This window comes from Platichthys flesus, chromosome 21, assembly GCF_949316205.1.
Source record: "Platichthys flesus chromosome 21, fPlaFle2.1, whole genome shotgun sequence".
NCBI classification, from domain to species: domain Eukaryota; kingdom Metazoa; phylum Chordata; class Actinopteri; order Pleuronectiformes; family Pleuronectidae; genus Platichthys; species Platichthys flesus.
In genome coordinates this window covers 19,650,661-19,794,839 of record NC_084965.1, presented here as the reverse complement: position 1 = coordinate 19,794,839, position 144,179 = coordinate 19,650,661, and the positions used below count along the sequence as shown (strand labels likewise).

The following is a 144,179-nucleotide window of genomic DNA, read 5'->3' as shown; positions in this document are numbered from 1 at the left end:
TACCTCATCTGTAATATTCAAGGTGATGATCTCCCACAGAGCTGTTGATAACAGTCCACATCAAGTCTCTCCACTTCCCTCAGTGTGAAAACATAATTATATAATTAATTGGAGAAGTGTTTACAACACTGATGTGTGGACATTATAATGTTATCACTACTGTCTAATTCACTCTACAACTCCATGACAGACTAAATAAACAATGTGAAAATAGTAATGGCGGACATACCATCCTGTATCAGAATATTGGTGAAACAGTTACTATCACATGAAACGTACACGTGTAGCGTATTGATAGTAACTCATTAAAAAAAATAATGTCACAACCAAAACAAGACTGTCGAGTTATCTTGCTTCAATCTGTTCATTAGACGTGATAAATAAATGGTAACTTTTATAACAATTACATATTACAAAAAACTTGAGGCATGTAAGCATATGATGATAGATAAAGCAATAGGTTATGTTGGATAGTTTCAAGGTTACTTACCTCTAGTTCAGCACCAGCGGCTGGCCAGAAGAAGTGGAGCAATCTTCCTTGCCGCACAGGGCAAACGCAGGCAATGTGGAGACGAGCGCTTGGTCATCGAACGTTCTCTCTTCCCCGACCGCAACAGACTTGAAATTGCCTGTGCTCGGGCCCGTTAGTGCTACAACGTAGCCCTAGTTATTATTATTATTTTTCTTAGCTTAAATGAATTGGCTTTTTGAGGGCTTTAATGTGCTCAAAAAGTTGTAGGAGTTTGCAGTAAATTCGAAGGCGGCGTAAAATTACGTATTCTGGAGTATTTTGAAAAGGGCGTGGCAAAATGGCTCAAGAGCGCCACCTACGGAAAAGCCCCTCATTTAGCATTCACCGATCCTCAAAAAAAACAAAGATTATTGTGTATCATGACTAGATGCACAAAAAAGTCCATCAGTGCATTATGAATAACGCAACAGGAAGCCCGCCAGTTTGACTTTAGTGGCCATTTTGGTCATATTCCATATTTTTTCTTTGATGTACTTGTCGTACAGCTTTCATCAGATCAACTTCAAATTTAGACGATCGTCATCACAACAAATTGGAGATCTAAAGTTATTGAAGGATTACGTTTTAGCAAAACCGTCTGACCGTGGTGTGGCGTTAAAGTTTGATGAAACGCCATCAAAACACAAGCTTCCATATTTCAGACATATTTTGTCCAATTGAGTCCAAACTAGACACATTCGACAAGAGTCGCCACCAGAAGACATGGGTGCAGAAATTGTGACTTACAATCACAGCGCCCCCTGGTGGTAACGCGAAATGTCTTATTTTGGTACGTGTTATGTTTTTATGTACTACTCAGACAGCTTTCATCAGATCAACTTAAAAATTAGATGAGACTCTACAAAACAAGATGAAGATCTAAAGTTATCAGAATTTAAACTTTTCATCATACCGTGTGACCGTGGTGAGGTCTCAAAGTTCGACTAAACGCCAATATAAGCGAGCTTCTGTAACTTAGACATATTTTGTCCAATCGACTCCAAACTACACATATAAGACAAGAGTCGCGACCGGAAGACATCTACCTAGAAATCATGACTTAAAAGGAAAGCGCCCCCTGGTGGCATCAGGAAATGTCTTGTTTTGGTCATCTTACTCTTTGATGTATTTCCCTCCAGCCACTTTACTAAACCATGTCAAACTGTGTCAAATTGGTCTCAAGATATTGATAATGTAGGCTTAACATTATTGTGACTTTTCATCATGCAGATTGTTAATGGTGTGGCATCAAAGTTCATCAGCTCATCATGACCTATGAAACCCATTTTAACAGAGTTACCCTGAACGCAGCATGAGACCGCTTTCGGTTTGTTACGTCTCACACTTGGATGTATTTCTCCTCATTCACTTTGCTAAACCATGTCAAACTGTGTCACATGGGTCTCAATATATTGATAATGTAGGCATAACATTGCTGTGAGTTTTCATCATGCGGATTATTCATAGCTTTGCAGCAGACTTCTTCAACTCGCCATGACAAACGAAGCTGCATTTAACACAGCTGCAAGTGAACGCCTCATGAGTTACGTCGTCACAAGCTGCGGAGCTGTGTATCACGAAGAACCGGAGAACGGTTGGCGAGTCTGGATGAGAGGACGGCGGCGGAGTCACTGTGGACGTTGTTCGCTCAGCAGGTTAGAGTGTGGGACTCAAAGCTTTTTTCCCCCGTCCGTCGTGTCTTTTCCTGTGTGAACTCTGCCGCTCTCAACAGCAGCACTGGCTATGAGCTAGCTCCTGCTACCTCCAACGAAGCATCTCTCAACTGCTACGTAAGTTAAACGGACACTTCTGACTGACTGTGATGATAAGCAAAAGAGACACTGTGGATGTGTGATGTGTTGTACTGCATTTGTTTGATCTGTTTACTAATACTAGCTCTAATAAATACTGTATAAATTATATTTTGCTCCTGAATTGAACTGTGTTAAAGGGGTTCACATGGAAAATATATGTTCAATTATGTAAAGGGTGATTTTTGTTACTATTATACTAATGGAGATTTAGCACTTGCTACACATTGTAAGAGCAGCTGTTCAAAGGAGCACTACGTCTTTTAAGGCTCTTTATTCAGAGTCACGGTGTTGATGTCCTGTCACGTGTTACAGTGAAAAATAACCGTGTCTCCCACCTTCAGTATTTAAATCGTTAATCTCAGACAGACTTCACTGAATTCTTTTGTTAAATATGAGTAAGTCATAGCCTTGTAACTTTACTAGAACAGACAGTGTCATACAGAGTTGTGGGTTTATATGCACTACCTATTTCCTAATCTGAAATGATTATGCTCTGATTAACTTTGAACTAATATTTTATTTTTACCATTTAAAAGTCTGTTAATTACTTAACCTGGCCCATGTATGACTTTACATATCTGTGTATTGGTTTCATGTTCCTCTAGAAGGTCCAACTTGACACACAACTTGAATCCAACCAGACTGAACACTGACTCCAGGTACAGACCTGATTTCATTACTTAAAAACAATCAAAGTATTGCACATAATACATAATGTATTAAATTATAATGCAATACTTTTAATGTGAAATAGCTCCATTAAAAACATTCATTGTCATGGTAGTGCACGTTTTAATCCAAAAGCATATTCAAATACACAGTTGAATATCCACAGAAAATAAGATTACACACTTTGTTCATATGTAACTCTTCCTCTACAATAATGACGATCACTTTCATGTTTCCTATCATTTTATTAGGGACAGACGAGCCTGAAGGACACAGCTGTGATGACCATGTTCTGTCTCTTATGGCAAAGCAGAAATATAAAACACTGGGTTCTTATCTAAAGTGTATCAAATCAGATCTCCACCATGTTGCTGCTGAGGACATCAGGTGCTGCAGTTCTTCATCTATGAAGAGAAAAAACGCACTGTTAAAGAATGTTTTGTGTTGTGTATAAAGCACAACAGATTTCAGATAGAACTGTTGTACTGTGGTCTTGGTTTATATCCTCATGGTGAAATGTACATATTTTAAGTCCCTTCTGATAAAAGTGCTGAAAGAAATACAACATTGTACAAATACATAAAATGTCTTTCTACCTCATCAGTACTATTCAAGGTGATAATCTCCCACAGACCTATTGATAACAGTCCAAATCAAGTCTTTCCACTTCTCTCAGTGTGAAAACATAATTCTATAATTAATTTGAGAACTGTTTACAACACTGATGTGTGGAGATTAAAATCATACCTAAACTGTCTAATTCACTGTAAAACTCCATGACATTCGCAGGCCATCTGTAGTTAAGGGAGCAACGCATGGAGTGATGTGTAGATTACTAGTTTGATGATGCATGAGGAGAGGCGGTGGTCGAGTGGCAGAAACTTGGACTATGGGCAGAGAAGGTCTCTGGTTCGTCTTTGGTTCGACTCCATGGAGAGACAACAAAAGTCGCACCTGGATTGATCTGTCCAAAAATCCAAGAGTCTCCCTACCCTCTCTAGTGCCCATGAGCAAGGCACCTCACTCCCCCAACATCTGCTCCCCCGAGTGCCGTACATGGTCGCTCACTGCTCTGTGTGTCCTGCACCAGATGGGTAAAAAGCAGCGATTAAATGTCCCTACCTGCATGAGTGTGCCTTTGCATGTCTGTGCATGTGTTTTGGATGAATACATGGATTTTAATCTTAATCTTTTAATCTTAATCAGTTGTCTTCCAGTTGACCAGCATGAAGCTGCAGATCTCCACCATGTTGCTGCTGGGGACATCAGGAGCTGCATTAATGAGGAGCAGAAGCGTACTGTTATGAATGTTTTGTGTTGTTTATGAAGCACTACTTATTTCAGCTAGAACCGATGTACTAGGGTCTGGGTTTGTATCCTAATGGTTAAATGCACATACTTTAAATCGCTTTTGATAAAACGTGACAAAGAAATACAACATTGTACACATAGATAAAATGTCTTTCTACCTCATCTGTAATATTCAAGGTGATGATCTCCCACAGAGCTGTTGATAACAGTCCACATCAAGTCTCTCCACTTCCCTCAGTGTGAAAACATAATTATATAATTAATTGGAGAAGTGTTTACAACACTGATGTGTGGACATTATAATGTTATCACTACTGTCTAATTCACTCTACAACTCCATGACACACTAAATAAACGATGTGAAAATAGTAATGGCGGATATACCATCCTGTATCAGAATATTGGTGAAACAGTTACTATCACATGAAACGTACACGTGTAGCGTATTGATAGTAACTCATTAAAAAAAATAATGTCACAACCAAAACAAGACTGTCGAGTTATCTTGCTTCAATCTGTTCATTAGACGTGATAAATAAACGGTAACTTTTATAACAATTACATATTACAAAAAACTTGAGGCATGTAAGCATATGATGATAGATAAAGCAATATGTTATGTTGGATAGTTTCAAGGTTACTTACCTCTAGTTCAGCACCAGCGGCTGGCCAGAAGAAGTGGAGCGATCTTCCTTGCCGCACAGGGCAAACGCAGGCAATGTGGAGACGAGCGCTTGGTCATCGAACGTTCTCTCTTCCCCGACCGCAACAGACTTGAAATTGCCTGTGCTCGGGCCCGTTAGTGCTACAACGTAGCCCTAGTTATTATTATTATTTCCCTTTGGGGGGCTTTTTCAGGGTCTAGACATGCTCAAAAAGTTATGAAACTTTGCAGGAAATTCAAGGTCTGCGGATATTTTAGTATTCTGGAGTAATTGGAATTGGGCGTGGCAAAATGGCTCTACAGCGCCCCCTGGAACCAGCCCCTAGGTTTCCACATAACGGATTTTCATCAAAATCTGGATATAGGTGTATCGTGACCAGTCATGAAAAAAAGTCTCATGGAGCATTATGAAAAACGCAACAGGAAGTCCGCCATTTTGCTTTTAGTGGCCATTTTGGCAATATCCCACATTTTTACTTTTACGTACTTGTCCCAGGGCTTTCATCAGATCAACTTCAAATTCAGATGAGTGTCATCACAACAAGATGGAGATAAAAAATGATTGAGGGATTTTTTTTTTATCACACCGTGTGACCGTGGCATGGCGTTAAAAATTGGTTACACGCCATCAAAACACGGGCATCTGTATCTCGGACATACATGTTCCAATCAAGTCCAAACTAGAAATGTAAGACAATAGTCCCCGCCTGATGACATCTATGCATAAATGATGACTTAAAACCGCAGCGCCCCCTGGTGGCAACAGGAAATGTCTTGTTTTTTGCTTGTCTTACACTTGGATGAATTTCTCCTCATCCACTGACCTCAACCATGTCAAACTGTATCAAATGGGTCCCAAGACATTGACAATGAAGACATAAGATTACCGTGACTTTTCGTCAAACGCCATATGAATGGCGTGGCATTAAAGTTCATCAACTCGCCGTGAAACACGAAATTGCTGTAACTTCAGTGTTCATGATTCTATCTCTCTCAAACTACATGTGTGTAACAACAGCCCCCCCCTGAAGATATTCATATGGTTTTAAGAAATGGGCGTGGCAAAAAAACTGACCAGCGCCCCCTATAGGGCAACCCCGGCACTACGATGGCCGACATTTATACAAATCTATCGGGACATGTGTCGTTTCATAACAAACAAAAAAATATCTTGGATAGGTATGCTTGACCAAACAGGGAGGCCGCCATTTTGGATTAAGTGGCCATTTTTTTTCCATATTCCACATTTTTACTTGATGCACTTGTCCCAGGGCTTTCATCAGATTAACTTCAAATTAAGATCAGTGCCATCACAACAAGATGGAGATAAAAAGTGATTAAGAGATTGACCTTTCGTCACACCGTGTGACCGTGGCGTGGCGTCTTGAGTTTGATTAAACGCCATCAAAACACGAGGTTCTGTATCTCGGACATACATTGTCCAATCGAGTCCAAACTAGACATGTAAGACAAGGGTGCCATCCTGATGACATCTACACAGAAATTATGACTTGAAATCACAGCGCCCCCTGGTGGCTACAGGAAGTGACATGTTTTATACTTTGATGAACTGCTCCTGGCTGATTTACAATATACAGCTCAAATCAGATCAGTCAAGTCATTAGATCATGGTCAGAATTGTGACGTTTCCTCAAACCGTGTAAACATTGATGTGCGGCGAAGGATTTTCCTTCGCCAAAGGACACGATGTTATCATAACTCCACTGTGCATTGTCCTATCACTACAAAACTTCTGTCACATGGTCAGAGTCCAAGCCTGAACAGCTCTATGTGTCAATATTTCCTCAGTGTCATAGCGCCACCTACTGATTCGCCAGGAAACAGGAAGTACTTTGTTAATCCACTCTGCATTATCCAACCGGCTCCAAACTACTGACCTATGATCACAATACTGATCTGAACAGCTCCACATATAAATATTAGTTCAGGGTCATAGCGCCACCTACTGATCAGTGTGAAAATTAAGTTGTGTTAACATTGTCCAATTGACACAAAATTGCTCACGCTACATCAGAGCGCCTACATGAACAGATATATATGTCTGTGCGTAATAATAGTGATGGCGCCACCTACTGGCAAACCTACTGCCGCAGAGCGCAAAACGCATGCAACGTGGAGAAGTGCATGCTCGATCGATGATGTGCGCTTGGTCATCAATCGCTCTCTCCACCGACCGCAACAGGCTTCAACGTGCGGGTGCTCGGGCCCGCAAGTGCTACAACGTAGCCCTAGTTAGGGCCCGAGCACCGAATGGTGAGAGGCCCTATTGAATCTGTAAGGATTTTTATTATTAGGGCCCGAGCACCGAATGGTGAGAGGCCCTATTGAATCTGTAAGGATTTTTATTATTAGGGCCCGAGCACCGAATGGTGAGAGGCCCTATTGAATCTGTAAGGATTTTTATTATTATTATTATTATTATTATTATTATTTCCCTTTGGGGGGCTTTTTCAGGGTCTAGACATGCTCAAAAAGTTATGAAACTTTGCAGGAAATTCAAGGTCTGCGGATATTTTAGTATTCTGGAGTAATTGGAATTGGGCGTGGCAAAATGGCTCTACAGCGCCCCCTGGAACCAGCCCCTAGGTTTCCACATAACGGATTTTCATCAAAATCTGGATATAGGTGTATCGTGACCAGTCATGAAAAAAATTCTCATGGAGCATTATGAAAAACGCAACAGGAAGTCCGCCATTTTGCTTTTAGTGGCCATTTTGGCAACATCCCACATTTTTACTTTTACGTACTTGTCCCAGGGCTTTCATCAGATCAACTTCAAATTCAGATGAGTGTCATCACAACAAGATGGAGATAAAAAATGATTGAGGGATTTTTTTTTTATCACACCGTGTGACCGTGGCATGGCGTTAAAAATTGGTTACACGCCATCAAAACACGGGCATCTGTATCTCGGACATACATGTTCCAATCAGGTCCAAACTAGACATGTAAGACAATAGTCCCCGCCTGATGACATCTATGCATAAATGATGACTTAAAACCGCAGCGCCCCCTGGTGGCAACAGGAAATGTCTTGTTTTTTGCTTGTCTTACACTTGGATGAATTTCTCCTCATCCACTGACCTCAACCATGTCAAACTGTATCAAATGGGTCCCAAGACATTGACAATGAAGACATAAGATTACCGTGACTTTTCGTCAAACGCCATATGAATGGCGTGGCATTAAAGTTCATCAACTCGCCGTGAAACACGAAATTGCTGTAACTTCAGTGTTCATGATTCTATCTCTCTCAAACTACATGTGTGTAACAACAGCCCCCCCCTGAAGATATTCATATGGTTTTAAGAAATGGGCGTGGCAAAAAAACTGACCAGCGCCCCCTATAGGGCAACCCCGGCACTACGATGGCCGACATTTATACAAATCTAGCGGGACATGTGTCGTTTCATAACAAACAAAAAAATATCTTGGATAGGTATGCTTGACCAAACAGGGAGGCCGCCATTTTGGATTAAGTGGCCATTTTTTTTCCATATTCCACATTTTTACTTGATGCACTTGTCCCAGGGCTTTCATCAGATTAACTTCAAATTAAGATCAGTGCCATCACAACAAGATGGAGATAAAAAGTGATTAAGAGATTGACCTTTCGTCACACCGTGTGACCGTGGCGTGGCGTCTTGAGTTTGATTAAACGCCATCAAAACACGAGGTTCTGTATCTCGGACATACATTGTCCAATCGAGTCCAAACTAGACATGTAAGACAAGGGTGCCATCCTGATGACATCTACACAGAAATTATGACTTGAAATTACAGCGCCCCCTGGTGGCTACAGGAAGTGACATGTTTTATACTTTGATGAACTGCTCCTGGCTGATTTACAATATACAGCTCAAATCAGATCAGTCAAGTCATTAGATCATGGTCAGAATTGTGACGTTTCCTCAAACCGTGTAAACATTGATGTGCGGCGAAGGATTTTCCTTCGCCAAAGGACACGATGTTATCATAACTCCGCTGTGCATTGTCCTATCACTACAAAACTTCTGTCACATGGTCAGAGTCCAAGCCTGAACAGCTCTATGTGTCAATATTTCCTCAGTGTCATAGCGCCACCTACTGATTCGCCAGGAAACAGGAAGTACTTTGTTAATCCACTCTGCATTATCCAACCGGCTCCACACTACTGACCTATGATCACAATACTGATCTGAACAGCTCCACATATAAATATTAGTTCAGGGTCATAGTGCCACCTACTGATCAGTGTGAAAATTAAGTTGTGTTAACATTGTCCAATTGACACAAAATTGCTCACGCTACATCAGAGCGCCTACATGAACAGATATATATGTCTGTGCGTAATAATAGTGATGGCGCCACCTACTGGCAAACCTACTGCCGCAGAGCGCAAAACGCATGCAACGTGGAGAAGTGCATGCTCGATCGATGATGTGCGCTTGGTCATCGATCGCTCTCTCCACCGACCGCAACAGGCTTCAACGTGCGGGTGCTCGGGCCCGCAAGTGCTACAACGTAGCCCTAGTTAGGGCCCGAGCACCGAATGGTGAGAGGCCCTATTGAATCTGTAAGGATTTTTATTATTAGGGCCCGAGCACCGAATGGTGAGAGGCCCTATTGAATCTGTAAGGATTTTTATTATTATTATTATTATTATTATTATTATTATTATTATTATTATTTCCCTTTGGGGGGCTTTTTCAGGGTCTAGACATGCTCAAAAAGTTATGAAACTTTGCAGGAAATTCAAGGTCTGCGGATATTTTGGTATTCTGGAGTAATTGGAATTGGGCGTGGCAAAATGGCTCTACAGCGCCCCCTGGAACCAGCCCCTAGGTTTCCACATAACGGATTTTCATCAAAATCTGGATATAGGTGTATCGTGACCAGTCATGAAAAAAAGTCTCATGGAGCATTATGAAAAACGCAACAGGAAGTCCGCCATTTTGCTTTTAGTGGCCATTTTGGCAATATCCCACATTTTTACTTTTACGTACTTGTCCCAGGGCTTTCATCAGATCAACTTCAAATTCAGATGAGTGTCATCACAACAAGATGGAGATAAAAAATGATTGAGGGATTTTTTTTTTATCACACCATGTGACCGTGGCATGGCGTTAAAAATTGGTTACACGCCATCAAAACACGGGCATCTGTATCTCGGACATACATGTTCCAATCAAGTCCAAACTAGACATGTAAGACAATAGTCCCCGCCTGATGACATCTATGCATAAATGATGATTTAAAACCGCAGCGCCCCCTGGTGGCAACAGGAAATGTCTTGTTTTTTGCTTGTCTTACACTTGGATGAATTTCTCCTCATCCACTGACCTCAACCATGTCAAACTGTATCAAATGGGTCCCAAGACATTGACAATGAAGACATAAGATTACCGTGACTTTTCGTCAAACGCCATATGAATGGCGTGGCATTAAAGTTCATCAACTCGCCGTGAAACACGAAATTGCTGTAACTTCAGTGTTCATGATTCTATCTCTCTCAAACTACATGTGTGTAACAACAGCCCCCCCCCCTGAAGATATTCATATGGTTTTAAGAAATGGGCGTGGCAAAAAAACTGTCCAGCGCCCCCTATAGGGCAACCCCGGCACTACGATGGCCGACATTTATACAAATCTATCGGGACATGTGTCGTTTCATAACAAACAAAAAAATATCTTGGATAGGTATGCTTGACCAAACAGGGAGGCCGCCATTTTGGATTAAGTGGCCATTTTTTTTCCATATTCCACATTTTTACTTGATGCACTTGTCCCAGGGCTTTCATCAGAATAACTTCAAATTAAGATCAGTGCCATCACAACAAGATGGAGATAAAAAGTGATTAAGAGATTGACCTTTCGTCACACCGTGTGACCGTGGCGTGGCGTCTTGAGTTTGATTAAACGCCATCAAAACACGAGGTTCTGTATCTCGGACATACATTGTCCAATCGAGTCCAAACTAGACATGTAAGACAAGGGTGCCATCCTGATGACATCTACACAGAAATTATGACTTGAAATTACAGCGCCCCCTGGTGGCTACAGGAAGTGACATGTTTTATACTTTGATGAACTGCTCCTGGCTGATTTACAATATACAGCTCAAATCAGATCAGTCAAGTCATTAGATCATGGTCAGAATTGTGACGTTTCCTCAAACCGTGTAAACATTGATGTGCGGCGAAGGATTTTCCTTCGCCAAAGGACACGATGTTATCATAACTCCACTGTGCATTGTCCTATCACTACAAAACTTCTGTCACATGGTCAGAGTCCAAGCCTGAACAGCTCTATGTGTCAATATTTCCTCAGTGTCATAGCGCCACCTACTGATTCGCCAGGAAACAGGAAGTACTTTGTTAATCCACTCTGCATTATCCAACCGGCTCCAAAATACTGACCTATGATCACAATACTGATCTGAACAGCTCCACATATAAATATTAGTTCAGGGTCATAGCGCCACCTACTGATCAGTGTGAAAATTAAGTTGTGTTAACATTGTCCAATTGACAAAAAATTGCTCAAGCTACATCAGAGCGCCTACATGAACAGATATATATGTCTGTGCGTAATAATAGTGATGCCGCCACCTACTGGCAAACCTACTGCCGCAGAGCGCAAAACGCATGCAACGTGGAGAAGTGCATGCTCGATCGATGATGTGCGCTTGGTCATCGATCGCTCTCTCCACCGACCGCAACAGGCTTCATTAGGGCCCGAGCACCGAATGGTGAGAGGCCCTATTGAATCTGTAAGGATTTTTATTATTATTATTATTATTATTAGGGCCCGAGCACCGAATGGTGAGAGGCCCTATTGAATCTGTAAGGATTTTTATTATTATAATTATTATTATTATTAGGGCCCGAGCACCGAATGGTGAGAGGCCCTATTGAATCTGTAAGGATTTTTATTATTATTATTATTATTATTATTATTATTAGGGCCCGAGCACCGAATGGTGAGAGGCCCTATTGAATCTGTAAGGATTTTTATTATTATTATTATTATTATTAGGGCCCGAGCACCGAATGGTGAGAGGCCCTATTGAATCTGTAAGGATTTTTATTATTATTAGGGCCCGAGCACCGAATGGTGAGAGGCCCTATTGAATCTGTAAGGATTTTTATTATTAGGGCCCGAGCACCGAATGGTGAGAGGCCCTATTGAATCTGTAAGGATTTTTATTATTATTATTATTATTTCCCTTTGGGGGGCTTTTTCAGGGTCTAGACATGCTCAAAAAGTTATGAAACTTTGCAGGAAATTCAAGGTCTGCGGATATTTTAGTATTCTGGAGTAATTGGAATTGGGCGTGGCAAAATGGCTCTACAGCGCCCCCTGGAACCAGCCCCTAGGTTTCCACATAACGGATTTTCATCAAAATCTGGATATAGGTGTATCGTGACCAGTCATGAAAAAAAGTCTCATGGAGCATTATGAAAAACGCAACAGGAAGTCCGCCATTTTGCTTTTAGTGGCCATTTTGGCAATATCCCACATTTTTACTTTTACGTACTTGTCCCAGGGCTTTCATCAGATCAACTTCAAATTCAGATGAGTGTCATCACAACAAGATGGAGATAAAAAATGATTGAGGGATTTTTTTTTTATCACACCGTGTGACCGTGGCATGGCGTTAAAAATTGGTTACACGCCATCAAAACACGGGCATCTGTATCTCGGACATACATGTTCCAATCAAGTCCAAACTAGACATGTAAGACAATAGTCCCCGCCTGATGACATCTATGCATAAATGATGACTTAAAACCGCAGCGCCCCCTGGTGGCAACAGGAAATGTCTTTTTTTTTGCTTGTCTTACACTTGGATGAATTCCTCCTCATCCACTGACCTATTCCATGTCAAACTGTATCAAATGGGTCCCAAGACATTGACAATAAAGACATAAGATTACCGTGACTTTTCGTCAAACGCCATATGAATGGCGTGGCATTAAAGTTCATCAACTCGCCGTGAAACACGAAATTGCTGTAACTTCAGTGTTCATGATTCTATCTCTCTCAAACTACATGTGTGTAACAACAGCCCCCCCCTGAAGATATTCATATGGTTTTGAGAAATGGGCGTGGCAAAAAAACTGACCAGCGCCCCCTATAGGGCAACCCCGGCACTACGATGGCCGACATTTATACAAATCTATCGGGACATGTGTCGTTTCATAACAAACAAAAAAATATCTTGGATAGGTATGCTTGACCAAACAGGGAGGCCGCCATTTTGGATTAAGTGGCCATTTTTTTTCCATATTCCACATTTTTACTTGATGCACTTGTCCCAGGGCTTTCATCAGATTGCCTTCAAATTAAGATCAGTGCCATCACAACAAGATGGAGATAAAAAGTGATTAAGAGATTGACCTTTCGTCACACCGTGTGACCGTGGCGTGGCGTCTTGAGTTTGATTAAACGCCATCAAAACACGAGGTTCTGTATCTCGGACATACATCGTCCAATCGAGTCCAAACTAGACATGTAAGACAAGGGTGCCATCCTGATGACATCTACACAGAAATTATGACTTGAAATTACAGCGCCCCCTGGTGGCTACAGGAAGTGACATGTTTTATACTTTGATGAACTGCTCCTGGCTGATTTACAATATACAGCTCAAATCAGATCAGTCAAGTCATTAGATCATGGTCAGAATTGTGACGTTTCCTCAAACCGTGTAAACATTGATGTGCTGCGAAGGATTTTCCTTCGCCAAAGGACACGATGTTATCATAACTCCACTGTGCATTGTCCTATCACTACAAAACTTCTGTCACATGGTCAGAGTCCAAGCCTGAACAGCTCTATGTGTCAATATTTCCTCAGTGTCATAGCGCCACCTACTGATTCGCCAGGAAACAGGAAGTACTTTGTTAATCCACTCTGCATTATCCAACCGGCTCCAAACTACTGACCTAAGATCACAATACTGATCTGAACAGCTCCACATATAAATATTAGTTCAGGGTCATAGCGCCACCTACTGATCAGTGTGAAAATTAAGTTGTGTTAACATTGTCCAATTGACACAAAATTGCTCACGCTACATCAGAGCGCCTACATGAACAGATATATATGTCTGTGCGTAATAATAGTGATGGCGCCACCTACTGGCAAACCTACTGCCGCAGAGCGCAAAACGCATGCAACGTGGAGAAGTGCATGCTCGATCGATGATGTGCGCTTGGTCATCGATCGCTCTCTCCACCGACCGCAACAGGCTTCAACGTGCGGGTGCTCGGGCCCGCAAGTGCTACAACGTAGCCCTAGTTATTATTATTATTTCCCTTTGGGGGGCTTTTTCAGGGTCTAGACATGCTCAAAAAGTTATGAAACTTTGCAGGAAATTCAAGGTCTGCGGATATTTTAGTATTCTGGAGTAATTGGAATTGGGCGTGGCAAAATGGCTCTACAGCGCCCCCTGGAACCAGCCCCTAGGTTTCCACATAACGGATTTTCATCAAAATCTGGATATAGGTGTATCGTGACCAGTCATGAAAAAAAGTCTCATGGAGCATTATGAAAAACGCAACAGGAAGTCCGCCATTTTGCTTTTAGTGGCCATTTTGGCAATATCCCACATTTTTACTTTTACGTACTTGTCCCAGGGCTTTCATCAGATCAACTTCAAATTCAGATGAGTGTCATCACAACAAGATGGAGATAAAAAATGATTGAGGGATTTTTTTTTTTTTCACACCGTGTGACCGTGGCATGGCGTTAAAAATTGGTTACACGCCATCAAAACACGGGCATCTGTATCTCGGACATACATGAGCCAATCAAGTCCAAACTAGACATGTAAGACAATAGTCCCCGCCTGATGACATCTATGCATAAATGATGACTTAAAACCGCAGCGCCCCCTGGTGGCAACAGGAAATGTCTTGATTTTTGCTTGTCTTACACTTGGATGAATTTCTCCTCATCCACTGACCTCAACCATGTCAAATTGTATCAAATGGGTCCCAAGACATTGAAAATGAAGACATAAGATTACCGTGACTTTTCGTCAAACGCCATATGAATGGCGTGGCATTAAAGTTCATCAACTCGCCGTGAAACACGAAATTGCTGGAACTTCAGTGTTCATGATTCTATCTCTCTCAAACTACATGTGTGTAACAACAGCCCCCCCCTGGAGATATTCATATGGTTTTAAGAAATGGGCGTGGCAAAAAAACTGACCAGCGCCCCCTATAGGGCAACCCCGGCACTACGATGGCCGACATTTATACAAATCTATCGGGACATGTGTCGTTTCATAACAAACAAAAAAATATCTTGGATAGGTATGCTTGACCAAACAGGGAGGCCGCCATTTTGGATTAAGTGGCCATTTTTTTTCCATATTCCACATTTTGACTTGATGCACTTGTCCCAGGGCTTTCATCAGATTAACTTCAAATTAAGATCAGTGCCATCACAACAAGATGGAGATAAAAAGTGATTAAGAGATTGACCTTTCGTCACACCGTGTGACCGTGGCGTGGCGTCTTGAGTTTGATTAAACGCCATCAAAACACGAGGTTCTGTATCTCGGACATACATTGTCCAATCGAGTCCAAACTAGACATGTAAGACAAGGGTGCCATCCTGATGACATCTACACAGAAATTATGACTTGAAATTACAGCGCCCCCTGGTGGCTACAGGAAGTGACATATTTTATACTTTGATGAACTGCTCCTGGCTGATTTACAATATACAGCTCAAATCAGATCAGTCAAGTCATTAGATCATGGTCAGAATTGTGACGTTTCCTCAAACCGTGTAAACATTGATGTGCGGCGAAGGATTTTCCTTCGCCAAAGGACACAATGTTATCATAACTCCACTGTGCATTGTCCTATCACTACAAAACTTCTGTCACATGGTCAGAGTCCAAGCCTGAACAGCTCTATGTGTCAATATTTCCTCAGTGTCATAGCGCCACCTACTGATTCGCCAGGAAACAGGAAGTACTTTGTTAATCCACTCTGCATTATCCAACCGGCTCCAAACTACTGACCTATGATCACAATACTGATCTGAACAGCTCCACATATAAATATTAGTTCAGGGTCATAGCTTACCCTGAACTAACCGGGTAAGCTATGACCCTGGCGTCATTTCCTGTTACGGTAAGCGTGCTGCGTCATTTCCTGTTTTCTTGCCACTGGTGGTGGTCGCTCTGCGAATTAGCTCCGCTGCTAAACACAACTGTTTCCCTGTAGCACTACGGCTAAAATCACCGGTCTGTAGTTAAACACTCGCACATACCAACGCTTTTTCTATCGTGCTTAGTGATTCTGTGTTCTGTCTGAGCTCACCTTCGTAGCTATATAGCAGCGATGTCTTCTCTCTCTCCCTGTTGCTCTACTGCTCTCTCTTGCTCCGAGTGTCTAATGTTTACCTACTCCTCTGCCTCCCTTAACAGTAGTGGTACATGTAATAAATGTAGTGTGTTGATAGCGATGGAGGCGAGGCTTAGCGACTTAGAAGCTCGGCTCAGCAGCTTAGAAACTCCGTTAGCTGTAGTTAGCCGGCTCCCGCTAGCCGCGGAGCCACCTAGCTTAGCACGTAGCTTAGCCTTAACGAGCAGTCCCCAGACTAGTCCCGTGCAGCCGGGAGCCCAGGGCAGATGGGTGACGTTCCAGAGGGGGCATAGTGCTAGACTTAGAAAGCCCACGATTAAAGAGCCACCAGCTCACGTTTCAAATAGATTCTCTCCACTCAGCGAGGCACCCGCTGATAAACAAACTCTGATTATTGGCGACTCGGTTCTGAAAAACGTCAGGTTAGCGACACCAGCGACCATAGTTAATTGTATCCCAGGGGCCAGAGCCGGCGACATCGAATCTAAACTTAAGTTAATGGCTAAATCTAAAAAAGGTAAATACAATAAAATCGTAATTCACGTCGGCAGCAACGACTCCCGGCTTCGTATGTCGGAGGTCACTAAATTGAATGTTGAGTCGGTGTGTGCTTTTGCTAAAACGATGTCGGACACAGTAGTTTTCTCTGGCCCGCTCCCTAACACAACAGGTGATGACATGTTTAGCCGCATGTTGTCTTTTAACCGCTGGCTGTCGAGGTGGTGTCCTGTAAACGGCGTGGGCTTTATAGATAATTGGCTACCTTTTTTGAGAAAACCTGGTCTTGTTAGGAGAGACGGCGTTCATCCCACTTGGGATGGAGCAGCTCTCTTATCTAGGAATATTACTAAGTCTATAACATGACAACCCATAGTTGGGACCAGGAAGCAGAGCTGCAGTGCTAAACAGTTCTCTGCGCTCCCTCTGGATCAGTCACAAAACCCCATAGAGATTGTGTCTGTTCACCGTCCGATTAAATTATTGAAATTAAACAATAATAGAACGAGAACTCCACACAAAAATTTAATACAAATTAAAACAACCTCTGAAACAATACAGGAAACCCAGACTTTTAAATGTGGTCTTTTAAACATTAGATCACTGGAAAAAAAGGCTCTTTTAGTTAATGAAATAGTCTCTGATTACAACATAGATTTATTGTCCCTCACTGAGACGTGGCTGCATCCTGATGATTATGTCAGTCTAAATGAATCTACTCCCCCCAGTCATATCAATTCACAGGTTCCTAGAGAAATTGGGCGAGGAGGTGGAGTTGCTGCTATTTTTAACTCCAGTCTATCAATTAATCCTAAACCTAAACTCAGCTACAAGTCATTTGAATGTCTGGTTCTTAGTCTTCCACGCCAATCAAGGAACCACCAACAGCCAATCATATTTGCCGTAGTTTACCGTGCTCCCAGGGCTTATACTGAATTTTTAAAGGAATTCCCTGAGTTTTTATCAAACTTAGTCCTAAAGACCGATAAAATTATTATTGTTGGTGACTTTAATATTCATGTTGATAATAATAAAGATTGCCTTAGCGTAGCATTTATTTCAATACTAGACTCTATTGGTTTCAGTCAGTGTGTGCACAAACCTACTCATTGTGGTAACCACACACTTGACCTTGTATTATCGTACGGTGTCGCAATTGAAAATTTAACAGTACTTCCGCGCAATCCAGTTCTATCAGACCATAATTTAATAACCTTTGATTTTTCAATAACTGAATATATGCCACTAATAAAAAATTCATTTTCTAGATGTCTACCTGATAGTGCTGTAGCTAAATTTAAGGAAATAATCCCAATTACATTTAAACCCGTATTAGCAGTAGATATAAACAACAAATTCTTTAAAACCCTGAGCTCCATTGAGATCGACCACCTCGTCGATAGCTCTGCAGACTCATTACGATTAACATTAGACTCAATAGCGCCTCTAAAAAAGAAAAATGTCAAACATAGTAAATTAGCTCCGTGGTATAATTCCCAGACAAATGAGTTAAAATAATTATCAAGAAAACTAGAAAGGAAGTGGCGCTCCAGCAACAATGTTGAAAACCTCATAGACTGGAAGAATAGTGTTAAAGAATATAAAAAGGCTCTCCACAAAGTAAGAGCCGCCTACTATTCAAAACTAATAGAAGAGAATAAAAATAACCCCAGGTTTCTCTTCTGCACTGTAGCCAGGCTGACAGAGAGTCACACCTCCACCGAACCCAGTATTCCTCCATCCCTAAATAGCAATATCTTTATGACCTTTTTTAATGATAAAATTCAAACTATTAGAAATAAAATCAACCATCTCCTGCCCTCAATTGGCACTAATACCCTCCCAACAACAGAGATCTCAGAAACGGCTGAGAATCCTACCCATTACTTAGACAGCTTCTCTCTGATCACCCGTGATCAGTTTACCAAATTAATCTCAGGTTCTAAACCAACAACCTGTATCTTAGATCCCATTCCTACCAACTTACTTAAAGACATTCTGCCCCTAATTGATAGTTCGTTACTTAACATTATCAATCTGTCATTATCATCAGGTTATGTACCACAGTCTTTTAAAATAGCTGTCATCAAACCCCTACTCAAAAAACCCACCCTAGACCCAGAGGTTTTAGCCAATTACAGACCAATATCTAACCTCTCCTTCATTTCTAAAATCTTAGAAAAAGTGGTAGCCAATCAGCTGTGTGAGTTTCTCCAGGAAAATAATATATATGAAGACTTTCAATCGGGGTTTAGAGCCAATCACAGTACAGAGACAGCCTTGGCAAAAGTCACTAATGACCTTTTAATAGCCTCAGATCAGGGACTTGTGTCTGTCCTCGTTCTGTTAGATCTCAGTGCAGCATTCGACACAATTGACCATCAAATTTTATTACAAAGACTAAAACAGTTAATTAACATTAATGGAACCGCCCTTAACTGGTTTAAATCGTATTTTTCTGATCGCTCCCAATTTGTGCAAATTAATGATGAGTCATCTGTGCGCACCAAAGTTAATCATGGTGTTCCACAGGGCTCTGTGCTCGGCCCAATTTTATTCTCATTATATATGCTTCCACTAGGAAACATTATCAGGACACACTCGGTAAATTTCCACTGCTATGCGGATGACACCCAGTTATATTTGTCAATAAAACCTGAACAAAGTAATCAATTCACTAAACTTCGAACATGTCTCAAGGACATAAAAACCTGGATGACCCGCAATTTTCTCTTATTAAACTCAGACAAAACAGAGGTTATAATACTTGGCCCCAAACACCTTAGAGATGCATTATCTAATGATATAGCTGCGCTAGACGACATTGCCCTTGCTTCCAATGAAACAGTCAGGAACTCGGGAGTGATCTTCGATCCTGATTTATCCTTTAATAGTCACTTAAAACAAATTTCTAGGACCGCTTTTTTCCACTTGCGTAATATTTCAAAAATTAGACATGTCCTTTCACAAAAAGATGCAGAAAAACTAGTCCACGCCTTTGTTACATCGAGACTGGACTATTGTAATTCATTATTATCAGGCTCCAGCAGGAAGTCGTTAAAGACTCTACAGCTTGTCCAAAATGCTGCAGCACGTGTCCTGACGAGAACAAAGAGAAGAGAGCACATTTCTCCAATATTAGCATCGCTACACTGGCTTCCAGTTAAATCTAGAATAGAATTTAAAATTCTCCTCCTCACCTTCAAGGCCCTTAATAATATAGCGCCTTTATACCTTAAAGAGCTGTTAATACCTTATAAACCCACTAGAGCACTCCGCTCCCAGAATTCAAGTGCGCCAGAACGTTACTTGTTCTATTTTATGACACATGACACACGGAGCTTCTCTTTCCAGCTTCTCCTTCCTCTTCTCCATCCCTATCCCCCTTCCCCGGAATCCCTTTGCTTTATCACCCGCAGATCCAGGGCCTCTGTGGCCGCACCATGGATTACGGTTTGTGGATCGAGCACCGGGGGTCGCGGTGTTGGATCCAGTGTGGCGGATTCTGAGTCATGTGGGCTGATCGTGGTGCTGGTGGCGGACCCTGTGTCGCGTTGGCATTGGGCACGGGCGGTGGACCAGGACCGCAGTGGTGGCTTGTGATGGGTCCTCCTGGTGGGCGGCAGTGGACGGTGACTGAGGACTGAAGTGGCGTCTGGTCTGGATGGTGGATCGTGGTCTAGATGGTTGCTGAGCATGGACTGTGCTTCATCAATGCTGCTAGAGACTTTGATTATTGATGATGTTCTCCTGCACGTGGCATCTATTGCACTTCTGTCCGTCCTGGGAGAGGGATCCCTCACATGTGGCTCTCTCTGAGGTTTCTACATATTTTTACCCTGTTAAAAGGGTTTTTTGTAGTTTTTCCTTACTCTTGCTGAGGGTTAAGGACAGAGGATGTCACACCCTGTTAAAGCCCTATGAGATGAATTGTAAGTTGTGAATATGGGCTATACAAATAAAATTTGATTGATTGATTGATTGATAGCGCCACCTACTGATCAGTGTGAAAATTAAGTTGTGTTAACATTGTCCAATTGACACAAAATTGCTCACGCTACATCAGAGCGCCTACATGAACAGATATATATGTCTGTGCGTAATAATAGTGATGGCGCCAACTACTGGCAAACCTACTGCCGCAGAGCGCAAAACGCATGCAACGTGGAGAAGTGCATGCTCGATCGATGATGTGCGCTTGGTCATCGATCGCTCTCTCCACCGACCGCAACAGGCTTCAACGTGCGGGTGCTCGGGCCCGCAAGTGCTACAACGTAGCCCTAGTTATTATTATTTTTCTCTGTTTAAACTCATTGGCCTTTTGAGGGCTTTAATGTGCTCAAAAAGTTGTAGGAGTTTGCAGCAAATTCGAAGGCGGCATAAAATTACGTATTCTGGAGTATTTTGAAAAGGGCGTGGCAAAATGGCTCAAGAGCGCCACCTACGGAAAAGCCCCTCATTTAGCATTCACCGATCCTCAAAACAACATAGACTATTGTGTATCATGACTAGATGCACAAAAAAGTCTATCAGTGCATTATGAATAACGCAACAGGAAGCCCGCCAGTTTGACTTTAGTGGCCATTTTGGTCATATTCCATATTTTTTCTTTGATGTACTTGTCGTACAGCTTTCATCAGATCAACTTCAAATTTAGACGATCGTCATCACAACAAATTGGAGATCTAAAGTTATTGAAGGATTACGTTTTAGCAAAACCATCTGACCGTGGTGTGGCGTTAAAGTTTGATGAAACGCCATCAAGACACAAGCTTCCATATTTCAGACATATTTTGTCCAATTGAGTCCAAACTAGACACATACGACAAGAGTCGCCACCAGAAGACATCGGTGCAGAAATTGTGACTTACAATCACAACACCCCTGGTGGCAACAGGAAATGTCTTGTTTTTGGTACGTGTTATGTTTTTATATACTACTCAGACAGCTTTCATCAGATCAACTTAAAAATTAGATGAGACTCTACAAAACAAGATGAAGATCTAAAGTTATCAATATTTAAACTTTTCACATACTGTGTGACCGTGGTGAGGTCTCAAAGTTCGACTAAACGCCAATATAAGCGAGCTTCTGTAACTTAGACATATTTTGTCCAATCGACTCCAAACTACAAATATAAGACAAGAGTCGCGACCGGAAGACATCTACCTAGAAATCATGACTTAAAAGGAAAGCGCCCCCTGGTGGCATCAGGAAATGTCTTGTTTTGGTCATCTTACTCTTTGATGTATTTTCCCCCCAGCCACTTTGCTAAACCATGTCAAACTGTGTCAAATTGGTCTCAAGATATTGATAATGTAGGCATAACATTACTGTGACTTTTCATCATGCGGAATGTTAATGGCGTGGCATCAAAGTTCATCAGCTCACCATGACAAATGAAACCCATATTAACAGAGTTACCATGAACGCAGCATGAGACCGCTTTCGGTTTGTTACGTCTCACACTTGGATGTATTTCTCCTCATTCACTTTGCTAAACCATGTCAAACTGTGTCACATGGGTCTCAATATATTGATAATGTAGGCATAACATTGCTGTGAGTTTTCATCATGCGGATTATTCATAGCTTTGCAGCAGACTTCTTCAACTCGCCATGACAAACGAAGCTGCATTTAACACAGCTGCAAGTGAACGCCTCATGAGACTCTGAAAAAAGTTACAACGTCACAAGCTGCGGAGCTGTGGATCACGAAGAACCGGAGAACGGTTTGCGAGTCTGGATGAGAGGACGGCGGCGGAGTCACTGTGGACGTTGTTCGCTCAGCAGGTTAGAGTGTGGGACGCTCTCAAAGCTTTTTTCCCCTCTCCCGTCGTGTCTTTTCCTGTGTGAACTCTGCCGCTCTCAACAGCAGCACTGGCTATGAGCTAGCTCCTGCTAGCTCCAACGAAGCATCTCTCAACTGCTACGTAAGTTAAACGGACACTTCTGACTGACTGACTGACTGTGATGATAAGCAAAAGAGACACTGTGGACTGACTTTGCAGAGTCAATTCCGTAGCGACATAGAGACTGCATGCTGGTGCACGTGTGATGTGTTGTACTGCATTTGTTTGATCTGTTTACTAATACTAGCTCTAATAAATACTGTATAAATTATATTTTGCTCCTGAATTGAACTGTGTTAAAGGGGTTCACATGGAAAATATATGTTCAATTATGTAAAGGGTGATTTTTGTTACTATTATACTAATGGAGATTTAGCACTTGCTACACATTGTAAGTGTTCAAAGGAGCACTACGTCTTTTAAGGCTCTTTATTCAGAGTCACGGTGTTGATGTCCTGTCACGTGTTACAGTGAAAAATAACCGTGTCTCCCACCTTCAGTATTTAAATCGTTAATCTCAGACAGACTTCATTGAATTCTTTTGTTAAATATGAGTAAGTCATAGCCTTGTAACTTTACTAGAACAGACAGTGTCATACAGAGTTGTAGGCTTATATGCACTACCTATTTCCTAATCTGAAATGATTATGATCTGATTAACTTTGAATTAATATTTTATTTTTACCATGTAAAAGTCTGTTAATTACTTAACCTGGCCCATGTATGACTTTACATATCTGTGTATTGGTTTCATGTTCCTCTAGAAGGTCCAACTTGACACACAACTTGAATCCAACCAGACTGAGCACTGACTCCAGGTACAGACCTGATTTCATTACTTAAAAACAATCAAAGTATTGCACATAATACATAATGTATTAAATTATAATGCAATACTTTTAATGTGAAATAGCTCCTTTAAAAACATTCATTGTCATGGTAGTGCACGTTTTAATCCAAAAGCATATTCAAATACACAGTTGAATATCCACAGAAAATAAGATTACACACTTTGTTCATATGTAACTCTTCCTCTACAATAATGACGATCACTTTCATGTTTCCTATCATTTTATTAGGGACAGACGAGCCTGAAGGACACAGCTGTGATGACCATGTTCTGTCTCTTATGGCAAAGCAGAAATATAAAACACTGGGTTCTTATCTAAAGTGTATCAAATCAGATCTCCACCATGTTGCTGCTGAGGACATCAGGTGCTGCAGTTCTTCATCTATGAAGAGAAAAAACGCACTGTTAAAGAATGTTTTGTGTTGTGTATAAAGCACAACAGATTTCAGATAGAACTGTTGTACTGTGGTCTTGGTTTATATCCTCATGGTGAAATGTACATATTTTAAGTCCCTTCTGATAAAAGTGCTGAAAGAAATACACCATTGTACAAATACATAAAATGTCTTTCTACCTCATCAGTACTATTCAAGGTGATAATCTCCCGCAGACCTATTGATAACAGTCCAAATCAAGTCTTTCCACTTCTCTCAGTGTGAAAACATAATTCTATAATTAATTTGAGAACTGTTTACAACACTGATGTGTGGAGATTAAAATCATACCTAAACTGTCTAATTCACAGTAAAACTCCATGACATTCGCAGGCCATCTGTAGTTAAGGGAGCAACGCATGGAGTGATGTGTAGATTACTAGTTTGATGATGCATGAGGAGAGGCGGTGGTCGAGTGGCAGAAACTTGGACTATGGGCAGAGAAGGTCTCTGGTTCGTCTTTGGTTCGACTCCATGGAGAGACAACAAAAGTCGAACCTGGATTGATCTGTCCAAAAATCCAAGAGTCTCCCTACCCTCTCTAGTGCCCATGAGCAAGGCACCTCACTCCCCCAACATCTGCTCCCCCGAGCGCCGTACATGGTCGCTCACTGCTCTGTGTGTCCTGCACCAGATGGGTAAAAAGCAGCGATTAAATTTCCCTACCTGCATGAGTGTGCCTTTGCATGTCTGTGCATGTGTTTGGGATGAATAAAGGGATTTTAATCTTAATCAGTTGTCTTCCAGTTGACCAGCATGAAGCTGCAGATCTCCACCATGTTGCTGCTGGGGACATCAGGAGCTGCATTAATGAGGAGCAGAAGCGTACTGTTATGAATGTTTTGTGTTGTTTATGAAGCACTACTTATTTCAGCTAGAACCGATGTACTAGGGTCTGGGTTTGTATCCTAATGGTTAAATGCACATACTTTAAATCGCTTTTGATAAAACGTGACAAAGAAATACAACATTGTACACATAGATAAAATGTCTTTCTACCTCATCTGTAATATTCAAGGTGATGATCTCCCACAGAGCTGTTGATAACAGTCCACATCAAGTCTCTCCACTTCCCTCAGTGTGAAAACATAATTATATAATTAATTGGAGATGTGTTTACAACACTGATGTGTGGACATTATAATGTTATCACTACTGTCTAATTCACTCTACAACTCCATGACAGACTAAATAAACGATGTGAAAATAGTAATGGCGGATATACCATCCTGTATCAGAATATTGGTGAAACAGTTACTATCACATGAAACGTACACGTGTAGCGTATTGATAGTAACTCATTCAAAAAAATAATAATGTCACAACCAAAACAAGAATGTCGAGTTATCTTGCTTCAATCTGTTCATTAGACGTGATAAATAAACGGTAACTTTTATAACAATTACATATTACAAAAAACTTGAGGCATGTAAGCATATGATGATAGATAAAGCAATAGGTTATGTTGGATAGTTTGAAGGTTACTTACCTCTAGTTCAGCACCAGCGGCTGGCCAGAAGAAGTGGAGCGATCTTCCTTGCCGCACAGGGCAAACGCAGGCAATGTGGAGACGAGCGCTTGGTCATCGAACGTTCTCTCTTCCCGACCGCAACAGACTTGAAATTGCCTGTGCTCGGGCCCGTTAGTGCTACAATGTAGCCCTAGTTAGGGCCCGAGCACCGAAATCGGTGGGAGGCCCTATTGAAATTGAAATGATTATTATTATTATTATTAGGGCCCGAGCACCGAAATCGGTGGGAGGCCCTATTGAAATTGAAATGATTATTATTAGGGCCCGAGCACCGAAATCGGTGGGAGGCCCTATTGAAATTGAAATGATTATTATTATTAGGGCCCGAGCACCGAAATCGGTGGGAGGCCCTATTGAAATTGAAATGATTATTATTATTATTATTATTATTTTTCTTAGCTTAAATGAATTGGCTTTTTGAGGGCTTTAATGTGCTCAAAAAGTTGTAGGAGTTTGCAGTAAATTCGAAGGCGGCGTAAAATTACGTATTCTGGAGTATTTTGAAAAGGGCGTGGCAAAATGGCTCAAGAGCGCCACCTACGGAAAAGCCCCTCATTTAGCATTCACCGATCCTCAAAAAAAACAAAGATTATTGTGTATCATGACTAGATGCACAAAAAAGTCCATCAGTGCATTATGAATAACGCAACAGGAAGCCCGCCAGTTTGACTTTAGTGGCCATTTTGGTCATATTCCATATTTTTTCTTTGATGTACTTGTCGTACAGCTTTCATCAGATCAACTTCAAATTTAGACGATCGTCATCACAACAAATTGGAGATCTAAAGTTATTGAAGGATTACGTTTTAGCAAAACCGTCTGACCGTGGTGTGGCGTTAAAGTTTGATGAAACGCCATCAAAACACAAGCTTCCATATTTCAGACATATTTTGTCCAATTGAGTCCAAACTAGACACATTCGACAAGAGTCGCCACCAGAAGACATGGGTGCAGAAATTGTGACTTACAATCACAGCGCCCCCTGGTGGTAACGCGAAATTTCTTGTTTTGGTACGTGTTATGTTTTTATGTACTACTCAGACAGCTTTCATCAGATCAACTTAAAAATTAGATGAGACTCTACAAAACAAGATGAAGATCTAAAGTTATCAGAATTTAAACTTTTCATCATACCGTGTGACCGTGGTGAGGTCTCAAAGTTCGACTAAACGCCAATATAAGCGAGCTTCTGTAACTTAGACATATTTTGTCCAATCGACTCCAAACTACACATATAAGACAAGAGTCGCGACCGGAAGACATCTACCTAGAAATCATGACTTAAAAGGAAAGCGCCCCCTGGTGGCATCAGGAAATGTCTTGTTTTGGTCATCTTACTCTTTGATGTATTTCCCTCCAGCCACTTTACTAAACCATGTCAAACTGTGTCAAATTGGTCTCAAGATATTGATAATGTAGGCATAACATTATTGTGACTTTTCATCATGCAGATTGTTAATGGCGTGGCATCAAAGTTCATCAGCTCACCATGACCAATGAAACCCATTTTAACAGAGTTACCCTGAACGCAGCATGAGACCGCTTTCGGTTTGTTACGTCTCACACTTGGATGTATTTCTCCTCATTCACTTTGCTAAACCATGTCAAACTGTGTCACATGGGTCTCAATATATTGATAATGTAGGCATAACATTGCTGTGAGTTTTCATCATGCGGATTATTCATAGCTTTGCAGCAGACTTCTTCAACTCGCCATGACAAACGAAGCTGCATTTAACACAGCTGCAAGTGAACGCCTCATGAGACTCTGAAAAATGTTACGTCGTCACAAGCTGCGGAGCTGTGTATCACGAAGAACCGGAGAACGGTTGGCGAGTCTGGATGAGAGGACGGCGGCGGAGTAACTGTGGACGTTGTTCGCTCAGCAGGTTAGAGTGTGGGACTCAAAGCTTTTTTCCCCTCTCCCGTTGTGTCTTTTCCTGTGTGAACTCTGCCGCTCTCAACAGCAGCACTGGCTATGAGCTAGCTCCTGCTAGCTCCAACGAAGCATCTCTCAACTGCTACGTAAGTTAAACGGACACTTCTGACTGACTGTGATGATAAGCAAAAGAGACACTGTGGATGTGTGATGTGTTGTACTGCATTTGTTTGATCTGTTTACTAATACTAACTCTAATAAATACTGTATAAATTATATTTTGCTCCTGAATTGAACTGTGTTAAAGGGGTTCACATGGAAAATATATGTTAAATTATGTAAAGGGTGATTTTTGTTACTATTATACTAATGGAGATTTAGCACTTGCTACACATTGTAAGAGCAGCTGTTCAAAGGAGCACTACGTCTTTTAAGGCTCTTTATTCAGAGTCACGGTGTTGATGTCCTGTCACGTGTTACAGTGAAAAATAACCGTGTCTCCCACCTTCAGTATTTAAATCGTTAATCTCAGACAGACTTCACTGAATTCTTTTGTTAAATATGAGTAAGTCATAGCCTTGTAACTTTACTAGAACAGACAGTGTCATACAGAGTTGTGGGCTTATATGCACTACCTATTTCCTAATCTGAAATGATTATGCTCTGATTAACTTTGAACTAATATTTTATTTTTACCATTTAAAAGTCTGTTAATTACTTAACCTGGCCCATGTATGACTTTACATATCTGTGTATTGGTTTCATGTTCCTCTAGAAGGTCCAACTTGACACACAACTTGAATCCAACCAGACTGAACACTGACTCCAGGTACAGACCTGATTTCATTACTTAAAAACAATCAAAGTATTGCACATAATACATAATGTATTAAATTATAATGCAATACTTTTAATGTGAAATAGCTCCATTAAAAACATTCATTGTCATGGTAGTGCACGTTTTAATCCAAAAGCATATTCAAATACACAGTTGAATATCCACAGAAAATAAGATTACACACTTTGTTCATATGTAACTCTTCCTCTACAATAATGACGATCACTTTCATGTTTCCTATCATTTTATTAGGGACAGACGAGCCTGAAGGACACAGCTGTGATGACCATGTTCTGTCTCTTATGGCAAAGCAGAAATATAAAACACTGGGTTCTTATCTAAAGTGTATCAAATCAGATCTCCACCATGTTGCTGCTGAGGACATCAGGTGCTGCAGTTCTTCATCTATGAAGAGAAAAAACGCACTGTTAAAGAATGTTTTGTGTTGTGTATAAAGCACAACAGATTTCAGATAGAACTGTTGTACTGTGGTCTTGGTTTATATCCTCATGGTGAAATGTACATATTTTAAGTCCCTTCTGATAAAAGTGCTGAAAGAAATACAACATTGTACAAATACATAAAATGTCTTTCTACCTCATCAGTACTATTCAAGGTGATAATCTCCCACAGACCTATTGATAACAGTCCAAATCAAGTCTTTCCACTTCTCTCAGTGTGAAAACATAATTCTATAATTAATTTGAGAACTGTTTACAACACTGATGTGTGGAGATTAAAATCATACCTAAACTGTCTAATTCACTGTAAAACTCCATGACATTCGCAGGCCATCTGTAGTTAAGGGAGCAACGCATGGAGTGATGTGTAGATTACTAGTTTGATGATGCATGAGGAGAGGCGGTGGTCGAGTGGCAGAAACTTGGACTATGGGCAGAGAAGGTCTCTGGTTCGTCTTTGGTTCGACTCCATGGAGAGACAACAAAAGTCGAACCTGGATTGATCTGTCCAAAAATCCAAGAGTCTCCCTACCCTCTCTAGTGCCCATGAGCAAGGCACCTCACTCCCCCAACATCTGCTCCACCGAGCACCGTACATGGTCGCTCACTGCTCTGTGTGTCCTGCACCAGATGGGTAAAAAGCAGCGATTAAATTTCCCTACCTGCATGAGTGTGCCTTTGCATGTCTGTGCATGTGTTTGGGATGAATAAATGGATTTTAATCTTAATCTTTTAATCTTAATCAGTTGTCTTCCAGTTGACCAGCATGAAGCTGCAGATCTCCACCATGTTGCTGCTGGGGACATCAGGAGCTGCATTAATGAGGAGCAGAAGCGTACTGTTATGAATGTTTTGTGTTGTTTATGAAGCACTACTTATTTCAGCTAGAACCGATGTACTAGGGTCTGGGTTTGTATCCTAATGGTTAAATGCACATACTTTAAATCGCTTTTGATAAAACGTGACAAAGAAATACAACATTGTACACATAGATAAAATGTCTTTCTACCTCATCTGTAATATTCAAGGTGATGATCTCCCACAGAGCTGTTGATAACAGTCCACATCAAGTCTCTCCACTTCCCTCAGTGTGAAAACATAATTATATAATTAATTGGAGAAGTGTTTACAACACTGATGTGTGGACATTATAATGTTATCACTACTGTCTAATTCACTCTACAACTCCATGACAGACTAAATAAACGATGTGAAAATAGTAATGGCGGATATACCATCCTGTATCAGAATATTGGTGAAACAGTTACTATCACATGAAACGTACACGTGTAGCGTATTGATAGTAACTCATTAAAAAAAATAATGTCACAACCAAAACAAGACTGTCGAGTTATCTTGCTTCAATCTGTTCATTAGACGTGATAAATAAACGGTAACTTTTATAACAATTACATATTACAAAAAACTTGAGGCATGTAAGCATATGATGATAGATAAAGCAATAGGTTATGTTGGATAGTTTCAAGGTTACTTACCTCTAGTTCAGCACCAGCGGCTGGCCAGAAGAAGTGGAGCGATCTTCCTTGCCGCACAGGGCAAACGCAGGCAATGTGGAGACGAGCGCTTGGTCATCGAACGTTCTCTCTTCCCCAACCGCAACAGACTTGAAATTGCCTGTGCTCGGGCCCGTTAGTGCTACAACGTAGCCCTAGTTAGGGCCCGAGCACCGAATGGTGAGAGGCCCTATTGAATCTGTAAGGATTTTTATTATTATTATTATTATTATTATTTCCCTTTGGGGGGCTTTTTCAGGGTCTAGACATGCTCAAAAAGTTATGAAACTTTGCAGGAAATTCAAGGTCTGCGGATATTTTAGTATTCTGGAGTAATTGGAATTGGGCGTGGCAAAATGGCTCTACAGCGCCCCCTGGAACCAGCCCCTAGGTTTCCACATAACGGATTTTCATCAAAATCTGGATATAGGTGTATCGTGACCAGTCATGAAAAAAAGTCTCATGGAGCATTATGAAAAACGCAACAGGAAGTCCGCCATTTTGCTTTTAGTGGCCATTTTGGCAATATCCCACATTTTTACTTTTACGTACTTGTCCCTGGGCTTTCATCAGATCAACTTCAAATTCAGATGAGTGTCATCACAACAAGATGGAGATAAAAAATGATTGAGGGATTTTTTTTTTATCACACCGTGTGACCGTGGCATGGCGTTAAAAATTGGTTACACGCCATCAAAACACGGGCATCTGTATCTCGGACATACATGTTCCAATCAAGTCCAAACTAGACATGTAAGACAATAGTCCCCGCCTGATGACATCTATGCATAAATGATGACTTAAAACCGCAGCGCCCCCTGGTGGCAACAGGAAATGTCTTGTTTTTTGCTTGTCTTACACTTGGATGAATTTCTCCTCATCCACTGACCTCAACCATGTCAAACTGTATCAAATGGGTCCCAAGACATTGACAATGAAGACATAAGATTACCGTGACTTTTCGTCAAACGCCATATGAATGGCGTGGCATTAAAGTTCATCAACTCGCCGTGAAACACGAAATTGCTGTAACTTCAGTGTTCATGATTCTATCTCTCTCAAACTACATGTGTGTAACAACAGCCCCCCCCTGAAGATATTCATATGGTTTTAAGAAATGGGCGTGGCAAAAAAAATGACCAGCGCCCCCTATAGGGCAACCCCGGCACTACGATGGCCGACATTTATACAAATCTATCGGGACATGTGTCGTTTCATAACAAACAAAAAAATATCTTGGATAGGTATGCTTGACCAAACAGGGAGGCCGCCATTTTGGATTAAGTGGCCATTTTTTTTCCATATTCCACATTTTTACTTGATGCACTTGTCCCAGGGCTTTCATCAGATTAACTTCAAATTAAGATCAGTGCCATCACAACAAGATGGAGATAAAAAGTGATTAAGAGATTGACCTTTCGTCACACCGTGTGACCGTGGCGTGGCGTCTTGAGTTTGATTAAACGCCATCAAAACACGAGGTTCTGTATCTCGGACATACATTGTCCAATCGAGTCCAAACTAGACATGTCAGACAAGGGTGCCATCCTGATGACATCTACACAGAAATTATGACTTGAAATCACAGCGCCCCCTGGTAGCAACATGAAGTGACATGTTTTATACTTTGATGAACTGCTCCTGGCTGATTTACAATATACAGCTCAAATCAGCTCAGTCAAGTCATTAGATCATGGTCAGAATTGTGACGTTTCCTCAAACCGTGTAAACATTGATGTGCGGCGAAGGATTTTCCTTCGCCAAAGGACACGATGTTATCATAACTCCACTGTGCATTGTCCTATCACTACAAAACTTCTGTCACATGGTCAGAGTCCAAGCCTGAACAGCTCTATGTGTCAATATTTCCTCAGTGTCATAGCGCCACCTACTGATTCGCCAGGAAACAGGAAGTACTTTGTTAATCCACTCTGCATTATCCAACCGGCTCCAAACTACTGACCTATGATCACAATCCTGAATAGAACAGCTCCATATATGAATATTAGTTCAGGATCATAGCGCCACCTATTGATCAGTGTGAAAATTAAGTTGCGGAAACATTGTCCAATTGACACAAAATTTCTCACGCTACATCAGAGCGCCTACTTGAACAGATCTATATGTCTGTGCGTAATAATAGTGATGGCGCCACCTACTGGCAAACCTACTGCCGCAGAGCGCAAAACGCATGCAACGTGGAGAAGTGCATGCTCGATCGATGATGTGCGCTTGGTCATCGATCGCTCTCTCCACCGACCGCAACAGGCTTCAACGTGCGGGTGCTCGGGCCCGCAAGTGCTACAACGTAGCCCTAGTTATTATTATTATTTTTCTTAGCTTAAATGAATTGGCTTTTTGAGGGCTTTAATGTGCTCAAAAAGTTGTAGGAGTTTGCAGCAAATTCGAAGGCGGCGTAAAATTACGTATTTTGGAGTATTTTGAAAAGGGCGTGGCAAAATGGCTCAAGAGCGCCACCTACGGAAAAGCCCCTCATTTAGCATTCACCGATCCTCAAAAAAAACAAAGATTATTGTGTATCATGACTAGATGCACAAAAAAGTCCATCAGTGCATTATGAATAACGCAACAGGAAGCCCGCCAGTTTGACTTTAGTGGCCATTTTGGTCATATTCCATATTTTTTCTTTGATGTACTTGTCGTACAGCTTTCATCAGATCAACTTCAAATTTAGACGATCGTCATCACAACAAATTGGAGATCTAAAGTTATTGAAGGATTACGTTTTAGCAAAACCGTCTGACCGTGGTGTGGCGTTAAAGTTTGATGAAACGCCATCAAAACACAAGCTTCCATATTTCAGACATATTTTGTCCAATTGAGTCCAAACTAGACACATACGACAAGAGTCGCCACCAGAAGACATCGGTGCAGAAATTGTAACTTACAATCACAGCGCCCCCTGGTGGCAACAGGAAATGTCTTGTTTTTGGTACGTGTTATGTTTTTATGTACTTCTCAGACAGCTTTCATCAGATCAACTTAAAAATTAGATGAGACTCTACAAAACAAGATGAAGATCTAAAGTTATCAATATTTAAACTTTTCATCATACCGTGTGACCGTGGTGAGGTCTCAAAGTTCGACTAAACGCCAATATAAGCGAGCTTCTGTAACTTAGACATATTTTGTCCAATCGACTCCAAACTACACATATAAGACAAGAGTCGCGACCGGAAGACATCTACCTAGAAATCATGACTTAAAAGGAAAGCGCCCCCTGGTGGCATCAGGAAATGTCTTGTTTTGGTCATCTTACTCTTTGATGTATTTCCCTCCAGCCACTTTACTAAACCATGTCAAACTGTGTCAAATTGGTCTCAAGATATTGATAATGTAGGCATAACATTATTGTGACTTTTCATCATGCAGATTGTTAATGGCGTGGCATCAAAGTTCATCAGCTCACCATGACCAATGAAACCCATTCTAACAGAGTTACCATGAACGCAGCATGAGACCGCTTTCGGTTTGTTACGTCTCACACTTGGATGTATTTCTCCTCATTCACTTTGCTAAACCATGTCAAACTGTGTCACATGGGTCTCAATATATTGATAATGTAGGCATAACATTGCTGTGAGTTTTCATCATGCGGATTATTCATAGCTTTGCAGCAGACTTCTTCAACTCGCCATGACAAACGAAGCTGCATTTAACACAGCTGCAAGTGAACGCCTCATGAGACATGAAAAGTTACGTCGTCACAAGCTGCGGAGCTGTGTATCACGAAGAACCGGAGAACGGTTGGCGAGTCTGGATGAGAGGACGGCGGCGGAGTCACTGTGGACGTTGTTCGCTCAGCAGGTTAGAGTGTGGGACGCACTCAAAGCTCTTTTCCCCTCTCCCGTTGTGTCTTTTCCTGTGTGAACTCTGCCGCTCTCAACAGCAGCACTGGCTATGAGCTAGCTCCTGCTAGCTCCAACGAAGCATCTCTCAACTGCTACGTAAGTTAAACGGACACTTCTGACTGACTGTGATGATAAGCAAAAGAGACACTGTGGATGTGTGATGTGTTGTACTGCATTTGTTTGATCTGTTTACTAATACTAGCTCTAATAAATACTGTATAAATTATATTTTGCTCCTGAATTGAACTGTGTTAAAGGGGTTCACATGGAAAATATATGTTCAATTATGTAAAGGGTGATTTTTGTTACTATTATACTAATGGAGATTTAGCACTTGCTACACATTGTAAGAGCAGCTGTTCAAAGGAGCACTACGTCTTTTAAGGCTCTTTATTCAGAGTCACGGTGTTGATGTCCTGTCACGTGTTACAGTGAAAAATAACCGTGTCTCCCACCTTCAGTATTTAAATCGTTAATCTCAGACAGACTTCACTGAATTCTTTTGTTAAATATGAGTAAGTCATAGCCTTGTAACTTTACTAGAACAGACAGTGTCATACAGAGTTGTGGGCTTATATGCACTACCTATTTCCTAATCTGAAATGATTATGCTCTGATTAACTTTGAACTAATATTTTATTTTTACCATTTAAAAGTCTGTTAATTACTTAACCTGGCCCATGTATGACTTTACATATCTGTGTATTGGTTTCATGTTCCTCTAGAAGGTCCAACTTGACACACAACTTGAATCCAACCAGACTGAACACTGACTCCAGGTACAGACCTGATTTCATTACTTAAAAACAATCAAAGTATTGCACATAATACATAATGTATTAAATTATAATGCAATACTTTTAATGTGAAATAGCTCCATTAAAAACATTCATTGTCATGGTAGTGCACGTTTTAATCCAAAAGCATATTCAAATACACAGTTGAATATCCACAGAAAATAAGATTACACACTTTGTTCATATGTAACTCTTCCTCTACAATAATGACGATCACTTTCATGTTTCCTATCATTTTATTAGGGACAGACGAGCCTGAAGGACACAGCTGTGATGACCATGTTCTGTCTCTTATGGCAAAGCAGAAATATAAAACACTGGGTTCTTATCTAAAGTGTATCAAATCAGATCTCCACCATGTTGCTGCTGAGGACATCAGGTGCTGCAGTTCTTCATCTATGAAGAGAAAAAAAACGCACTGTTAAAGAATGTTTTGTGTTGTGTATAAAGCACAACAGATTTCAGATAGAACTGTTGTACTGTGGTCTTGGTTTATATCCTCATGGTGAAATGTACATATTTTAAGTCCCTTCTGATAAAAGTGCTGAAAGAAATACAACATTGTACAAATACATAAAATGTCTTTCTACCTCATCAGTACTATTCAAGGTGATAATCTCCCACAGACCTATTGATAACAGTCCAAATCAAGTCTTTCCACTTCTCTCAGTGTGAAAACATAATTCTATAATTAATTTGAGAACTGTTTACAACACTGATGTGTGGAGATTAAAATCATACCTAAACTGTCTAATTCACTGTAAAACTCCATGACATTCGCAGGCCATCTGTAGTTAAGGGAGCAACGCATGGAGTGATGTGTAGATTACTAGTTTGATGATGCATGAGGAGAGGCGGTGGTCGAGTGGCAGAAACTTGGACTATGGGCAGAGAAGGTCTCTGGTTCGTCTTTGGTTCGACTCCATGGAGAGATAACAAAAGTCGAACCTGGATTGATCTGTCCAAAAATCCAAGAGTCTCCCTACCCTCTCTAGTGCCCATGAGCAAGGCACCTCACTCCCCCAACATCTGCTCCCCCGAGCGCCGTACATGGTCGCTCACTGCTCTGTGTGTCCTGCACCAGATGGGTAAAAAGCAGCGATTAAATTTCCCTACCTGCATGAGTGTGCCTTTGCATGTCTGTGCATGTGTTTGGGATGAATAAATGGATTTTAATCTTAATCTTTTAATCTTAATCAGTTGTCTTCCAGTTGACCAGCATGAAGCTGCAGATCTCCACCATGTTGCTGCTGGGGACATCAGGAGCTGCATTAATGAGGAGCAGAAGCGTACTGTTATGAATGTTTTGTGTTGTTTATGAAGCACTACTTATTTCAGCTAGAACCGATGTACTAGGGTCTGGGTTTGTATCCTAATGGTTAAATGCACATACTTTAAATCGCTTTTGATAAAACGTGACAAAGAAATACAACATTGTACACATAGATAAAATGTCTTTCTACCTCATCTGTAATATTCAAGGTGATGATCTCCCACAGAGCTGTTGATAACAGTCCACATCAAGTCTCTCCACTTCCCTCAGTGTGAAAACATAATTATATAATTAATTGGAGAAGTGTTTACAACACTGATGTGTGGACATTATAATGTTATCACTACTGTCTAATTCACTCTACAACTCCATGACAGACTAAATAAACGATGTGAAAATAGTAATGGCGGATATACCATCCTGTATCAGAATATTGGTGAAACAGTTACTATCACATGAAACGTACACGTGTAGCGTATTGATAGTAACTCATTAAAAAAAATAATGTCACAACCAAAACAAGACTGTCGAGTTATCTTGCTTCAATCTGTTCATTAGACGTGATAAATAAACGGTAACTTTTATAACAATTACATATTACAAAAAACTTGAGGCATGTAAGCATATGATGATAGATAAAGCAATAGGTTATGTTGGATTGTTTCAAGGTTACTTACCTCTAGTTCAGCACCAGCGGCTGGCCAGAAGAAGTGGAGCGATCTTCCTTGCCGCACAGGGCAAACGCAGGCAATGTGGAGACGAGCGCTTGGTCATCGAACGTTCTCTCTTCCCCGACCGCAACAGACTTGAAATTGCCTGTGCTCGGGCCCGTTAGTGCTACAACGTAGCCCTAGTTAGGGCCCGAGCACCGAAATCGGTGGGAGGCCCTATTGAAATTGAAATGATTATTATTATTATTAGGGCCCGAGCACCGAATGGTGAGAGGCCCTATTGAATCTGTAAGGATTTTTATTATTATTATTATTATTATTATTATTATTATTATTATTATTATTATTATTATTAGGGCCCGAGCACCGAATGGTGAGAGGCCCTATTGAATCTGTAAGGATTTTTATTATTATTATTATTATTATTATTATTATTATTATTATTAGGGCCCGAGCACCGAAATCGGTGGGAGGCCCTATTGAAATTGAAATGATTATTATTATTATTATTATTATTATTTTTCTTAGCTTAAATGAATTGGCTTTTTGAGGGCTTTAATGTGCTCAAAAAGTTGTAGGAGTTTGCAGTAAATTCGAAGGCGGCGTAAAATTACGTATTCTGGAGTATTTTGAAAAGGGCGTGGCAAAATGGCTCAAGAGCGCCACCTACGGAAAAGCCCCTCATTTAGCATTCACCGATCCTCAAAAAAAACAAAGATTATTGTGTATCATGACTAGATGCACAAAAAAGTCCATCAGTGCATTATGAATAACGCAACAGGAAGCCCGCCAGTTTGACTTTAGTGGCCATTTTGGTCATATTCCATATTTTTTCTTTGATGTACTTGTCGTACAGCTTTCATCAGATCAACTTCAAATTTAGACGATCGTCATCACAACAAATTGGAGATCTAAAGTTATTGAAGGATTACGTTTTAGCAAAACCGTCTGACCGTGGTGTGGCGTTAAAGTTTGATGAAACGCCATCAAAACACAAGCTTCCATATTTCAGACATATTTTGTCCAATTGAGTCCAAACTAGACACATTCGACAAGAGTCGCCACCAGAAGACATGGGTGCAGAAATTGTGACTTACAATCACAGCGCCCCCTGGTGGTAACGCGAAATGTCTTATTTTGGTACGTGTTATGTTTTTATGTACTACTCAGACAGCTTTCATCAGATCAACTTAAAAATTAGATGAGACTCTACAAAACAAGATGAAGATCTAAAGTTATCAGAATTTAAACTTTTCATCATACCGTGTGACCGTGGTGAGGTCTCAAAGTTCGACTAAACGCCAATATAAGCGAGCTTCTGTAACTTAGACATATTTTGTCCAATCGACTCCAAACTACACATATAAGACAAGAGTCGCGACCGGAAGACATCTACCTAGAAATCATGACTTAAAAGGAAAGCGCCCCCTGGTGGCATCAGGAAATGTCTTGTTTTGGTCATCTTACTCTTTGATGTATTTCCCTCCAGCCACTTTACTAAACCATGTCAAACTGTGTCAAATTGGTCTCAAGATATTGATAATGTAGGCATAACATTATTGTGACTTTTCATCATGCAGATTGTTAATGGCGTGGCATCAAAGTTCATCAGCTCATCATGACCTATGAAACCCATTTTAACAGAGTTACCCTGAACGCAGCATGAGACCGCTTTCGGTTTGTTACGTCTCACACTTGGATGTATTTCTCCTCATTCACTTTGCTAAACCATGTCAAACTGTGTCACATGGGTCTCAATATATTGATAATGTAGGCATAACATTGCTGTGAGTTTTCATCATGCGGATTATTCATAGCTTTGCAGCAGACTTCTTCAACTCGCCATGACAAACGAAGCTGCATTTAACACAGCTGCAAGTGAACGCCTCATGAGTTACGTCGTCACAAGCTGCGGAGCTGTGTATCACGAAGAACCGGAGAACGGTTGGCGAGTCTGGATGAGAGGACGGTGGCGGAGTCACTGTGGACGTTGTTCGCTCAGCAGGTTAGAGTGTGGGACTCAAAGCTTTTTTCCCCCGTCCGTCGTGTCTTTTCCTGTGTGAACTCTGCCGCTCTCAACAGCAGCACTGGCTATGAGCTAGCTCCTGCTACCTCCAACGAAGCATCTCTCAACTGCTACGTAAGTTAAACGGACACTTCTGACTGACTGTGATGATAAGCAAAAGAGACACTGTGGATGTGTGATGTGTTGTACTGCATTTGTTTGATCTGTTTACTAATACTAGCTCTAATAAATACTGTATAAATTATATTTTGCTCCTGAATTGAACTGTGTTAAAGGGGTTCACATGGAAAATATATGTTCAATTATGTAAAGGGTGATTTTTGTTACTATTATACTAATGGAGATTTAGCACTTGCTACACATTGTAAGAGCAGCTGTTCAAAGGAGCACTACGTCTTTTAAGGCTCTTTATTCAGAGTCACGGTGTTGATGTCCTGTCACGTGTTACAGTGAAAAATAACCGTGTCTCCCACCTTCAGTATTTAAATCGTTAATCTCAGACAGACTTCACTGAATTCTTTTGTTAAATATGAGTAAGTCATAGCCTTGTAACTTTACTAGAACAGACAGTGTCATACAGAGTTGTGGGTTTATATGCACTACCTATTTCCTAATCTGAAATGATTATGCTCTGATTAACTTTGAACTAATATTTTATTTTTACCATTTAAAAGTCTGTTAATTACTTAACCTGGCCCATGTATGACTTTACATATCTGTGTATTGGTTTCATGTTCCTCTAGAAGGTCCAACTTGACACACAACTTGAATCCAACCAGACTGAACACTGACTCCAGGTACAGACCTGATTTCATTACTTAAAAACAATCAAAGTATTGCACATAATACATAATGTATTAAATTATAATGCAATACTTTTAATGTGAAATAGCTCCATTAAAAACATTCATTGTCATGGTAGTGCACGTTTTAATCCAAAAGCATATTCAAATACACAGTTGAATATCCACAGAAAATAAGATTACACACTTTGTTCATATGTAACTCTTCCTCTACAATAATGACGATCACTTTCATGTTTCCTATCATTTTATTAGGGACAGACGAGCCTGAAGGACACAGCTGTGATGACCATGTTCTGTCTCTTATGGCAAAGCAGAAATATAAAACACTGGGTTCTTATCTAAAGTGTATCAAATCAGATCTCCACCATGTTGCTGCTGAGGACATCAGGTGCTGCAGTTCTTCATCTATGAAGAGAAAAAACGCACTGTTAAAGAATGTTTTGTGTTGTGTATAAAGCACAACAGATTTCAGATAGAACTGTTGTACTGTGGTCTTGGTTTATATCCTCATGGTGAAATGTACATATTTTAAGTCCCTTCTGATAAAAGTGCTGAAAGAAATACAACATTGTACAAATACATAAAATGTCTTTCTACCTCATCAGTACTATTCAAGGTGATAATCTCCCACAGACCTATTGATAACAGTCCAAATCAAGTCTTTCCACTTCTCTCAGTGTGAAAACATAATTCTATAATTAATTTGAGAACTGTTTACAACACTGATGTGTGGAGATTAAAATCATACCTAAACTGTCTAATTCACTGTAAAACTCCATGACATTCGCAGGCCATCTGTAGTTAAGGGAGCAACGCATGGAGTGATGTGTAGATTACTAGTTTGATGATGCATGAGGAGAGGCGGTGGTCGAGTGGCAGAAACTTGGACTATGGGCAGAGAAGGTCTCTGGTTCGTCTTTGGTTCGACTCCATGGAGAGACAACAAAAGTCGCACCTGGATTGATCTGTCCAAAAATCCAAGAGTCTCCCTACCCTCTCTAGTGCCCATGAGCAAGGCACCTCACTCCCCCAACATCTGCTCCCCCGAGTGCCGTACATGGTCGCTCACTGCTCTGTGTGTCCTGCACCAGATGGGTAAAAAGCAGCGATTAAATGTCCCTACCTGCATGAGTGTGCCTTTGCATGTCTGTGCATGTGTTTTGGATGAATACATGGATTTTAATCTTAATCTTTTAATCTTAATCAGTTGTCTTCCAGTTGACCAGCATGAAGATGCAGATCTCCACCATGTTGCTGCTGGGGACATCAGGAGCTGCATTAATGAGGAGCAGAAGCGTACTGTTATGAATGTTTTGTGTTGTTTATGAAGCACTACTTATTTCAGCTAGAACCGATGTACTAGGGTCTGGGTTTGTATCCTAATGGTTAAATGCACATACTTTAAATCGCTTTTGATAAAACGTGACAAAGAAATACAACATTGTACACATAGATAAAATGTCTTTCTACCTCATCTGTAATATTCAAGGTGATGATCTCCCACAGAGCTGTTGATAACAGTCAACATCAAGTCTCTCCACTTCCCTCAGTGTGAAAACATAATTATATAATTAATTGGAGAAGTGTTTACAACACTGATGTGTGGACATTATAATGTTATCACTACTGTCTAATTCACTCTACAACTCCATGACAGACTAAATAAACGATGTGAAAATAGTAATGGCGGATATACCATCCTGTATCAGAATATTGGTGAAACAGTTACTATCACATGAAACGTACACGTGTAGCGTATTGATAGTAACTCATTAAAAAAAATAATGTCACAACCAAAACAAGACTGTCGAGTTATCTTGCTTCAATCTGTTCATTAGACGTGATAAATAAACGGTAACTTTTATAACAATTACATATTACAAAAAACTTGAGGCATGTAAGCATATGATGATAGATAAAGCAATATGTTATGTTGGATAGTTTCAAGGTTACTTACCTCTAGTTCAGCACCAGCGGCTGGCCAGAAGAAGTGGAGCGATCTTCCTTGCCGCACAGGGCAAACGCAGGCAATGTGGAGACGAGCGCTTGGTCATCGAACGTTCTCTCTTCCCCGACCGCAACAGACTTGAAATTGCCTGTGCTCGGGCCCGTTAGTGCTACAACGTAGCCCTAGTTATTATTATTATTTCCCTTTGGGGGGCTTTTTCAGGGTCTAGACATGCTCAAAAAGTTATGAAACTTTGCAGGAAATTCAAGGTCTGCGGATATTTTAGTATTCTGGAGTAATTGGAATTGAGCGTGGCAAAATGGCTCTACAGCGCCCCCTGGAACCAGCCCCTAGGTTTCCACATAACGGATTTTCATCAAAATCTGGATATAGGTGTATCGTGACCAGTCATGAAAAAAAGTCTCATGGAGCATTATGAAAAACGCAACAGGAAGTCCGCCATTTTGCTTTTAGTGGCCATTTTGGCAATATCCCACATTTTTACTTTTACGTACTTGTCCCAGGGCTTTCATCAGATCAACTTCAAATTCAGATGAGTGTCATCACAACAAGATGGAGATAAAAAATGATTGAGGGATTTTTTTTTTATCACACCGTGTGACCGTGGCATGGCGTTAAAAATTAGATACACGCCATCAAAACACGGGCATCTGTATCTCGGACATACATGTTCCAATCAAGTCCAAACTAGACATGTAAGACAATAGTCCCCGCCTGATGACATCTATGCATAAATGATGACTTAAAACCGCAGCGCCCCCTGGTGGCAACAGGAAATGTCTTGTTTTTTGCTTGTCTTACACTTGGATGAATTTCTCCTCATCCACTGACCTCAACCATGTCAAACTGTATCAAATGGGTCCCAAGACATTGACAATGAAGACATAAGATTACCGTGACTTTTCGTCAAACGCCATATGAATGGCGTGGCATTAAAGTTCATCAACTCGCCGTGAAACACGAAATTGCTGTAACTTCAGTGTTCATGATTCTATCTCTCTCAAACTACATGTGTGTAACAACAGCCCCCCCCCGAAGATATTCATATGGTTTTAAGAAATGGGCGTGGCAAAAAAACTGACCAGCGCCCCCTATAGGGCAACCCCGGCACTACGATGGCCGACATTTATACAAATCTATCGGGACATGTGTCGTTTCATAACAAACAAAAAAATATCTTGGATAGGTATGCTTGACCAAACAGGGAGGCCGCCATTTTGGATTAAGTGGCCATTTTTTTTCCATATTCCACATTTTTACTTGATGCACTTGTCCCAGGGCTTTCATCAGATTAACTTCAAATTAAGATCAGTGCCATCACAACAAGATGGAGATAAAAAGTGATTAAGAGATTGACCTTTCGTCACACCGTGTGACCGTGGCGTGGCGTCTTGAGTTTGATTAAACGCCATCAAAACACGAGGTTCTGTATCTCGGACATACATTGTCCAATCGAGTCCAAACTAGACATGTAAGACAAGGGTGCCATCCTGATGACATCTACACAGAAATTATGACTTGAAATTACAGCGCCCCCTGGTGGCTACAGGAAGTGACATGTTTTATACTTTGATGAACTGCTCCTGGCTGATTTACAATATACAGCTCAAATCAGATCAGTCAAGTCATTAGATCATGGTCAGAATTGTGACGTTTCCTCAAACCGTGTAAACATTGATGTGCGGCGAAGGATTTTCCTTCGCCAAAGGACACGATGTTATCATAACTCCACTGTGCATTGTCCTATCACTACAAAACTTCTGTCACATGGTCAGAGTCCAAGCCTGAACAGCTCTATGTGTCAATATTTCCTCAGTGTCATAGCGCCACCTACTGATTCGCCAGGAAACAGGAAGTACTTTGTTAATCCACTCTGCATTATCCAACCGGCTCCAAACTACTGACCTATGATCACAATCCTGAATAGAACAGCTCCATATATGAATATTAGTTCAGGATCATAGCGCCACCTATTGATCAGTGTGAAAATTAAGTTGCGGAAACATTGTCCAATTGACACAAAATTGCTCACGCTACATCAGAGCGCCTACATGAACAGATATATATGTCTGTGCGTAATAATAGTGATGGCGCCACCTACTGGCAAACCTACTGCCGCAGAGCGCAAAACGCATGCAACGTGGAGAAGTGCATGCTCGATCGATGATGTGCGCTTGGTCATCGATCGCTCTCTCCACCGACCGCAACAGGCTTCAACGTGCGGGTGCTCGGGCCCGCAAGTGCTACAACGTAGCCCTAGTTATTATTATTATTATTATTATTTCCCTTTGGGGGGCTTTTTCAGGGTCTAGACATGCTCAAAAAGTTATGAAACTTTGCAGGAAATTCAGGGTCTGCGGATATTTTAGTATTCTGGAGTAATTGGAATTGGGCGTGGCAAAATGGCTCTACAGCGCCCCCTGGAACCAGCCCCTAGGTTTCCACATAACGGATTTTCATCAAAATCTGGATATAGGTGTATCGTGACCAGTCATGAAAAAAAGTCTCATGGAGCATTATGAAAAACGCAACAGGAAGTCCGCCATTTTGCTTTTAGTGGCCATTTTGGCAATATCCCACATTTTTACTTTTACGTACTTGTCCCAGGGCTTTCATCAGATCAACTTCAAATTCAGATGAGTGTCATCACAACAAGATGGAGATAAAAAATGATTGAGGGATTTTTTTTTTATCACACCGTGTGACCGTGGCATGGCGTTAAAAATTGGTTACACGCCATCAAAACACGGGCATCTGTATCTCGGACATACATGTTCCAATCAAGTCCAAACTAGACATGTAAGACAATAGTCCCCGCCTGATGACATCTATGCATAAATGATGACTTAAAACCGCAGCGCCCCCTGGTGGCAACAGGAAATGTCTTGTTTTTTGCTTGTCTTACACTTTGATGAATTTCTCCTCATCCACTGACCTCAACCATGTCAAACTGTATCAAATGGGTCCCAAGACATTGACAATGAAGACATAAGATTACTGTGACTTTTCGTCAAACGCCATATGAATGGCGTGGCATTAAAGTTCATCAACTCGCCGTGAAACACGAAATTGCTGTAACTTCAGTGTTCATGATTCTATCTCTCTCAAACTACATGTGTGTAACAACAGCCCCCCCCTGAAGATATTCATATGGTTTTAAGAAATGGGCGTGGCAAAAAAACTGACCAGCGCCCCCTATAGGGCAACCCCGGCACTACGATGGCCGACATTTATACAAATCTATCGGGACATGTGTCGTTTCATAACAAACAAAAAAATATCTTGGATAGGTATGCTTGACCAAACAGGGAGGCCGCCATTTTGGATTAAGTGGCCATTTTTTTTCCATATTCCACATTTTTACTTGATGCACTTGTCCCAGGGCTTTCATCAGATTAACTTCAAATTAAGATCAGTGCCATCACAACAAGATGGAGATAAAAAGTGATTAAGAGATTGACCTTTCGTCACACCGTGTGACCGTGGCGTGGCGTCTTGAGTTTGATTAAACGCCATCAAAACACAAGGTTCTGTATCTCGGACATACATTGTCCAATCGAGTCCAAACTAGACATGTAAGACAAGGGTGCCATCCTGATGACATCTACACAGAAATTATGACTTGAAATCACAGCGCCCCCTGGTGGCTACAGGAAGTGACATGTTTTATACTTTGATGAACTGCTCCTGGCTGATTTACAATATACAGCTCAAATCAGATCAGTCAAGTCATTAGATCATGGTCAGAATTGTGACGTTTCCTCAAACCGTGTAAACATTGATGTGCGGCGAAGGATTTTCCTTCGCCAAAGGACACGATGTTATCATAACTCCACTGTGCATTGTCCTATCACTACAAAACTTCTGTCACATGGTCAGAGTCCAAGCCTGAACAGCTCTATGTGTCAATATTTCCTCAGTGTCATAGCGCCACCTACTGATTCGCCAGGAAACAGGAAGTACTTTGTTAATCCACTCTGCATTATCCAACCGGCTCCAAACTACTGACCTATGATCACAATCCTGAATAGAACAGCTCCATATATGAATATTAGTTCAGGGTCATAGCGCCACCTACTGATCAGTGTGAAAATTAAGTTGTGTTAACATTGTCCAATTGACACAAAATTGCTCACGCTACATCAGAGCGCCTACATGAACAGATATATATGTCTGTGCGTAATAATAGTGATGGCGCCACCTACTGGCAAACCTACTGCCGCAGAGCGCAAAACGCATGCAACGTGGAGAAGTGCATGCTCGATCGATGATGTGCGCTTGGTCATCGATCGCTCTCTCCACTGACCGCAACAGGCTTCAACGTGCGGGTGCTCGGGCCCGCAAGTGCTACAACGTAGCCCTAGTTATTATTATTATTTTTCTTAGCTTAAATGAATTGGCTTTTTGAGGGCTTTAATGTGCTCAAAAAGTTGTAGGAGTTTGCAGTAAATTCGAAGGCGGCGTAAAATTACGTATTCTGGAGTATTTTGAAAAGGGCGTGGCAAAATGGCTCAAGAGCGCCACCTACGGAAAAGCCCCTCATTTAGCATTCACCGATCCTCAAAAAAAACAAAGATTATTGTGTATCATGACTAGATGCACAAAAAAGTCCATCAGTGCATTATGAATAACGCAACAGGAAGCCCGCCAGTTTGACTTTAGTGGCCATTTTGGTCATATTCCATATTTTTTCTTTGATGTACTTGTCGTACAGCTTTCATCAGATCAACTTCAAATTTAGACGATCGTCATCACAACAAATTGGAGATCTAAAGTTATTGAAGGATTACGTTTTAGCAAAACCGTCTGACCGTGGTGTGGCGTTAAAGTTTGATGAAACGCCATCAAAACACAAGCTTCCATATTTCAGACATATTTTGTCCAATTGAGTCCAAACTAGACACATTCGACAAGAGTCGCCACCAGAAGACATGGGTGCAGAAATTGTGACTTACAATCACAGCGCCCCCTGGTGGTAACGCGAAATGTCTTATTTTGGTACGTGTTATGTTTTTATGTACTACTCAGACAGCTTTCATCAGATCAACTTAAAAATTAGATGAGACTCTACAAAACAAGATGAAGATCTAAAGTTATCAGAATTTAAACTTTTCATCATACCATGTGACCATGGTGAGGTCTCAAAGTTCGACTAAACGCCAATATAAGCGAGCTTCTGTAACTTAGACATATTTTGTCCAATCGACTCCAAACTACACATATAAGACAAGAGTCGCGACCGGAAGACATCTACCTAGAAATCATGACTTAAAAGGAAAGCGCCCCCTGGTGGCATCAGGAAATGTCTTGTTTTGGTCATCTTACTCTTTGATGTATTTCCCTCCAGCCACTTTACTAAACCATGTCAAACTGTGTCAAATTGGTCTCAAGATATTGATAATGTAGGCATAACATTATTGTGACTTTTCATCATGCAGATTGTTAATGGCGTGGCATCAAAGTTCATCAGCTCATCATGACCTATGAAACCCATTTTAACAGAGTTACCCTGAACGCAGCATGAGACCGCTTTCGGTTTGTTACGTCTCACACTTGGATGTATTTCTCCTCATTCACTTTGCTAAACCATGTCAAACTGTGTCACATGGGTCTCAATATATTGATAATGTAGGCATAACATTGCTGTGAGTTTTCATCATGCGGATTATTCATAGCTTTGCAGCAGACTTCTTCAACTCGCCATGACAAACGAAGCTGCATTTAACACAGCTGCAAGTGAACGCCTCATGAGTTACGTCGTCACAAGCTGCGGAGCTGTGTATCACGAAGAACCGGAGAACGGTTGGCGAGTCTGGATGAGAGGACGGCGGCGGAGTCACTGTGGACGTTGTTCGCTCAGCAGGTTAGAGTGTGGGACTCAAAGCTTTTTTCCCCCGTCCGTCGTGTCTTTTCCTGTGTGAACTCTGCCGCTCTCAACAGCAGCACTGGCTATGAGCTAGCTCCTGCTACCTCCAACGAAGCATCTCTCAACTGCTACGTAAGTTAAACGGACACTTCTGACTGACTGTGATGATAAGCAAAAGAGACACTGTGGATGTGTGATGTGTTGTACTGCATTTGTTTGATCTGTTTACTAATACTAGCTCTAATAAATACTGTATAAATTATATTTTGCTCCTGAATTGAACTGTGTTAAAGGGGTTCACATGGAAAATATATGTTCAATTATGTAAAGGGTGATTTTTGTTACTATTATACTAATGGAGATTTAGCACTTGCTACACATTGTAAGAGCAGCTGTTCAAAGGAGCACTACGTCTTTTAAGGCTCTTTATTCAGAGTCACGGTGTTGATGTCCTGTCACGTGTTACAGTGAAAAATAACCGTGTCTCCCACCTTCAGTATTTAAATCGTTAATCTCAGACAGACTTCACTGAATTCTTTTGTTAAATATGAGTAAGTCATAGCCTTGTAACTTTACTAGAACAGACAGTGTCATACAGAGTTGTGGGTTTATATGCACTACCTATTTCCTAATCTGAAATGATTATGCTCTGATTAACTTTGAACTAATATTTTATTTTTACCATTTAAAAGTCTGTTAATTACTTAACCTGGCCCATGTATGACTTTACATATCTGTGTATTGGTTTCATGTTCCTCTAGAAGGTCCAACTTGACACACAACTTGAATCCAACCAGACTGAACACTGACTCCAGGTACAGACCTGATTTCATTACTTAAAAACAATCAAAGTATTGCACATAATACATAATGTATTAAATTATAATGCAATACTTTTAATGTGAAATAGCTCCATTAAAAACATTCATTGTCATGGTAGTGCACGTTTTAATCCAAAAGCATATTCAAATACACAGTTGAATATCCACAGAAAATAAGATTACACACTTTGTTCATATGTAACTCTTCCTCTACAATAATGACGATCACTTTCATGTTTCCTATCATTTTATTAGGGACAGACGAGCCTGAAGGACACAGCTGTGATGACCATGTTCTGTCTCTTATGGCAAAGCAGAAATATAAAACACTGGGTTCTTATCTAAAGTGTATCAAATCAGATCTCCACCATGTTGCTGCTGAGGACATCAGGTGCTGCAGTTCTTCATCTATGAAGAGAAAAAACGCACTGTTAAAGAATGTTTTGTGTTGTGTATAAAGCACAACAGATTTCAGATAGAACTGTTGTACTGTGGTCTTGGTTTATATCCTCATGGTGAAATGTACATATTTTAAGTCCCTTCTGATAAAAGTGCTGAAAGAAATACAACATTGTACAAATACATAAAATGTCTTTCTACCTCATCAGTACTATTCAAGGTGATAATCTCCCACAGACCTATTGATAACAGTCCAAATCAAGTCTTTCCACTTCTCTCAGTGTGAAAACATAATTCTATAATTAATTTGAGAACTGTTTACAACACTGATGTGTGGAGATTAAAATCATACCTAAACTGTCTAATTCACAGTAAAACTCCATGACATTCGCAGGCCATCTGTAGTTAAGGGAGCAACGCATGGAGTGATGTGTAGATTACTAGTTTGATGATGCATGAGGAGAGGCGGTGGTCGAGTGGCAGAAACTTGGACTATGGGCAGAGAAGGTCTCTGGTTCGTCTTTGGTTCGACTCCATGGAGAGACAACAAAAGTCGCACCTGGATTGATCTGTCCAAAAATCCAAGAGTCTCCCTACCCTCTCTAGTGCCCATGAGCAAGGCACCTCACTCCCCCAACATCTGCTCCCCCGAGTGCCGTACATGGTCGCTCACTGCTCTGTGTGTCCTGCACCAGATGGGTAAAAAGCAGCGATTAAATGTCCCTACCTGCATGAGTGTGCCTTTGCATGTCTGTGCATGTGTTTTGGATGAATACATGGATTTTAATCTTAATCTTTTAATCTTAATCAGTTGTCTTCCAGTTGACCAGCATGAAGCTGCAGATCTCCACCATGTTGCTGCTGGGGACATCAGGAGCTGCATTAATGAGGAGCAGAAGCGTACTGTTATGAATGTTTTGTGTTGTTTATGAAGCACTACTTATTTCAGCTAGAACCGATGTACTAGGGTCTGGGTTTGTATCCTAATGGTTAAATGCACATACTTTAAATCGCTTTTGATAAAACGTGACAAAGAAATACAACATTGTACACATAGATAAAATGTCTTTCTACCTCATCTGTAATATTCAAGGTGATGATCTCCCACAGAGCTGTTGATAACAGTCCACATCAAGTCTCTCCACTTCCCTCAGTGTGAAAACATAATTATATAATTAATTGGAGAAGTGTTTACAACACTGATGTGTGGACATTATAATGTTATCACTACTGTCTAATTCACTCTACAACTCCATGACAGACTAAATAAACGATGTGAAAATAGTAATGGCGGATATACCATCCTGTATCAGAATATTGGTGAAACAGTTACTATCACATGAAACGTACACGTGTAGCGTATTGATAGTAACTCATTAAAAAAAATAATGTCACAACCAAAACAAGACTGTCGAGTTATCTTGCTTCAATCTGTTCATTAGACGTGATAAATAAACGGTAACTTTTATAACAATTACATATTACAAAAAACTTGAGGCATGTAAGCATATGATGATAGATAAAGCAATATGTTATGTTGGATAGTTTCAAGGTTACTTACCTCTAGTTCAGCACCAGCGGCTGGCCAGAAGAAGTGGAGCGATCTTCCTTGCCGCACAGGGCAAACGCAGGCAATGTGGAGACGAGCGCTTGGTCATCGAACGTTCTCTCTTCCCCGACCGCAACAGACTTGAAATTGCCTGTGCTCGGGCCCGTTAGTGCTACAACGTAGCCCTAGTTATTATTATTTTTCTCCAGTTTAAATGAATTGGCTTTTTGAGGGCTTTAATGTGCTCAAAAAGTTGTAGGACTTTGCAGTAAATTCGAAGGCGGCGAAAAATTACGTATTCTGGAGTATTTTGAAAAGGGCGTGGCAAAATGCCTCAAGAGCGCCACCTACGGAAAAGCCCCTCATTTAGCATTCACCGATCCTCAAAAAAAACAAAGACTATTGTGTATCATGAGTAGATGCACAAAAAAGTCCATCAGTGCATTATGAATAACGCAACAGGAAGCCCGCCAGTTTGACTTTAGTGGCCATTTTGGTCATATTCCATATTTTTTCTTTGATGTACTTGTCGTACAGCTTTCATCAGATCAACTTGAAATTTAGACGATCGTCATCACAACAAATTGGAGATCTAAAGTTATTGAAGGATTACGTTTTAGCAAAACCGTCTGACCGTGGTGTGGCGTTAAAGTTTGATGAAACGCCATCAAAACACAAGCTTCCATATTTCAGACATATTTTGTCCAATTGAGTCCAAACTAGACACATACGACAAGAGTCGCCACCAGAAGACATCGGTGCAGAAATTGTGACTTACAATCACAGCGCCCCCTGGTGGCAACAGGAAATGTCTTGTTTTTGGTACGTGTTATGTTTTTATGTACTACTCAGACAGCTTTCATCAGATCAACTTAAAAATTAGATGAGACTCTACAAAACAAGATGAAGATCTAAAGTTATCAATATTCAAACTTTTCATCATACCGTGTGACCGTGGTGAGGTCTCAAAGTTCGACTAAACGCCAATATAAGCGAGCTTCTGTAACTTTGCATATTTTGTCCAATCGACTCCAAACTACACATATAAGACAAGAGTCGCGACCGGAAGACATCTACCTAGAAATCATGACTTAAAAGGAAAGCGCCCCCTGGTGGCATCAGGAAATGTCTTGTTTTGGTCATCTTACTCTTTGATGTATTTCCCCCCAGCCACTTTGCTAAACCATGTCAAACTGTGTCAAATTGGTCTCAAGATAGTGATAATGTAGGCATAACATTACTGTGACTTTTCATCATGCGGATTGTTAATGGCGTGGCATCAAAGTTCATCAGCTCACCATGACAAATGAAACCCATTGAAACAGAGTTACCATGAACGCATCATGAGACCGCTTTCGGTTTGTTACGTCTCACACTTGGATGTATTTCTCCTCATTCACATTGCTAAACCATGTCAAACTGTGTCACATGGGTCTCAATATATTGATAATGTAGGCATAACATTGCTGTGAGTTTTCATCATGCGGATTATTCATAGCTTTGCAGCAGACTTCTTCAACTCGCCATGACAAACGAAGCTGCATTTAACACAGCTGCAAGTGAACTCATCATGAGAATCTTCTTCCGTGCTGAAGTCTGTGCTGAAGATACACACACCATCGTATCAGTAGCACAGTTTGATGTTCTGCTTGTTCATCTGACGGAAACGTTAACGCCGACTGCGCTCCCGTTTCTGTGGTAAGTCACGTAGAGTATTTTATTTACATGTGTTCGCAGTGATTCGCAGGGTGCCTTTGAATCAGGCGTGCTAGCTTAGCAACGCTAATCCGGAAACTACATACCAGCTGCGAACGGGTTCGAAGCCAATGCTAGCTGTTACCGACACAACACTGTGAACCCAGGTCCACCAAGCAGAGACAAGCGTTAATTTATAAGGATGAATCTGAGAAAGGAGACTGTGTGTAGGCTCAAGGAGCTAGCTGAAACCTGAGTGTTTAACGTCACATCTGCATTGCAAGAGAAGCTGTTCATAGGAGCATTACGTGTCCTAAAGCTCTTTCTTCAGAGTAGTGTTGTAACGTGTTACAGTGAAAAGTAACCGTGTCTGCCACCTTCACTCTTTAAATCGCTAATCTCAGACACACTTCACTGAATTCTTTTGTTAAATATGAGTAAATCAAAGCCTTGTAACTTTAATAGAACAGACAGTGTCATTCAGAATTGTAGGCTAATATGCACTACCTATTTCCTTAGCTGAAACGATTTAACTTTGAAGTAATATTTAATTTTTACTATGTAAAAGTCTGTTAAAAAGTTGACCTGGCACACGTATGACTTTACATATCTGTGTATTTGTGTTCAATGTTCCTCTAGCATGTCCAGCATGAGACACAACTTGAATCCAACCAGACTGAACACTGACTCCAGGTACAGACCTGTTTTCATTACTAATACAAACAATCAAAGTATTGCACATAATGCATTACTTATACAAACAATCAAAGTATTGCACATAATGCATAATGTATTAAATTATAATGCAATACTTTTAATGTGAAATAACTCCATACTGTACATTTATTGTCATGCTGGTGCACGTTTTAATCCCGTCCTTCAGACGACCCTGAAGGACACAGCTGTGATGACCATGTTCTGTCTCTTATGGCAAAGCAGAAATATTAAACACTGGGTCGACCAGCACGAAGCTGCAGATCTCCACCATGTTGCTGCTGAGGACATCAAGTGCTGCAGTTCTTCATCTATGAAGAGAAAAAACGCACTGTTGAAGAATGTTTTGTGTTGTGTATGAAGAACAACAGATTTCAGATAGAACCGTTGTACTGTGGTCTTGGTTTGTATCCTCATGGTTAAATGTACATATTTTAAGTCCCTTCTGATAAAACTACTGAAAGAAATACAACATTGTACAAATAGATAAAATGTCTCTCTACCTCATCTGTAATATTCGAGGTGATAATCTCCCACAGAGCTATTGATAACAGTCCACATCAAGTCTCTCCACTTCCCTCAGTGTGAAAACATAATTCTATAATTAATTTGAGAACTGTTAACAACACTGATGTGTGGAGATTATAATTAAACTAAACTGTCTAATTCACTGTAAAACTCCATGACTGGCTAAATAAACGAGGTGGGAATAGTAATGGTGGATATACCAGCCTCTAACAGAATAATGGTGAAACATAGTTAATATCACATGCAACTTACACGTGTAGCATCTTGATATTAACGTATTCAAATAAAAAATAACGTCACAACCAAACACACAACTCTGTAGCCAACTTGCTTCAATCTGTTCATTAGACGTGTCAAATAAACTAACTTTTATAACAATTTTATATTAAAAAAGCCTTGAGCCATGTAAGCATATGATGATAGATAAAGCAATAGGTTTTGTTGTTGTATAGTTTCAAGCAGTGGTGGGAGGTAACGTAGTACAAATACTTCTTTCCTGTACTTAAGTAGATTTTACACATTTCTGTTCTTTACTTGAGTATTTATTTTCCTGACGACTTTTTACTTTTACTTGCTACATTTGAACACAGATATCTGTACTTTCTACTTCTTACATTCTCAACACTGTCTCGTTACTTGAGCAGCGGAGGTTGGCGCAACGCGAGCCTGTATGCACGGCGCACCTCTCTCTCGCTCACTTGCGTGCCCGCTGCCTCTGGAGATGTGCAGGTCCGGCGGCGTGAGGGGGGCGAGACCCCCCTCACACGAGACCCCAGCGTCCACAGGTTGGTCCGGCTGCCTTGGTCGACCGGGGTCAAGCAGGCTGTACCGGTCATGATCCCTCCGCAGGTTCACCATCAGGAACCCTGTTACGAGATTGACTTCCTCTAGATTCCAGTTTGATCGTCTTCTCGGCGCTCCGACTCTGGCGGGGCCCATCCGAGGACCTCACTAAACCATCCACTGAGGAATAGCGATGTGTGTACAAAGAGGAGGGACTTAATCAACGCCAGCACATTCCCCATCCATTTATTCCATTTACAATGATCCAGGTTCTCCTGCAGGAGCTCGGTTCAGTTCAGTTTTTATTGTTCGGTCTGAAATTTGGCAGCAAAAAGAGACTGTGTCCAGTGAGTTTTTATTATTTGTACTAGCAAAGTGCAGCTGTTAACAAAAGAGAAACTATCTTAATTTGTGTGCCTAGAACTTGTTTCCCTTTGCTGAGTTATCAGAAGGGGCATTGTGTATCACTCCTGCTACTGATGTAAGGTCCAGGTTTAGTGATATTTACACACTGTTTTAGTGGTTATACTGTGGTTTATTAATGTTCTTAGGCAGACACAAGAGGCACTTGTTTATTCTGTTGTGTTGATTCATGGTTGTCTCTAGAAGTTCAGATGCACTGATCCATTACTATTTGAACCTCAGTATCTAAGGTTCAAAATTTGTAAAATTATAGATTATATGCATATAGTTATAATTTTTCAGTCATTTGAAATAAATATTGAGGAGAAACATTTTTGGTAGTTTTCTGTCTGTATAGACTATAAAAAGCACTTTAGATTTGTAATTTTGGTACTTGTACTTTTGATACTTAAGTAAATTTCAACACCAGATACTTTTAATACTTAAGTACATTTAATATGAGCTAACTTAAGACTTTTTCTGACGGGTGACTTTTACTTTTACCAAAGTCACTTTCAAGTAAGATATCTGTACTTTTACTCAAGTATGGCTTTCAAGAACTTTATACACTGGTTTTAGGGTTGCTTACCTTATTATTATAGAGCCACCTGCTGACTACAGGAAGTGAAGTGATACTCCTTGCCGCAGTGCACAAACACAGGCAACGTGGAGACGAGCGCTTGGTCCTCGAACGTTCTCTATTCCCCGACCGCAACAGACTTGGAATTGCCTGTGCTCGGGCCCGTTAGTGCTACAACGTAGCCCTAGTTTTATTTAAAGTTCTTAGAAATCCACATTTCGGCACATGCACATTATTTGTGATGAAGTTGCAGGAAGGAATTCCTTCTGATGACTCTTCCATGTAGACATATTATTAATCCATCACACATGCAATTTTGTCTGAAAGTTTAATCCTATAACTTGTCTTAACTTGTTCATGTCCCTTTAGCTGCTATTTCCTAATGACATTACATTTAGCTACATTTCATATTGTTGAATGCATCTGTTGAAGTCATTTATTTTTTATCTCAAATTAATTATGTGCAAGAATCATTCATCAGATGAAGATGTTTTTGGAACTTTGTTTTGCTAAACTGAGCAGCAGGGACTACAAATTAATAGATTATAGCAATGCTATTACTATGTAAATTAAGTAAACACATATCTGTGAATTTAGGTGTACATATTTAGGTTAAACACATTCATATTGTAAAGGCTCCAGCAATAAGTGCTGACGCACGTATTCAAGTGTGGAGGAAACTAACTAACAACTAAAATGTTTTCATCTGTCCAGAAAAAGCACATTTGATTGTGTGATGTGTGTGTGTGTCCTTGCACAGGCTTTTACTTTTGCCATCTGTGCATTTGGGCATATTGAGCAGCATAAGACTGTCTGCTGGTGTTTTGAGCCTCCTCGATTTCTGATTCATAAATCTCATCCTCTTCTTCCTCGTCTTCTTCTTCCTCATCCTCCTCAAGTTCTGCTTCCTCCATGCCTCTTTGACGTTGTAAGGTACTACGAGACTGCAAATGAAAAGTATCAGGTTAATTGAGTGATGTTCTTTAGACAGCAGCTCAAAGTTTGATTTGCTATGTTACCATGGAAACTGAGATATTAGGGCTCACCCTCCTGGCTTTTTCTGGGAACTGACTGAGTGGTTGCCTGCTGTTTAGGCCTATAGTGAGAGCCTGCATTGGCCTGAGGCTTTGGCCTTTGGGGAAGGTTACAGGAGGACTTGGGTAGCGGCTCATGAGGGGAGAAGAGTGGCTGCTCAGAGGGGTATCCAGGTGCCCAGCAAGAGAATCAGACATCATGAGCCGTCCACTAAACAGCTGTGGAGACAGGAAGACAGTCACATGCCTCCTTCCAAAAACATAGGTAGAGTTTCCAAATTGTTGTTTTTTCCTCACTATCAAGAAATCTATCGATCCACAATATAACTGTATTCACACCATTTAACACATAATCTGGTTATAGAGATAATAAGTAAATATGCAAAATGCAGCTGTAAACAGTAAACGAATTACAAATCCAGCAGATGCAGAGCAACGTGGTTAGCCATTACAAATTGTATAGCCGAACACTCTCTTTGAGCTTGAAAAGAAAAATAATAATAATAATAATAATATCCAGAGTTGAGAGCTTGTCTGAAAGCAGCTTATGTAAAGTGCCGTGAGTTAAACTTTTAGGGTTATTTGGTGCTATAAAACAAAACTGAACTGAATTAAATATTACTACTACAATATTCACCACCTGCTATCTGATACATTTGGTGTGTTTTCTACTGTATCTAGGATCTCGAGGTATCATCAAATACCTCTAGATCCTTTTGAACATTCATGGCCTTCAGGTTCTGGTTGGTATGTGTATAGACCTCCAGTGCTTTAGCATGGAAGAGCATCTCCACCGTGATGAAGTCTGTGAAAATCTTCTGCCAAACAAAAAAAAGCAATGTTATCAAACACTGATCCTTTAGGATGTACATCTGGGATGTACAGTTTGTGTGTGTGCATGCGTGCATTTGAGACAGAGACCAACTTTGATATCCTCCAGTTTCTGTCTCTGGAAGTCTGTGATGGTCGCCTCTACTTGTCTGATGCTGTGCTGAGCATTGTTTGAAGCCTTCTGAGCATTTACTTCAGCCTGTCGATGAAATGCAGTAACACAGTTTTACCTCCAGCTTTATGAGGCTAAACTGCCCATAAATGTGATCATTTTTAACAAGATAATCATGACGTCATTACCTGGGACTGAAAGTTATTGTCAAGGAAATATTCTCAAAAGTCATTCTCCATGCTGTTATCATTTGAATGTGTTCACAACAAATTTCATGTTTTATGAGTATTTGTAGTTTTCAGTTACCTAAACTTTGTAATTGGCTACATTTATGTTACAGCTTAAAAACAACCAGGTTTTCACAACTTTGGGCCCATATCAAAAAGAAGTCTCGCTATAACTAAGTGAACAGCTGATAACCAGTCATGGTACCTGCTATTTATTCAAAATTTAACAGTGCCTGCTTTAAACGTGCCTGTTTACTTGGCTTTTGTTAGTGTTCCAGAGCATTAGGCCTTATCTCTAGTGAGCCCTTCCTCAATCAGTTCAACAATATACTGTCACTTTTTTTGCTTCCCGACTGGATGTTGTCTGCAAATGTTTTATATAAAATCTTAAGACGTGTGTGAGTGAATTTTGAAAACATTGTATATACCTGATTTGTCTGCAATTTTTATACTCAATGTTGTCCATGAAATGAAATGGAATTTGCTTTATCGCTCTTTACACTTTTATATACATTTGAATCATTGACTGAATGATGTTTCTTTCACACATTGCATGTGGCTATTTCAAAGATCTGGTAATCAGGCCCTAGGTCTTAACTTTTCAAAATAAAAGATCTGTAATCCCACTCATTATCAGTAATTACAGCAAAAGTTGAATGTTGTGAAGACAAAACGCTAAACAGGAGTTGGTTTTTGATTGCCTCAAACTGACCACTGCAATTCAGATGACAACAAAAAATACACCTTCCAAGTGTAAAGGGTTAGGGCAAGACATGCATTCCACATACAGACAGACACAGACAGACACAGACAGACATGAGTTGACTGAGATTGGTTGAGCCACTACATCACTATTTAACAGTTTTGTGATAATATTTTATGTTTGGAAAAAAATATTTTATTCCACACTGTCTGAAAGTGTCAGATACTGTATCAATATTATGTTTCAGCTTACACCATCTCTTCATCAAAGCTATGTGATGTTTATACTACGTGTTTTATGGCTATATCTAACTGAAATACACAAAATATCTATTATCTGACATTCAGTCAGATAAATTTGGTCAATTCGGGGAGCTTTGGTGTATCCTCCAGAATCTTTTGATCAATGTTTTATTGGCTGTTTGTCACATTATGGAGGTTTTGTAAATCAATCAAATAAATGTTCAATGATTACATGGTGATTAATGCAATGTGAATTGCTATGTGAAGGATACAATGCTCTGTCGATCTGCTGGGTTCCTCAGCCTGACTTTCTCCAGCTTCTGCAGCTCCTTCAGCTCTCTGTTCAGATCAGTGTTGAACTTCTTCAGATCAGTCTGGATGGAAAATACAATGTCACCTTACACCACATACAAAATAAAGGCCAGGAAGAAGTCATTGACATCAGAAGACAAAAGTAGCACGGATTGTTTGATCAAATTTAGGAGGCTGGACTTTGGGATTGAGTTATTTCCAGACGGGCAAAAAATTCAATCCCAATGCCATAACTTAATTTGTATCACAAGTACTTATAGAGGTCATATTAAAGTAGAATCTCACTGTAGTGCTAAAAACTCTCAAGTCAAGTGAGGTCATCAGATTTATTTATATAGCACATTAAAATCATCAGGAGGTGTAGTGCTTTATAATCATGGCAAAGGAAAGAAATGAAGTACACCGATAGAAGCTAGATCAGTTTTTTTTACAATGTTATCTTTATTATGATTCGATTATTGTCTTCAATGCTACATTTGTGCTGTGTCAACCCATATAGATGTCAGGCCAATAAAGTTGACTAAAATCTAAATTATTGTGTGTGTTCTCTGCGTCGCCAGGGTCTGAAACATTTCAGTTAATTTATGGTTTGCATTAACAATGGTCATAGACTGAAATAACAATTTCGTCGTAGACTCTTAGACTAAAAGGCAATTTTGTCTGTGAATGCCACATGTAATTACTGCTATGCATGTACTATATCCAGAGAAGTGTTTCCAATGATTTTTCTCAAACTATATGAAATTGGTTTTACGAAAACCGATGAGATGTTATTGTCTTTAGACTGTTCCGTTGGAATAGTCCATTTAGCTTAGGAGCCTTTCTAACTGAATGAAATGACCTGATTGTATTCCAGTGACCACCATAATAAGAGCTGTTCAAATTCTCATAAAGATTAGCAAAGGAGCGTCAATGCTTCCTAATTTATCTCCTTCAGCATTGAAAAAACAAAAAACAAAATCCATATATAAAAGTCATATTAATCCCCATACTGTGGTATGCACTCGAAAAACATTTTTCTCCACTTATGTAACGTTATTTCCACGTATATATCCCTCACATTATCATATTATTTCAACATTTAAATCCTATTGGTTTTATTTAAATTTTCAATTCAATCTTTTGTTGTTTCTTCCTCTGAGTAAGTGATGATTTAATGTTCACTTAGTAAAAAATAAGAGATTTTCTCCTTTCCTAACTCTTTAAGGCTGTTCTTTCACATCTTTCCTGACATATTCTGGGGTCAAGGAATAGTGGTTAGTAAAGGAGATTATTTAGAAGTTCCAAAACACAACCTTGGTGTCAAGGACATTCATTTTAATGAGAACCTCAGCTGTACGGATTCCATCTTTTCCTTTGGACTCAAGTGTTTCTTAAATAAGTAAGTGTATATATTAATTTTCCTATCACAATAAAGCTATAAATATTCCCAAAACTGCTCTTGGAAAAGGGAAAGTCATTTTATAATCATGTCAATAAAGTAGTCAACTAGTATTTGTAATAATAGAAAATATTTAAATCCAAACTCACCCTTTTATTTTTCACTATGTCTCCATAAGCTTTCAGAGGAGCAACAACTCTTGTCTCTAGTCTCTCCACCTGCAATGATAAATGCTCAACATGATGGTATCATTGTGTTAAAGAGTCATGACATAAAACACAGTGATGCATGGATAACTGCAGTGTTCCTGACCTGAGCATGCCTATAGTCCTGGACCATGGCTAAATCTTCTGCCAGGTTTTTCAGGCCGATCTGGAGCTCTGGGCCCTCTGTGCTGGAGAAGTCAAAGAGCTGAGCCACCAGCAGGTCGGCCTTGTCTCTGAGCTTAGCTGTCTTCCTGGTATAGGAGCCCAGCAGGTGGCAGATCTCACCCAGGTACTTCTCAGCATGTTTCACTGTCTGCTCCATGCTCTTCACCTGGATGTCCCGGCTTTGACAAATCAGCAGGAAAAAAGGTGCAAGTATATGAAGTTAGTGATACTACGGATACTTTGGATAATCTGAAACATACAAGTTATCCTACCTGGAGAAGAGGCTGGTCATATTTGTTCTGTTGTAATCTCTGCGTCTCCTCTGCCCTGTTGTTTGCCTTAGCTGGTTTTCACCTGCACCAGGTAACAGGAGACCGTTGCCGTGGAAACGGCAACAACAGTGGTGACTTTTAGCAGAGTGAGTGGTGTAAGTGATGCTCTTTGCCACATGATGGCAGCGCTGTATTATTATGGCTCTCCACATATCATTCTTGTGAATCGGATTCAAGAGGTTAAAATGACACATAATTTTGGTCTCTCCAATTAACCGTGTTTCCAAATGCTGCTCACTGGATGGTTTTGTGTTTTTAACCACACTTGTGTGAAAATCTCAGGATGTCAGTTAGGTGAAGCATCAAGTGTTAAAAGGCATACAGGTACTGATGCACTGTAAGAAAAATCCCATCGTTTTTACGGAAAAAAGTTGGCAGCTGGGTTGCCAGAGTAATTCTGTAAAATTTACAGTAAAAATGTAAAAAACTTTAATTTTGACAATTTAATCTGTTCAATTTTAATAAAAAAATACATTTTAAACATGTAAATCCTACAGCCCTTTTCTGCTTAATTAGCATTACCATGCTGCTATTTAACAAATTCCTTCCGTAAGATTTACATGCAGTTGTCGCTTATTATACATTGAGCCCCATTCAGTTTCACTGAAAAGAACTTTAAATTCTTCATTATAAGGCTGTCATTTAACTGAATTCCTCTGCAAATTTTACTCCAAATTTGTATATAATGTAGTGTATTTTTCAGTATTTTCTTTTAAGACTTTACAGTAAAATCAACATCTAAATACTGCAATTAGATTTTCTGTAAAATGTACAAATTACGATTTTATGGCAAAAAATCCTGTTCTACGACTCCCATATATCCATCTGAAATATAAAATGTAAAAGTATTCTTCACCACCTCTTATGATTGTTGTGCTCTGAAAAAAAGAAAGCTTCTATAAGTCATTTACACTGCCTTGTCTTCTTTTAAATGTTTGACCAGAAATGTGAAAGATGTAACCCAGGGTACACAGATTAAGCATATACAAATTATAAAGCAGAGCTAGATATACCTTAAGTGTTGCTGTACTAAAATATTTTTTGGTTTTAATTAAACAAAACAATAACTTGCCTTTCCAAGTATTTATTAATCTCAAAAGTGCAAAAACATGTAATTTCTCCACATACTATATTAACTGAATGAGGAAATATGGAAAGAAAGAAGGGGTTATTGGCTATGAATAAAAGTTCTATGTAATAATATCTTCAAAAAAGAAGAAGAAATACAAGTGCAATAAAAATAACTAACAACTGCATACAAACTGTAAGAATTCCATCTGAAACTTTAACTTTTAAGCTTGAGGAACTGGGCAGACAGAGTTGAGCTTAAACAAACTCAAACAAACTCAAAGATCCGCTAACTTATGATCCGAAAGTTCTTGAATCAAGGTCAGGACTCTGGGGTTGATGTGAAGACGGGACGTGTTTGTCTTCTCCACTTTAGTTCCCTTCTCCGGGTTGATGGAGAAAAAACACCTTGGGAAATAGAAGAAAAACAGAAGACAGTATTAATAATTAATTACAACAAAACACTTCACATCAATCAACATTCTTTATTCAAGTCATTCTTTATTCAAAAACATGTAATTTCTCCACATACTATATTAACTGAATGAGGAAATATGGAAAGAAAGAAGGGGTTAGTGGCTATGAATAAAAGTTCTATGTAATAATATCTTCAAAAAAGAAGAAGAAATACAAGTGCAATAAAAATAACTAACAACTGCATACAAACTGTAAGAATTCCATCTGAAACTTTAACTCTTAAGCTTGAGGAACTGGGCAGACATAGTTGAGCTGAAACAAACTCAAACAAACTCAAAGATCCGCTAACTTATGATCCGAAAGTTCTTGAATCAAGGGTCAAGACTCTGGGGTTGATGTGAAGACGGGACATGTTTGTCTTCTCCACTTTAGTTCCCTTCTCCGGGTTGATGGAGAAAAAACACCTTGGGAAATAGAAGAAAAACAGAAGACAGTATTAATAATTAATTACAACAAAACACTTCACATCAATCAACATTCTTTATTCAAGTCCTCTAATCTCCAAGTCACTGCAGCAGTAATATAAAGAACTAGAAAGTTCCTCCTGCCGAGAAATTTCGAATGGGTGCCTTCTGCGTCCGGGTCGAAATGAGACTTTTTGTTTTTTGGGGAAGAGAGACAGATTGTCTCAATTTGAGAGAGAGAGAGAGGGAGAGAGAGAGAGAGAGAGACTGGCTGCTTTAAGAGAGCGATAGAGAGACCCAGAGAAGGAGAGACCCAGAGAGGGAGAATGGCTAGTATAAAAAGAAAGAGAGAGAGAGACAGACTGGCTGCTTTAAGAGAGAGATAGTAAGACCCAGAGAGAGAGAGAGAGAGAGAGGGAGACTTGATCAGTAGGTGGCACCATCGCTAATACTGCATACACACTCATTGACCTCTTCATGACAGGGCTCTGATCATGTGACGGGATTTTGGGGGTGATTGCTAAAACTTAATTTTCACATCAACCACTAGGTGGCGCTATCACTATCTCTCCATGCACACTTATATATCTGTTCAGGTCTGGAATCTAATGAAGGTTGTTCAATTTGGGGCCGATTGCACAAACTTCATTTTCAGACGGACCACTAGGTGGCGCTATCACTAATAATGTGTATGCAGTAATAGTCCTGACTTGATCAGGTCAGGGCTCTGATCATGTGACAGGATTTTGGGGGCGATTGCTAAAACTTCATTTTCACAACGACCACCAGGTGGCCCTATCACTATCACTTCATACACACTAATACAGGAATCTGATCAAGAGCCAATCACATTGCAGTACAACAGTTCCCCCCTGAAAGACAATGAAAATAAAAAAAAAAAATGTAAGCCCCGCCCACACTGGGACCTCAACTGGCCACCTCTGGGTCACTGTGCCTCTGCTCTACTGACTGCAGCACCTACAGTGTTGATCAACACCCGTGAAGTATTCTATAAATAGATCTGACTGTCCCCCCTCCCTCTGCGTGTATGAGTCCCTGATTACGCCAGCTGTGCGGGAATGAGAGGGAGACATCAGACCTCAGGAGAACGTCCCGAACAAAATGCTCTAATACAAAATCTATAACTCCTACCCGTGAAATGAAAACACCGTGAGAATCACAAGGCTTGGACGAACAAGTACATATATTATTGTTTAGAGCCAAAAAATGAGGCTGTAAGAGCATTTTAGAAACGTACTTCTCATTTCATAATTCTCCTCCAAACAAAACCTTGTTACTCAAAAACTATAAGTCCTATCTGGAAAATGAACACATTGACTTAAGATATCATTGACAGTTGATTATTTAAAGAATTCAACAGTTCCCCCCTGAAAGACAAAGAAAAAACACTCAATGTTTGTGTCTTACCCACATTAGTACTGGAACACGCCATGTTGAGTTACTGTCCCTCTGCTCCTCTGACTGCACTACCTGCTGTGTTGATTAACACCTGTGAAGTCTAAAAATAGATCTCACTGTCCCCCCTCCCCCTGCGTGTGTGAGTCTGATTACGCCAGGTGGATGGGGGAGACATCAGACCTCAGGAGAACGTCCCGAACAAAATGCTCTAATTAAAAATCTATAACTCCTATCCGTGAAATGAAAACACCGTGAGAATCACGAGACTTGGACGAACAAGGACATATCTATATTATTGATTGAAGTAAAAAAATGAGGCCGTACGAGCAGTTTAGAAACGTACTTCTCATTTCATAAATTCTCCTCCTTCTCCATCATTACTTTTAATGGAAGAGACATCTATCCACACTCTAGCGCTGTCATCAAACAAATACTTGTTACTCAAAAACTATAAGTCCTATCTGGAAAATGAAAAGATTTCGAGAATCACAAGAGTTTATACTACAACCAGATATATTTTTTAGTCGTGAGAGCTGAGAAATGGAGCCGTGGGAGCGATTTACGTTTTATTTTTCAGTTTTAATCTTTCCAGAAAAATCTTCAGAATTAACATTGGGCTCCAATGGGAGAAGGATCCGGAAATAATTCCTTGATTTTTCGATGCGGATATAAGCACAGGTCCGAGAGATTTGAGAGTGACATGTCTGCGAAGGAAACAATCTCACCACCTCAAATATCTAAAAATCATGTCTGAGGACCTCCGTTTGGGGATTTGAGAGCAGATTTAGTGCACCCGGGGCACCTGAAAATGCCTCTTTTTCGCACTGTGGCTCTTTTGGTAGAGCGAGCTTGACTCCCATTGTACGTTTTCGGCCACGTTATCGCGATTTTTGAGCGAACCGGGGGACGAATCAAAAATCTGAATAATAGCACACGATTCGACGTAATTCCGCAGGTTTATTTGTAGGTCTCGTGAATGTGCGACAAAATTTGTGGGAGGAGAAGCGTCCCAAACTTTTTGGAAGAATGTATAAGAATAAGAATAAGTATGGGGAATAGTAATATGTCATTAATTACATATTACTATTGTAATTAATGACATATTACATGGCGCGTATTTGCGTTGCGCCATGCAATGCACTGCCTAGTGGTGCCTAGTGGTGCCTGCCTGCCTAGTGGTGCCTGCACCCATAATAAAGTGAAAGTGTTGGATCCAAAAATACACACCTCTGCAGAAACTCCAGGGTGGATGCCAGGTCTGATGGGTAATGGATGTTGAAACAATAATAGCTCCCAAACATCATGCACAGGGCAGAAACAAAGGAGGGGATGTTGTCGTGTACAATGTTTTGATCCACACTCAGCATCAACCGTGTCGAGGAATAACAGGATCGTCCTAACAAACAAAATTTGAGCATATATGCTTTGAAATTATCGATATCAGTTAAATTGCTTAACATGAAAATAGAAAACAGTGCATGTGCAGGTTGGGGGAAATAAATAATTCACTAGGCAGAAAAGAGAGAGAAAGAAAAGGAAGAAAGAATAGATAAACACAAAATTTAAATAAAATAAAAATAGTGAACTTACCACACACAACAATGGTGGGAGTCAGGTGAACTTGGTCCATCTGTACTTTCTCTGCCAGGCATGTGTCCTCCACATGGCAGAGCATCGAGTCTTGCTTCTTATCAAAGTAGGAAAGCAGAAGCAGTAGCAACTCTTTGACGTCTTCAGAACAACCACTCCGCTCTCCCCTCATCACTTTAGACTTGGTAACAGCCTGTAAGAACTTTTGGTTCTTCTTCAAACAAACAGTATTCATGTAGTTCAGGAGCCGTTGCCCCTTCAGATCCAAATTCCGCGTGAAAGTTTCTTTGAGCCCGATTCCGGTCAGTTCTTCGAAGTGGACTGCCATGCCGAGTTTGCCGAACCAAAACGGCCACTCTTCCAGGAGGAATTGTATATTTTTCCCCTGGTTGACTTGTTCACGCTGTGTGTAGAAAGTCAACTTCATTAGAAGTTTGACCTCCTCTAAATTAGCATCAGTTTGTTGAGACATGATCTTCAGTTTTTCTTTCTTCTCCTGCTGGCTCTGATGAGTCTCTCCACGGGGCAGGAATTTTAAATTCCAGTTAACGCAACCATAAGTGTCCTGGATTGTTGCTCTCTTTTCTGGAGGGACTTTGTCTGTGTCGGACTCATCAGTGAGCTGCTTTCGCTTTCTCACTTTTGGGAATGTATTTCGCTTCACATTCTCGATCCTGTTTTGCAGTTGCTTTACAAGAGAGTGATACCCTGGCCCAATCACCTCTCCTCCGATTATGTCTTGCAGAGATTTGGGATATTTTGCCACCATCTTTTTGGCAACTTGAGTAGTGTTTCTTCTACTAACACAAGTTCTTTTTCGTGTCATCTCACACACCACAATCCGGATCATCTCCCTCCTCATTCGTAGACTTGGTCCTTTTCTCTCTCCAATGACTGCATAAGTTCCTCTGGGAACTTATCCCACGGTATCATAAATGTATCCACCCAGTCTATATCGGGGCTTTGGCAGCTGTTGGAAGAGGTTGAGGGTGAACTTCTGGGTGAAAGAGGCTGTAAGGATGCGGGAGGTCCTGGTGAGGTAGCATCAGATGAGCTGCTGCCTTCAGGAGTCTGGCCTGCATAAAAAACACACACAAAAAAATAAACACAAAGTGAATGTTTGTATATTTCTGATCGATCTTTTATGCAGGCGACTTTGGGCACTGGTTGCATCCTGTATTGTACTGCAATACTGGACTTACATCTCAGCTTCCAAGCAGCAAGGAATTTCCGGGCTTGAATTGGCCTCAAGGCTGTCAGCAAATCGGCTTCCTTGATAAACTGAAAATCATCAGATGTCTCCACCCCGAGCGTATTTAAGGTCTCTTCCAGGATATCTTTCATCATCCCTGGAAGGTCAGGCAAGACCTCAGTGATGGCAGTGCTTAGAAATGTTTGTTCCAAGTGAGCCATTTCTGGAATCAAGTCAGAATGCCGATAGTTTTCCAGAGTACAAATGAAAGAAGAGAAAGGTAATTAGCACATTTAGTCATGTAATACTGTACATATACAGATAAGAGGAACCTCCACTTTAAGGATATAATGTGAGTGAGGATTTACTTTTTATTTTTGTATAAACAGAAGGAAAAACTGCTGTCAATTTCATATTTTTCAAAAAGTATTTTATAATTTTTACTAAATTTACATGTGCATTTTTAGTATGGCTTCTCCACCTCAGTGTCCAAGATCGTGTTTATTTCGACAAAACACTGTGTTTCAGTGGAATGACTTGGTGCCCATTAACAATGTATGATGTAACGGATACAAATCTACCAAGTCGTTAATGTTCAGACATTGCAATGTTGTACTCTGTTTTGTCACGGAGTACAGATGGTATTCAGAATGATAGTCAGCTTTATGTACATCCATCACAAAATACACAGCAGCATCATTTTGAATTAAAATAATGAGAAGTTCTCCAAACTCCATGGACTCATCATTTTTTGACACAAGGAAATTCCCTTTTTTATATGATGTACCTTTATACTGTATGTCTGTGGAAACACTAGTATTGTTTTCTGAAAAGCCAAACTCCCTCACTGCATGTTTAATTGCATCACTGTAAAGGTTGGGGTAAAAAGTACAACTGTCTTTGACTTGCAGAAGCTGACTGCGTCCTGCCCCAGCTGAAAGATATGCCTGAAACATCTGATGTCTCTCGGATAAAGTTAGGCAGATGTTTTTAAAGTTTTTTAAGTGCCTGGCACATCTCTTAAAGTAGCTGTGTTTACTTTCAAAACGCATCGTCCAAACTCTGATCAAGGGGCCAAATTTCAAAGTTAGTTCTGGATAGTGCCGCATGAAATGGTGTTTTGGTTTTAGTCGACTCTCAGGAAATAAACATTTCTTGATTCTAAGTATTCTTGGATTACAATGTCAAGATATGCTACCTGTGACAATGAAATATTTTCGCACAAATCATATCAACGATATCTTTAAGCTGGAGAGTTAACTGCCAGACAACATCTTCTGGATTTTGCACTTTGTCCCCAATTAATACAGGCAGCAACCTTAACAAATTCCAATTTTGAATGGCTTGACCAGAAAGCTTGCCAACCTCAGAGTTGACAGCACATGGCTTTGTGAGAGCATCAGATCCTTTATACTTGAACTGCTTGATGCGCCGGTTCAAAAGTGAATATGTAAGCCATTTTTTTTTCTTAATGAAATACTTCAAGTACAGTGCAACATCATAGGATAAGACACCCTCAAATATGTCATGGCCTAAACAAGGTGGGAGACCAGGCTGGCAAACATGAAACGATTTCAGAACATTGAAAACAGAGTTCACCTTTATACCTTTGACGTGTTGACTGTCTCCAGCTTGTAGATCATCAACAGCAGAATTGTAGCATTCAGGGCTGCGCTGTGGACCACATACATTTGGATCATCACAGTATGTGCAAAAGTACTCGGAACAACTAAAGTTTTCAGTGAACCCACCAATGCTGTGTGAACCCAAATTATCGCCAGCAATACAATACAGAGCCCCTTTGACGATTACACAACCTATTTTTATTCCATTTTCCTCCAAATCTTTAAATCCACTAACATCTCTGAGAAAACCTTTGCATTTATTTCCAAATTTTTTTAGGTCATTCTCTCCACACAATAGTACAAGTGTCATGTGATCAGTATTGGACCGCACATGAGCAGGTAAATTTGCCACAGAAAGATAGACCGCAACATAGACCATTTCAAAAGCATCCTGGTACAGAATAAGCTTAAGACATCCTGGATTTTCAATAAAGTACTGGTTGGACTTAAAGATGTGACCATCACTTATGTCAACAAAATCATTTGAGTCTGTTTCACAAGACTGTTGTGACACAGAATTCTTCCATAATTCTGATTGTAATAAACTCTTTGCGGTTTGTTTGTCTATTTGACTCTGCTCTCAGGCTCTTGTCTCAATGTCTCCCTGCTGCTGCACCACCTGCATCCCCCTGCAGTGTACATGCTGCTCGTCCCCTATTATAGCACATAATTATTAATTACTGTATGTATGAGCTAAACCATAACCTAAGAAGCTGCCAGTCCTGTCAGGCCACCTCAGTGGGGATCAACATGATGTTTTTAATGAACTTGTTCTTTCTGGGTGTATGCTGTTGTGAATCCCTATCATTTAAAGGGATCTGGGGTGAGCCACAAGAGAAACACAAAAAAGACCCAGGTCCAGGCAGTTTGGGAGTCACCAGAGAAGCCTCCACAAAGAGTCCAGTTTCTGTGAGTATGCATCACACTGCAGGTTGATATCCGGAGCCACCCTCAAAGCGCTGTCCAGCAGACACAGTATTAAAAATCATTGACAGTTGTTGCTATACAGATTTGTAAAGATGAATGTATTTCAGTATGTCAAGGTGGGTTTAATTTGTTTTTGCAGTGTGACAGTGGTACATGACTATAAGGTTTACTGGGTGAAGATTGCAGGTCCTGTGGTGTCACTGAGAGGAATGACTGCTGCTCCAACCACAGCAGTGTCTCCTCAAACCACCAGCCCTACTGCTCTGTCCACACAGGTCAGTATCTCACCCACAGAGGGGAGACAAACAATACAAAGTATAGCCTCAAAATGACATGCTTACTGGTTCACAGATACATGTTTCAGAGATTTCTAAATTAACATCTGTGCATGGAATTAAGTGTGTGGTGCACACAGCTTTCCAGAAACCCTGTCTCTATTAATTTAGATCCAACGCAGACCTCAGGGAAAGGTTTGCACTTCATCCAGAATAACAAGATCCTTGCCGTTCAGAGTAAGAATAGCATATCTAAACTGTTATCTTCGGAACAGTGAAAGCAAGGTTCATATCACATTTGTACAGGATATTGCAGGAAGGACTAAAGGAGAATAATTTTGATATTAAAGAAAAATGGGAATTAGAGATGAACACAATAATCTCTGATGAACAATGGGAAAACTCATGCGAGCAGGGACACAGAGTAACCAGTATTCCTAACTTGAGGGAATTTGGATGGAAGATTAAAATGAGATACTTCAGAACTCCACTTATAACATCTAAATGGAGCAATAACTCAGCACAATGTTGGAGGGGGTCTGGCAAGGTTGGAGACCACACACATATATTTTGGCACTGTCAAAAGTTATCAGAATATTGGCAAAAAAAACAAAGGGAAATAAAAGCATGTTTATTTATAGACTTACCGTTAGAACCATCACACTTTATTTTAGGGATATTGCCTGATAACCTTGAAGACAATAGCCAAACAAAACTTCTGAGAGCCCTTCTTCTAATAGCAAATAAAGTAATAACTACGGTGGCCCTGAGAGCTCAACGAACAGCAACTTAAGAAAACACATGCAAGTTGACAAAACACAAGCAAAGTAAGAAAAGATCTCCATCAATTTCACAACACAACACAACACATTACAGAAACGCGCAGCAAATAGTCACACGCGCTGCAAATAGACGCACGCGCAGCAAATAGACACACGCGCAGCAAATAGACACACGCGCTGCAAATAGACGAACGCGCAGCAAATAGAGACGACAACACAACGGAAGTGTTTCCAGAGGACAGCTAAAAGGGATGGACACAGGAGACGCTAAAACGTCCAATACACTATACAATTTTGGTTCCGCACAGGGGTCGGCAACCCGCGGCTCCTCAGTCCCTCTGCAGTGGCTGTACTGTACAGTGTTGTGCATATGTTTCGCGATCGCTGAACTTAACGAAACACTTTTCATATTATTAACGTGAACGTAACGATGAACGTGACTGAACGTCACGTTCATTTTTTAAATCATCATCGTATCAGGCCCTCATGAAATACCAGGAGCGGGCGTGGGTGTGTGTGTGTGTGTGTGTGTGTGTGTGTGTGTGTGTGTGTGTGTGTGTGTGTGTGTGTGTGTGTGTGTGTGTGGCCAGCGCACCGGGGCTCCGACCCCGCCCACTCGCTCGGAGAGAGCCACAGTGAGCTCTGAGCTCTGAAGATGGTCCGATCTAGAGACATGCCGTCTTCTCCTGTTAAACTGAATAAACATCGCTAACACGCAATACCCTGTATTGTCACTATGTATTGTCCATAGTGAGCAGGGGTTTGAAACCTTTACTATCAGAAGAGACATTTTGCCCCCTCTTCTGAGCGAGTGGGCGGGGTCGGTGCCCGAGACCCAAGACCGGTCAGCCCGCTACACACATGCACACACAACACACAAACGCCCGCTCCTGGTATTTCATGAGGGCCTGATACGATGATGATTAAAAAAAGTAACGTGACGTTCAGTCACGTTCATCGTTACGTTCACGTTAATAATATGAAAAGTGATTCGTTAAGTTCAGCATCGCGAAACATATGCACAACACTGTACAGTACAGCCACTGCAGAGGGACTGAAGAGCCGCGTTCGGCTCCAGAGCCGCGGGTTGCCGACCCCTGTGTGGAACCGAAATTGTATGGTGTATTGGACGTCTTAGTGTCTCCTGTGTCCATCCCTTTTAGCTGTCCTCTGGAAACACTTCCTTTGTGTTGTCGCCTCTATTTGCTGCGCGTTCGTCTATTTGCTGCGCGTTCGTCTATTTGCTGTGCGTTCGTCTATTTGCAGCGCGTGTGTCTATTTGCTGCGCGTATGACTATTTGCTGCGCGTTTCTGTAATGTGTTGTGTTGTGTTGTGAAATTGATGAAGATGTTTTCTTACTTTGCTTGTGTTTTGTCAACTTGCATGTGTTTTGTCAACTTGCATGTGTTTTCTTAAGTTGCTGTTCGTTGAGCTCTCAGGGCCACCGTAAATAACAGCCTCCTGGCTGAAACCACAGCCCCCCACAATAACTCAATGGACGGATAAAATTCAAGATATGTACAGGATGGAACACTTGATTGCTCTATTACAACTGAAAACAGAGGTATTCATAAACTACTGGTCCCCCGTTGCTCTACACTTCCATTTGATTTGATAAGCAGAATATATAGAAATATGTATTTTCTTTTTCTTAGTTTTTCCTTTGAAAACAATGGACATTTGCAGGCCATCCTCTTTCTTTTTTGGAATACTGTCTTGATGTAATGTCATGTGTGATGTACTGTGTAATGTGTGGTGTACTGTGTAATGCATAACTCAATTCTGATATGCGTGGATCTTGATGGCTTGGGCCCAAGACATCCATGGACAGTTAACCCCACTAGCCTAAGACTTGTGCCTGTGACACCTAATTTCATGTTAAAATGGATGTGATGTACTGTATGACTGCATTTGATAAAAGGAAATAAAAAGAAGTTAAAAAAATAAATAAACTGCTATCTTCTTCCCTCTCCTCAGTTTAGTTCAGTGGGGTGTGGCCACAATAAATCTTACCTCAGAGACCCAGTGGGCTGCGACCCAGAGTCAGATCCCCACTGTTTCTTTCTGTCGTTTACCACTGAAGCAGGACGGAGTGTGATGTTTGAACTTAGTGGGCCTACTGAGGGTTACATGTCCTTTGCCCTGTCCCACGATAAATGGATGGTGAGTTTTACTTCAATCATGACATTTACTTTTCGATCACAAGAGTCACTTATCATTAAATAACCCCCGAAAGTATAATTATTTCAATTTAAACAACCAGAAATCCCAGGTTTATCAATGATAAAGTATGATGAGTGATGGACAGAAAGAGGGAAATCATTAGAGTCCATCTTTTGCTTGAAGTCTGAGAACTAACCCTAACCCTAACCCAGCGATTTCGAATCTTTCACCCAGTTTACCTTAAATTACATATTCATAACTGCTGGCATTTAATTCCCAAAGTAACATCCTTCCTGTCAACAAATTGTCTTCCTTCATGTCAGTACAGTATCAGAATGCGTTGAGACGTGACTTTAGGTTTACGAGCCTGAAGCTTTATGCTTAAATGATAAAACAAATTGTTCACCTATACTGTTGATGTGAAGACTCTCAAACATGAGACACTGAAACCCAGTTGGATGATTGTACAGTTGAAAAAACAACTTGTGTTAAGTGGTGTCACTGTGTACAGTATATTTAGGAATCAATGTTTGAGTCTCTATTTATTATTTATAAAAAAAATGGCTTGCTGTACAGTATATGTATTTGACAAAAAAAATGTGGGTGTCCATATCCCGTATATTTCGTCCATATCAAAAACATTTGGTGTGTTAATATCTTGCTGATGTACAGCATTTCCTATATAGAAATTCCATACAATAAATTTGAATGATTAAAACCATCCTGAATGAAAGAGAGTTATGGCTAATTTATGATTTATATTAACATAATGAGCAAATGTTATTAATTTACAAATTTGGCAAAACACTCTTAAGGACATACAAGGACAGATTGTATCAGAGCAGGTCATATGCATTTTTAACCGGATGATGTGCAATAGCGATTAACTATTGGCAGAGCCTTCTAGAGGGTGGGGGCCACCACGCTTAAAGCTCTGTCTCCAAAAGTCTGTAGTCCACTGTTGGGGATGGTGGGTAGATTCCGCTCAAAGGATGATAGTTTGTTTTAATGCAGAAACATTTCAGTGACTTTAGCCTCGACCAAAGTGCTTCTATAAACGAAACTGGCCTCTAGTGTGACAGTCACGCATTTTTTTACTCCCAACATCCATCATGACTGTCTCCTCTAAAGGGATAGTTCAAACCCAGAAATAAAAATGTAATCATAATCTACTCACCGCTATGCCAATGGAGGGGTAAGTGAAATGTTTGAGTCATCAAAAGACTTTTGGAATTTCAGAGGTCAACAGAGTTGCAGCCGAAATCCAATCAAATTGAAGAAATTAGTGACCTATCTTCTGACGTAATAAACAGAAAAAAGATAACGTGATAATGTCCCCAGAAGTGGCTATGTTATGATGTAAATTAAGCCTTTTCAAGTTTTCAAGTCAAATTTGAATGTCGGGGCTTCCGGACACTTGGATGACACAGCAGGAGCAGTATGAAAGCGTGTTTTGTTTTTTCTGTTGTTTTATACTGCTGAAGAAAGGTCACTTATGTCATCAATTATATTGGATTCGGCTGCTACACTGTTTACCCTTGAAACTCCAAACGTATTTTGTGGACTCAAACACTTCACCCACCCCTTCATCGGCATAGCAGGAGATAAATGTCGAATTAAGATTTCCTGGTGAACTATCCCTTTTATGTCTGTGCTGCGTTTAATCAAAATGCTTGACCGATTTTAACCCAGCATTTTAACATTATCTAGCCAATTATTATTTTGCCACCACAACATGATTTTCAAAACTGTCAAAACACGTGAATGGAATTTATGGGATAAAAGGCTGCCTGTGCAGACACAACAACTTTAAGGTACTGACAGCAATGAGCTGTAAATCAATATCAGTGTGTGTACTATTTATTTCTACCCTTGTAGGGGAATGATGACGTCTATCTATGCGAGAATGACAGAGGCAGTGTAACCATGAGTGCTGGATTTGTCTCTGGACGAACTCACCCTGAGCTGGCAACAGAGGTAAACACTGACTGATCGTCATCACCACAAAGTATCAGTGGCTGTACTGTTGTAACCATCGGTTTTCAGTTCTAACCTCTCTGTTTCCAGGAGGCTCTGTAGGGGCAGGCCTGGAGGCTGGTCGATGGAGTCATCCAGTGTTGTTTCCACAGAAGCATCCACCTATATAACAGATTCAACCTGAACCAGAGCTACTTCCTGTTTCTGGCACATGGTAGATCTCACCATGGTAAGAGAGTGGGAGAACTCAGTTCTGAACAGTGAACAGTTTTAATTAACCTAGTGCCTGTCCTAAATCCCCCTGTTTGGAAGGGCTGTTTGCTTGGTCTGCAGTAATGCTCTGGACCTGCTCCAAATGTATCCCACTGGCCTACAATATACTGTTACATTTAGTTTAACATGTCTATGGTGTAAATTGACATTATAAAACTTTGCATTCATCCTACCCGGTTTATCTGCACAGAACATTTTGTAGTCAATGTTTTTCATGAGATGAAACTGAATTTACTTTATTATTGTTCATGTGTAAGGGTTTAAATATATATGTGGGTGTGTGTTTGAATAATTTACTTAACAGCTGTTGTTTATTCACATTGTATGTAAGCAGGTTCCAAGATCTGTTAATTAACAGACAAGTTTCTTAAAGTGTTTTAACATAGGATGAATATGACAGGTTTTCTAAAATTGACGTCAACCTTGGGGCATTAACCTCAACCCTCTCTTGTAAGCCAAGTAGTGTGACCTGTGTTTATTAACTGAAAGGAGGATGTAGATGTTGTAGGTTAAGAACACCCTTTGACTATTTCAGGTTCAGCATTGACCTGCTGAAAGTTGTTAATTTGACTTTCATGCTCCCAACTTCCTATTTGTCTGCTGTGTCGGATACTGTTGTATTAATGGAAACACTTTGAAGGCTGAGTAGATTTATTCTTTTCTCACCTTGGGTCATGTGTATTTTAATCTGATGCATCAAACCTTCAGTGGGAATACTTTTATGACTCAGTTTGCTGAGAATAGCATAGTTTCCTCTTCAATTACTGCTGGAAAAAAACTGTGGAATCCATAAGGTTGTCTAAACTTTGTGCAGAGTGCATATTGATAAAACTCTGTCCTCCATAGGTTTGATCTACAAACACCATCATCAACCTCTCATCTCCACCATGCAGAAGGTGATTACTGGACTTCCGGAGGTTCTCAGTGGCTCGCTCTCCCCCCTGCTGATCAAGTTCCATGGTTAGTTCCACGACAGTCTAAAATCTGAAGATTACAGAAAGACCGCTGTGTTCATTTCATCTCAAAGTAGCGCAAAGCTGGACAAAATATCAAGCCATTTTGTGTTCCGCAGAAAATTAGGCACAGTAACTCTGTCATGTACTGATGCTGATACAAATTTATGTCATGTTGAACTACTGAAAAGAACCTTATAACCTGTCATCGCCCTGTTTCCGTTCAGACTGTGATAGAGATGAACATCACTGAATTTTACTCCATGTGGTATCACTGTAGCTCCAACATGTGGTCACATGTTTGCACACATCATCTATTCTACAGTGTACCTACTGTGTATGTTGGGTATGTGTGTAGGCTATCTATAGCAAAAATTCCGGAATAATAAATTAACATAAAAGGGAAAATCTAAATATTATGAATAAATATCATAGAACAAAGGCAATATGAAGACTTTTCACAAAAAAAAACAAGAACTTTGAGCAATTATAAATAATTCAGAAAAGTACAGTATTCATAATAGGTCTGAAGCGGGCGTGACTAGCTCATGAATCTCTCCTCCTTCCACCAAATATTTACAGATCATCACCTGTGATCTGTCCTCAGGTGTGTTCATGCTGACTGTCTGGATGTGGATAGTGAGCACAGCCGCCCTCATTGCTCGCCATTACAAAGGCTTTTGGCCTGACACAACAGTGCTGGGACAAAGGCTCTGGTTTCAGGTGAGAACCCCAGCATATCTGTCTTTCAATATGCTCTGAAATTTGCTCTAAATGTTATCGACAGAAAATAGACATTAATCTTAACAATAATATTCTTAGTGTGTTACTGTCTGTCTTCCATTGACCTGACTAAACAGTCTTTCCATTTAGAATTTAATAGTCCTTCTCTCTTCATCTCCTTGTCTTTGCAGCTCCATCGAACCATGATGGTCTTGGCTGTCGTCCTAACTAGTGCAGCCTTCACTCTGCCTTTCATATACAGGAAGGGATGGAGTAAGGTAAGTGTGTCATGTGTATGTGTGTGTGTGACCACACACCCTCCATCTTGTCCATCTGTCTCTCAATCTGTTTAAGTGGCTCTTAGCATTTAAAAATCTTTTGCTGTCTATCTTTGAGTCAGTCCCATCACACTTTTCTACACAACTTGTATTGGCGGTAGTCAGTCTAAATATATATATATGAAGAGGTACTGCTGCAAGGTATATATATCTTAGCAGTCTTTATATAGATATACCTTGTAGCAAAACCTCTTCATGGCATTTTTTGTGACCTTTTCTCTCCATCCGTGTTGTCTAAAAGAGGCTTTCAGACCAAGTGTACACTCACAAATACTCATTCAAAGATGGAGCAATATTCAGCTATATGATTTTATCAGATTATCACACTGAAACACAATTAATTTCCCAGGCAATGTGCATTCACACAATCTTTTCCATTCACAATGAATGGTAGCTCAACGCTCTGTTTGAGTCGGTATGTGTGAAATTGGATGAATAAATGTTTTTTCAGCTGTGGAGTGAGTCACCTTCACAGAACAATTAGCAAATATTCTTTTATTTACGATTTAAAAAAAGACTGATTAGACATACCATAATGATGTATTCACTATATTTTCCAGGTAGTTTACTACTCTGTGAGGTTGTACCTATGCATATCAGTGTTTTAAACTAAAGGCCAACATGTTCACCTGAAAACACTTTTACCATGGTAGTCATCTTTGTGGAGTACGTTAGCATGCAAAAATGGCTAATTAGCTTTTAAGATAAAATATATGCTAATGGGAATGGAATCACCAGTAATGGTAAGTGTTGGACAAATTAGCATTATAATCTTTATATCTAGTTGGCACTAGATAAAAAGTTAAGTGGAGTGAAGTTACTACATCTCATCCTGAGAGGAACATGAATGTTAAAGCAAAATTCGATGGCTTTGTCTATCAATTCACTTTGAATTCTTAGTCTGTGATGTATTTAAACAATGCCATCAGTGTATGATTATCATGATAATATGATACAACTGATAAGATATAATTATAATGTATAATTTTTATCTTTGATAAGTTAGTCACATTTCTTTCTTCATTCAAACTACTTCCTTTGAGGTGATTTAAGGAAGTAGAAGTAAGTAACTATACTAAGCTTTTTCTGCCATTATTGACATTGTAGTCAACACTGTGAGCTGCACTGGGGTGTATATCTGTTTGAATGACTCAGCCAGATTAATCACATGCTGTTCTGTGGTGTGAGTGACAGAGTGTTGAGTCCATCGAAGCATTTGTTCACCCTGACTCACCACAGAGGCTGCAGCATTCAGGACAGACACCAACAGAATAAAAATACTAATAAATATGTTATAAATCCTATCTTATCACACACACACACACACACACACACACACACACACACACAGAATTGAAAAGATTTTGTGCAGTAAAATGTAAAAGATTGATTAAAGTTGTATCTGTTATCTTACAAACACAGTAAGTGAGACATGTTTTAAATATAAACACAGCATACTGGTTTCAGGTTTTAGTGAATAATGTTGTCTGTAGTCTGCATGATGATGATTTTAGTTTGAATCTGGAGCCACCCCCTCCCTGCCAGTGTCAGGTAGAGTCACAACAGCAGAAAGGGAGACGTACTCACTCGCGTCTCAAGTCGCTATCCTATAAACAATCTAGTTTTCATGTCAGATTATCTAAACCATGTTTTATAAAGTAAATATGATGTTATTGAGCTTCATGTGGAAACACATGATCAATATGTTTCTCCACATCATAGCCCATTTTATCCATTGTTTACAATTAAGTTTAATTTAGTCACTGACTGCTGCTTTGAGTGAATTTTTATCCTTAATTTTCTAATTTAAAATTCACATTATATCAATCAGCATGAAAAAAGTAATATAGACAGTAGCTGCATGAAGAAGGCTAAAACAGACCTGAAATTAATATTTTCCGCTCCTTGACCTAGATAATGTATATTCTCTTCTTTGTGCAGTGGCCTCTAGGTGTCTGTCTTTCCCCATCACAGGCTGTCACAACATAATGCCTAAGGGTTCACCAGTAAATCATAACTCAATTATTTGAAAAGATACTGATGAAAGATGTCGGGTTCTATCCTCACTCATGTCAGAGCTTCTATTGTTCTGTTTTTATACAAACACTTTATGTACAGATAAAGTGTGTAGTTATTTTACTCTGTAGCTGTTAGGATCAGTGGGTGAGGGATCTTCAGACCACATGCAGGTGGAAGGTTGTCCCCTCCTCTGGATCTAGTGGCTGTTGTCACAGATTAATGAAATCTAGTTAAATTATTCTCATATCAGAATTACCATAATTAGATTGTTAGCTGCTAAATTTTACTTAAATATTTTCTTTCTAAAGTTGCATGCTGTTAATGAGATGGTATATATCTTACTCTGTAACTGGATTTCTAAAGGTCTCATAATATAGTTATCTCAGTGAAGGGACAGCTTGTGCACTTGTAAGACATTGGCATACTGTTATGGAGATAATAAGATAATTTTCATTTGATGGTGAATTATCCCTTTAAATACAAAGTAAGTGTGTGGATTACTATGGATTTGAATTATTTAGTGAATGTATTCAATCAGACTGTCCCTTTAAACAGAGACCATAAACTAATTAATCAGACATCTTGCTATAGCTATTTAAGTGTTAGGTACTGATTCTTCTTCTGATTATTACTACTACATTTCCTCACCTCTATCCACTGGTTCTTGCTTCTCTTGCTTTATCAAAAAAGTTAATAAAAGTTGACATGATCGAAGGGGTTATCCGCAATTTTAAGAGGGAAGAGAAAATAAAAGTGAACGGTTTATAGTAAAACGTTTTTAATAAAACAGTTTATAGAACAATTTCCTGCTTCATATTTGACCCAATGTACTCATTGCAGTGGTGAGCACACACTGACCTGTGCAGTGAGGAACTATTATCAACATTTCAGGTTTTCTCACTGTCAGTTTGACCTCCGCTTAAAGTGATCCTCCAACTGATAAACCATAGACTTGTAAACAACCTTGCTGATGAGATTTCATTACATTGAAATTTCATTAAATCATAACTGATAGCTATGGTTGTCAAAGAACACAAGTTTATTAAATTAATACCAATCCTAAGAATACAATGGCATAAGTGATTGTAAATGAGTAGAGACAGTTAATGTATTTCTGATTATTTTCTTACCAGCATAGTAGAACATTTCCCTGCAGCTCCTCTTCCTCTGTGTTTTCTCTTATCATCTAAGATAAGATAAGAAAAGATACACTAATGCAAATGGGGAGAAATGTGTCCTCTGCTTTTGACCCATCTGGTGAACACAGCAGGACACACAGAGCAGTGGGCAGCCATGCATGCAACCAGGGACAGATGATAGGGGAGTAAGGTGCCTTGATCAGGGGCACTTAGACAGTAGGTAGGGAGAGTCCTCTTGGATGTTTTTGGACAGATCGAAGTGTTGTCCATCCAGGTAGGTTTCTTTGGTTGTCACTCCGTGGAGTCGAACCAGAGACCATCCAGTCTGATTTCCTGCCCATAGTCCTCCGTATCTCTTTCCTCCCAGGGTGCAGGCTCTCACCCTTACATAGGCTGCAGCGTCATGGCTCTGTCTATCATCCAACCAATAATGGCAATTCTCCGACCAGTTCCAGAGTCCCCCAGGTAAGACCTAAAACCAGATTTTAATAACTCCCTCACTTGCACATCACTGTCCTGTGAAAAGCAGCAGTAGTACTTTTAAACTCACCCAGGTCCCGTCTCTTCTCCTCTCTCTCTACATTGGCAGGAGGATCATCTTCAGATGGCTTCACTTTGGAGCAGCCACTGCTGCCCAGATACTTGCCAGTAAGAAGACTAGTTAGAAAAGATTTTAATCTGGAGAAATTAAATATGATTGCTGCTGCTCGATGATGACTTGAGGAGCATGAGTTATTACTTATACATTTTAATTGTTTTGAATGGCAATTATTTCAAAATGTGTAATTCCAGTGACCTAGACCTCCAGTTGTGAATGTTTAGGCTACAGTAAACTGATTTTTGTCACACTCACTTGGACATTATTGAACTTAAACTGTTAACTTGCATTCTATAATTTAAGGCACCTAATTATTTAGTTATGAAGAAACACATTTTGTGGAAAAAAGCTAAAATTCAAAAGAACTGCTTGAAATAGTTTCATCATTAAAAGGAACAAAAAGTAAATGACTATATAAATAATTTTTCCAAGCACAGTCTGTGCAGTAAAGCACAATGTACTGTTTGCCCCATGATCCACGTGGTTTTCTTTCACGATGCCTGAGATTGTAATTCAAGCACTGTCTGGTCCTCTCTCCCTCCCAGCAGTGTGTGTATTCCTTGGTGCTGCTCAGCAGGCGCTGCTGTTACCCAGTCCCTGGTCTCCTGCGGTGCTAACTGGATGGCTGCTGTGGATCATGATGGTAGACCTGCTGCTACTAATCCACCAGTGCAGGCTCAGAGGTATAAGCAATACAGACCCGTATTATTGGATGAATGACATTAAACTGCTTTCAGACATGCACCTAATGGAAATTTAGCTTTGTGAATGCAGTGTGTGAGCTTCCTGACTTTCTCCGGCCAGTCCCCCAGTAAAGAGTCTGCAGAAGTCAGGAGTCGATGTGAGAATAAACAGGACAACTGTTGTTGTGAACACTTTGAAGTGGAAAACCTCTTGCTGCGACGTAGTTGTGTAAACTCAGGCGACCTCCGTTAGTCATGTCTGAAAACGGCTTTAGCTTTCTCTTTTGATAGCTGTGCAATTTAGATTAGTTCTTAACGCCTGGAGATGTGGAACACTCGGTATTAACTGTTTGTTTCAATTAGCAGCCAGTGCTGCTGCAGCCTGCAGCGAGAGAATCAATCAATTGTTCTGTTCTAAAGCATTATGACTAAAGCAGTGCCAAAGTGTGTGTGTGTGTGGGGTGGGTGTTTGTATGTGGGAGTGAATGAATGAGAAGGTGAAATAGCTTGGAAATATCATCACACCTGCAGCATCTATCTTAATGAAAGACGTAACATTAACTCTTTGGGTCTCATTCACCAACCATTCTTAAGATGACATTTTTTCTCAAAACCCTCTTGCGCAGTTTTTGAAATGATCTGACATTCACCAATGTTTCTTTATCTTGCATTTCATTTTGTAAGAATAGTATCTATGCACACTGAAGAGCCCTCAGCTTGACAATAATCACGCACTGAGTTGGACCTGAATCCAAATATAATTTAAAACATTTGATCAGAACCTGGCCAAGCATGTCAGGATGGATCCCGTCATGCTCAGGTCTAGTAGCAGAGACAGCAGAGCTAAGGCTGCTCTTTTACTATGCAGTGATGTTCCAGTTCTCTACATAGCAATGTTCTTGGTATAGCTTTATTTGAACTAAGATATATTGGTTTTAGTGTTCTCTACATAGCAAACATGTCTGACTAAAAATCACATATGTATCCACAGGCAACAGCAGCTGTGATGATAAAGAGAATATTTCATTTGCTCAGCTTGACAGATTGCAGCACGGAGAGGTCAGATACACCTTTCTCTATTATTTTTAAATTGTTATACCTTCCTCTTTTTTATTGATTCTTCACTGTCACTTCTTTCAGATTTCCACAGTCAAGAAGATGGTTTTAGTTGTGTTCCTGATAGGAAATACTGGGTGTCTGGCTGCATTTATAAAAACTATTGCAATTTTATAATTATTAGACAAATGATCGCCCTCCCTACAGGCTATGTTGTAATTGTTGTGTGATTGACTGTTATTAAGTCATGGCTTTATTGATGTTTTTGATATTGATATTTGATAGTTGGGTGAAAATAATTAACTTGTCGAGTCTTGTGTTTCATCACAGTATCCCAAACTGTTCTTAAACAGTGATTCTATCATTAAAACAATTTCACTCATGCATTAATTAATAGTTTCTCATAAAGCAGGAGATTCTGCATCTACTTTTGTTATTATGATGTGTCAGTTATGACATGTAACAGCTGTTGTTCACCCTGACAAGCGCTAACTAACGTGTTAGTGTACTGTTTTATTTCATTATTTTTTATTGCAATTAAAAAATATATTACATACATCGTGATTATCTTTTATTTATAAAACTCCTCACAGGTCTGATCACACTTTATTTATTTTTTTCTGCAGAGGCCAGGTGGTCCTGATCTCACAGTGTAATTTTAAACATTTCAGATATTATCAAGAATTTATAAGAAGTAAAATAAAGCATAAGGGTGCTCCTTTTTTATTATTTTTATGAACTGGTGAATTTATGCGTTGTGTAAAATTGTCCATATTGACACATGGGTCTCTGACCAGATATTTAAATTCTAGTTCTAAATGCCAAAGAATTTGTTAGAAAAAAAAAACTTTCATCATCACAGTTATATGTTACTCACATACGGAGTCCGATGAAATAAATGATAATTACATTCACCAAAGATGAGACATTTCTATTTAGGAAAATTTAGCAGCTTTCTCCCGTGTCACTGTCTGGATAACATTTTATCTAAACACACAAGTAAAGAGCATGTTGTGTAGTCCTGGGGCTATGTTGAAAAAGAAAAAATTCAGGAATAATGTTGTAATATCACCAGATTAAAAGAAAGAAAGAATTAGTCATTTTACAAGAATAAGTTTGAAGGAGGCCCATGGAGCATTTGTTCAGTTATGCAGTGCTTCATATTTTTGGTAAGTATCTAACCTTGAAAAATACTGTGCGAGAAACCGGAGGAGGAAATGTTTGACCAGCCTGGATTCTGCAAATTCTTTATTCTAATAATATAGCATTTTCTTTTTCATATTATTACAACTTTACTATCAGAATTCTCAGATACTCCATCCTACCAAATAAAGGAAGCTAGCCAACATTCTTCTTAAACACCTTTTATTGTTGCACTAATTTCTTTAAAACTTTCATGAGGAAAACAAAATGAAAATACCCTGCATAATAAACCACAAAAATCCAGGCAGGGGCTTTTCACAGAATATTTAAACATCAGCAAGTAACCTTTAAGATTTGTAAGCTATACTTTAACCATGAAGCATACAAACATGACATGTAAAACAATGCTATTTAAGGTCAGTTATCTGAAGTAAAGTACTAACCTCTAACTAGATGCTTTTCAGAGTAGCTGGAAATATCAAGGCTTTGGGAATAATGATAAACATTCCTTTAATGAAAATGAGTAAATACCAGATACAAAAATGTTTTGAAAATATTTTGTTTTTTCTCATGCTATTCACATTAAAGTGAAACACAATGTTTAAAAAAAGAAAAACCTGCCTAAAAATGTCCCGTTACATACAAGTTTAAAGAATTGAAGTATATGTAAGTGTTGTCCCAATCTATATAAGTAAACATTCATTCATAGAACTTTTGTATAAAGAATATAATACTTTAATGTGTTCTATTAAGTGAAATTTCCAGAGCATTTCAGTTAATGGGAGTCAACATTCTGGGAAGTCTTATCGGTTCTCTAGCACTTAGCGCGTCGCAGCACTGTCACACATACCAGTGCATATTGGATTGTCCTACGTATTACAGAATAATGTGGATCTTGTACAAATAAACTATTCAAATGGTCTTAAATAGAGACAGGTAGGGTGAGGAATTTACAAATCTAAAATGCACATGTATATTTATTCTCACTAAAACATTTATTGTAGTATTTGTGTGAGTAAAGGTATGGGTATAATAAGTTCAGTATATTGTGCAGATTTTTGTTGCTCCAGCTCACCCTGAAACATCCTTTGCGGCAAAAACATGTACCAAAATGCAATTAATTTACACTGAGCAATGTAGCATTGGTTTTATCAAGACATACAATAACATCAAAATATGTTTTCAAATCCGATTTACATTTATAATGTCCAGAAAGTTTAAGCAAAGACTGGACTCAAAAATACAGTAGTCTAACATTTAGGCATCTTAGCATACAGCTGTCTGGCAAAAACTTTCGGTTTACTGTCAGCAAATAAAGTTATAATAATCATCTTTTATATCAAGTCAATTCTTCTTCAAGTAAGTATCAATACAATAGCCACATGCCATATCATATTGTGTTTTATGTTATATATTGTATTATATATAATATTTTAAGTTTTGGGTTTATGTAATCATTCTTTGTGAACACATTGGTCATCTCGACTTTTCTGAGTAATGGGATTCAAAATCCATTGTTTTGGGTAATATAGAAGTATTATCATTTCTTAAGTGAAACTGAACCTAATATGAGGCTAATCTCTCTGCTTTTCTGGCTAAGAGAGATACTTCTGGAGTCTGAAGTTACAGGTAGGTTTGTTGTCAGTGAAATTTCAAAGTAGAGGCAGGCATTGATTGGCCATCATTGCGGACTCACCCACTACAAATGATTCCAACAATTGGGACATTGGAGTTGGAGGCTACCACATCTTCTCCTGGCCAAAACTTCAGTCGGAGAGATTTAATTAAAGTTTTCACTGTAAACGCTAAAATGAATCCACCATACACTTTCAGCCCAGCACCAAAGAATTCAGTGACTTGTATGTTATTTGATTAGGCAAATGTTTACCATAACATAACCATAAGATGCAGGATCTCATAGAGAAAAGTGCTCCAAATAGATGCACTGTATGAATGTGTGTGTGGATATATATGGCATGTGAGTACTGTGTTAAGCTTATAAAAGCCGACCAGGCAGTAACAAATCTTGTTTTCTTCCAGTCAAAGTATTTTTTAAGTTCTGAACTCCTGGATCTAGTTAATAGGCAAGGAATGATCGACAAAGAGGCATACAGCTATTGAATGTTATTGCATTATACATAATTACCTGGGTTTTTGTCAGTGGCTTTATCATTTTTATTCCTACAAAGGTGAGAGTATTATTCTATTTTCACCACTTGCCATGATTTAAAATATTTGTATTGTTTTCATAATAAGTCTGTTTAAATGGCAAATGTGTGTTGGCACAGTTTTAGTCACTCTTCTAATAAACATGACTTTACTCCTACAACCACATCAGAAGCTGTAGCCTACACAAGCTGAAACCAGCAGCCTTCTGGGTATGAGTGTTGATTCAGACATGATGAGGACATGTTCACCCTCTGTCCAGAATCAAGTGCTATCCATGTATCTTTAAACTGTTCATATTACATGATTTAATGTCTTGCTATGTTTTTCCAAAAGCATCACAATAGCAGAGAGTTCAGGTTATGTCACAACATGAAACAAACAATTGCAACACTGAATCTAACTTGAATAAGAACAACACTGACGTTCAATGCCCTTGTATGGCCAACTTTTGACTTGTTCCTCTTCAGTCATTTTTTGAAAACTCCCCTGCCTCCCAGCGTAGGGCCATGGCACTCTTTCGTCTTCCTCCTGTGAAGACTTCTGGAAACTGGGGAAAAACAACTGATTATTTACCAAGTTACAAGGTTTACATGGTTTTGGTGGGCAAATTAAGACAGGGTGCACCCATCAGATGAATGCAGATTTACATAATGAATACTTTTTTCTTTAGGTCGATACATTTTAGGCATATGAGATTTCGAACAAGAAAATGTTGGAGAATAAACTTACTCTGTGATCACAGGATAAAGCAGACCGATCCATCCTGTAAGCTGTTTTCATTGGTGAGGATGGAGAGGACTTGCACTTCACTGGTACATCAGCTAAAACAGTCAAACATCATCATTAGCTTAAATCTATTGACACACAAAGGTAACAGTAGAAATAGAATTCTCTGGTCAGTGTTTTGCTGACATACCCGAAGTGTCAAATGCCAAAGTGTCCATGTGATTTGACAAAATTCTTTCTGTATTCAACCTGTCTTTGCCATACAGGTCGGATCTCTCTTTCTTCAGATCGTCCTCCCTCTGCTTGACCAACTTAATCTCTTCATCCACAAATGATGTTGTACTTCTTGAACGCAGCTTGAAAAAGGGGTTGTTCAGGAACGTTTTTTCCTGACGATGTTCATAGGCTTTGTTAAGAGAGAAGTCTGAGGCACTTCGAATAATCAGATTGGTTGTCTCTAGGATGATGAGGTTTGATCTGTTGTCTTCAGAACGCCACTCACCAGGCCGAGCTCCCACATTGTCTTTGCTGTATCTGGGGCTTGGGGTAAAATCATTGCTTGGGTCGAGTATGATAACATTATTTGCAGATACTTCATGTTTCAACGGTTCCTTAGTAGGTGAGGAAGTGATGATGAAGGATGGTGTAAGTGGAGTGCTAATGGATCGGGGCATACTTCGTGATGGAGCACAATCAGTTGATTTGCCCATCCTGGAGAGACCCCTTTCTCTCCTGAAGTTTTCCTCCCTCTCCATTGATATACGAATCTCCCTTTCAATTGGTGTCTCTGGGTCATCGTAAGTAGACCTGTAACTGGAATCATCCAGGCCAGAGTCCTCTGAGCAAGGGCTGAATTGGGTGTGAGGATAATCCCCAACCAGATTCAAGCTCTCAAGATCATGTGTTTTCTTCTGAGTTCTTTCAATGTTGCGGACTGGAGTGTACATGAAGCTGTGGCTGCCATGGAAGCTGGGCTGCTTGGCTGTAGGTATAACAATCTGGTTTTTGGTGTGCTCCTCCATTTCCCGCCACTGTTTACGTGCCAGTTGGAAGTCCACATGCTCTGTGCTAACATTCTCACTCTTAGTCTCTTGTATCACACAGAAGTCTTTTGGTAGCTTCTTGTTTTGATCAGCATTAATGGGCTCCTGATGGGTGTTGTGGTTGTGAATGGCATCTCTGCCATTTTCACTGTCATCTTCAGAGATTTTGGACAGACTTTGTGTGCCTAAAGGGTTATATTTCACCTCTTGTGTAGACGCAGGAAATGGAATTATATCGTCAGGTTGTTCAATAACTTCATCCACTTCTGGATCCTCAAAACAGGCCTCTTCCATGTTGTCTTGTTCTTCAAAGTCTGTCACATCAACTTTTTGCACAAAGAGCTCCTGGGCACTCAGCTGAAGACCGTCCAAATATGAGTCATCATCTTCTTTATTAATAGAAGAGGAGAATATTGATCTCCATTTGTCATCCGTGTCACTATCAGAGGAAGCCACTGCAATTTCAACTCTCAAACATTCATCCATTTCATCAGGGTCAAGGTCATGGTGGCAGGATTCATTAGACATATCTGACATTGCCTCTTCTCTAATGCAGTGCTCCAATATTGACTCCTCTGTAGTGGGTGGATCCACAAGGATTTCATGGGCCACGGGGTCTTCTTCAGTGTTCACTGGCAGATTTTGAAAGCAATAATTTTTCTGTTGAAATCCAATATCATCAGCCTCTGGCTCTGGCTCAGTGTATAACTCTAGCTCTGGGTCTTGCTCTGACTCGGGGGGTGATTCTAGGTCAGGATCTAACTCAGGGTATTGCACTTCAAGGTTTTCCTCAGGTTCAGAATATTGCTTCACTTCAAGGTGGTCCTCAGGTTCAGAATATTGCCACACTTCAAGGTTGTCCTCAGGTTCAGAATATTGCCCCACTCCCAGGTTGGTGTCAGATTCAGGGTCTAGCTCTTTCTCAGGGTATGTCTCAGGTTCAGGGTCTAGCTCTTTCTCAGGGTATGTCTCAGGTTCAGGGTCTAGCTCTTTCTCACGGTATGGCTCAGGTTCAGGTTCTAGCTCTTTCTCATGGTATTGCTCTGGTTTAGGGTCCTGCTCTGGATGCTGCTGCAACTCAGGGACCTGTTCTTGCTCAGGATCTTTTTCTTGCTCAGGATCTTCTTCTTGCTCAGGGTCTTGTTCTGGCGTATCCTGTCTCTTACGATGGGCCTCATTCTCATAAACACTGTCAGCACTGGAGGGTGTGTCAGACACAGATGAAGTGATTGACTCATTTCTGTTAAGTTCTTCATGCCCGGATTCTGATATCAAAATTTCCTTTTGATCTAGACAAGGCATTTCAGCGCAAATGTTGGTCTCAGAGCAGTCAGATTTGTCAGTGTCAATTCTTCCAGTTTGTAAGTCAGTTAATAATGGGCCAAGTATCGCCTTTTTCCCTGGGGAATCTGATGAGTTTCTCTCTAAACAAACTTCATCATCTGTACTGAAATCCTTCCCCTGTTCAGGGGAATCAGCCACAGCGACCTCCATTTCACAGTCTATTGGCTGCTCTGATTGTTCAGTGGTTTCCATGGAGACAGAGAAGGAGTTGCAATTCTTAGTTGTGCTGCAACCTTCGTTTAGTTCTTTTCCATCTGCCTCTCTGTCCATCAAGGAAGCTTTCTGAAAAAAGAGAGAAAAAGGAGACATTCATTTTCTGAGAGGGTGCAAGGGAATGGTTTCTGTATCATTGTCAACTGGTGGGCACTTCTCTACATATTAATCAATGTAGTGTTTTCATTGTATTCTTACTTCCCCCTGGTATTATTTGCAATATCCTTAACTCTGTCTTTCTCTTTTATTTATGGGTTTACCTGATGATGCTGATTATGTTTACTAAGCCACAGAATGATTGATTGTTTTTCAATATTGCACTCTATGAAACCAAGCCTATTGCAGAATTTAGTCCATCATACCTTGATACATTTACATGAATTAAGAAGACAGGGAATCCAATAATACTGTTGTGGTTTATAGGATTTGTTAGACAGAAGGTACTTTTTGTTGACATCATCTTTATTGTCATCATTAACACCACAAACAGTAATGGTTTACTAACAGTCCTGGATGTTATTGTGACTTCACAGCCAATGTGATTGTAGCACACTGTCTAGAACAATTCCTGAAGTGCAATAAGCACACTTGAGATGTCCAAGGATGGCACTTGAATGTGCTGTGCCAGGCGTAGAAAGAAATTCAGACAAATCTGTGGAGGGATAGGCTGTGATAACCACAGTAAGTGTGTGTGTGTGTGTGTGTGTGTGTGTGTGTGTGTGTGTGTGTGTGTGTGTGTGTGTGTATGTGTGTGTGTGTGTGTGTGTGTGTGTGTGTGATTGGTGTTTCTATGTTGTTTGTACTTGCTGTTTTTTGTGCTGAGTGAATGTGTCCCTAATTAGGTTATGTGTAGAAAGAGAGAAAGAAAGCACATTAAAATCAGCTGAATCAGATGGCATTATACAGTATCTGTTCTTATGTAAGACTGCAGGTCTGACTCCCACACACTGGTAGAGTGTCCCTGCAAGATGATTAGCTGAGCCCCACAATTTCTGCAACACACACACACAGCCATTATTTTCATACAAGATACACTCTATAAAATGTTCCTTCTGAAACTGGTGCAGTCGATCTGTGGCCTTGCATCATCTCAGTAGGAAAGAGGAGGAGAGAAATAGAAACACATTGAGTCTTTTTTGCTCCTGGACGGCAAAGTCTGCCATTTTCTAAATTGAACATTTATAACATTTATCTATTGCACTTTGGGAGTATTGAAAGTAGTAAATGAATTCACATTTGGTGCTTTCGTGAGTATTTGAGGCAGCAGGAAGATGCAGGAGGAATGCGTCAAAATAAACCGCTGCGTTAGATTTAGCAAGTGTATTTAAACTTCTAGAAAATGGAGCTCTGGGACAGTCTCCTCACTGTAGATGGTGTTTCTTATTTTATAGTTATTAGGAGATGTTGCTAGTATGCAGATCCAAATAGAAGACCATTGAGAGTGGATTGGTTAATTCCTTTGCTTCAGTTTTTTAGCAGGGTGTAGTCTCAGAAGAATCAGTTGTGAGGCAAGAAATTATTCAAGTAATGTCTTGAAGAAGCCACAAAACAATCGGAAAATTATCAAGTTGAAATGTTTAAATTACATCATGACAACGCCATTATGAAATGGCATAATGACGGGTGCATACAGTGCATGTAAGGTATGCATCATATCATCATCATATGTTTTCACTGTATGGGTTATGATTTCACCATGGGTTATGATTTCTTGTGGAGTCATCACAAAACATGGGTATGACATCTAAGAAAGTCAACATCTCAATCAATCAATCAAATTGTATAGCCCATATTCACAAATCACAATTCTTCTCATAGGGCTTTAACATGGTGTGACATCCACTGTCCTTAACCCTCAGCAAGAGTAAGGAAAAACTACTAAAAACCCTTTTAACAGGGTAGAAATATGTAGAAACCTCAGAGAGAGCCACATGTGAGAGATCCCTCTCCCAGGACGGACAGAAGTGCAATAGATGTCAGGTGTAGGAAAACATCATCAAGGTTAAAGTTTTTAGCAGCATTGATGAGGGTAAACATTTTGAAGGATAACTTATGTCATAGACTATATGTCAAGCAGTCCTGCTGCAATCATAGTCTATGGTCAGCAGCCAGCAAGATCATGATCCGCCATCCAGATCGGATCTACTATAGTCCACAGTCATTGTCCACTGCCGCTTATTAGGATCCATCATCAGCCGCCGACCTCGGTCGTGGTCCACCACCATTAGATGATGCCAACGCGACACAGGATCCGCCAATACCACTGAGATCAGCCCGCACGATATAGAATCCGCCATATTGGATCAACCATTGCGACAACATCTAAGATCACAATGTAGTTCTGAAAGCAGTCAATCAGTATCTGCTTAAAGACCACATACAAGTATCATTTCAAAGGTTAAATACTGTGTCTGCAGCATCATCCTCATCACAACCACACTTGTATGATGCTGTAGTTATTCTGAGTAGATTTTGACTCACAACATGTAATATTCAAACTTATAATCAGTGTTTTCTGAGACACACAATTATTTAACAAGTCTTCCAATTATGTAACATATTTTTAACTGTGAATTAATTAGTGAGGGACCATGACTGTGCAACTCTTGAGTAAATACAGAGTATTGGTATTTGTGTCACTGATGCATACACTGACAGGCAGAATGCTTTGATTGAATCCACATCCCACTGCAGCTGAGGTCACGTGTTGATGTGTGTCACGCCAGCAGCTGGACAGGCTCTTTTCACTTCAAAGCTCAAAGTATTTAACATGATACTCACGGCTGCTGACTCCAAACATCAAATGCTGGTCCACTGTCCACCAACTTTCTAATCCTTTTGCCAGATTTGCCATCTCTCTTTAGAACAGACACAGTAGGCATATTCCTGACATCAAGCCTGCTCCTTCATAATGTGACTCAACCAGAGACTGACCTCAGAGTTTGAGCTGCACTGGTTGTTATGAGGATGCTCAAATCTGTCATCAATCATGTGATCATCTTAGTGTGTGAACAAGCAGGGTCCCAAGGAATTAACAGTGTGAAATGTACTGCTTCATGAATGATGTGGCAGCTTTACAGCAGCACCACGGACTATCTATGCAAAACAACATCTACTAATTATGACACCATACATTCACTTTATTTTACACACATATTTATGTCCAGAAGTTTAACAGCAATGATTACAAATAACACTCAGCATGCCAACGGTCTTTGTTTATGGTGTTCACAAATGTATTTTGGTTGATAAGAAAATCACTGTATTCCTTTTGTAAACTTTCTTCCAGCTGCTTTTTAGGAAAGTTCTTGCTAAAATGATGAAGTGACTGTTTGTTTAAACCAATTTGTTATTTAGACATTTGTTTAATTTTCATCTACAACGATTCAGCAGAACTCCCTGCAGCAGTGGACGTTTTTAATAACGCTCACACACATACAATCACACTCCTACAAGGACACGTGTATGCGACAGACTAAGCGCCATGGTAACCATCAACAGGCCTGACACTTGGCACTGCTCAGCTGAGGCCTTGTTCACCTCCCCCTCACCATCTCGTCAGCAGACTCTTGAATGTGATGTGAAAGAAGAGCTCCGTTAAAGTTGCATGTGGTGGTAACAGTTTGGCAGACTGAAGCTTTGCAGCTATGATGCTGTTTAGACCTGCGTCGATTTCAACTGATCTGATCACACATGGACAGCTCTAAGCTGCAAGATTAATTTAATATTTGATGACAGATTTGAGATCCGATTATTTAGACAAAATTGGGAGGCGATCTGCGACACGTGTGGGCCACATTGAAGGACATTCTACTCAGGTGACCTGCTACACCTTCAAAATACTTTGACACACACATAGCAATGATTCACTCAGCCCCTCTTGGCTCACTATCCCTCTCGATCTCTCTCTCCCTCTCAAACCAACACAAACACATGGATAGAGACAATCTGTGTAGTCGGACTGGCTGCACTCTTTTTAAAAAAAGGTTCTAGTTGGAACCAAAAGTGTTTCTCCGCTGTGGTGCCATAGGGGAACCTTTTTAGGTTCTGCAAAGAGTCTTACTTATTGCTTCTTCATAGAACCAATTATCAACTAGTTCTAATTGGGTTCAAGGGTTTGTTGAAAAGTTTGTTGAAAATCTACAATTGTATTTTTCAGAAACACTAAAACTCGTTATTTTGAGATCTACCTGCCTTAATCAAAATTCTTGCTCCTCAGGAAAACCCATCAAGTTTTCCCTTAGAAATTCAACAACACATATGTGATGAAATGAAATTGATTTGAACAAATGGAGCGACGCCTGCGAGCTACTTCAGGCAGCCAACTCGAACGGCGCTGCTCCAATCATGTGACATAAATCATGTGACATAACTCACTCTCCACAACCATATATAATACACACCCACCTTATCAGATGATCTATTTAACCAGAGAAAAATGTCCCATCCTCCCCTTTGCTCACACTGCTCTTGCAGTATTGCTATCAGTTGCTTCATCCCCTCCACCATCCCAGAATCCACCTGTAAGCTCCAACAGGGGGGTACAAGTATTTGCTCATCCCTCCCATCATTCCTGTGTAATCATATGGGCGAGTGATTAAGTTGCAGCATAGACGCCAAACTCTCAACCCGTTCTATTACTGCAATAAACGTTTGAAGGTGGGTTATCTGACTGAAATAAAATTTTAAAAGAACTTCAGTTCAGTGTTTTATTTTTAAGAGTAACACCATAGAACAACACCATTTTGTCTTTGTGAGCAGAAATTATTTATATGTTCATTTTCACATAAAGCGGGAAAGTGAGATCTGGTCACAGGAGACACACTACTATCAGGTGTGAAGTTATTTGGGATAGGATTGAATTTACTGAAACTGCAGAATATTTTTGACTGCGACCATTATGATTAGAAATGACAATAGAATCTACAGCACATACTCTTTCTCCGGAAATCTTATATTTGTGAGGTTGAAATGGTTAATAAAAGAGGATTCTATTTTCATATTTTATGTTTCCAAAAATGATTAATAATACTTAATACAATATAATCATAATCCAAACCAATACAGCTTCTGGCTGTCAGATTATGAATTTCTCCAGTCACTTAATTGCACTTTAATATCTCTTTGTGTTTCATTGCAGTGGTAAATTATGGCTTAAAGTTGATTTTAATATTCAATGAATCTTTCTCTGTTTCACTGTTCTTTGTCATATCTTTTCACCAATAAAAATAAAAAATGTAATGAAATGTAACCATTATCAGCTTCCATACTGACAAAGCTTTATTTCACGATTCTCTCATATGATTTTCATTCTTTTAGTTTTGTGAGGGGGAAAATGCTTGCATGCAATGGTGAACATTCTCTACAGGCTGCAGGTTATAAATCCATCTTTTTAGAAATCTAGCCTTAGAGCTTTATTGGAGTGTTGAAATTATCCCTAACCCAAATTTTTTGCCCAATTTAAAAGTTATGTTGTAGTGGTAAGTTTTGAAAATGTCTTTCATCCAGTTATTACATAACCAGTACTAATTTCCACTGTGCAATTGATTATTTCTCTCTACCAGAGAACTCTATTGATGTCCAAAAAACTAATTAATTAAAAAGACATCACTGAGCTAAACTTTTGTACTGGCTGTTGTGTTCCTTCATTACCATTAACATGCACATGTTACTGTAGTTTGACTTGACTTAATCACACTACAACCAGCTGCCCCAAATATAACAACAGTAATCCACCTCTAAAAATAGTCCCTGATGACTTCCTCCGGTTTGAGTAATGCTTGTTTTAGGAAATGTTGTACTTTTTAAGAAATAGAACTATAATCCTCTTTTTTGGCTTAAGTAAGAAAACAGCTGGTTTGGGACTGAGAGCCACAAGGTAGAGACGCCACCAGCTATAGACACACATTGTTGGTCATGGTTTTGTATAGAAGTTTTTGACACAAAAAATATTTGAAATGGCATACCGCATGTACACCTTTAAAGAGCGAGAGACAGAAGTAGATTTAGATTTAGTTTCTGTTATACACAGTATATATTGTTGAAAAAGAAAAATTTTGCTTGTACATTAAATTCCTCTTTAACCTACAACGGTAGTTCATCGAAAAAACCGTAGAGCTATAAGTCTTACCTACCATCATCATGTAATAGATCATCCACACAGAAATCATATCCAGAGAACAGCTTCCAAATAACAGACAAAAGCTAACCACACAGATACTGCTATCTATATTCTGATGCTTTTATGGAATGATGTAGTGCTTTTGTGTGGAGAGTTGTGTTAGATACACAATCACACACACACACACACACACACACACACACACACACACACACACACACACACACAGACACAGGAGTATTGGCAGAACTGTCATTAAGATGAGCCTGAGTGGAGATGGGGCTCCCTGAGGCTGTTTTCTAATGGCAGACACACACACTGCGCGTCAATCCTGAACAAAAGTCTAATGATGAGGGTCATAACTAGATCCAATTAAAAAAAAGAGTAACACTGTGTTGAAACTTTACAACTTATAACATAATGACATTTTCACACCCAAGCAATTTGGGAGAAACTGTTTAAAGAGGATGCCGACCACCAAACAAAGACAGTTCCAGTTTCCTGTGAGTCCATGAGTGTTAATATCTGTGCGGTAGTGAAAAATCGAGATGGACTTTGTGGCTCTATTAGGGAGCCAAACTGGCTCTATTCCTTTCTGACAGCCGTCAGATGTATTTGGTAGGACATGCAACAACAGAGCAGCTACCCTATAGTCCTAAAAACACAAATGTCTGTTCCTGGCTGACTGACAGACTGACGAATTTGCTTACTGACTAATCACTGAAGTGTCAGCACATCATCTGTCATAGATTTTGTGGGGACTTCAAGGCTCATGCAACGTCTGGGCTTAATTTATATTGGTTGGATATCAAATGTGGTTGGTGATTGACTCGATCATGGTTGGGGATTGACTACAGGCCAGTGAATTTTGGATTATGCAGTCATATGCCATGCTCCAAATCCCGTCTACTAAACAGAGTGTCACTCCCGTTGATCCAATCTACTAACATAAAGGAGTAATGACAGTGGTGGGTGAAGGATTAGGTTAGGATTTGTGTAGTTTAAGCTTTATGTGTGAGTAAAATTAATTTGCATTTATGCCTGTAGTGGCCGCTGGTAATATAGAATTCTGAGTCCAGTAAAGACAACTACTGTGTTTTTAAGCTGAAGCAGAAATTCTGTCACATTCACTCTGTGAGAGAATGCTCTGTCCTGTCTGTCTTTTCCTTATTCTTTGTCCCACTGTGCCGTATAGCCTGCTTCAGTACCGATACACTGAGGAGAGGCATCCCAGTTGCTTCCATCACTGCTACAGTAAAGAAGACACACTTCCACTTAAATCCGAGAGAAACAAACAACCTTGAAATGGATAACCTCTTGTACTAGTGGAAGCAGGGGAAGCCTAATGTGCATGACGCCTATGTGTGCTATGTTAAATGACACATGAATAAGGCATCTTACAACTTCAACTGGATGTGAACATCCTCTCCCCTTTGATGTACTAGGCAACAGCAATAATCTCTGCTCTGATTTTAGTCCATCCATATTATAACAGGTGGGTTTTGGAATTATATTCTACCATTTAAAACAATATCTTCAATGAGTGTGCTTACCATCCATTATAACACTGCTTTCTTCTTCATTCTGAATACATTATAAAACCAGATGAAAAATATGTGGGCTCTCAGGACTTTATATTCCTTCACAGCAGCAGAAACTGAGAGAGAAACATTATTCTGTCATTATTCCCTCGCACGCTCACCCACACACACTCACACACACTGGTGTTCACACAGAAGCCAGTCTTGAATGCAGATGATGGCCTGACTGTGTTCCCTCCCTGTACTTCATCCTCAGTGTCAAGAGCTGTAATGCATGATGAGCCTGTCAAACTGAAAAACAATTTTGCTGTGGGCTAACAACTTAATCTGTGTGTATATGTGTGTGTGTGTGTGTGTGATTACATTCCTTTCTATACACTAATAATTCACATTAATTCACCATTATTGCAGCGGATTGTGCATGACACCTGCTGGGTTAAAATACCATACTAGCAATTAAGAAATACACACCATCAATACTTCCTCTGCGTCTGAAAGACATCTCTATCCCAAAATATCAGTGTGGCACACTGCACTGTGAGACATGTTCCTCCATTAGCATGAAAACACATATTGTAGATTATTTTGAATCCCACACGCACTGCGCTGCTGCCAGAAAAAAAAACACTAAAGCACAAAATGAGCTAAACCTACCGCTGAAATATATCCCCCAGCAAATACAGTAAATAAGTAAATTCTTTGAGTAACATTTCATTAAAACCCTAACCCTAACCCTGACTTTCAAGACACTTAACAGCAAATGTCTGATAAGCATGAATTTCTCAACTGAAAACTCATGGAGCAGAAAACAACGCATACTGGAGTGTGGTTTTGTGCATGACTCAGAATACAAACGCAACTGCAACAAATACAAAGACTCAGTTCACATATTATAGCTGAAGAACTTACTGTCTCACTAACCCCCCCCCCCCCCCCCCCCCCCAAATACACACACACAGTATACTGTAGCTAGCCAATACACAGCTTTGATGGGAGGCTTGCATCCCTCGGTCCACATCGATACCAAACACATTGTGATAATGATTATGATGATGATGATGATTTCCATTTCAGTAGCCACAGCAAATACAGCAGTGGATCAATACTCTGACAAAAAGGCAATCTGCAAACTTTTGGAAGCGTGTGTGGCTGTTATTGACCTACCTGAGACAGTGTGGTAGGCTAACGCAGAGAGCTCGGCTCTGTTTCTGAGTGCAGACTCTCACTGGCAACTCTGCATGGCTGCTGCTGCCTCTGATTGGGTGGCTGGTGGAAGGGGGGTGTACTGGAGACAACCAATGCTGGAGTGTTCTCTGATGCACACAGGCAGAAAGAAGCTTGTCTTGTGCTCATACACACATTCTATCCTGCAGTCGGACTGATTTGAACCTCTCACTTTCTTTTAGATGCACCTAGGTTTGTTTATTAAACTAAAGTGTTTTGATTATACACCAGGTCACAAGTCTGTCACAGGACTTACACAAATTGGAGAGGCCAGTTAGGCTGCTTATCTTTGGACTGTGGGAGGAAGCCAGAGTACCTGAAGGAAACTCATGCAAAATGTTAAGGTTAATTTCTGTCTAAATACATAATAATTCTTTGGGAGGGGCACCGGCCAAATGGATGTGAATATGGGTCCTTAGACATTTGGCAACCACGTGGTGGTCTTTAATTGGTTGTTGCAGATTATCTGTAGGACCCAACTGTTATTTGCAGCCAATAGGTATGATCTATGTTTTTTTTAACTTATGTTAATGTGATTGGTCAACACCTTCATGCCTTCATATGTACATCTGCTGTTACTGAGTTACTTCCGCTACGAGCTGACCGGCAGAGATATGGAGACTTCAGTGGGAATCTGGTGATTTTTTTGCAAAAGCACACAAATAAGAAAAAATGAGGATAAAGGAGCAAGACTGACCCGATTTACAGACTAGTCAGCAAGTGATAAGGATGAGCTTACACCTTCTCCCACTCTTCTTATGAGAAACAGAGGTGGCTAACTTGATGTGGTGAAGGAATGTCTATTACTGCCCCCCCTGTTTGATGTTTGAACACAGGATCTGTCGGCACAGAGGTCCTGTGGAGAATGACAGGGGTGCGAGACTCAGTTCAGGAGAGGCGATGGTCTTCAGGAGAGGTGGTGGTCTAGTGGCAGAAACTTGGACTATGGGCAGAGAAGGTCTCTGGTTCGTCTCTAGTTCGACTCCACGAAAAGACAACAAAAGAAGAACCTGGATTGATCTGTCCAAAAATCCAGTGTCTCCCTACCCTGTCTAGAGCCCCTGAGCAAGGCACCTTACTCCCCCAACATCTGCTCCCCGAGCGCCGTACATGGTCGCTCACTGCTCTGTGTGTCCTGCACCAGATGGTCCAAAAGCAGAGGTTAAATTTCCCTACCAGCATGAGTGTGCCTTTGCATGTCTGTGCATGTGGGACTAATAAATGCATCTTAATCTTCTCTGAAAAATAAAAACAGCCTGAAAGTTGCCATAGTCACTTAGACACACTCTGCAAAACATTTTCTGCAGGCTTAGCATTGCTCAGCAGCTCAATGACCGCTACAGGATTGGCATATTGTGTGTTCTGTTGTTTTCATTGAGTCTGGCTTCAGTTCGTTTGAATATCAATATCCACCCTAAAACAATGAAAAGATAGATTTTGCTTGTCGTAATCCAGAGACCTCACATTGAATTGTTATCTTCAAAACATGTTTGGAGGTTGTGATCACATTTTGATGTGTTTATAAAGAATGTACTCCCGTACATACACAATGTGTGACGGATTTCACTTAATTCATAATGAATGGAATATGTACCACAAGAGAGAATAAAGATATTATATCGCTATTAACGAGTGTGTCCATGTTCCTAAGTGCACTCGTCAAATAGCAAAACAGATTAACAGCAAATGTTGAATTTCAGTTCCATTTATAAAAACGAATGGCCCGCGGTTTTTCTACTTTTCAGAATTTTTTTCTTACATAAGGAATGCTGTTACATAACTGTATCCTTTAAGCCTGGTATCTAAAGTGCCATCTTCTTTTTTCCACCCTCCTCCGTGTTTTTCATAATGCCACAGAAAGACACTGAGAGGAAGAGAAGGCAACCAAGGACAAGTGTGTTACAGGAGGATAAGAACAGAACAACAACATTCAGCTCATTCAGCTGTCAGCCCTTGCGTCCATTATGTTTCTTTTCATTTTGCTTCACAGAACTGTCCTTTTTTTGGTCCAAGCTTTAGGTTTCTGCATTCAATTATTTCATCCAATTATTTCATCTATTAAATTAAACATATTATAGACAATTTTAACAGCAATTACTTAGTATTTACATTAAGGAAGGAAAGGAGACTTTTGAGGTTGAGTTTGAAATCGATAGGAGGGCACTAGTGCCAAAAACAGCACTGTCACAGTTAGTTGGTGAAGAAATCATTTTTAATCAGAAAGTAATAGCACACTGGTCAGTTAATTTACACAGTTTAAACCAAAAAATACAGAACCTTTTGACACCATTTTAAAAATAAATCATATTTGACCTTTTGTTCAGGTTTTTTACATGATATAGCAAAAGATGTGGACACCTTTCACTTGTGTCATAATACATGATTCTGACACAATGAGCATTTATATGATGCCAATGTTTCCAAACTTTATTTCAGTCTCTCCACAGGGCTTCAGAGATTTTATCTCATCTAACCTCAAGAGCATTAATCAGTTAAGCCTTGGCTCTTAGTCAACATGTTAGTTCATACCGAAGATGCTGGATGGGTTTGAGGTCAGGACTCTGTGTAGACCAGTCAAGTTCTTCCACAGCAATTTGGAGAAAATTGCAAGCCTGGAATAACATTAGTGACTAAAACATCACTTTATTCAATGTATTAAGATTTCAACTAAGGGAACCTAACTTAGGGAAAAACCATGATTAATGTAAGAGTACAAGTCTGTGTACTTTCGGTAACATCCAGGCACAAACATGGCTCTGGAGGAGAATATCAGAGGATATTTAGGCTAAAATCATGGGGTAAAAGACATCGTTTCAAGTCAAATTTGAATGTCGGGGCTAAGGGACACTTGGATGACAACACAAGAGCCGTATGGAGGCATTTTGTGTTTTTATTCTCATGTTTTTTTGAGATTGAGGAAGTTTTCACCATTTACTTCAATTGTATTGGATTTGGCTCCAACACTGTTTACCCCTGAAACTCATTCTGGGGTAAACAATCCCTTTAAATGTATTAGTAGGCATCAATGTATTATATTATGTAAATATATGACATTTAGTTTTAGACTTAGTAGAAAGCAAGTCAGTCACTAATGATCAGAAATATTAATCTAGTATTGTAAAAGGAAAAGTTGCAGTTGTTCAACTTCATTGATCAAGCTGTGCTGACGCTAATGTGACTATGAAGTGTGTAATGAAACTAATTTGCCAGGAGGTGGCAATAAAGCTTTCTGAATCACTCAGGAACAAGGACTGACTGACACAAAATATGTGACATAGATTACAGAAAAAAGAAAGAAAGATATTCCATTACTAGATTATTTCTTCAGTGTTGCCGTTACCAAGCAACCTGTCTCATCTTCCCGTGGAGCAGAGTTTCATCTTCTCCATATTGATGCTGCCTGTGTTTGCTGACACATCCATCGCCTGTCCCTGCAGATAGGGACTCTGTTTTCCAGGCCTATGGATAAATGTTGGCTTATGGAGCTCCAAATCATCCATGTGTGTGTAGGTATCTTCAATAATGTCTCTGCAGCCTGTAACCTTTGCTATTCCGACTTTCGGTTGGAAGACTTTACTCTTGTATCCCTCCGGGTGGTATGAAAGACGCTCCTCCCCATCACTTATATTTTTAATATACTTGGCCTTGTCATCATCATCATGATCACCATCATCATCATCATCGCTATTAGCGATGATAATCAGTTCAGCCTGGATGTCTTCCTCCTCATACTGAGCATTCTCATAGCCCATGAAAATCATTGTGACAGGAGCTGATTCTAGCTCATCTACCAGGTTCAGAGAAGAGGTACTCTCTGCACAGAAGGGTGAGGGTCTGTTCAAATCCCTTGAGCTCTCTATCAAGGTATCAGGTTCACCTTCAGACTTGAGCCTGCCAAGTGAAGGAGTATGGCTATCTACAGCCCTGTAGACCGGTTGAATGGGTGCTGGCATTTCTTCAGATCTAGCTTTAATTGAGACCAGAGCTGCTGCGTTTAGAAGGCTACCTGTCGCGGAGTTGGTGAGTCCTCGTGAAGTTTTAGCACTAATGTCAGGTTGTGGAATTACATGTTTGTCACTCTTTGATTGTTCTGGAATGTGGAAAAAGGGCAGCTTGGTTTCTTCTCCAGATTTTTGGAATCTTGTCATGGAGTCTTTTTGGATGAGGCTAGGGCTCAGGGTCTTCCTCTGGGTTTTCCATCCCTCTAGGTCGTTACAATGCTGGTTTTCCTCTGTAAGGACTTCAGTGCTGTTTCTGGATGAAACAGCACTCTGGGAAGGGCTACAGCTGGGTGTTGTGCTTTGCCTCTGTGTTTTATTTGGTGTACTAGGTGTTGAAGGCCTGCTGCTGCCTGTGTAGGGTAGAGAGTAGACAGGCTGATGGTACTTCACCTCAGTGGGGATGTTCTTATCTGTAGCCTGACGTAGCAGCTCTTCTACCTCTGTGGTCGTCATCTTTCCAACTGCTCCACTGTCCATTTTGCTTCCATCTGGATGAAGTGCATAAACAGACTTGCGCCCATCATCGTACACTTTTAACCCCCTTCCTTGGATAATTTCTGGGGTGATAGACGCCGTAGAGACGACTTGGCTTTTGCCTGTTCTCTTATCATGCTCCACATTGATCTCCATCGCAAATGTAGCTGGAATGGAGAAAAGAGGAAGATGAAGATCACTGGACAAAGATCGAAGAATAAATATTGTTTAATGACAAAAAATGTTATGCACATTACTTACATATTACAATTAACTGAGATCAATGTAAGGCTATGCCCTGTAGTGACTATAAGGATCTATTTGAAAATTGTGGCCCTACATCAAATATGCATGGCTTGATCAATGTGAAATCTCTACTTTTGAATGGAGTTTTTTATGTAAACTATCTTGCAGATAATGCCTATTGTGTAAATAAAAATAGTCACTAACAGCTTTAATCTAGGGGTGTCCCCCAAGATTAAAGCATCCAATGGTAGCCTAGTTCTTATTTTAAACCAAACTTATTCCCATCTTACTGCTAGATTTGGAAAAATATATATAAATTCATATTCTAGGAGCAGACACAATTTAAAGAGAGTCATACTACAAGTACTTTGGGTGGATATTAGGCTCTTACATAATGTGCATATTAGGAACATAGTGAGGATATTAGTTAAAAGGCTGGGTATTTATTACTGACAACAAGGCTCACTTGGACTGTATGGTAGCTGTCAGGAAAACACTTCCTGACAGCCTACAGACTAGAGACTACTGTATTATAGGATTGTAGGCTATGGAGACATTACTTATAAACATGATGCCCCCTCTGCCCTGTCTAACTACTTGTTCTGTACACATAATGTGATAAGATGGCGCCGCGAATGGCGGCCACGGTGTTGCGCTCTCTCGTGCTTTTTACGTTTTTGTTTATTTGTACGGTCTTCAGCACTCCCTCTACAATTACTTTTTCTAGAGAAGAACTAATGAATGTCCGACGTTCCATTCCGCGGACCCTTTCACCGGACTTTACAGACCCAGACACTTTTTTGGAGATTTTGGTCGGAGGAGCCGCAGCTCTCTGTGGAGCTTGGAGGAGACGCAGGCGAGGGAAAGCTCACGCGACTTCGTCAAGCTAAAGAGGAGGCCTTCAGGAGTGGGGACAGGATCCTGTTCAGCCAGGCCAGAAACACACTGACTAAGGAGATCAGAGTGGCAAAGAATAACTACTCTGAGAAGCTGAAAAACAGGTTTTCAGCTAAAGACCCTGCTTCAGTGTGGAGAGGCCTGCAGGACATCACTGACTACAGGACAACCTCCCCCCGCCCCATAGAGAACCCTAAACAGGCTGAGGATCTGAATGTGTTCTACTGCAGGTTTGATCACCCCACATTAAAGCCTGAAACATGCTTCTGCGTTTTCACGGGCCCGTAAGCGCAAGAGCCCTTCCGGGTCCCTTACGTGCTTATGTTTCCCTCCTTACGTGCTGACGGGTGTCGACCCCCTTTTCTAAAATTTACGGCAAAGCTCCGCAAGCTCACTCAGCCCGCAAGGCTGTGATTGGTCTGCTCTACATCCCTTCTGGAGCTGCATTTCCGGTTTCATGCCCCATAATACCGGCAGAAATCACGGAAGATTTAGAAGAACGAATATAGACCAAATAGAAGAGCACTTGGCAGAAGATATCCGATAGTATGATCACTTGTATAACCTGTCACTGACTGGCGGATTTGTCCGCCAGAAAAAGGCTACGAGGAGCCGCAGTGGCTATGTAAATAAACAATCGACGAAGAAGAAAGAAGGCGTCTCTAAGGTCGTCTCGACAAAAAGCATTACTCCGCCTAGTGTTCTGGCGCGGAATTGCTTTGTAAGACGCGCAACGGTTGGGGAAGCATGAATGAAAACGAGTCTTGCGCCACAGCGGCGTGAAAAGACGCAGACGCAGTCGCAGAAGCATGTTTCAGGCTTAACACCTCTCACCCGCTCCAACCCGGTCTTCACACAACCATCAGCACCCCCTGTTATCACCTCCCCCCTCCTCCCTGACTCCCCACCAGCGCTGACGGTCCTTGAAGAGGATGTGTGCCAGCTCTTTCAGAGCCAGAAGACAAGGAAGGCACCAGGCCCAGACGGTGTGTCACCCTCCTGTCTGAAAGCCTGCACAGAACAGCTGGCTCCCATCTTCACACGGATATTCAACAGATCTCTGGAGCTGTGTGAAGTCCCCTCCTGCTTCAAACGCTCCACCATCATCCCAGTCCCTAAGAAACACTGCATCACCGGACTGAATGTCTACAGACCCGTCGCCCTGACGTCTGTGGTCATGAATCATTGGAAAGACTGGTGTTGACCCATCTGAAGGACATCACAGGCCCCCTGCTGGACCCCATGCAGTTTGCCTACCGGGCTAACAGGTCAGTGGATGATGCTGTCAACATGGGGCTGCACTACATCCTGAAACACCTCGACTCCCCAGGGACCTACGCAAGGATGCTGTTCGTGGACTTCAGCTCGGCGTTCAACACCATCATCCCAGAAGTCCTCCTCACAAAACTCATCCAGCTCACTGTGCCTGCCTCCACCCGTCAGTGGATCACAAACTTCCTGATAGACAGGAAGCAGCAGGTGAGGCTGGGTGAAATAACATCCAGCACCCGGTCAGTCAGCACTGGTGCACCTCAGGGATGCGTGCTCTCCCCACTGCTCTTCTCCCTCTACACCAACGACTGCACCTCAGGAGACCCATCGGTTAAAATCCTCAAATTTGCAGACGACACATCAGTCATCGGCCTCATCCAGGTTAATGATGAGTCTGCATATAGGGAGGAGGTCGAACAGCTGGTCCTGTGGTGCGGTCGAAACAACCTAGAGCTGAACACACTTAAAACCGTGGAGATGACAGTGGACTTCAGGAGGAGCCCCCCAGCACTGCACCCCCTCACCATACTAAACAATACTGTGTTGGCTGTGGAATCATTCAGGTTTCTGGGATCTACAATCTCCCGGAACCTGAAGTGGGAACCAAACATCAATACAATCCTCAAGAAGGCCCAGCAGAGGTTGTACTTCCTGCGCCAGCTCAGGAAGCACAACCTGCCTCAGGAGCTGCTGATCCTGTTTTACACTGCAGTCATCGAGTCTGTTCTGTGCACATCCATAACTGTCTGGTTTGGATCGGCCACCGAATTGGATAAGAACAGACTCCAACGGACAGTCAGGTCTGCAGGAAAGATCATCGGTGCCAACCTGCCCACCATCCAGGACCTGTACACATCCAGAGTCAGGAAACGGGCAGGAAAGATCACTGCAGACCCCTCTCACCCTGGACACAACCTTTTCCAACTCCTCCCCTCTGGTAGGCGCTACAGATCGCTGTTCACCAAAACCACCAGACACAAAAACAGTTTCTTCCCCCTTCGCCGTCTCACTACTGAACAGTCAACCCACTCTGGCACTGTGCAATAACTCTGGATCCTTATAATAACCACTGTACAGTTACTCCCGGAATTATATTATATTATATATAATATATATTATAATTATATTTAATTATGTTTACTTATTTCACTCTCACTGGATATTGTAATATGCACACCTGCACTTCTTTTCTTAGACCATCGCACTGTTCGGACTGTTTGTATTGTTTTGTTTTGTTATGTTTGTTTTTGTGATTCTGTGTAAGCACCTGAGAGCCACTTTACCGAGTCAAATTCCCTGTTTGTGAAAACTTACTTGGCCAATAAACCTGATTCTGATTCTGATAACTGTGTACTCAATGATCACATTTCCTGGCCTTCACTAAGTCTTAGGCTACATCATCATTTGTGTACCTTTATCTGGAAAGCCATAATAGGGAAACTCATGTCTTTGTAGCCTCCATTCACTCACTTACTACTGCTATGTTTTTTGCTCCAATAGTTGGCTGCTCTACAAGGTAAGCAGGATTTACTTGGAACTTGGTAGAGCAGCTTTTTACTCCAGAACGCATTGTTTCTTGATGGTTTTTATATCCTTCACTTCTATAACTTTGGTAACCTTTAAATGTTATGCTATCTTGGCCAGGTCCCCCTCTAAAAAATGTGTCTCAAGGAACTTCATGGTTTAAAAAGATCATTTAAGTTAAATAAATTAAGTAATCCAGTGTGACAATATTCTAGATTGTCTCTATGTAGATCGACCTTTTGGATTTGTCCATTACGACTCTAATGAGGACACAGTCATTTCCCAGAGTGACTCTCCTTGAAATACTTGAAATACTGATTGCTACAGCGAGATCTAATTTCTTCCTAATTTGTATCCTTCTGAAATGTAAGTTTTGAAAAACCAGGAGTAGTATTCAGTCAGATCCAGTAGACGGATCAAGAGTGCAAAATGAAACAATGAAGCTGAGAGACAAAGCAGTGACATTGGTGGTGAACAACAAAATATGTCCGAAGCTTAAATTGTGCTCCTTATTTATCCCACTTGTCTCTAGTCTCTTGTTCAGCACATTAACTTGACAGTTGAATGACTGGTCAGGAAAGCATCCTACATTTTTCAGCCATTCTAATAGTTATATGAGACTTATACCTTTCTTTGTTTCTTCACTTCCAGGCTTACATATAAGAGGGGTTTCTGCTGGTGTAAGTGGGATGAATGATGGGATATCTGGGAGTGGTGAGGGAAGATGATGTGTCACATCTGAGAAGAAAAATAATGCCCGTAAAATACAAGAAACATGCTAAAAGTCAATTTAAGGATCTTGTATACCAAAGTGTCAAATCCTTAATTTGGTATGGTTTATGACCCAGGTATTAATCCTTTATCATAAGATAAATGGGGACATAAATAAGGTAGTACTGCTCATTCCTTTTCTGGCATGACTTTCACATGGATATCAATCTCATGTCTGTGTGTTCGACAAAGATCTGGAAAGACTGAATGCATTTTTATTTTATTTTCAAGGGGAACCTAAACATCAGGAAACAGCTAGTCCGTTACAGTCACACACCTCTAAAGCACACTATTACACATTGTATCTTGTTATAGATGAAAAAACGCGTCAACAATACTATTTCTGCTGGGTGAATAGACAAACTGTTGTTTGTGAAGTAATTGCTCCAACTCTAAAACTGCAAACTGCTATATATACATGGTTTGTTTTTAGATATAACAATCACATTTGATGAACTTTAAACATGTTGGTAGGAGTAATTGAGAATATTGAACAGAGCCAGGCTTGCATTCCCCACTTTTCATGTAAAGAGATTGATATCATATGAACATCTTAACATCTCATCTGAAAAAAGTGAGCAAAAGAAACAAACTGTCTAAGTCGGAATAAGCAGTAAAGATGAAATTATGTATTCAAGATTGTTAGTGTATGTCAACATTTTTAAAATCTGACATAAACTATTATTATTAGAAGACTGGATACGCTCAGATCAATTAATATGTTAATTCATCTATTATATGATGTTAATAATCCGGGAAAAAATGCTGTCAGATCAACACATAAAAGTTCAAAAGAAATGTTTACCTGTCTGATAATCTGCATTTAGCTCCTACATGTGAAGACAGAGTGGGGTCAAAGTGGTGACAGCAGCAGGAAGTCATCATCACAGCAGTGCTACCGATCAATGGTGTTAAACATCAGCAGTCCAGTACTGTGACATGTTAAAGCCACAGTTATTCCACTGTGCCTTTATGACTACAGACAGGCAAAGGTTAATCATGCATATTAGTCCTTGTACACTGCACACCGAACATGTGAGAAAGATATGCACCTCCCATTCAAATCACCCCCCTGTGAACCGAAGCACACCCACACAGTTTAGGGAGTGCATCTTATTAGAAATAAGCAGAAATTAGAGGAAATGCCACAGGATGCATGAGGAGAGTAGAAAATGATCAGATATGAACTCAGTAGTAAATATTAATAGAATGCCCTTGGATCTATAAGCTTACTTGAAACTTCAGTTTGTTTCTTGTCAAAGAGTTTGTTATCAATCAAATAATCAAATTGTATTTGAATAGCCCATATTCACAATCTCAATTTGTTTCATAGGGCTTCACATAATATATTATCAGAGTTTTCTACAACATCCAATATTATTGTAAAATATTTTGTTTAAGCTAATTCATGCAGTGGACCGTGTGGTACATGTGTGAGTTTTTTTTTACTTCAGGTGAGACACATGTTGCTGTGATACTCTCGATGGCCAACTGGAAGTTACAGTGAGATTATCAACAACATGAGCCGGTGGCTTGGGAGATAGAGCGAATTGTCCAACACCTAGGTCGTTTGTTCCCAGTCTCCACAATCCTCATTTCAAAGTTTCCTTGAGCTAGATACTGAACCCCAAAGATGCACTGTAAGATTGTGTGTGAATGGGTGAATTGCAAAACTTAACTGTAAGTTGCTTTGAGTTTTCAAGAAGATAAAGCGCAGAATAACTTACTATGTAGAAGTTTAGTTTTGTTCATGTTCAGTTGTAGCAAACTGCTAGTATCTATAGTTTATCCGAGTTGTTAAGAAACAATACACATGTATACACGATGGGTGACACAATGGATATGAAGACAGTTGTTGTGTCTGAATAAGAGGAAACTGTATAATGACATAAAAGACACTAATGATGTGGGTACAAATATAGAATTGTGTGATAAGATTGAACATGCTGATGATGCCGTATCATCCAGCAACAAATTGTGGTGACCTATCAGTTATGTGCAAGTTATGTGCACTATAACTCTATTTCCTATCATCTGTCTACTAGAATTATATTAGTGACCGTTAAACCTTTGAGCTCATAGATCTGTTATTAGAGCTGACCAAACTGGATCAGGTTTCATCATCTTGGAACCTGAAGCAACATGTAGGGACCAGTCCATCCCCTTGAGCTGAGGCCCCCAACTGGTACGATATATTTGCCCTGGGTGTTGTCTCTCCAGCTATTTACAGGCTCTCCTGCCTTATAGCTGAAGGTTGTTGGAGCATTATACAGCATGAAATAAATACCTGCAAGGCACAGCATACTTTTCAGGTTTGAAAAGTCATTAAATCTTAGCTTGTATTACATTTTGAAATGTCAAACCAAAAAGAAAACCAAAATTATTTTAAATTGGTGTTGAGTACAGAAGTTTGCCCAGTATTTCTATTTAGCTTTTTTTAAATGATCATTTAAGTGTCATTGTCACTTAACTGTGTATAGAGCTTTTTCTCAGGTTATATTTAACAACTGAAAAACACAATTTTAACTGCAGATTAAGTTAACAGTGTTTTATATTTCAGTGACTGTATAGGCTACTGGGTTAACATATCTAGAAAGTGAGAAGGAGCAGGGTTTCAAAAATATTCAGCCATGTTGGGACTCTCACGTCAGGAATCGGTGAATAGCAGTTTGTTAATACCTTAGATAGGATTGTTAGATCATCCTGCTTCATTGCCTCAAGGTTAAAAAATATTTTAGCATTATTAGAAACCATGATCAGCAAAGAACACAGCAATAGCAGTTAGCACTAGTACAGCAAGCAGAGTTTTAAAATGCAGCCAGTTGATTTGAGCCTACCTTTATAATGTCCTCAGCAGTCCTCTCCACCTCTTTTAACCGCTTCAGGACGACTTCTTCATTGGCAGATATGTTAAGCTCCTGTTCCTCCAAGGTCTTAACCTCCTCCTCTTTACTGAACAAGAGAATTACAAACTATTGATATCAAAAACAACATTCTCAGGAGGTTTTCACTACCAGCATCAGTCGATAGTGTATAAGCCAGCAAACCACACTCGCTTCAGTGCTTTTTTTCATGGCATTCTGGGTAGTTTTACTGATAGTGAATTTCCAACAGAAACTGATTTGAATCACAAAATGTGTTTTTGCATGTAAAAGTACATTTTTGGATCGACCACCGAATTGGATAAGAACAGACTCCAACGGACAGTCAGGTCTGCAGGAAAGATCATCGGTGCCAACCTGCCCACCATCCAGGACCTGTACACATCCAGAGTCAGGAAACGGGCAGGAAAGATCACTGCAGACCCCTCTCACCCTGGACACAACCTTTTCCAACTCCTCCCCTCTGGTAGGCGCTACAGATCGCTGTTCACCAAAACCACCAGACACAAAAACAGTTTCTTCCCCCTCGCCGTCTCACTACTGAACAGTCAACCCACTCTGGCACTGTGCAATAACTCTGGATCCTTATAATAACCACTGTACAGTTACTCCCAACTTCCAACATATAAAATGTGATTGACGCTAGCTGAAGATTAGCCTGAATTGCTAATAGAAGTTGTTGTTCTAAAATGGTGTCTGTGGGGTAAAGTGAGACAAATGCTGTGGGGTAAAGTGAGACACTGTTTAGTCTTAAACATATTTTAGTGTAATATTACATTAAACGTGTTTTATTTTTAATGTCTTAAACATTGTAGAAAAGCCATCATGCCAAGAAACTACACCAGGAAGACAACCTGGGGCCAAACACCCCTCGCAGAGAGTGCAGCCGCTGAGGTCATGCAAGGAAATAAGTTCTTGAGAAAAGCTGGAAGGGACAGAAAAATTGACAAGACAACCCTCAAAACATTCATAAAGAAAAATAAGAAAGGGTAAGTAAAATCAGTAGCCTTGGGTGCAGTAGCTGAGGCAAAGGCAATATTCACAGATGAGATGGAGGAGGAGCTTGCCAAACACTTGAAACAACTAGCTGACCAGTTCCATGGCCTTGCTCCAGTTAGTGCCGTGAACTGGCATTTGAATACGCAGAGAAAAACAATGTGCGGGTAAGCTAGGGTGTGCAAGCGATCACATGATTCTGTAGGTTAACTTAGGCCAATTGATCTTGCCACAAAGCTAAATCTTATAATAATGAATTCTCTACTCTTTAGGAGTAGAGTGGTTTGGCAGCTTGCTAGCATGTCACCATCTCTCTGTCAGAACTCCGGAGGCAACATCCCTGGGAAGAGCTACAGCCTTTAATAAAACTACAGTGGGGGAGTTCTTTGAAAATCGGATTGTAGTGATGGACAGGTGACAGAATACATTTTTTTGTTGCAAATGTTTTATGGAGGCTTTACCTGTAAGATTTGGTTTTGATTCTGATAAGGTTTTTCCCTTGCCTCTCTTCTTTAAGATTAAGATTAAGATTAAGATACATTTATTTATCCCAAACACATGCACAGACATGCACAGGCACACTCATGCAATGGAAGGGAAATTTAACCTCTGCTTTAAACCCATCTGGTGCAGGACACACAGAGCAGTGATACACGTATTCCTTTCACACATGATTTAAAATGTGGATGAAACATAACATCCACATAAATGTGCTTAATTGACCAATCCCCATGATTCTGTTACTAATCCGATATTAGTTTTGGAATGTGTGGTTGTCAATCTAGCTGTCAGGATTTTAACTATTACAACATGTGTTGTTATGGTAGTTTTAAAGTAGAAAAAGTAAGTGGATCACTTTAACCCCTTGATTTCTCTGGTCTGTCTCACTTTACCCCTAAGCTTGTTCTCGTTCTCTGTCTTTAATAAGCATAGTAAGAATAGTAAAATCACTGCTCAGCCTATTGAACATTTAATATGGGGAGCTCCACTGCGACAACCTACTGAAACTAAAATGTTGATATTGTTACTATCAGTGTTTCATAACCCAGTTTGTGTGATCATCCTGCTGGTTTTTACGTTTCAAAGTTTGACCTCAGAGACTCATAAGTGTCTCTCTATTATCATTTTTGTCAGCGTGTCTGTCTGCTCTGTCCAGTGTGGGCTGTGCTGTGGTAGTGTCAGAGTGCATCTTACCTGAGGATGTGGCTCTGCAGCTGATCACTCTGCTGCTGTTCATCCTGAATCTGAAGCCTCATGGCCTCCTGTTCCTGCTCCGACTGCTGACTCAGGCCGTCCATCAGCCAATGCTCCCTCAAGGCTTTCTTCTATTAGTCAAACACACCAACACACAGGAACCTCCGTTTTTTATGCAAACATTATTGAGCATTGTATTAACATTTTAAAAGTTGTCTGTGTCCCAGGGACACCTACTTTGTCCCCCCTTCAGCCTAACCACCATTCTCTTTCCTCAAAAGGGACAGTTCACCCGAAAATGAAAATTAACTAATTTTTGACTCAGCACTATGCCAATGGTGGGTTGGGTGAAGTTTAATAGTCCACAAGAGTTCGAGTGAAACACTTCTGGAGTTTCAGGGGTAAACAGCATTGCAGCCAAATCAAATACAATTGTAGAAAATGGCGACCACTTCTTTAAATGTAAGTCAATGACAGGAAAAAACATAAATGCCTCAATATTGCTCCTGTGGTGTCATCCAACTATCCATAAACCCCGGAATTCATATTCAACCAGAAATTATGTAATTTACACCATGTTTTTTGCCTAAATATCCTGTTTATATTTGAAGAAGTGTTCCCCAGTTACAACAATTGTATTGGATTTGGCTGCTTCACTGTTTACTAAGTATACGGTAAATTAGGTTAGTCTAGGTATATAGCTCTCCAGATTGGACCATAATGGTATCACAAGTCTTATTACTGTCCACTATTTCAGATGAGAGACGATAAAAGCTGGAAATAAAAATGTTGCTTGTGACCTTTTCTGAGTTTTGTCTTTCAGGTATTTTCACTATCCTACCTTGTAAATGCATGTGGTCTAAACTGCAGTATCTGGATAGTTGTAATCGTTTTAGTTTTGCAGGTAACAATCATCACAATCGTTAATTGCTTAATGATTTTGTTGCAAAACTAAAACTTTTGTTTTCATTTAATTGCTATTATTATAATTATCATTTTATTGTTGATAAATTTTTATTTTGTATATACCCTTGGATGTTTCTAAAGTATTGTCTTATTTATTTTCTCAGCCGTTACATAATATCTACTAAAACACCATTACTTGATGAAGAGGTGTACACTTATCCTATGTTAACACACATACCCTGTGACTGATGGATTGAAAAAGGTATCTTTTAGTTGCAGGTAGCTCTACCGGGAATCAGGACCATGTCTTTTTTAAATCCCTTTCAGTCCAGTACTCTGAACCACGGCTTAGGTGTGGATTGGTAAAATTGTCTCTCATTTCACACAAGCTGCCTCAAAACTACCTCCGAATTGCCAAAACCACCAATATGAAAATGGGGATCCTGACAAAATCATAGAAACACCTTTCAGTCTGCAGCTTAATATATTTTTTCTTGTAATGTTCAAACTACTCTTCTTTTAATAAAAGGATTTCAGATGGTTGGAAATTTTAGTACATAAGCAGATGCTGTTGGCCAGAAAAGCTTGGCTTTAACAAAATTGCAGGTGAAAATATTAACACTATTATTTGGACTGGAGTCGAATAGCTGTAGGTAGAATAAGATCAATATTACCAGGTTATCTAAGGTTGTGTTTCTGCAGAGGGACTCCTGTTAACGTCTGTGGTATTCGGGTCTGGTCTTTTGTGTTTTTGAATAAATGAAAGCAAGTTTGCTGAGCTGTGATTCTGTTGAGGCAGTAAATGAAACCCTTATCCAAGTGTTCATCCTGGGGTCTTTATAGTCGGTGTTCTGTCTTTGAGGCACATTTCTACATCTGTGGTGTTCTTTATGATGTTAAATGGAATAAGATTGTAAAAAGTCAGACACATATTGTGAATTTTATTTTCACCTATTAGAAGCTCTCATTAAGTTACCTTTATATACTGGAGTTTTAATTTCTCCTCTTCGATCTCTCTCCTTTTCTTGGCAATGTCCTCCTGGATTCTCCTCTTGTCCTGAAGGGTTAAAATCAAAACACAGTGCACCAAGTGTAAAATGTACAGCATGGAAACTATTTCATGCGTTTTATTCTTGTGCTGACACTCCAACCTTGAGCTGACAGCTGGACACCAGCAGCCATAAATAGCTGAAAAGCAACACAACCTTCATGTCCTGACCCCATGTACCTGTTGTTTGTGTGTATGTGTGTGTTTGTGTGTGCGTGTCCATCTGTTCACTACAACCACTACCACTTTCCCTGTTAATGGTCACCTCCTGTGGGGGAGCTGATCCATTTTAAATGAAGTTAGTGTGTCCACTGGACGTTTAAAAATGGACATGTTTGTCCAGCCTGGATAACCACAGACAAACACACTACTTAATGGCTTTAATCAATCAGTCAGCATCAAAAGACAAGCCCTGTGTTTGTAGATGCCACACTCAGGAGTTCACTGTGGCTAAAATCAGCTCATGGATCCTGGATCAGTGTGGGCCTATAAGCCCCAGTGAAAGGGGATCTCCCTGATGACGTCTGCTAGTATTTATAGTCCATTCTCTGTCTGGGCTGGACTCACAGTCAGGCCAATGAAAACCATTTTATAAAGACAACTGGCTCCATGATAATTAACTGAGAGAGGACAACTGATCAAATGAGCCCCTGTTACTCATCAAGTTTCTATTCCAATTTCACTTATCAGATGGGAGGGATTTTAAAATAAGTCCCATTTGTCTACAAAGCCCCACCACCCACATCACATTCTCGAAACAAATATGAACAAGTTCCTTCTTAGAAATAAAATGTCCTCCTTTGTTTTTCGAAGTTGCTTATTTCAACTAGAAGATATTTGAAAAAAATGTCATTTGAAATACATTTCATGGGGGCGCCCTTAGCTCAGTTGGTAGGGCGTCCCCCCCATGGGCCTAGGCCAGCAGCGGACCCGGGTTCGATTCCAGCCCGCGGTCGTTTCTGCATGTCACTCCCCTCTCTGCCCCATTTCAACTCTGTCTCTCTCTGCACTATCAATAAAGCATAAAAATGCCAAAAATAATTCTAAAAAAAGAAATACATTTCATAAAACATCAAACATAATCCGCCATGTATTGACTTAAATCAAGTATGCTTTTTTGCCGGAAATAACTTGTAGTCAGGGACTGAGTAGGTAGGAAAACGATGGCATTCTTACCGGGAATGTGTAAAGTCATCATTAATTACAAAAAGTCCAACAGTAAGCCTAACACCTGTTTTGAGACATTTTGAATCCACTGTATATTCTGCATTGAGTAGTTGCACTGGTATAAAAGCTCAATATAATTCAATATTATAAACTGAATACTAGCTGTGCTGTGGAGCATTTGATTAAAATTTACTGACAATTCTGTGATAACTATTTTACACTTTTGCATCTCCACTAGAGTTTAAATTAATATGTGGTAAATTTAATTAATCAAAAGTTGTCTATGGAGCAGTAAAAATGTAGTTTATGAAAATGGTGCAAGTGCTGCATCCACTAGAGTTTCAGTTTCTCTCAGTTTTATTTTATGACTTTATTATTGTGCTCAGGGGCGCCACATGAGCCCCAGAATCCCCTCACCACTGTGTTTGGAATTCAGCTTTGCTCAGAGGTAATAATAAGGTGCTGCTGTGTGCTATTGTGGAATCAGCTGGGGTATCTTCTATCTAAGTTGTTAAGGTAGTAAATGTCGACTCTCGTAATTACACAGCAATGTTTCATCAAAGAACCATTAGTACTGTCTGAGATATTGGGTCACACACGCACGTACCCCAAACGCACACCAGACACACTGACACGCACACACGTTCGATGCTGTCCTGCCTCCCTGCTTGAAAACTAAAGGTTTTCTTCTGCAGCTCTGTCATCCTGCAACAACACACCCACACTTTTATATTTTAAGACTCAGATGTACGACACATGTACATACAATACACTCTTCCACAGCTCACAGTAGAGTAAGCGATAGAAAGTGCCCAGGTCAGTATCCAAAAAGTCTAATTTCATATTGGATAACTCTGCACCTCATGCTTTACATTCAGTACCAATGTTCTGTGGAATTTGTGTCTCCTTAATGTAGCAAAGCAGAAGGAAGGTTGGGTGATGAATGAAAAAAAGGAAAAAGAAGTTCTAAAAGATCCAGGTTCAATGGAGAGTGGGGATAAATATGGGTGTATTGGCCGACCATTTAAATAATATGCTCACAATTTGTCAAGTCTTAGATACTAAATTAATTCTAAAAGGCCCATATGTTGCCTTCACTTTCTACTGTTCGCTTGTTTCTCTTTTCCTTTCCTCTTTTCTCATTTCAGTTTTTTTAGATGTTTCATTGTAAATGTCATCTATATAAATACAGACCAAAAAAAACTACACCTGGTACTTCCACAGAGTTAATTTTTATTCTAGCTTGCCCTTGTTACTACCAGAGGCACAGGACTGGACCTTACCGTGATGGCCTGGAGCCTCTCCTTCAGCAGGTTGGCCTCGTCCATGTCAGCCTATAGAAAAAGACAGAAACAATGAATTAACTGGAAAGGAAGTAGGAGGACAAGGTATAAAACTCTCAAGTCAAGACCAAATTCTGCATCTTTCCTTATCAGAACCGCGTGTTAACACATCACAGATCCTATAACAACTCTATCACGCATTTAATCAATGTGAAGCCTGTGAAGACACACAACCCGAATATATTATTGTATCATACATATAGTCCAATGCTGGAGGAAAATATGAATTTTATTTGTTTTATTCTATTATCGTCTGAGTAAGAGAATTATAGAATTTGAATTTTTCAAATTTGTAATTACTTTGAAATATTGCTGTAAAGAGGTAAACTGTTTTATTATTTTAGATTACTGTTGCTGCTGTTATTATTATTAATTTTGTTATTATTGACACAAATCTATAATGTGACTGGAAGTCTAGTATAGTCAAGTCATATATGTATTATACAGTAAATGGTCAAATGAATACTGGGTCAAACAGTGTTTGTCTCTGTTACCAATGACTGCGGCACATCATGACACACAATATGTATTTTTGGAAATCATCTTTGAGAGCAGAAAGATAAGTATCATGTTTGTGTCAGATGTAAGTGACATGTTTGCTCCAGGCCTGAGTGATGGCTCCATGACTGGGGAATGTAACATGGCTATGCTGTGTTATAACTGAGACAGTATATCAGATGTGAACATGACTGCATCCTCACACAGGGATGATGAAAAGAGAGGACTAGGTTCAGGGAAAACTCAACAGGACACATCAAAATTCCTCCTCCTTAACTCTGATTAGATTAGATTAGATTCAACTTTATTGTCATTGCACAGTACAAGTACTTATACAACGAAATGCAGTTTTGCCACCTTTAAATCAGTACATTTTTTTAAAGTTCCCTTTAATCTTTTTCTTAAACACAATTGGTATGTTTGGACCAATGTGCAGTATAATGTCACATAAAAGGGTTCAATGATGTTTAACTTTACAACCTCAGTAAGTGAACATACATTCATTAAACAAGCAGCATTACATATATACCAAAGTATTTTTTTTAATTGTTTTAGTTTACTATAAACACATAGGTATGGTTGTACAGGACAACTATCAGCTCCTCAAAGCACCTCAATGGAGATCTATGATACCAAACCATCGTTATTCAGCTTCTGACTGTCCCAATTTCATTATGCTGTGTCTGATAGAGGTAACTGGAAATCCAGAAAGGATCTTTTGTTTTTGCTTAACTGACATTTATAATAATACAATAATACCAAGAACAATTAGAACAGGCCAGTTAACATAATTGAATGTCAAAAGCAGAGACAGTGTGTGAGTGTATGTTGCTTTTTTGATATAACAATAATAATTTGTCAACAGAATGCATTGGGAGTGACGTTAAAGAAAATATGATAAAATAATTGAAATAACATAATAATACTCGTTGTTAATAAGACATAACCAACAGCAAGGTTTAAGTGACTCAGGAGAGGTGTTACACCATTCCAAAGTTCACTGAGCATCAAGAAAACCTTCCTCCAACCTCATCACAAAAAGGAGTTTGTTGTGATTTAGTTGATCATACTGTTTATTTAAAAGAAAGGCAAGGTTCCCTAACTAGTTTATTCTAGTACAAATAGTGTCCACAACCTTATGCAAACATAGGCTTCTGTATTGTAAAGACAAGTATAAAGTATTGGAGGGAGAAATAGAGGATGCAGAAACAACTCAAGTGAGCTGCAGAGGAAGGGCTCTTCATGTTGTTGCATGAATCATATAACAGCTCCAGAATGTCATCAACATAAGACATCTGTGCCCATCCTGTCTTTCTTTTTAAATTGTTGTGCTTTGTCATGGTTCCAGAATTAACCCACCCGTTTAAAAAAATGGCAAACGATCACCACATCATAGTGAGGCCAAGTTTGAAAAGAGAAATCTACAAGGAAGTCTCTATTCCTGACAATCATCCGTCCCGTCACTGATCCAAATTGTAATCTGTTTTAACAGTGATGAAACATCCTCTAGTTCTGTTATCTTTCCTCGGATCCAACAAACACTTCTTTGATGCATTCAGGTACTATAAAAAGGTCATCACTTATAGGATCATTTTACAGGCACGGAACTGGTAAGCGGTCAGAGGTACATACTTTCAGAGATATCATGATCCTGAGTGATAAATAAGCAGGGACATGTTTATTTATGTATTGCTAGTGTTCACACTGCTAGTAGCACCTGGGCAGAGTACATTTTATCCTGTCCATGTACACTTCCGGTTGCTTCCTCAGTATATCAGGGGGGACACATGGTTTCATGTCCAGTTCAACTAAAAGTGGAGGTCATACTGACTCCATCAAATGTTTGACATCTTCAATAGCTCCTACTCGAGTTAGATTGAATGCATGAAAATGTAGCGATGTAACAATACAAGTCTGTCTCGCAGCAGTGGTATAATGTCCCTGTTGCCCATCCCCATGATGTGGATTTTGTTAATCCGGGTTATATCAAAGCTAATATGACTCCATTTTATAGTTTTACTGATACTGTCGACGGTTGCATTACAGGCCTTGCCTAAAGGCCCACACTGGAATTGTCAAGCCCTGATTTAGAATCTAAACAAAGGCAGCATTCCACCCACACAATATTTTGATGCATTAGTGAGGATAACAATCTAGCAACCTATACCACAACTTGCCACAATGGAATTACAGGCAAAAAAGGGTTAATGTATTCTAATGTTACAATATATTATTTCAGTTCATTAACTGACTATATGTTGAGAGCAAGAGAAAACTAAATAACTAGCAGGGTTTACAGTTTTAGAGAAGATGTCCTTAATAGTCCACACTGTAAGCTGAGAGGGAAGGGATCACATGCACTTTAGTCTGTTCTAAACACCATATTGTATGTGAGTAGGTGGATATATTTTTGTACATTCAATCCTCAGCTCTCTTATACACCCACACACACATATTACCTCAAACCCGCATTTCAGTCACACATGACAAACACAGGAATAGCTTTCGCACAGGGACATTTTACATTTGCTTAAGTATCAGAAAGTACTTCTCAGTTAAAGTTGTCATAAAATATGTAATTATTTCTTTGTATGATGAAATAAAATACTATAATAAAGACTATTCGGTTACAGCTACTCAACCATCAGTAATGTTCATGCTCAGAGTGAATACTGTGACATACTGAACCACCCACCCACCAGGCCCCAATGATCTTTTCATTCTCTCTCTCTCTCTCTCTCTCTCTCTCTCTCTCTCTCTCTCTCTCTCTCTCTCTCTCTCTCTCTCTCTCTCTCTCGGAGTGCATGGTGGGAGTGAGTGTGGTGAGTGAGCTTGAGAAAGTTTGGGTTAAACTGTGTCCGGCTGTGGACTGCTCGGTGGAGGAGGTCGGTCTGGCTGTAGGTGAGGTTTTGGGGCCTCACGTATGAACAGTGCTGTGGTTGTGTTTGTGGATACTGGAGAGGAGAGTGGTGATTCAGGGCTCCTTCACACCTGTGTTGTCCCTTGAAAAATGAACTATTAGAGAAAGAGCTGGCCAGACCCCATATAGAGTAAATCTCCAAACCTCAAACATGTCGTGTCTTTTAGGAGACACGTGTTCATGGTGCTAAAGAAGAGTGAGGAAGAGTTGAACCTGGTCTTTAGTTTTAAAATTGAGGAGTTCAACTACACAGTGCATGTAACATCAGGGAACATGAAATGTTTTGGCTGTGGGAAGAAGGGACACCTGATCCGCTTGTGCCCGGACAGAGCCGGTGGGGGCCAGTCGGCTGCCTCTGCATCGGGGCCTCCACCTGCCTTGGCCGTCGATGGTTCCGCTGCTCCTGCATCGGGGCCCCCGCCTGCCTTGGCGGGTGGTGACTCAGCTGCTCCGGCACCGGGGCCCCCTCCTGCCTTGGCTGTTGATGGTTCCGCTGCTCCTGCACCGGGGCCTCCGCCTGCCCTGGCTGCTGGTGTTTCCGCTGCTCCTGCGCCGGGGCCCCCGACTGCCCTGGCGGGGGGTGGCTCGGCTGCTCCTGCATCGGGCCCCTGCCTGATTTGGCGGGTGGTGGTTCCTCTGCTCCTGCATTGGGGCCCCTGCCGACCTTGGGGGGTGCTGGGGCCTCTATCCTGATGGAGCCGCGGGGTGACACACCAATTTCACGGGGGGAGGACAGTGAGGATGTCCATCAGGAGAACGAGGTCAGAAACACTCAAACAGACTCTAGAGTAGCAGAGACCGAGCTCTCTGATGAGTAGGATTTTTTGATGGAGGAAGAGTTTAAAAAACTGTCAGCCAAAAGAAAAAAAACAGAAAACAAGACAAAAAGTGAGCTAAAAAAGTTTCAAAGAAAAACCCACCGTGTTCTTCCTCTCAGTCAGAGGAACATTTAACAGAAACACAGGAGAACAGGCAGGTGGATGAAGAAGGTTTTTACACCTTCACCAGCATCCGGACCTTTTTACAACAGACTAAGGGCTCAAGACTGGTTAAAGTAGAGGACTTCTTCCCTAATTTGAAACTTTTCCTCCATTCAGTATGATACTCCGTGTTAGGATGAGGATGACCCGTGGTTCACAAAACAGGAGTTTTACCACCTGAAAAAAATAATGGCAAAAATCCGAGCCCAATTGGCCACTTGATGTTTAAACCCTGTCTGTTTTCCTCTGTCTGTTTTGACCCTTTACATTTTGGTCTAAAGAAACTCTCATCCTCAATACGTCTGCTGGCCAGGATACTGGCTGTGATGGTGGACTTTCTTCTGGGACCGTCTGCACTGGGTCCCACAGAGTGTGCTTTCATAAAGCTCCACCTCGTCCAAACACTCCTGTTTGGTCCTGGGGACCTGGTTTGGAGACCAGTAGCCCGTGCTATACTTGAGCGGTGTGGCCCTCACCTGGACTACGCTGCAGGTCTGGCCTCACTTTTGGGGGATCAGGTCAGTCAGGTGGTCAGCCTCCTGCTGAGAGGCTGGAACCAGTAGCTGATTCACCCTGGGCTTCAGTTGATCACTGTGATGGACTCATTCAGCCGGACACCAGTGATCCTCTTCCCGATGAAAACTTTGTTCCTGAGTTTAAATGGGGAAGTTCTTTGTTGAAGTAAAAAAAGAGCAGCTGGTTTTTGGTCATTTTTTGGGGTATTATTGTTTTTTCTTTTCGTAAAATTTTTTGATATGTTACTTGTTTGTTAGAACTAAACTGAGAAAATAAAAGTGACTTAAAAACTCTCTCTCTCTCTCTCTCTCTCTCTCTCTCTCTCTCTCTCTCTCTCTCTGTGTGTCATGGCGGCGTGTGCGTGGGGCTGAGAGCTGTGTGTGAGTGTGAAAGGTATTGTGGGTTTTAAGACTTACTTTGCCGAGCTTTATCACTTAGGTGTATGTTTTTTTGTTCGTCTTTAGTTGTATAGTTGTTTTTTTCTGTTTAGATTAGTTTGCTGAGTGAGTGTGTGTGTGAGTGTGTGTGCTAACAGGCAGCATGCCTGTGGCAGCGGCAGCAGACTTTGAAAGTCTGACCCGCCGGCATGCCATTAAACTGATCCCCGCAGTGGCATGCAGTGTGGCAGAGGCCGTGCTGGCTGTGGAAGAGGTGGTCGGCTGTGACTCGGTCAAGTCAGCCTCCTGGATGAATGGGGCTATCGTTATGTTTTTAGACAACACAGCGAAGGTGAGTGAGGTGGTGGAGACAGGAGTGGTGATCCACAACACTTTTAATCCTGTACTCCCACAGACAATACACCTGGAGCCATGCCAGAGACAATGTTTTATCCCTGGCTAGACTGGATCGACTCTATTGTTTTAAACACCATTTAAATATTTTTAAAAGGTGTTTTATTCAGCCTGTTTATTATTCTGCCGGTTTTACTGATCATTGTTTAGTCTCTTGCTCTGTTTTTATTAGAAATGTTCGTTTAAAGAGCGCCTATTGGCATTTTAACACAGCTCTTTTAAACGACCAGGCTTTTAGAAATGCTTTTAAGTTGTTTTGGTTTTCACACAGAGAGAGCAGGTCTGCTTTCAGTAGCATTCAGCAGTGGTGGGACATCGGAAAAATACAAATAAAACAACTTTGCCAGCAGTTCACTCGCAATGTAAGCAGAGATTTAACCCGGACAATGAGGGATCTGGAGAGACAGGTAGAAGAATTACAGTCTTTAGTAGCTTCTACAGGAAATCGAGGGCATTTAGACTCCCTCAAGACCAAACAGTCGGCTATAGCCAACCTGCTGAGGGTCTCAGCACAGGGAGCGCTGGTCAGGTCCCGGTTTATGAACAACTTGCAGATGGATGCCCCGTCCCAGTTCTTCTTTGGGTTGGAGCAGAAAAATGGACAAAGGAGGACCATTCACTGTTTACGAACGGGTAGAGGCTCTGAAGTCTCAGACTTGTCTGAGATCAGGAAGTGTGCTACCGGTTTCCATAGAGACCTCTTTAAGAGTGAGTGGTCAAGTATTCCAGATGTGTACAGCAGCTTTCTGGATGGTCTCCCTCAGGTAAGCAGGAGCAACAACTCTGAGCTAGCCACACAAATTACTAAGGAGGAGCTGCACAGAGCCACCATGAGCCTGCAGAGCGGCAAAGCTCCAGGGATAGACGGCCTTCCTGCTGATTTTTTTAAATCCTTCTGGGACATCTTGGGACAGGATCTGCTCGAGGTAGTCAACAACAGTTTACAGAATGGAAGGCTTCCTCTGAGCTGCAGGAGGGCCGTCATCACCCTGCTGCCAAACAAGTGAGACCTACAAGAGCTAAAGAACTGGAGGCCGGTCTCTCTGTTGTGCACGGATTACAAAATCCTGTCCAAAGCTCTGGCCCTCAGACTAAGGGAGGTGATGGCGTCCATCATCCACCCTGACCAGACTTACTGTGTGCCCGGCAGGCTCATAAGTGACAATGTCACTTTGATTCGAGACGTTTTGGACCTCTCCAGTTCATTGGCAATAGAGACTGGTCTTATTTCCATAGACAAGGAAAAGGCTTTTAACCGGGTTGAACACCAGTACTTATGGCAGACTCTGGCTGCTTTTGGGTTCAACCCAGGCTTTATAGCCATGATCTGGGTTTTCTATACAGACATTGCGAGTGTTCTTAAAATAAATGGTGGGCTGAGTGCTCCTTTTAACATTAAGAGAGGGGTGTGTTTCCCCCAGTGCATACTTGTGAACACACAAAAAAAAAGACATTGATCTGTTATTTGATACTGTGAATGACTTTGGTTTTATCTCTTCTGCAAAGGTGAACTGGGGGAAGAGCGAGGCTCTGATGGTTGGAGAGAAGCTGGGGGATCGGCTCAGGCTGCCTGGAGGTCTGGCCTGGAAGAAAGGAGGACTCCAATACCTCGGAGTCTTCCTGGTAGATGAGACCCACATCAAAAAAAATATGGACAATGTCCTAGAGAAGGTTAAAGGTCGATTGAGAAAATGGAAGTGGCTGTTGCCCAAGATGTCATACAGAGGCCGGACATTAATAATAAACAACTTGGTCTCATCTACCCTGTGGCACCGGCTGGCCTGTGTTGATCCTCCACCTTCTCTCCTAGCAAAGGTACAATGGGTTTTAATAGATTTCTTTTAGGGCAGGATGCACTGGATCCCACAGAGTGTCCTTTTCCTTCCTACAGAGGAGGGGGGGCAGGGCCTGGTCCATCTGGCCAGCAGGGGCGCTGCCTTCCGCTTTCAGTTCATACAGAGATTGCTGACCGGGCCAAGGGACGCTCTGTGGAGACCTCTGTCCTGGTGCATCCTGCAACATTTTAACAGCCTGGGTCTGGATTTTAGCCTGTTTTTAATGAGTGATAACAAGATAGTCTCACCATCTCTTCCTGGTTTTTATAAGAGTGTTTTTAAAGTCTGGAACCTTTTAAAAAAAGAGCGAAGGCTACAGGGGGACTCCTTGCACTGTACGGGACCATTCTGGATCCCCCCTGCTGGGCACAAGGCACCCTCTCCAGACTGCTGCAGGCTGCCGGGGTCTCTACGTTGGGCCAGGTTGTGGAGCTAGCCGGTCCTGAACTAGAAGACCCCACAGGGCTGGCCAACAAGCCAAGTACCCTCTCCATTGTCAGAACGGACAATGGAGAGGGTACTTGGCAACTGGAGGACTAGACTTGCAGATCAGGACATCTTGCTTTTAAACTCTTTTAAAGATGGGTCCATTTTCCCAATGCTGAGGACCCTTTCCCCACCACTTTCCTGGCAATGGATTTAAAGGATTATTCTGGACCTCTGGTGCAGCCTGCCCGCCCGGTCTCCCTGGAGAGAGTTTCCGGGAAGACTCTATACCAAATTTTGGTAAAAACACTAAACATTAAAAAACTGAGCGATCGGAGAGACACTCCTTGGAGGAGTTTTTTTGCCGGAGCCCAAGAAACCGGACCTCAGTGGAGGTCGCTGTACAAACCTTCACTGAGTAAGAGACATGGAGACCTCCAGTGGAGGTTGCTCCACGGCATCATCGCGGTGAACGCTTTTTTACCAATAATTAAGAGCACAGTGGAAGACAAATGCCCATTTTGTAATGTAAAAGAAACTCTCTTTCACTGTTTTTATGAGTGTCACCGCCTCTCTGATTTGTTTCTGTTTTTACAAGTTGTTTTTACCAGTTTTAAAGAGGTTTTTAACAAGCAGGGGTTTATTTATGGTTTTAAATACACTCGCAAACAAAAACATAAAAGCCAGCTTTTAAACTTTGTTTTAGGGCAGGCGAAGATGGCCGTGTATATAACCAGGAAGAGGAAGGTAGAGCAGGACGTCCACATTGAGCCGGTCCCTCTCTGTATCAACATGATTAAATCAAGAATATTGGTTGATTTTAGTTTTTATAAAGCAGCAGGTGACCTGGACTCTTTTAATGATCCGTGGTGTTTTCAAGATGTTTTATGTTCTGTGACAAATCGAGAACTTGTGTATGCTGATTATCTTGTGTGATTTTATTATTTATTTATTGCTAAATGTGTATTTTAAAATAACTTATTAGGTGTTTCAATGTGTAGTGTCAACAAATAGTAACTAATAAAGTTGTTTTCAAAATCAAAAAAATCTCTCTCTCTCTCTCTCACTCGTGAAGTGTCTGAAGAAAGGTTCACATTTTCACATTAAAACTCAAAATATCAAGTTATAGTCAAAATACTACATCAAATATATACCTGGAAAGGCATGGAGGTCCCAGAACAGAGCCATACTGCCAAATATAGCAAATACATCTATTGTATTATTAGTATTGTCATTATTTGCACAAATCTACAATATTATATAAAGCAAGTTTTTCATATTAAACGCTCCAACTCACTGACAATAGATTTTAGATCCCCATTAAAACGAGAAACAACCGCATTAGTCATTTATAGTGCATCAACACAACCTGTTAACTGACAAAAACCTCTCCTGTACTTGTTGCTGAGGTAGAGCTATGGAAGTCTGTCAGTCAAAGGAAAGGAAAAGGATATTATTTTACTACCATCAGTTGTTTTCTTGTGGCACTGACGTAGATCATATGCTCACATTAACAATAAAATAAATCATATTTAAACTGTCAGACGTAGAAGTGTTGTCAGATAGAATGTAAAATAAATTTCTGTCTTGTCTCAGTCACACTATGGTGATCGCTGGAACGAAATTTAAAAAGTTTATAAAGCTATAAGGCAACAGGGGACAGACACACTTTCACATTGTGTATTTGTGTTAAGGTCGGCCACTTACTGATTAGAAACTGATCCTTTCTGTCTCATAATTCTCTCATGTGTCACTGTTGTTTCCACTGTCTGCACCAACTCTTTAGGTATTCATCAAGCCCTTAAGTATGACACACATTCTCCACTGAAACACGTTATACTTACTGTGGATATCACTTCATAGCAACATAATTCTCTCAAACGATTTTCGATGGATTTGCAACAGTTGCTTGGTTTTTTGGACTGCACTTACAGAAAATGTCCTCTGGTAAAAATCCCCAAATCCTTTTTAGGCCATTAGACCATTAAGACTCCAGACACACATTCTGTTCAACCAAGTCAAAGCTTTGTAAACATTATACCACAGCATCCCTTGTGGGGTTTATGGGTAATTAATCTGCACAGTACCCTGCAATCAATCATTTAGTCCTTCTTATCTAAAAAAAACTGCAAACAAGCTGCTTGTGTCATAGAATTTGCTCACAGCATGACCCTGAACTTGTTTGTGAGGACTACTAGTCTAAAGTAGATTCAAGAAAAATGTTTTTTTCACATGATCAGTCAAAATTAAGGACATTTATGAAATAGGCAGTGGTTAACAATTGTGTGAGTTTCTAAATAATAATACATATCAAGACTTTCAGTCTGGGTTCAGAGCCATCACAGCACAGACACAGCCTTAGCAAAAGTCACTAATGACCTTCTAATAGCTTCAGATCAGGGGATTGTTTCTGTCCTCGTTCTGTTAGATCTCAGTGCAGCATAAACACAATTGACCATCACATTTTATTACAAAGACCTAAACAGTTAATTAACTATAATGGAACCGCCCTTAATTGGTTTAAATCTTATTTAAACCCAATTTAAATTTAAATATTGCTCCCAATTCGTGCAAATTAATGATGAGTCATCTGTGCACACCAAAGTTAACCATGGTGTTCAACAGGGCTCTGTGCTCGGCCCAATTTTATTCTCATTATATATGCTTTCACTAGGAAACATTATCAGGACACACTCGGTAAACTTCCACTGCTATGCGCATGAAACCCAGTTATACTTCTCATTAAAACCTGAACAAAGTAATCAATTAACTAAACTTCGAGCATGTCTCAAGGACATTAAAACCTGGATGTCCCGCAATTTTCTCTTATTAAACTCAGATAAAACAGAGGTTTTAATACTTGGCCCTACTTTCCTTACTCTTGCTGAGGGTTAAGGACAGAGGATGTCTCACCATGTTAAAGCCCTATGAGGCAAATTTTAATTTGTGAATATGGGCTATACATATTAAATTTGATTGATTGATTGATTATCCCATTATATCACTAACTCCACTGTCTGAAGAAAACAAAACAGAACTGATTTATGAACCATACTTTTTCGCCTGCTGCCGCATTCTACCACTCCTCTATTATTTAACGTCCAATTATTATATAACGTTGTTTTGCTATTATCAGCATTACAGTCATTTCTAATATTCTTACTGTTGCTGCCATAACTGATGTTGATATGTTTAATGCATTATTGTTGTCATTATCACAACCAGTCTTTGATTCAATTCGGCACTTACACAACTGTTCCTACCATTTTCTTCCCCCTGACCGTACAATGCAAACGATCATGAGATAATGCATGCTGTGATTCGGTGCGACATAAATCAAACTGAATTTAATTGAATTGAACATGATCTGAAGAGTGATAGAAAGCCTTTGCTACACATGTGCTACATTTAAATTATCTCATTGGTAAAACCTATACCTAGATTTGAGAGACAAAAGTAAGACAGAAGGAAAAGAGACTGCTGACTGTCATAGTGCTGGTGAGCTCGTCCACCTGTTGACACTACGGAGGCCTGATCCAGCACTGCTGAAAATAGAGATGCTGCCTGGCTTGACTGTCGACTAGCCTGACACTGTGTGCATGAGAGTCAGCAGCAGGTGACGCATGGTCCCTGAAAGAGACCTGATGGTGGGAAAAAAAAACTAAACACCTGTCATGTGGCAAACCCAAGGGGTCACACATGCACAGCTTGAGTATATAAAGCCACCTGTGAAGTAAAGTCAAACAACTAGATTAACACAATCCTGATGTGTCTGGGGTGTGTTCTTGGCCAAATCATCAACTTAAAGAGAGAAAGAGACAAGCAAAGCCCAAATCGAGAAATGTGTTGACAATAATAAGAATGGGCATATGCTAATAAAGGACAAGGCCAAGAGAGCTGTTGCACATCTGTTGATGTTACTACAGCACAAGTGTTTGAAAGTTATTTCCTTGCTGTAGTAGGTGAAAGGACAGTCACTAGCACAACCTCCACAGACTGATTGAGCAGTTTGCCCAAAAAAATCTTGGCTTACTCCCTTTCACTTTTCACCGCTCCCATTGAAGAGCGGCCTCATATCACATTCAGCAGGTGGCTGAGGTTGCCAATGGTGATGATGTCACCTGTGAGTAGCCAATTACCTACATTTAGAGAATACATTTTATACATTGAGTTTATATAGTAAAATATAATGACATTACTGAATATAAGTTAGTCAGAGAGATTTGTACATGATGAACGGAGGCTTATTTTAAAATTCTAGGACTGACTAAGAAGATTTAAAAAATGCAGTAATGGTTTTAACATTCCAAAACAAAAATGTATTTTGAAGGGTTCTAGTCTTTCCTCAAAACTCAAAAACAGCTGTCCGACGTGCGGCGCGAACACGCTGGACAACCAACCAGGAGGAGTTCAACAGCAATCTCCAGGAGGAGAAGATGAAGAAGAACCTTCTCCAAGAAGAGCTGAAAAATCTCGAAGCTTCTCATCACGAGGTCTGCCAAAGTCATACAACCACCCAGGAGAAGTTCGACACTGAACTCCAGGAGGAGAAGAAGATGAAAACATTCTCCAAGAAGAGCTGGAGAAACTCAAAGCTTCTCATCACGAGGTCTGCCAAAGTCATACAACCAACCAGCCGAAGTTGAAAACCGAGCTCCAGGAGGAGAAGATTAAGAAGAACCTTCTCCAAGAACAGCTGGAGAAGTTCAAAGCTTCTTATCTCTAGGTCTGTCAAAGACATGAAAACAACCAGGAGAAGTTGAAAACTGACCTCCAGGAGGAAAAGAAGAAGAACAACGATTTCCAAGAAGAGCTGAAAAATCTCAAAGCTTCTCATCACGAGTGGTATAATTCCCAGACAAATTAGTTAGAACAATTATCAGGGAAACTAGAAAGGAAGTTCAAAACTAATAGAATAGAATAAAAACAACACCAGGTTTCTCTTCAGCACTGTAGCCAGGCTGACAGAGTCAACCTACACCGAACCCAGTATTCCTCGATCCCTAAATAGCAATATCTTTATGACAATTTTCAATGATAAAATTCTAACTATTAGAAATAAAATCAACCATCTCCTGCCCTCAATTGGCACTTATACCCCCCCATCAACACAGATCTCAGAAATGGCTGAGAATCCTTCCCATTACTTAGACAGCTTCTCTCTGATCACCCGTGATCAGTTTACCAAAATAATCTCAGGTTCTAAACCAACAACCTGTATCTTAGATTCCATTCCTACAAAATTACTTATAAAAATTCTGCCCCTTATGGAAAGTTTGTTACTTAACACAATCAATCTGTGATTATCATCAGGTTATGTACCACAGTCTTTTAAAATAGCTGTTATAAAACCCCTACTCAAAAAAACCACCCCTAGGCCCATTCATTAACATGAATGGAACCACCCTTAACTGGTTTAAATCTTGTTTTTCTGATCACTCCTAATTCGTGCAAATTAATGATGAGTCATCTGTGTGCACCAAAGTTAACCATGGTGTTCCACAGGGCTCTGTGCTCGGCCCAATTTTATTCTCATTATATATGCTTCAACTAGGAAACATTATCAGGACACAGTCGGTAAACTTCCACTGCTATGAGCATGAACCCCAGTTATACTTCTCATTAAAACCTGAACAAAGTAATCAACAACTCATGATTTATCCTAATAAGTGGCAGTGGACAATGACTGCTGACTAAAGTGGCATCTGATCAGGATGGTGGATCATGATCCTGGTGGTTGCTGACCATAGACTATGATTGCAGCTGAACTGCTTGACATATATTATTGAAGTTATCCTTCAAGATATTTACCCTCATCAATGCTGCTAAAAACTTTAATCTTGATGATGTTTTCCTACACGTGGCATCTATATTGCACTTCTGCCCGTCCTTGGACAGGGATGCCTCACATGTGGCGCTCTCTGAGGTTTTTACATATTTTTACCCTGTAAAAGGGTTTTTAGTAGTTTTTCCTTACTCTTGCTGAGGGTTAAGCACAGAGGATGTCACACCCTGTTAAAGCCCTATGAGACGAATTGTGATTTGTGAACATGGGCTATACAAATACAATTTTATTGATTGATATTACAAAAGCAACCTGTTGAAAATGCTTCTGTTAAAGCATAAAAGTTGAGGAGTGTTATGAGTGTGTGTTCTATGTCTGATTATAGAATGTGGCCCTGACTGAACAAAGCTCAAACAGGCTTTTTACTGACCATGAGACTGGTGCTTTAGCTGTGGGTGCCACACACAAACTTTGACGAGCTACACAATGTGACACTAATGTTTTAAATGTTTTCAAAAGTACGCTGCATGCCATTCTATGCCTGTCATATGAGTGATGCATCATTTAGTTACAATCGTTGCCCTGCATACTGTGAATGTCACAGTGCCATGAGAATCACATGTCATTTGGATGAGTCACTCCCTTCTGTCATCAAGCCCATAGGTTTTGAAGGTGCGATGTGTTTTTTGCATTGTTTGGACTGGGTTTCTAAATCCAATTTAACAGTAACATGGTTCATAATTCCAGTTTAACAGCAACATAAAGCGATTTTTCAAACTGCCTTGGACCCTAGTCTTTACATTGTGACGAACTTCAGGCTTATTCCCAGCAAGTTCTATGATATAAAGAAACCGAGGAACCATATGGGTGAGTGCTCACATACAATTTTTACTCTTTCTTTGTTCACAGTCTCGGAAGATCTAATAAACAGCTTTTAACAGGACTGTATCATGTGTATCTGCTGTGAAAGTAAAGTGACCCCAGGTCCAACCCTTCAGTGGAGATTAGCAGCCGTTGTACATTTAACGCCTTCCTCATTGGCCGCACTGCTGTGACATATTCGTCTGCCCATGGAGTTTGGATTAAATCCCTTCAGGTCTTTCTGTCAGTGGTCTGGCCATAATCCATTCTAGACCTCAGCTCCAGTGACATGACCCTAATACCTCCCTGTCTGTCTGGCCACTCAGCCAAGGTTCTCCTGATGTCTAATCCCTGCTCCTACGCCCTTAATCTGATCTCTGATGGATTAATAGCTCACAAACCAACAAGAGATGCCTTCATTAGACCGCAGCATGGTGTGATAAACATCAATTTATCAAGGCTGATATTGGCCTTTGTAACACCACTGATTCAGTTGCATCTACTTAATGACTTCAAATGACAAACAGTATCACCACCTCTAACTTGACTTCCTGCAGCCCCATAACCAGCTGTCTTGATTCAGATAATTCTGTTGAATTCTTGAGGCACAGTGGATTTTATCCAACACAAATGGATCTGCACTTGTAAATTGATTTCTATCTCCTTTTTTTAATTTTAATGATGGGAGCAGAACAAGCTGTTTGCATAATTCTTTGATTCATGTACAATAAAAAATGATTTGCTGATTCAGTTGATGTGGCTTATATAATTATTTAGCTTTTGTCTGCTGTATTTTAAACAGACAAATACAGCAGAAACAGCAATATTATTATTCACAGTTATACGTTCACAAATGACATTAAATATTTGTATCATTTGAAGCTTCTCCAGTGGTCCTCTGTAGAGTGGCTGCACGGCTTGTCCCTTCTGGGTTACTGTAATGTAGAATCTGACACCAAAGCACTGGCAATGATTTAGGTATAAATCAGAAAATGCTACATTTGCTAAAACTAAAGTTGGAAAGTCATTAATGAAACATGCGAGTGATGATCCACTAAATGTGTGACATCTCACACTAGAATACTAACTCCTAACAGATCATTCTGATATGTGTAGTATTTCATAGGGACACTTCAAAGCACCTAGTGTTATTTTCATGTGATTTAATATAGGTAAACACATTTGACAGCCATACGTAATGGGACTCCACTGGAGTGTGGCACTTGTCAAATCAGATGGTGCAGTTTCAAAACATTTGTGAACTGATGCTTTCAGATAGCTGCAGGGGCGTAAACTTCCTGCTTTAAACATGATAAATGTTCAGTAATTTTTACGCAGATTTAAAATCCTCTCTTGGCTGCGGAGAAATTCTGTCTTAGCTTTGCATTAGCTCAGTTTATGTAGTTTGAACAGACCAGGATCTGAGATTTCAGTTTGACACATTTTTCACTATAATGCAAACAACTTTTTTGTGCTGCCTCATCTGAAAGAGCCTTCCCCCAGCTTGGGCCTCTCCTTTTACCATTGCAACATGTGTTCTGTGTTTGGAACTTTTCAGATGGGCAAAGCGGATTTCATTGTCAGGAAACTACCGGATAGTATTGGATTAGAAAAGATTGATGAAATCACAAAATTTAAAGGAAAACTGTTTGGCATAGAGTTAAACTGGTTAATTGGAGGTAAAAAAAAAAATTCCAAATAAGAAGCCCACATTAAACTCACTGGACATATTGGTTGGTTGTTCAACGTAAAAAATGTCTGTTCCTTGTAACTCTTATTTTGGCAACAAGCATTCTTTTTTTGTGAGTTTGTTTCCACTTCCGCTGCCATATTTCTTACTGCCATATGTTATTACTACCTTAATTATGACCCCTAACCCGCTTTAAATTCACTTTACATTTTTATGAAAATACTCTTTATGCCTTTATAAAAAGTGCAGATGACAGAGCTGGAATCAGGATGGGTTAATAACTCTTTCTCTGTCCAAAATTAAAGAACTGTTTACTGGTGATTGCTAAGACATAGTTCCAACAATGGACACCCATAAAACCATAAAGGTTTCAATCAATAGCCCATGCAGACGACACCACCATCCTGGGTCTCATCTCCAACAACAACGAGACCGCCTACAGAGATGAGGTCAGAGGCTTGGAGACATGGTGCCAAGAGAACAACCTGTCTCTCAATGTTTGAAAGACCAAGGAGATAATCATGGACTTCAGGAAGCTGCAGAGGGGGGGGGGGGGGGGGGGGGGGGGGGTCACGGCCCGTTACACATTGACGGAGCTGTAGTGGAGAGAGTCTCCGAATTCAAGTTCCTCGGTGTGTTCATCACGGATGACCTGACCTGGTCCAAACAAGCGGACTCTGTGGTGAAAACTTCACAAAAGCGTTTATACTTCATGAGGAGACTCAAGAAGTTTGGCATGGCTGCAAAAACATTAACAAACTTCTACAGGTGCACCATTGAGAGCATCCTCTCAAGCTGCACTACTTCCTGGTTTGGTAGCTGCTCCGCTGCAGATCGAAAGGCCCTGCAGAGGGTGGTGAAGACAGCGGAGCGCATCATCGGCTGCAATCTCCCTTCCGTGCAACTCATCTACAACACAAGATGTCTGAGAAAAGCATGGAAGATCATCAAGGACCACAGCCATCCAGGCTGTGGACTTCTCACACTGTTGCCTTCTGGCAGACGTTACCGGAGCATCCGAGCACGGACTACCAGACTTACAAACAGCTTCTACCCCCAGGCCATCATGCTTCTGAACAATCAACATTGACCCCATTAAACAGTCACCATGGACATTCTGCCCCCACACTCATACAAATACACTTACTCCACATATATTCATCTTATTTAATATTCCCCACTTCTTCACCCTGTAAACTGCTGCTTCATTTGGACTTTTATCTGCCTATGTAATACCTATATCCCTATTATTTGATTTAATTTAATATTACCCAGTCCTTCACCGTGTAAACTGCTACTTCATTTGACTTTGACTTGACTATGTTATATGTATACATATATTCATGTTCATATTATTTAATTTAATATTCCATTCACCCTGTAAACTACTGCTTTACTTGACTACATTATATGTTACGATGTGATGTTATATGTTATGTTAGATAGCTGTTGTTTTTTTTCTATCCTCTGAATAGTCACCATGTACATTCTGCTCCCGAATCATACAAATACACTTACTTCACATATACTTATCTTATTTAATATTCCCCACTTCTTCACCCTGAAAACTGTTGCTTCATTTGAATTTATTTGACTATGTTATATGTTATACATATCTTCATATTATTTTATTTAATATTCCCCACTCCTTCACCATGTAAACTGCTGCTTCATTTAACTTTGACTTTAATTTGACTATGTTATATGTTATACATATATTCATATTACTTAATTTAATATTCACTTGACTGTGTTATATGTTATATGTTACAATGTTATGTTATATGTTATGTTACATAGTATGTTATTTTTTTGTCATTTTGTAAAGTCGCCTACTGCATAGATGTTTGCCTGCCATGTCATAAGAATTTCACTGCTCCGATGACGCTGTCATTGGTGCATGAGACAATAAACTTTGATTTGATTTGATTTTGATTTGATATGGGTTTCATTTTTATATTTTTGTTTGCTTGCTGACTAATTAAACAAACAAACACAAACAAGGTATACAGTATTAATTAGTGAGCCATAGGGGAGTTGGTAGGTGTATTGCTGAACTGTAGATAGGTCATGCTAACTGTGCAACAGTATATCTCACTCTAATATTCTCACCCTTATACAAACATATTCCTCAACATTTTGTACTGCTCTGTTACCTAAAAGGAAATCTTTGTCTCAACCCTCTGGTACAAACATTTAATCATTTATCATGTGTTTACTATATAAAGGGAACAGCAGTGTGATTTCTGCTAATGATATATGTGTGAAAATAATCTTTCTACTTCACTAGCGTCTTCCTCTGCAGCATTGGCCACATGTGCTGAAGTGTTGATCTGACTTGGATGAGTGGGAAGGAAAGGGCACAGGGTGACTGGTTCTCTTCTGGTAGAGCAGAACAACAGCATGTATGTGTGTGTGTGTGTGTGTGTGTGTGTGTGTGTGTGTGTGTGTGTGTGTGTGTGTGTGTGTGTGTGTGTGTGTGTGTGTGTGTGTGTGTGTGTTGTTCATACATTAATCACACCCACAAGCCATACATGCATTTTTAGAGTCAGCTTGGTAATCATGCTTTGTGTTCTAAATGTCATTTCTGAAGCTGCTCTTTCCGTCTATGTGTCCATCTGTGAGTACAAGGACTTTTTAGTTTGAGCCAGACCCCTGCTGGGATACTGCAAACGGCCGACAGCTTAGCGGTATTAAAAGATTATAGAATCAAGAGACCCTCGCTCATTTCAGCTCCTTACCAATGACAAACCGTTACCCCTGGATAACTATCTAATGGTAGATAGTAACAGCCAAGAGTAGACAAAGGAGCAAAACCTCACAGCTTCAAATAGATGCTTGAAATTACTGTGGCAGAGTTAAACAGAAACAGTGATAGAGAGATCAACTCACCGGGAGTGTGTGCAGTGTGTGTCCTAGAGCAGGTTATTGTAGATGGTGTGAGGCAAGGTACAGCTCACTCTCACAGTGTTTCTCACATTACTGAGCTGCGGGTTGTGTCGGGAGATTGTGTAGGGTGAGTGAGTCTCTCTCTCTCTCTCTCTCTCTCTCTCTCTCTCTCTCTCTCTCTCTCTCTCACTGAGCCCAACCATTTGCCTGAAATAACTGCCGAACATTGCTCCACAAAAATGCACACACACACACACACACACACACACACACACACACACACACACAAACTAACACACACATACACACACACATTTTAATGAGGGTTTATTTTCCTTGGATGAGAGACTTTCTCGGATGTAAGACATCCATGAATGTTTGTTTTTTAAGGAGCATCTCTGTGCTCCCACAGTGACATCCATTTGCCAAGCTCTGTTTGTCCAACAAATGTTTGCCAAGCATTGTACCACCAATCTATTTATAGCAGTATTTTTTCTGTAAAACTTAATTTTGATTGATTGTAGATTCTACACCTCACCTATAGTGTACGTTCCTCTGAGAATATACCAATATACAATTAAATGTAAATACATGTAAAAGGGTAATTCACTGCTTAGGAGATGGCCTAATAAAACGTGTGAACCTATGCTGTAGAAAGGTGGGGGGAAATCGAGCAGGCCTCTCTCCTAGACAGAGATGGTGGGGCTTTACTATGAAGCTGGTTTAACCTACTCTGAACTAGGTAAGTAGAGAGGAAACAGTGTGAAGATTTTGTATCACTAATATAGTGACCAACATTTTCAAGGTTATCAGTATCAATATATTCATTATAAATAGAAATTAGACAACTTCCTTTACATTAAGTGCAGACGTCAACCCATTTTTTATGTATGGCCAGAGATGACAAATTATTTGTAACTATTTGTATTATTTTGAGGATAGTTTCCACATCAATTCATTAAGGTTTGTGTGGTGCATTACTCAGCACTGGTCAATAAGCAACCCTGCTCCTCTGCTCTTTGTTTGTTATTCTATTTTATTTTATACTATTTCTATTTAATTGTTTGGGGTTGTAATTACTTGAGCATTGCTAGAAGAGAGCCTGCGACTCAAGCATTTCACTGCCAGCAACTGCTTCATCTTGAATGTTGAATCTTGAATCTTTTCTAATCACGTAGAACTGATCTTACACACCAACTGACACTGTCATGGTGATCTGTTTAGTTTGGTGTTCTTGTTTTATTTTATAGTTCTGATATTCCTCATGTGTCTTATTTAAGTTAACTTTCTGCCTTTGTGTTTCCCTTCCTTAGTTTCACCTGCTTGTCCTGTACCACCTGTTGCTAGTTTGACATTAGTGCAGATTGGATTTCAGTCAACTTCACTTCGTCTGCATTTCTACCTTTTGTCTCTGCCTGCTTCCTGATCTTTAATCCTGCTTTGTATTGCCTGAACTGTTTCATTTTCACCTGTTTGTTAAATGCTATGCCTGCCCCTCATTTATATTTGACCTGCTTTTTTGGGGGGGGGTGTTGGATCGGCCTCGCTCGTGCATGTGGGTCCACATGCTCATCAAACGTTGACACATCACATTCATTTAGTTATATCCATAGTGTTGGATCATGAATCTGGATCATTCCATTCAATTTGACCTTGATGTCCTGTATAGGTCCGTCTTGTCATGTCTTATGCTGTGTGGGGCAGGTGGACTACATGCACAAAAAATGTTGGACTTTAAAGGCTAAAATACATGTGTCAAGTGAATCAAATACAAAGTAAACTTAAAATACTGGACTGGTCCTAATAACTTCTGATTAGTTTGGTGTTTATTGTTATATTGCAAAGTGAGTGTGTGTCAGCAGGGGAGGGAGGGGGAGACATGCGGCAGGGTAACACATTATGGAACAAGGACACAAGACACGTGATGTGGTAAGTACAGATCAAATGGTACAAGTCATCGTAAGAAATTTTACCATGCATACCGTGAAACCGGTAATGATTCACCCCTTAACGTAAGTGCATGTTATTTCGTGCAAACAATGACTTATTGGAATTCTTGTGTGCATCTGCACTTGTCGTTTCTGAAATGTACACTTCCCTCACTAACAATGAATCTAGAAATTCTCCCTAAAACACTCATTCATTCTGAGTATGATGATGTTGACTTAGAATTTCATGTTATTAAATATTTACTTAATTTTAACTGCATCATAAATATAAAATTCACCTGTACAATTGATCTGAATTAATACCTCTTACAGTTTTTCACAATTATAACAATTAATTAAATAAATGTTATGGTTTATTGCCATAGATTATATTAAAATACTATGAAATCAAATTTTACAGTATAACATATAACAAGTTAATGATTAAAAAGTTTAACATTTCCCAATTACAACTATTTTAAAGTTGCAAGCATAAATATGGTTCAGTCATGAATGGGCCTCAATCTTTGAGTTTTTAATAAAGACAATGAAGTATCAAACGTATTAAATAAATGACTAAATACAATGCAATCCATACAAACACCATTCCGCCAGCTTCTCCTACCTTCTTAACAACCACATGTTGGTTGTTAAGACCCTCTCATGGTTGACAATTTAATGAGATAAAAAGCATCCACATGATGATCATTTGCAGAGCTTAAGGCATCCTCTTGAGTTAGAATGTTGAACAGAAGGTGGAAGACATATTGTGTCGGTCTGTGTGACCTAGATAAATGTACCCCAGACTAGTCCCATCGAGCCCACTGCTTGGTTGAGATCTGGGTGACTGAGAGTAACAGCATGTCGTTTATGGTTTATATACTGAAACAGTAAATGTCCAAAACCTGTGTCTCAAATGGACAAGGTTTGATAACAAAAATGTTAGGTTGAAAATGAAAACTGATGGTCAATTAAGAACATGATCGTTTCTTGTTGTAATATGCATAACGATATTTACAAATTAAAGTAAACAAGGGTTGTGTTAACAAATTCTCTTGTTTGAAATTTGAATTGTATTGGCCCAGGAGTGGTTGTCAATTTCCACTACAAGGTCATCAATTCCACTGTTATGACCATTGTAAAATTCAACCTGAACGACTACCGCCAAGTAGCACTCACTTCCATCATCATGAAGTGCTTTGGGCGGCTGGTCCAACCAGTCATCACCTCCTCCCTCCCTGACTCTCTGGACCCTCTTCAGTTTTCCTACAGGTCAAATAGGTCGACTGCAGATGCCATCTCCCTCACCCTCCACACTGCCCTCTCCCACCTGGACCAGAGGGACACATATGTGAGAATGCTGTTCATCGACTACAGTTCAGCATTCAACACCATCGTGCCCCTGAAGCTCCTCACCAAGCTCAGAGACCTTGGGCTCAACATCGCCCACCGTGAGTGGATACTGGACTTTCTGACCGGCAGACCACAGGCAGTGCGGATCGGCAGCACCACATCCTCCACCCTGACTCTCAACACCAGTGCCCCAGAGGGCTGCGTGCTCAGTCCTTTCCTGTACTCCCTGTTCACACATGACTGTGTGGCCACCCACAGCTCCAACACCATCGTTAAGTTTGCTGATGACACCGCTGTCATAGGCCTGACCACCGGCGACGATAAGAAGGCCTACAGAGAGGAGGTCAGAGCCCTGACATCTTGGTGCCAGGACAACAAACTCCATCTCAACGTCAGCAAAACTAAGGAGCTGATCGTGGACTACAGGAAGAGACAAGGAGTGGAACACGCCCCCCTCTTCATCATCAAGATCACGGTGGAGCGAGTCAGCAGCTTCAAGTTCCTCGGGGTCCACATCAGTGATGACCTGACTTGGACCCATCACACAGACTCCATCAGGAAGACGGCCAGACAGTGGCTCTTCTTCCTCCGCAGGCTGCGGAAGCTCCACATGGACTCCAGGTTTCTCTGCAACTTCTACAGGTGCACCATAGAGAGCATTCTGACTGGCTGCCTCACCGCCTGGTATGGCAGCTGCACTGCCCTGAACCGTAAGGCTTTACAGAGGGTGGTGAAGTCTGCCCAGCACATCAGCAGGACGGCGCTACCATCCATGGAGGACCTCTACACCCAGCGGTGCAGGAAGAAGAGCAGCCGGATTATTAAAGACCCCTTTCACCCCAGCAATAAACATTTTTGCCTGCTGCCGTCTGGCTGACGATACCGCAGCATCCAGGCCCGCTCCACCAGGCTCAGAGACAGTTTCATCCCCCAGGCCATAAGACTTTTAAACTCCTCTCCACATATTTGCATAATTGAACCATTGTTGTTGTATTTTCTCCTCAGCTGTTTATATATATATTTATAAATATATATATATATATATATTTTCTTTTCTATTTTACATTTGTATATTATATTTTATACTATTTCTATTTCTGTAACAGTCCTTTACAGATCTGGGACTCAGTAGCAGAAAAGCAGCACGAGAAGCAAAATAAAGTATAAAAAAATAAAACTTTACTTCAAAAGTCCATTCAGGGATAAGGCAAAATCCAAAGTCATAGATCCAGGCAGAGTCAAAAAGCCGGTTGTCCAAAACACGAATGAAAGAGCTGGAGAGCATGCACACACGGTGGCGACAATGACAATCTGGCAGAGGGTGAGGGGAAACACAGGGTACAAATAGAGTGCTTAATGAGAAACAAGGTACAGGTGTGTGGGGAAACAAACAGGAAGTAAAGCTAGACACAGGACACAAGAACCCGGACAACAAAATAAAACAGGAAGTGGATACCAACAAACAGACTGCACAGATGTTACAGTACCTCCCCCTCAAGGGACGGCTCCAGACGTCCCCGGTTGGTCCGGGTGACGCCTGTGGAAATCTCGAATCAAAGTCTTAGCAAAAATGTCCCTAGAAGGAACCCAGGACCTCTCCTCGGGCCCATAACCCTCCCAGTCCACAAGGTACTGCAGTCCACGGCACCTGCGGCGGACCGCCAGAAGACGCCTTACGGCGTATGTTGGCCCCCCATCAATGACCTGGGGGGGTGGAGGGGGTCTGGTGGAGGGAGCCAGCGGACTGGTCCTGACAGGTTTGACCTTGGACACATGGAAGGTCGGATGGACCCTCATTGTCCTGGGGAGCTTGAGCTGCACTGCAACAGGGTTTACCACCTTGGTGATGGTGAACGGACCAACGAATCTGGGAGCTAACTTGCGGGACTCCAAGCGGAGAGGAAGGTCCTGGGAGGACAGCCAGACTCTCTGGCCAACCCTGTAGTGCGGAGCTTGTGAACGGTTCTTGTCAGCCACACGCTTGTACCGACTGGAGGTGCGGAGGAGAGCCGCCCGTGCTCTTCTCCAAGTAAGATGGCAGCGGCGCACCAAGGCCTGAGCAGATGGCACCGAAATCTCCTCCTCTAGCTCAGGAAACAGGGGTGGTTGATACCCATAAACACACTGGAACGGGGAAAGTCCTGTGGCTGAGACAGGGAGAGAATTATGAGCATACTCAATCCATATTAACTTTTTGCTCCAAAGAGAAGGATCTTGTGAAACTACACAGCGGAGTCCTGTCTCCAGCTCCTGGTTGTAGCGTTCCGTCTGGCCGTTTGACTGGGGGTGAAAACCAGAGGAGAGGCTGGCTGTGGCACCAATGAGCCTACAAAATTCCTTCCAAAACCTGGAGGCAAACTGGGGCCCCCTGGTCCGACACTACATCCTGAGAGAGTCCATGTAAACGAAAAACATGAGACAACATAACCTCTGCCGTCTCTTTGGCAGAGGGAAGCTTCGGCAGAGGGACAAAATGAGCCATCTTAGAAAATCGGTCAACAATAGTTAGTACGACTGTGTTACCCTCAGAAGGAGGCAGTCCAGTTACAAAGTCGATAGAGATGTGCGACCAGGGTCGCCGGGGAATAGGCAAAGGGTGGAGCAAACCGTGGGGCCGCTGGCGAGAGGTCTTATTCTGGGCGCAGACTGGGCATGCAGCGACGAACTCCTGGACATCCTCCTTCAGTGTGGGCCACCAGAAACGTTGTCGGAGGAGACTTATGGAGCGAGCCACCCCTGGATGACAGCTAAAGTTGGAACAGTGTCCCCACTGCAGGACCTGCGGACGGAGAATAGACAGAACAGAGAGACGGTTCTCCGGACAGCCTACCGGGATCTCTGCCCCCTGCAGTGCCTGTCTGACCTTATCCGTAATGCCCCATGTCACAGCTCCAATGACGCACGCTGAAGGCAGGATGGTGGCATGGGTTCCGGGGGTGTCCTCCAGCTCAAATTGGCGGGACAGAGCATCAGCCTTGACGTTCCTGGAGCCAGGGCGATAGGACAGTGTAAAGTCAAAGCGGTTAAAAAACAGTGCCCACCTGGCTTGACGAGAGTTTAGTCTTTTAGCAGTCCTTATATACTCCAGGTTCTTGTGGTCGGTCCACACCAAAAATGGCTGTTCAGCCCCCTCCAGCCAGTGCCTCCACTCCTCTAGAGCCAACTTCACAGCCAGCAGCTCCCTGTTGCCCACATCATAGTTCCTCTCAGCAGGAGAAAGCTTCCTGGAAAAGAAAGCACAGGGGTGAACCTTGTTGTCCTTGGAACAGCGCTGGGAGAGGACTGCCCCCGCCCCCACCCCAGAGGCGTCGACCTCGACGATAAACTGCAGCTTCGGGTCTGGCAAGGTGAGGATGGGTGCAGAAGAGAACCGCTGCTTAAGAGACCGAAAGGCCTCTTCTGCCTGGAGACTCCATGAAAACCTGGTTCCTGGGGACGTGAGGACATGGAGAGGGGCTGCAACAGAGCTGTAGTTCCTGATGAAACGTCTGTAGAAATTTGCAAAGCCCAAGAACCTCTGCAGCTGCTTCCTGTCTGTGGGAACAGGCCAATCCAAAACTCCACTGACCTTACCAGGGTCCATCTGGATGCTGCCGGGTGCCACAATGAACCCCAGGAAGCTAACAGTTCGCTGATGAAATTCACATTTTTCAGCCTTAACGAAAAGCTGATTCTCCAGCAGCCGCTGAAGAACCCGTCGGACATGCTGCACATGCTCCTCCTCTGACTTGGAAAAAATCAAGATGTCATCCAGGTAAATAAACACAATCTTATTTAACATGTCCCTCATAACGTCATTGACCAATGCCTGAAAAACTGCTGGGGCGTTGGTTAAACCAAATGGCATGACCAAATATTCATAGTGGCCGCTAGGGGTGTTAAAGGCCGTTTTCCATTCGTCCCCCTCCCGTATGCGGACTAAATGATAAGCATTTCTTAAATCCAGTTTAGAAAAAATGGATGCCCCTTTTAATAGTTCAAAAGCAGAAGATATGAGTGGAAGAGGGTACCTGTTTTTGACCATGACATTGTTCAGACCTCTGTAGTCAATGCAAGGACGCAGGGATTTGTCCTTCTTACTGACAAAAAAAAATCCAGAACCAGTGGGAGACGATGAGGGACGGATAATCCCAGTAGCCAGGGAGCCTTGAATGTATTTATTCATGGCATCCGTCTCAGGAGCAGACAAGGAGTAAAGACGACCCTTCGGAAGCGAGGCACCAGGGAGGAGGTCGATAGTACAGTCATAGGGCCGATGGGGGGGTAAGGACGTAGCGCGGGATTTGTTGAAAACCTCCTTCAAATCCAGGTAGACGGGTGGGACCTCCGAGAGATCAGGAAAATCTGGGGAAGAGTCAGAGTTCTGGGGACAACAACTAACCGAGGCAGACACAAGGCAGGATGAGAGGCAAAATTCACTCCATCCTAAAATCAACCCAGTTGACCAGTCAATGTGAGGGTTGTGTCTTTTGAGCCAAGGCAGGCCCAAAACAAGCGGCACCTGAGGTGAGTCAATGAGCAAAAAGGATATCATCTCAGCGTGGTTACCTGAGATCGTGAGACTCAAAGCAGGAGTACGGTGAGTAACATGACTTAACAGGCGGCCATCCAGGGCGTTGGCCTCCCGGGGAACAGGGAGTGGTTCTGGGATCAGCTTGAGCTGCTTAGCTAACTCCCGATCCAGGAAGTTCTCATCGGCCCCAGAATCCACAAACACAGCCAGTTCCAGGGAAACATCAGGAGATCTCAGACAGGCATGGGTTAATGGTCTGAAGGGACTAGAGGAAGTTGAGGTTTGGCTCACCAATACACCTCTCCTTTTTTTTTTTTTTTTTTTTTTTTTTTTGTGGCATTTTTATGCTTTTTTTTATTGATAGTGTAGAGAGACAGAGTTGAAATGGGGCAGAGAGGGGAGTGACATGCAGAGAACGACCGCGGGCTGGAATCGAACCCGGGTCCGCTGCTGGCCTAGGCCCATGGGGGGGGACGCCCTACCAACTGAGCTAAGGGCGCCCCCTACACCTCTCCTTATTGATGAGCCCGGTCTTTTAACAGACAAGCCGCCAAGAAATGGCCCAGCTTTCCGCAGTAGAGGCATCTTCCCTCCCTACGGCGGCGCTGACGTTCCTCAGAAGAGAGGGGAGTGCGCCCCAGTTGCATGGGTTCCTCCTTCCCACAGGGAGACACTGAGGCACTGTCCGCTGGCCTCACTGGAACAGAAGAAGGTGCAGGAAACCGGAATGGCGAAGGCTGCCCCCATTGGGCC

The 144,179-nt window shown here is 40.7% G+C and overlaps 3 protein-coding genes across 5 annotated transcripts; 1 reads left to right on the top strand and 2 right to left on the bottom strand.

Moving 5' to 3' along the window:
• Nucleotides 1–55,280: 55,280 nt before the first annotated feature.
• Nucleotides 55,281–60,551, bottom strand: LOC133932881 (CBY1-interacting BAR domain-containing protein 2-like). The gene is made up of 9 exons (XM_062379759.1): nt 60,455–60,551; nt 60,124–60,361; nt 59,961–60,029; nt 58,391–58,492; nt 57,135–57,140; nt 56,929–57,033; nt 56,708–56,821; nt 56,016–56,222; nt 55,281–55,913 (listed from the first exon to the last, which is right to left on the bottom strand). Exons 1-9 carry the CDS (start codon nt 60,472–60,474, stop codon nt 55,734–55,736), a joined length of 1,041 nt encoding a protein of 346 aa, XP_062235743.1. The 5' UTR covers nt 60,475–60,551; the 3' UTR covers nt 55,281–55,733.
• Nucleotides 60,552–68,620: 8,069 nt separating this feature from the next.
• On the top strand, nt 68,621–82,373 carry LOC133933084 (putative ferric-chelate reductase 1). The gene is given in 15 exon segments (XM_062380041.1): nt 68,621–68,628; nt 68,874–68,925; nt 69,104–69,198; nt 69,356–69,491; nt 72,252–72,437; nt 74,316–74,414; nt 74,505–74,643; nt 75,534–75,647; nt 76,248–76,363; nt 76,555–76,641; nt 80,227–80,324; nt 80,449–80,507; nt 81,003–81,140; nt 82,132–82,199; nt 82,281–82,373. Coding segments are annotated over 15 exon segments (1,488 nt in total).
• Nucleotides 82,374–83,525: 1,152 nt separating this feature from the next.
• On the bottom strand, nt 83,526–135,719 carry palmdb (palmdelphin b). 3 transcript variants are annotated; one of them, XM_062379966.1, is made up of 8 exons: nt 135,636–135,719; nt 116,382–116,432; nt 113,860–113,940; nt 111,978–112,108; nt 109,743–109,857; nt 86,425–88,903; nt 86,238–86,329; nt 83,526–86,055 (listed from the first exon to the last, which is right to left on the bottom strand). In XM_062379966.1, exons 2-8 carry the CDS (start codon nt 116,424–116,426, stop codon nt 85,972–85,974), a joined length of 3,027 nt encoding a protein of 1,008 aa, XP_062235950.1. In that variant the 5' UTR covers nt 116,427–116,432; nt 135,636–135,719; the 3' UTR covers nt 83,526–85,971. The 3 variants fall into 3 exon arrangements, with proteins under 3 accessions (XP_062235950.1, XP_062235951.1, XP_062235952.1); XM_062379968.1 differs by lacking the exons at nt 83,526–86,055; nt 86,238–86,329; nt 86,425–88,903 and adding exons at nt 99,926–102,362; nt 106,762–106,872; nt 107,711–107,735 and having other exon boundaries at nt 135,636–135,696; XM_062379967.1 differs by lacking the exons at nt 109,743–109,857; nt 111,978–112,108; nt 113,860–113,940; nt 116,382–116,432; nt 135,636–135,719 and adding an exon at nt 97,661–98,905.
• Nucleotides 135,720–144,179: the final 8,460 nt, after the last annotated feature.

Bases quoted from the DNA above. Each gene is read 5' to 3' on its own strand.
- LOC133932881 (XM_062379759.1), bottom strand. From the start codon at position 60,474: ATGACCAGCCTCTTCTCCAG. The intron at 56,223-56,707 runs GTATTTGATGAT...CTGTCTCCACAG, and splicing joins ATGTTCAAAAGGATCTAGAG to CTGTTTAGTGGACGGCTCAT. The intron at 55,914-56,015 runs GTGAGCCCTAAT...TTTCATTTGCAG, and splicing joins TCCCAGAAAAAGCCAGGAGG to TCTCGTAGTACCTTACAACG.
- palmdb (XM_062379966.1), bottom strand. From the start codon at position 116,426: ATGGACGAGGCCAACCTGCTGAAGGAGAGGCTCCAGGCCATCACG. The intron at 112,109-113,859 runs GTAACTTAATGA...TTTGACTAATAG, and splicing joins TAAAACTCCAGTATATAAAG to AAGAAAGCCTTGAGGGAGCA. The intron at 86,330-86,424 runs GTATGTCAGCAA...TGACTGTTTTAG, and splicing joins TTTGGCATTTGACACTTCGG to CTGATGTACCAGTGAAGTGC.